We start from the raw sequence: 144,179 nt of genomic DNA on the forward strand, positions 1-144,179 counted from the left end.
GCATATGTTTACCTACAATAATATTAATATACTTATTGTTTATAGCTAAATGGTATTCTTTGGTGCATGTATACCATATTTTAATTATTAAATCATTGGTTAAATTACTTTAAGTTGTTTCAAAATATAGTTACTGTTAATAATAAACATGGCTAAAAAGTAGCTATGGAGTAGGATATTAAGTGTTGGGGCACATCCCAAGTATAGATATAGATGGGTCATATGTGGATATATTTTTCAGACTGTTCTTCAATGGTTTCTATAATTAATGCACTGGTTTGCAATTCTAACAACTGTAAATGAGGATTTCATTTTCCTTGCAACCTTTCCAGAACTTTTGTCTTAGACATTCTCACCAGGGTAAGATGAAGTCTGAAAGGCGAACTGATTTGTGTTTGTAAAATTGTTAGAAATGATAAAATCATTTATTAATAATTCTTTTTCTTCTTTTTTTGTTTTTTGTTTTTTGTTTTTTAACTCTGGATATAATATGTTTTCATTACAATCAATACTAGAAAACTAATAAAATAATGGTATTTGTTAGATACAATATAGCTTATCATGTTTATATATTTCTAATTGAAATTTTGAACCCAAACTTTTGATTACATATCTTCCTTTTCTTCTGAACAAGTTGTTGGCCAAACTTTATTCCTATTATCAAATCTAATCTATAATTTCCTCAGTTGTGAAATTCCAACTAAGTAATCAATTATTCTACTTTTGACTTTTCTCCCTGTTTTTTTGTCTCATTTTTTTTAAAAATAAGCACTTTTTAGGCATATGAACAATTTTACATGAAATATTAGTAAGGGTTAAATTCTCTTTTTTGAGGCACTCTTTACAATAACCCTCCTCAGGAATTAGTGAAAAATACTAAGTGTAAAATAGAATATTGTCAGCAAAATCCTAGCATAGATGGGAAAGGGACTCATGAAGTCCTATCCACAGTTAAGGAGATATTGACAACTGATCAGAGTAGGAAGAGTCAATTTACTTCAGTATTGCAGTATTGATGGGTTGGCTACCCATGGCTCAGTAGTCTGTCCTCCAGCCAAGTACACACTGGTAACACTGGGCAGACTCGGAGGGTTTAGCAAAGTGTGCATAAAATTGGGAGAAAAAAGTGGACAGGAATACCAGACAAGAATCGGAAAGGAAGGAACAGGGTAGTAGATTCAATCAAAACACATTGTATGTAAGCATGAAATTCTCAAACAATTAAAATTAGTACAAAAAGTGAAGAGCAAATAAAGTTATAATTGGCAAATATTAGAATAATTCATTTGGGTTCCAGAGAAGAAAGGAAAAGCAATTTTACTGTGGCACACTTACCATAATGTCTACAGGGAGATTCCTGTGCTATTTGTAAAATATTGTAAAAATCGAATAAAATCCAGGCACATTACAGAAAGTACTGGGAAGCTATTTAGTATAAAATGTAAAACAGCTTATTCACGTTCTATCTGTATAAAGATATATACATTTACATCTGTGTAAAGATAAATACATTTATTAACCTATAGAAATGATTCTCATTCTGAAGTTATTCAAGTAATATATCAAAACTTTGGATTTTCATTCTGAGGCTTGTAATAATGTTTCCTCCTCTTGATAATTTTTTTCTACTTCAAGATTTTGGATATTTCAGTACAATTTGAAATATAGGAGTATGACCATAAGTAATTTACTTTTTTAAATGTCCTGTATACCTTCAATGATGAACTTAAATGTAAAAAAAAAAGAGTAAGCAAAATAAACCTCCCCAAATTGCTTTTGGTCATGGTGTTTCATCACAGCAGTAGAAATCCTAACTAAGACTGAAGTTGATACCAGGATGGTGGATAATTGTTGTGAGATATCTGACATGGGTTTTAGGAAAGACAGTGGGATCACTTTGGAATTTGGTCTAGAAAAGACATTGAGTGTTGAGATGTCAGTGGGATGTTGAGTAGCAACGTGGAAGATAAGAATGTTGAGAACATGCAGAAATGGAGGCCTGGCTTGTGAAGTTTCAGCAGGAGGTTTTAAGCCTCTATCTGTTACATTTGTTATTTTGGTTTTTTTGATTTTGTTTTTTTTCTTTTTTTCCTCATTTATTTATTAAAGATTTCCATCTCCTTCCCTCCTCCTCCCCATACCCTCCCCTCCCTTCCACACATACCCCTACTCCAACCTTCTCGAAGACAAAGAGCCATCAGGGTTCCCTTCACTATGTTAAGCCCAAAGTCCTCCCAGCTCCCCGTAAGTCCAGGAAGGTGAGCAACCAAACTGACAAGGCTCACAGTGAGCCCGTCCATGCTGTAGAGTTCAAGTTCCTTGCCGTTGTCCTTGGTTTCTCAGTCCTCCTCCACCGTCAGCCACATTCAGAGAGTCTGGTTTGGTCCCCTGTTCCATCAGTCCCATTCCAACTGGACTTGGTGGTCTCCCGTTAGATCTGTCCCACCGTGTCAATGGGTAAACGCACTCCTCATGGTCCTGACTTCCTTGCTCATGATCTCCCTCCTTTTGCTCCTCATCGGGACCTTGGGAGCTCAGTCTGGTGCTCCTAAGTGGTGCTCTGTCAATTTCTCCATCCAACGCCACGTGAAGGTTCTATGGTGATATGCAAGATATTCATGAGTATGGCAATAGGATCTGTACATTTCTGGCACCCTCTCCTCAGCTGTCCAAGGACCTAGCTGGGGGCGTCTTCCTGGACACCTGGGAACCCCTCTAGAATCAAGTCTCTGCCAACCCAAGAATGGCTCCCTTAAGTAAGATATATAATTACTTGTTCCCATATCCACCCTTCCTATATCCCAACCATCCTATTCCCCCAGGCTCTTCCCATCCTTCACAATTTTCTCTCCCCATCCTCCCTCCCCCCATCCCACCCCACCCCTATGTTCCCATTTTTTTGTCCGGCAATATTGCCTACTTCCAGTATCCAGGAGGATAACTATATGTTTTTCTTTGGGTTCACCTTCTTATATATCTTCTCTAGGATTTTTTACAAATTATAGGCTCGATGTCCTTTATTTATGGCTAGAACCCAATTATGAGTGAGTACATCCCATGTTCCTCTTTTTTGGGCCTGAGTTACCTCACTCAGGATGGTGTTTTCTATTTCCCTCCATTTGCATGCAAAATTCAAGATGTCATTGTTTTTTACCGCCGAGTAGTACTCTACTATGTATATATTCCACACTTTCTTCATCCATTCTTCCACTGAAGGGCATCTAGGTTGTTTCCAGGTTCTGGCTATTACAAATAATGCTGCTATAAACATAGTTGAACAGATGCTTTTGTAATATGATTGGGCATCTCTTGGGTAAATTCCCAAGAGTGGGATTGCTGGGTCCTGGGGTAGGTGGATCCCAAATTTCCTGAGAAACCTCCACACTGCTTTCCAAAGCGGTTGCACAAGTTTGCATTCCCACCAGCAATGGATGAGTGTACCCCTTACTCCACATCCTCTCCAGCAAAGGCTATCATTGGTGTTTTTGATTTTAGCCATTCTGACAGGTGTAAGATGGTATCTCAACGCTGTTTTGATTTGCATTTCCCTGATTACTAAGGAGGTTGAGCATACCCTTAAGTGTCTTTTAGCCATTCGAACTTCTTCTGTTGAGAATTCTCTGTTCAATTCAGTGCCCCATTTTTTAATTGGATTCATTAGCATTTTAAAGTCTAGTCTCTTGAGTTCCATATATATTTTGGAGATCAGACCTTTGTCTGTTGCGGGGTTGGTGAAGATCTTTTCCCAGTCAGTAGGCTGCCTTTTTGTCTTAGTGACAGTGTCCTTTGCTTTACAGAAGCTGCTCAGCTTCAGGAGGTCCCATTTATTTAATGTTGCCCTTAATGTCTGTGCTGCTGGGGCTATACATAGGAAGCGGTCTCCTGTGCCCAAATGTTGTAGAGTACTTCCCACATTCTCCTCTAACAGGTTCAGTGTGTTCAGATTGATATTGAGGTCTTTAATCCATTTGGACTTGAGTTTTGTGCATGGTGATAGACACGGATCTACTTTCATTCTTCTACAGGTTAACATCCAGTTGTGCCAGCACCATTTGTTGAAGATGCCCTCTTTCTTCCATTGTGTGCTTTTAGCGCCTTTATCAAATATCAGGTGTTCATAGGTTTGTGGGTTAAGAACTGGGTCTTCTATTCGATTCCATTGGTCGACTTTTCTATTTTTTGCCAATACCAAGCTGTTTTCAATACTGTAGCTCTGTAATAGAGTTTGAAGTCAGGGATGGTAATGCCTCCAGAAGTTCCTTTATTGTATAAGATTGTTTTGGCTATCCTGGGTTTCTTGTTCTTCCATATAAAGTTGATTATTGTCCTTTCAAGATCTGTGAAGAATTTTGATGGGATCTTTAAGGGGATTGCATTAAATCTATAGATTGCCTTTGGTAGTATTGCCATTTTTACTATGTTGATCCTCCCAATCCAAGAGCAAGGGAGATCCTTCCATTTTCTGGTATCCTCTTCAATTTCTTTCTTCAAAGAATTAAAGTTCTTGTCAAATAGGTCTTTCACTTCCTTGGTTAGAGTTACCCCAAGATATTTTATGCTATTTGTGGCTATCGTGAAAGGTGAAGCTTCTCTGATTTCTTTCTCTGCTTCCTTATCCTTTGTATATAGGAGGGCAACTGAATTTTTGGGGTTGATCTGTAACCTGCCACGATACTAAAGGAGTTTTTCAGCTGTAGGAGTTCTTTGGTGGAGTTTTTCAGGTCGCTTATGTACACTATCATATCATCTGCAAATAATGAAAGTTTAACTTCTTCCTTTCCAATTCAAATCCCCTTGATCCCCTTGTTTTGTCTTATTGCTATTGCTAGAACTTCAAGCACTATACTGAAGAGATAAGGAGAGAGTGGACAGCCTTGTCGTGTTCCTGAATTTAGTGGGATGGCCTTAAGTTTCTCTCCATTTAATTTGATGTTAGCTGTCGGCTTGCTGTAAATAGCCTTTATTATATTTAGGAATGACCCCTGTATCCCTAATCTCTCCAAGACCTTTATCATAAAGGGGTGCTGAATTTTGTCAAATGCTTTTTCTGCATCTAATGAGATGATCATATGGTTTTTATCCTTCAGTTTATTTATATGATGGATTACATTGATAGATTTTCGTATGTTGAACCAGCCCTGCATCTCTGGGATGAAGCCTACTTGATCATAGTGGATAATTTTTCTAATGTGTTCTTGGATTCTGTTTGCCAGCATTTTATTGTGAATTTTTGCATCGATGTTCATGAGTGAGATTGGCCTGTAATTCTCTTTCTTGGTTAAGTCTTTGTGTGGTTTAGGTATCAGGGTAATTGTAGCTTCATAAAAGGAATTTGGCAATGACTGTTCTGTTTCTATATTATGAAATACCTTAAGAAGTATAGGTATTAGGTGGTTTTGGAAGTTCTGGTAGAATTCTGCATTGAACCCATCAGGTCCTGGGCTCTTTTTGGTAGGGAGGTTTCTGATAACAGTTTCTAATTCTTCGTGACTAACAGCACTATTTAGAGCATTTACCTGGTCCTGGTTTAACTTTGGTATATGGTACTTATCTAAAAAAGTGTCCATTTCTTTTACATTTTCCAATTTTGTGGCATACAGGCTTTTGTAGTAAGATCTAATGATTCTCTGAATTTCCTCTGTGTCTGTGGTTATGTCCCCTTTTTCATTTCTGATCTTATTAATTTGTGTGTTCTCTCTCTGCCGTTTGATTAGTTTGGCTAGGGGTTTGTCAATCTTGTTGATTTTTCTCCAAGAACCAGCTTTTTGTTTCATTGATTCTTTGGATTGTTTTCTGTGTTTCTATTTTGTTGATTTCTGCCCTCAGTTTGATAATTTCCAGTCTTCTACTCCTCCTAGGTGAGTCTGTTTCTTTCTTTTCTAGAGCTTACAGGTGTGCTGTTAAGTCTCCAATGTGTGCTTTCTCCGTTTTTTTTTAAGTGGGCACTTAGTGCTATGAATTTTCCTCTTAGCACTGCTTTCATAGTGTCCCATAAGTTTGAGTATGTTGTGTCTTCATTTTCATTGAATTCAAGAAAGACTTTAATTTCTTTCTTTATTTCTTCCTTGACCCAGCTGGGGTTCAGCAGTTGACTATTCAGTTCCCATGAGTTTGTAGGCTTTCTGGGGGTAGCATTGTTGTTGAATTCTAATTTTAATCCATGGTGATCCGATAAGATGCAGGTGGTTACTAATATGTTTTTGTAACTGTGGAAGTTTGCTTTGTTACCGAGTATGTGGTCAATTTTCGAAAAGGTTCCATGAGCCACAGAGAAGAAAGTATATTCTTTCCTGTTTGGGTGGAATGTTCTATAGATGTCTGTTAAGTCCATTTGGTTCATTACCTCTATTAAGTCTCTTAATTCTCTGTTAGGTTTCTGTCGAATTGACCTGTCCATTGGTGAAAGAGGAGTGTTGAAGTCTCCCACTATCAGTGTGTTTGGTTTGATGGCTGTCTTGAGTTCTAGTAATGTTTCTTTTACATAAGTTGGTGTTTTAATATTAGGGGCATAGATATTCAGGATTGAGACTTCATTCTGATAGATTTTTCCTGTTATGAGTATAAAGTGTCCCTTTCCATCTTTTCTGATTGATTTTAGTTTGAAGTCAACTTTGTTAGAAATTAGTATGGCCACACCGGCTTGTTTCTTAGTTCCATTTGCTTAATAAACCTTTTCCCAACCCTTTACTCTGAGTACATGTCTGTCTTTGTGGTTGAGGTGTGTTTCTTGTAAACAGCAGAATGTTGGATCCTGTTTTCGTATCCAATCTCTTAGCCTGTGCCTTTTTATAGGTGAATTGAGTCCGTTGATAATAATTGATATTAATGACCAGTGGATGTTAACTCCGGTTGTCATTTTTTATTTGGTTGTAGAGATTGTGTGTTTCCTTTCTTTGAGATGTGCTGGTGAAGGGTCACTAAATGTCTGAGTTATTTTGGGCAATGCTGGACTCCTTTGTTTGTGAATTTCCTTCTATTACTTTCTGTAAGTCTGGTTTTGTGGCTATGTATTGTTTAAATTTGTTTTTATCCTGGAATATTTTGTTTTCTCCATTTATAGTGAATGAAAGCTTGGCTGGGTATAGTAATCTGGGCTTGCATCCATGGTCTCTTAGTTTCTGCAAAACATCTATCCAGGACCTTCTGGCTTTCATGGTTTCCATAGAGAAGTCAGGTGTTAGTCTGATAGGTTTACCTTTATATGTTACTTGACCTTTTTCCTTTGCAGCTCTTAATATTCTTTCTTTATTCTGTATGTTTTGTGTTTTGATTATAATATGTCAAGGGGATGTTTTTTTTTTTTTTTTGATCCAGTCTATTTGGTGTTCTGTAAGCTTCTTGAACCTTAATAGGAATATCTTTTTTTAGGTTTGGGAAGTTTTCTTTTATAATTTTATTAAATATATTTTCTGAACCATTGAGCTGTATTTCTTCTCCTTCTTCTATGCCTATTATTCTTAGGTTTGGTCTTTTTATTGTGTCCCAGATTTCCTGAATGTTTTGTGATGAGGATTTGTTGGATTTGCTGTTTTCTTTGATCAGTGCATTTATTTTCTCTATGGTATCTTCAGAATCTGAGATTCTTTCTTCTATCTCTTGTATTCTGTTGGTTATGCTTGTTTCTGTAGTCTCTGTTCGTTTACATAGATTTTCCAAATCCAGCTGGCCCTCGGGTTGTGTTTTCTTCCTTGCCTCCATTTCAGTTTTCAAGTCTTGCACTGTTTCCATTATCTGTTTGATTGTTTTTTCTTGGTTTCCTAGGATATCATTTACGGATTTACACAATTCTTCAAACCTTTTGTTATTCTTCTCATCCATTTCCTTAAGGGAGTTTTTCACCTCCTGTTTAAGGGACTCTATTACTTTCATAAAGTCAATTTTTCTACTTCTTCTTGATTAGTGTGTTCAAGTCCTCCTGTTATAAGTTCGCTGGGTTTTGGTGCTTTCATGTTATTTTTCAAATTGTTGGAGGAATTCTTGCATTGGCGCCTGCCCATTTCTTCCTGTGAATAATCCCCTTTGGGTCTTCTTTTAGAAGTTCAATTCACCGCAATGAATTAAATTCACTCACCCCAAAGAATGATGGATCCTCTGGCAGACTGTCAGGTCTCCTTGCAGGCCAAGCAGCTTTCTGACAAAGGGCCTGATTTGCTGGAGGCAGGCTAATGAAGGAGGGGACCTCCCACCGGCCTGGGTGTACTCAATTCCAGGACCCGGGCGCCCAAACAGGCTGAGCTGTGGGATTTTGTGGCTCCAAACAGGCTGAGCTGTTGGATTTTGTGGCTCCAAAGACGGGAGGATGAGGAGGATAAGGGGGGGGTTCTGGGTGCAAGCTGGGAAGGGACAGGAAGAGAGAGGCAGTATCCGGGGAGAATAACCCCTGCAGGAAGAGCAGGAAGTGTGCGGGTGGCTGGGGGAGTTGGGGAATGTTGGTGATCCCTCTCCAGCTGTTGCGGTTTGGGCACTCACTCCTCACTCACCCCAATGAATGATGGATGGGGGGAGTGTCTGGGTGCAAGCTAGGAAGGGACAGGAAGAGACAGGCAGTATCCGGGGAGAATAACCCCCCAATGAATGATGGATCCTCTGGCAGACTGTCCGGTCTCCTTCAGGCCAAGCAGCTGGCTGACCTCTTTTTCTTCTTTTAACAACTCTTTGTCTCTTTCCTGGGCAATTTTTAAATAGGTTTTGTGCCTGTTTCTTTGTTTGAGTTTTTTTGAGTTCTTCATACATTTTATATATCAGCATTCCATCAGATATATATTGGACAAAGAATCTTTATTTGGGCTTCCTCTCTAATCAGGTGACTATTTGTTGTACAGGAGATTTCTAGATTTATGAAATCTCATGTGTCAAATGTTGGACTTTATTCTTGTAGATATAGAATCCTATTAATTAGTAATCCATTTATTACAGCTCTATCATATGAGGTATAAGATACAGCCTATATTACCTTTTATAATTTTCTTTTCATTTTTTTGGCCTTTTGAGACAGGGTTTCTTTTTGTAGCTTAGGTGCCTGTCCTGGAACTAACATTCATAGACCTAGCTGGCCTTGAACTCACAGAGATTCACCTGGCTCTGCTTCCTGAGTGCTGGGATTAAAGGCATCTTCCATCAAAGTCTGGGTTCTTTTATTATTTCTAATGTTTCAGGTTTCACATTTAGGTCTTTAATGCCTTAGGCTTTGTGCAAGGTGATAGGGATAAATTTCATTTGTCTCAATGTAGATATACAGTTTATACAACACACTTTGTTGAAGATTCTTTCTTTTCTTCAGTTTAAGTTTTTGGCATCTATGTGAAATAGCAAAGAGCTGAGGTTATGTTTACTCATACTTTATTATTCAATTCCATTTTTCTGCATGTCTGTTTTTTGTCAATATCCATTTTTATTACTGTAACTAATCTATTATGTATCGTAAGATCTTGAATAATAATCTTTCTAGTATTAATTTATGGGTAAAGATAATTTTGACTATCTTGGGTCCTTTGTTGTTCCGTATGAATTTTAGAATACTCTTTTCTCTTTATGTGATGAATAAAATGGTATTTTCATTGAAATTTCATTGAATCTATAAATAACTTTTGATTGCTGTCCTGGCTAGTTTTATATCAACTTGAAAGAATCTAGAGACATCTGTATGAAGGGTCATCAGTTGAGGAATTTCCTCCATAAGACCTAGCTCTAAAACATTTTACTAAATTAATGATTGATGTCATAGAGCCTACACTATTGTGGATAGTCTTAACACTTGCATGCTTGTCTTTGATTCTATTAGAAATCAGGCTAAGCAAACAATGAAGAGCAGTCCAGTAAACAGTATACCTTCATGATCTCTGTATCAGTTACTGCCTCCTGTTTTGTTTGTGTTCTTCTCCTGGATTTCTTCAACTATGGATATAATGTAGAATTGTAAGCAATATAAACCCTTTCCTACCAAACTAGATTTTTGTGATGGTGTTTTTTCATTGCAACAAATAACACTAAAACAATAATACTAAACAACATTTTCACATAGTTAATTATGCCAATCTACGAACATTATGTCTCTCTTTGTCCTAGTGTCTTTCCCTGCCTAATGCATTACAGATTTAAAGTTTTCATTGCAGAGGTCCTTCACTTCCTTATTTTGGTTCATTTCTTCTTATTTTATTTTCTTTGTGATTTGGAGTATGTTCCTGATCTCATCTGATGTATGTTTGTGGTTGGATATATAAAAGCTCTTGATTTATATGAGTTGTTTCTGTATTTTGCCCCACTTCTAAATTTATTATTTCTAGAATTTTTTTCTGGTAGAAGTTTGGGGATCTCTAATATCTTGTCACATGCAAATAAGGGTAGTTTTATTACTTCTCTATTTTGTATCCTTTAAATTTTGTTTTTTCACTTTATTACTCCAGATAATACTTTAAGCACAATATTAAAATTTAGTGGGATTAGTGTATAACTCTGACTCCAGATGGATGTCTTTAAGCATTTTGACAATTAGGTTAATGTTGACTCTGTGTTTTCATATAAAGCTTATATTATGTTGATATTTCTTCCCTATATGCACCTACTGACTAGCATTTTTAATATGAAGGTATGAGGGATTTTGCCAAGGTTAATTCCTTTACAGAGATGTTTGGTGTGATTTTTATGTTCAAGCTTGTTTGTGTTATTTGTTTTGCTTATTGAATTTTGTATCTTGAATCACATTTACATTTAAGGGATAATCTAAATTAGTCATGGTGGATGTATTAATTAAAGTTTTTATTTCATTGAAGAAACACAATGACCACAGCAACTCTTATAAGGAAAACATTACTTGCACTTTCAGAAGATCAGCCCATTATCATGGTGAGGAGCATAGAAGCTTTCAGACAGATGTTGTACTGGCAAAATGCCAGAGAGTCCTACATCTTGCAGGTAAGAGGAAGTCTACTGACTAAGTGAGGGAGGCTTGAGCATAAGAAACCTCAAAGTCTACACCCACAAAGATATACTTCCTCCAACAAGGCCATATCTCTTAATCTTTCCATTCTATTTAGAGGTCATTTTCTTTGAAAACACCACACTCCACTCTCTGGCCCACAAACCAATATAGCTATATCATAATGCAAAAATGCATTCAGTCCAACTTAAAAGTCCCCATAGTCCATAACAATCTCAAACTCGTTTCAAAGTCTCTTCTGAAATGTGTAACAATCTCTTAATTGTAATCCTCTGTAAAACCATTTTTTTAAAAAAAAAATAATCACATACATCCAAATTTTAATGGCACAGGATACACACTACCATTCTAAAATACAAATAAGGAAGCATAGTGAGGAAACTATGAACTAAAGCAAGACTGCAAACCAGTTGGGGAAACTTCAAACTCTGAGTCTTCATGTCTGATGTTGAAGTGCTCCTCTTATTTTCCACTCTGTTCAGCTTTTCACTCTGTTTTCCTTTTTTCACTCTGTTGCAGAAATGTGTTCTGCAACACATTTCTTTCTCTTTAGCTGCTTTAGATCCCTATTAGGAACTCACCTTGGCAGGTAACTCTGTCATCTCTAACATCTTGCATTCTCCAAGCAATACAGGTTTCTACTTTATAGTTTTACACAATAGCTTTTCTACCTATGAAACCTCCATTCAGGAACTTTCTTGAAATATGGCCAATCTCTTTGGCTTTATTCACAAGTTTCTCTTACATAACTCTAAACCCAGAACCATGTTGCTGAAGTTTTCAAATTCTATTCCTCACTGTAACAGAGCTCCCCCATTCTTCATCTCTAGCTTTCTGTCCTTCACTGCCTAAGCTTGACTTTCCTAAAGTTTGCTCTGCAAACCAGGCTGGCCTCAAAATTGGAAATCTGCCAGCCTCAGCTTTCCTAGTGCTGGGATTAAAGGTGCGGCACACTTTACCAAGCTCTAAGCTTTTCCTTAGTTCATTTTCACCAGTTGGAAAGTTAGCTCAGTAGGATCTAGATGTGAGGCCATCACTCCCTTTATTCCATTTCTCAATCCTTTCATCTCTGGTACACAGAATTTAGAATCTATGTACACTTACTGTACACAAAATCTATTACACTTACTTATACCTTTTTCTACTTAAAAATTTCATTTTTTATTTTTTATTTTTTTCTCATTTATTAAAAATTTCCATCTCCTTCCCTCCTCCTTCCCCTTCCCTCCCCTCCCTTCCACACATACCCCCACTCTGCCACTCTCCAAGCCAAAGAGCCATCAGGGTTCCCTTCACTATGTTAAGTCCAAGGTCCTCCCAGCTCCCCCTAAGTCCAGGAAGGTGAGCAACCAAACTGACAAGGCTCACAGTGAGCCCGTCCATGCTGTAGAGTTCAAGTTCCTTGCCGTTGTCCTTGGTTTCTCAGTCCTCCTCCACCGTCAGCCACATTCAGAGAGTCTGGTTTGGTCCCCTGTTCCATCAGTCCCATTCCAACTGGACTTGGTGGTCTCCCGTTAGATCTGTCCCACCGTCTCAATGGGTAAACACACTCCTCACGGTCCTGACTTCCTTGCTCATGATCTCCCTCCTTTTGCTCCTCATCGGGACCTTGGGAGCTCAGGCTGGTGCTCCTATGTGGGGCTCTGTCATTTTCTCCATCCAACGCCACATGAAGGTTCTATGGTGATATGCAAGATATTCATGAGTATGGCAATAGGATCTGTACATTTCTGGCACCCTCTCCTCAGCTGCCCAAGGACCTAGCTGGGGGCGTCTTCCTGGACACCTGGGAACCCCTCTAGAATCAAGTCTCTGCCAACCCTAGAATGTCTCCCTTAAGTAAGATATATAATTCCTTGTTCCCATATCCACCCTTCCTATATCCCAACCATCCTATTCCCCCAAGCTCTTCCCATCCTCCCTCTCCCCATCCCACCCCACCCCTATGTTCCCATTTTTTGTCCGGCAATATTGCCTACTTCCAGTATCCAGGAGGATAACTATATGTTTTTCTTTGGGTTCACCTTCTTATATAGCTTCTCTAGGATTTTTTTTATGAATTATAGGCTCAATGTCCTTTATTTATGGCTAGAAACCAATTATGAGTGAGTACATCCCATGTTCATCTTTTTGGGCCTGGTTTACCTCAATCAGGATGGTTCAACATACGAAAATCTATCAATGTAATCCATCATATAAATAAACTGAAGGATAAAAACCATATGATCATCTCATTAGATGCAGAAAAAGCATTTGACAAAATTCAGCACCCCTTTATGATAAAGGTCTTGGAGAGATTAGGGATACAGGGGTCATTCCTAAATATAATAAAGGCTATTTACAGCAAGCCGACAGCTAACATCAAATTAAATGGAGAGAAACTCAAGGCCATCCCACTAAATTCAGGAACATGATAAGGCTGTCCATTCTCTCCTTATCTCTTCAATATAGTGCTTGAAGTTCTAGCAATAGCAATAAGACAACACAAAGGGGATCAAGGGGATTCGAATTGGAAAGGGAAGAAGTTAAACTTTCGTTATTTGCAGATGATATGATAAGTGTACATAAGCGACCCGAAAAACTCCACCAAAGAACTCCTACAGCTGATAAACTCCTTTAGTGTCGTGACGGGATACATGATCAACTCCAAAAAATCAGTTGCCCTCCTATATACAAAGGATAAGGAAGCAGAAAAAGAAATCAGAGAAGCTTCACCTTTCACGATAGCCACAAATAGCATAAAATATCTTGGAGTAACTCTAACCAAGGAAGTGAAAGACCTATTTGACAAGAACTTTAAGTCTTTGAAGAAAGAAATTGAAGAGGATACCAGAAAATGGAAGGATCTCCCTTGCTCTTGGATTGAGAGGATCAACATAGTAAAAATGGCAATACTACCAAAGGCAATCTATAGATTTAATGCAATCCCCTTAAAGATCCCATCAAAATTCTTCACAGATCTTGAGAGGACAATAATCAACTTTATATGGAAGAACAAGAAACCCAGGATAGCCAAAACAATCTTATACAATAAAGGAACTTCTGGAGGCATTACCATCCCTGACTTCAAACTCTATTACAGAGCTACAGTATTGAAAACAGCTTGGTATTCGCATAAAAAAATTTCATTTTGTAATTCACCCTCCCTATATTGCCCCATTTCATATAAATCTTCATTCGATTAACATTAATATCCACATGACAGAATCTATAGCAGGCTGTTTTTAGATTTCTTCTGTCAGTGTAATTACTCTAAAATGCTTCACTTTAGCCTCAGACAGCCTCTTCTGACAAGGGCAAACCACCGCCACTTTTTTCAATAAAATATCACAAGAATGCTCTGACAACATACTAAAATTCTTCTCTTCTAAAAGTTTTGCACTGAGCCACTGACAGTTCAAAGGATTCTTAGCACTTCAGTTTTTCATGCTCCTACTAGTATTGCCAAATAACCAATGATTAAAACATTCCACTCCCTTCATAAACCAAAGTACCTAAGTCCAAATTCCTCCAAAAACTGCAGGCCTATCACAGCAATACCTCAGGCCTTGGTAGTAACTTCTGTTTTAGTTAAAGGTTTTATTGGTGTGAAGAGACACTGTGACCATAAAAACCCTTATATGGAAAATATTTGAGTGTTCACTTACAGTTTCAGAAGTTCAATTCATTATCATCATGGCAAGAAACTTGGTGGCATATTGGCAGAAGCTGTGATCAAAGAATATCCAGGAGTATATATCTTATAAGAAACAGGAATTGGGCCGGGCGGTGGTGGCGCACGCCTTTAATCCCAGCACTCGGGAGGCAGAGGCAGACGGATCTCTGTGAGTTCGAGACCAGCCTGGTCTACAAGAGCTAGTTCCAGGACAGGCTCCAAAGCCACAGAGAAACCCTGTCTCGAAAAACCAAAACAAAAAAAAAAAAAAGAAAAAAGAAACAGGAATTGGACTAAGTCAGTGAGGGAAGCTTGAGCAAAAGAGGCCCCAAATCCTGCACCCAAAGAAACCCACTTTCACTTAAAAGGTCCCACCTTTTATTTGCAAGTATTTTACTAAATTTTTTAGTATGTTCGTCATGGATATTGACCTGTAGTGTTCTTTATTTGTGTGTCTTTTCCTGATTTTGCTACTTAAGGGATACCTTGTTAGTAGATGGTCTTTATGATTGCTTTTTCTATTTCTATTTTATTTCATATGTTAAGAAGTATTGTCTGTAGATATTTCATGATCTAGTATAATTCTGCTGTGAATCCATCTGACCTTGACTTCTTTATTGTTGGATGACTTTTATTACTATTTATATGTCTTCACTTGTTTGGAGGGTCTTTATAGGTTGATTTCTTCATTGTTTAATGTTAGAGTTAATCCCAAGGATCTCTTCTAAATTCCAGGGCAACCTTTCAAGAGATGGTATAATCTTTAACCATCCCATGTCAATCATTAATCAAGAAAATATCCACAGACATACCCACAGTTAATCATTGAGAAAATTTTTGATTGAGCCTGTTTTTCCAACTGACACTAATGTATCTCAAGTTCATAGAAACAGTGCATGCCCCTCCATTTAAAGTATAAACATAAACCTAAAATAGGAGTCTGTTTCTGTACCTAGTTCAGTCATCTTTAGAGAGGCTTCCTCTGGTAGATGATAGAAGCAGATGCAGAAACTCATAGACAAAGAGTAAAAAATAATAGAGCCCAAATTGGAGATATGTCCACTGGGTTCTTTCCCTGGAAGCTCAATAAACTCTGTGGAAGAAGGATAGGTGACAGAAGGGTTGAAGGCAACAGAAGATCACAGGCTACAGAATCAAGTAAGCAGGTCATTTAAGAGCTCATAGAGGAGACTGAAGTGTTAATCAAGGAGCCTACATAGGTCTGTACTAGGTCCTCTGCATATATGCTATGGTTTGTTAACTTTTTGGTTTTATGGGACTCCTTACGGTGTGTATGTGTGGGGTATATCTATGACTCTTTTGCCTTCTGTTGCCAGTATTTTCTTCCTATTATGTTGCCTCTCTCAATCCTGTTATGAAGGTTTATGCCTAGTCTTATTGTGTCATGTTAAGCTGTGTTCCATTGACATTCCTTGGTAAATTGAGGAGTGGCGCTTAGAGAAACATGAGGTGAAGGAAACTGGGAGAAATGGAGGAAAAGTAGTAGATAGGATGTATTGTAGAAGAAAAGAATAAATAAAATAAATAAATACATGAACATTAAAAAGAGAAATCAGCCAGGTGGTGGTGGTGTACACCTTTAATCCCCAAACTAGGGAGGCAAAGGCAGGCAGATCTCTGTGAGTTTGAAGCCAACTGGTCTACAGGAGCTAGTTCCAGGACAGGCTCCAAAGCTACAGAGAAACGCTGTCCTAAAAAAAAGTACACACACACACACACACACACACACACACACGTGTATGTGTGTGTATATATATAGTGTGTATATATGTGTGTGTGTATATCACACATATATGTGTGTGTGCATATATTCCTCCAAATCCAATTTTTTAGGTTTTGAATATTTATACTTTATTTTTGTTTATTAATTTTACAAATCAATCTCACTTATCTTCCCCTCTCCTTATTTCACTACCCCTAACTTCCAGTCAAGCCACTATCCCATCTAATCCTCCATGGGGAGTCAACAAACTCTCTTTCATCACTGCATTGAGGCCTGACCAAGTCCTTCCCCTGCTGTGTTCAGTTATCACTCTATAGGAAATGGGCTCCAAAAAGCCAGTTCTTTTAAGTATTAAGTATAGATTCTGAGCCCACTTCCAGTGTCCTGATAAACTACCTAATGCACCCACTGTCACCTGCATTCAGGGATTCTAGTTCAGTCCTATGCAGATTGCACAGCTGTGAGTCTGGGGTCAGTGAGTTGTCACTAGCTTGGGTCAGTTGTTTCTGTGGATTTCCCCATCATGGTCTTGACCCCTTTACTAATATTATCACTCCTCCCTCTCTTTGATGGTACTCCAGTAAGAACAGTAAGATTCATTACAGAAATATTATTCATAATTTTGAATGCAAAGTCAATAATTTGTATAATCAGAGAAATAGTAAGAACAGAATGAAAACACTGCCTTGGGAATTGCTTAAGAAACTGAGAAAGCTGAATTCTTCCCTTCAGCATTTACAGGCATTAAGGATTTGAACACCTGGGATTACAGTGGCATTTCCATAATGAGTACTATTAAAAGCCTTGAATGTTGGGCCACAGGGACACAAAGACTGTAGATGTATGTCTGTGATCTCTTTAGGTTTATTATACCAGTCATGAATGAATACCTAAGCTGTTTCCTAAAAATCATCCTTTTAAATGAAGAATCAATTGACCCTATGATTTTTTATGACCTTCACAAGTGTACATCTATAATCAACATTCAGGTGAGATGTTTATCATGTTTCTTCTTTAATCTAATGAGACAACTGAAGTTCATTTGTGTATGTATGGGATATTAGCTGAACTTTTTCATGTGGAAAGACTATAGTAAAATTTCTTACCAATATCTGTTATCCACCTGAAACATGCTTATTCACATATCCACTAATGCAAATCAGCCCCTATTCTAGTGGTCTCAAGTTCTATACAAAAGCAGCACCAATTTCCTTTTAAACAAGCCCATGTTTCTAATAGCAAACATGATGTTTGCTACTTAATATTGCAATTTTGTTTTAATTATTGTTCCTACATTGAGGGAGGATTTCATTCAAGGATTAGTTTCTAGGGATTTGTAAGCAAGCATCAGAGAATAGATGGATTAATGGAAGAAATTTAATTAACAGATTTGCAGTCTAGAATTCAAAGAACAAGCTTATAAAGTTGATGGTACCTTTACAACTTCCTTTTCTTCTAGATTACTCAAAAACATGGGATCTGTCAACCAAACAGCTATCTCAGAATTCATTCTTCTGGGACTTAATGAAGACCCAGCTCTGCAGCCCTTCATCTTCAGCCTCTTCCTGTCCATATATCTAATTACCACCTTAGGAAATCTGCTCATCATCCTTGCTGTTAAATCTGACTCTCAACTGCATACTCCCATGTATTTCTTTCTTTCCAACTTGTCTTTTAATGACATCTGTTTAATCACAACCACAATCCCAAACATGTTGGTCAATATTCAATCTCAGGATAAGACCATCACATACACAGGATGCCTCTCTCAGGTCTGTCTCATCTTGAATTTTGCTGGCATAGAGAATTGTCTTCTTGCAGTGATGGCCTATGATCGCTATGTTGCTATCTGTCACCCTCTGAAGTACACAGTTATCATGAATTCACATTTCTGTGTAATGGCACTTCTCTGTTCTCTGTTCTTTAGTATTACACATGCTTTATTCCACACTCTGATGATGTTGCTGCTATCTTTCTGCACAGAAACAGAAATTCCCCATTTCTTCTGTGAGCTGGCTCAGATCATCAAACTTGCCTGTTCTGATAATTTCATCAATTATCTGCTTGTATACACGGTGTCTGTTGTGTTTTTTGGTATTCCTGTTTTGGGGATCCTTTTGTCTTATATTCACATTGTATCCTCTGTTTTAAAAATGTCATCCTTGGGAGGAAAGTATAAAGCCTTTTCAACATGTGGATCTCATTTGTCAGTTGTGTCCCTGTTCTATGGCACAGGCTTTGGAGTACACATTAGCTCTGCATTTACTGACTCTCCAAGGAAGACTGTAGTGGCTTCAGTTATGTACACTGTGGTCACTCAGATGCTAAATCCGTTTATCTATAGCTTGAGGAACAAAGACATGAAAAAAGCCTTCAGGAAAGTAATTAGTAGGATAACATCTCTTTTATAATATGTCATCATCATATCAAAGATTTTAGAGTAATGAAAACTTACCAAACACTCTGTATCAAGATACTTTATATCTATCATATAAAAGTTATATAACAAGTGACACACATAATAATAATGTACATTTTACCTTATTTTGAAACCAGGCATCTCTATATGTCTAACTCAGTGATTTACTATATGCTTTTCTAAAGAAAGTGTTTCTCTTGGGATCTTAATGTACTCACTCAAAGTGGTTTTTAAACATAAAGCGAAGAAAACCAGCCCACAAATCACAATCCCAGAGAACTTAGACAACAATGAGTTCACTAAGAAAGACTTACATGGATCTAATCTACATGGGAAGTAGACAGTAGAAAAAGACAAGATCTCCTGAGTAAATTGGGAGCATGGGGACCTTGGAGGGGGACTGAAAGGGAGGGGAAAGGCAGGGAGGGGAGCAGAGAAAAAATGTAGAACTCAATAAAACTCAATTAAAAATGACATGCTTAGACAGATGTTTTAATTTTATCAAAACCATTTTGTGCAATGCCTTAGAAGTAGATATAGGATAGACATTATCTTCCATCAAAATTTTAGTAACATTTGAGAATGATTCATCTGATTTCACAGTTAATTCCTTATGTAGTGAACTATGGATTTATCTATATAGCATCAAAAGAATTGAATTTTCATGCACCAAGAAACAAAGCTGTTTATTTTAAAATATTTTTATTAATTTTTAAAATTAAAATATTAAATTAGTTTATATACATTTATATATGAGTAGATCAGTAGATAGACAGATGATTAATAAATAGATATATAGATAACCTGTTTAGTCTCTCTAATAGTCCTTGTATTACATAATTTCATGACTGAATCCAAGGCATTGGAAAATGAATGGAGTGGTCTCTTTTTGGAAAAAAAAATGATTTTTCTTCACCTCAGTATACTTTAGCTGCTTCTAGACATTTTTCTACAGTTGAGAACCTCTGAGATTTTACCAATTCCATGTTAGCATGTCTGTTGATATCATCCTTCTTCAGGTCACTATTAAGCAAGCAATCTTAATGTCATGTTTAAGCAAGTCATCCTGTTTATCATCACATTTCTCATACTTCTATGGCATACAGTTTCATAGAAATTTCTGTGTTCCATTGTTTCTAAGAATTTTTGTGACATCTCTTCTACAGTGATTCCCTAGCCTTAGGTGTAGAATTTAATCTGTAGATATATGCAGTGGGGGCTGACATTCTCTGCATTTTAATGAATTTTGCTATTTTTATGCCTACATCGGTTGCAAAAGCAGTTTCTATGATGAACAACTGAGGGTTATTTAAACTGTTATGTGAATATAAGGATAAATATTGATTACTCAGTAAATATTTTTCTTAAGTAAAGTGGTAGGTTTAGGCTATCCTTTAAGGTCCTGACCTCAGTAGCTTTGGGCAGTAGGCTAGGTTTTCAGTAACAAGAATTACTTCCCTCTCATTGGGTAGAAAAATAAGTAACAATTTTTGTTCTGCAGCAACCATATATGTCATATTGTGATTTGTTAATGTTAAGATTATGCTAATTAGCAAGAAAAGGCTCAAGACATTTTTGAGGCACATTAATTTGTCCCTTGAAAGTGCTTTAATTTGTAAAGATAATAAATATCAAATTAATAAAATCAAGCAAATAGGAAAGTTACCTTCTACTTTACATTGAGGAAAAGATTATTTTGAAGAAATCATTGAGTTTTATTCAGTCCTTTATTGAATACATTCAATTAAATTCAACAATTAGCTATTTTTCACACCATTAATTGTAGTAAAAAGAGTTACATTGGAACTCGGTGCCATAGATGGATCACTGAGCAGGTTTTCCTGTGCCCTTGATAGTTAATGCCCCATTCCTTAATACATAAAGACACAGATAATGAGTACCTGTAGATTCTTTCCAGGTTGAAATGGTTTGATGGATCAAGAATCCCTGAAAAGTCATTGTGAACATGCCAAAAATAGATTTTACCCAATAAATGGCAGGAAGTAGTTTGGAGAGAACAACACTCAAATTTCCAAATATTGTTTATAAAGGGGGATATGCTATACATTTACATTTAAAGGGGGATATGCTATAGAGATTTGCATTGGTATGGATCTTGATTTATTAATGCAAATTTAAAGTCATTTTGCTATATGTTTGTTGGAGACCCTTCCCCAACCTCCTCGGCTATGGAATACCCTGGGTAGTGCCACAGAAATCAGGACACAGGGGATGCAGAGTAGGAGATACAACTGCATACTTTATTGCAAAGCCAGTGTTTTTTTTATAATACTCAAATCACGATTCAAACTAGGTTCCCATAATACATGAAAATAGTTTCATAGACTAGTCACTTGGTTGTGACTAATTTTGAGAGCTTCATGCCCTAGCTAATCTAAACAAAAAGCTCGGTGTTATGGGAATAACTATTGTTGTAATATAATATGTAAAAACACCTCATCAGAAGACAAACCACAACCTAATCAGAGCCTATGAACTACAGTGCACATCTGTGTTCTCAAAGACTGACCATTGGCAAGGCACTCTACTGATGGAAGAGGTTTGCCTCCACCCAACTTGGTTTGCCAAGCATATCAGTAAGAATGTTATCTCAAGTTTCCCTTGCACAGAGTTTGTATGCAGTTCAAAACTAGCCCTCTACATATGTATATTTCTGCTCTCAATTAAGGAAATGTTTTTGTACAGCTCATTTAAAAAATGTAATGTAGAATTAAGAAATATAGGTTAATATATCAACTGTAACAGTCAAGCTTGTAGTCATGCTAGTTTTTCTAGATACATTTTAGTTAGATATGTATTCTTCAAATATTTCAGAGAGCTTCAGAATATGACATTTAAAATGTTTAACAACTTAGGACTTTTTTCATGATAATAAGAAACATCTGCTTCTGGCAGCATCAGTCAACTTCAAGAGGAAGCTGGGCATTGAAGAGGTACCTTATGGATTTTGCTAGTCATTTGGTCATGAAGTACTCTTGCCTAGACTGCTTGATGGTATGCTATGTGAACAGGATATGTAGGACCCACAGAGAAATGACTGCTAAACTTACCTAAAGGTGAGATGGTCCTTCAGGGTTCCTGTTTCATGAAAGAGTCTGCTAGACATTCTGCAGTACACTGAAGAAATTGACTGAAAAACTGCTAATATTGGCAGGACTGTTTGAAATTTCTTGCTTCATAAAAGTCTACTAGATACTATAGGCCTGTAGGCTGAAGAAGGATGCTCCAATGGTACAGAAGAACTTTGGGCAACAGTCCAGACAGTGAGATGTCTCTGACAATTCTAAAGACTTGGAAGTTGCTTACAATGCACTTCATATTTACTTAGGTAATACTATATCCTTCTGAAGTATTTGATGGAGTTGAAGAATATATAGACATAGTTTTACTTACTTATGATATAATATAAAGTAGATATAAATATTGTAGCTGTAATTTTTGCTTGATGTCTGTTTTGTTATATGAAATTTTTCTGTGTTAAAGTTAAAACCTTCCTTTTTATTTAAAGAGAAAAGGGGAGGTGATATGTGATTCCACTCTGTATGGTATGAATACCATTGATTAATAAAGAAACTAAGCCAGTGATAGGGTAGAGAAGAGCTAGGTTGGGAAAACTAAACTGAATGCTGGAAGAAAGGAGGCAGAATCAAGGAGAAATCATGGAGCCACCACCAGAGATAGACATGTTGAAACCTTACAGGTAGGCCACAAGCATCGTGGTAAAGTATAAAATATGGAGATGGGTTAATTCTACATGTAAGAGCTAGCTAGCAATATGCTTAAGTAATTGCCCAAATAACAATTTCATTAATACAATTCTTTGAGGTTATTTTGGGAGTTTAGGCAGCTGGGAAACGAACAAGCAGCCTTCTTACAACACACATACCTGGATGTCATGAGATAAAAACAAATTTAAACAATACATAGCCACGAAACCAGCCTTACAGAAAGTAATAGAAGGAAATTCACAAACAAAGGAGTCCAGCATTGCCCAAAATAACTCAGACATCTAGCGACCCTTCATCAGCACATCTCAAAGAAAGGAAACACACAATCTCTACTACCAAATAAAAAATGACAACCGGAGTTAACATCCACTGGTCATTAATATCACTTAATATCAACGGACTCAATTCACCTATAAAAAGGCACAGGCTAAGAGATTGGATACGAAAACAGGATCCAACATTCTGCTGTTTACAAGAAACACACCTCAACCACAAAGACAGACATGTACTCAGAGTAAAGGGTTGGGAAAAGGTTTATCAAGCAAATGGACCTAAGAAACAAGCCGGTGTGGCCATACTAATTTCTAAGAAAGTTGACTTCAAACTAAAATCAATCAGAAGAGATGGAAAGGGACACTTTATACTCATTACAGGAAAAATCTATCAGAATGAAGTCTCAATCCTGAATAACTATGCCCCTAATAAAAAAGCACCCACTTATATAAAAGAAACATTACTAGAACTCAAGACAGCCATCAAACCAAACACACTGATAGTGGGAGACTTCAACACTCCTCTTTCACCAATGGACAGGTCAATTCGACAGAAACCTAACAGAGAATTAAGAGACTTAATAGAGGTAATGAACCAAATGGACTTAACAGACATCTATAGAACATTCCACCCAAGCAGGAAAGAATATACCTTCTTCTCTGCGGCTCATGGAACCTTTTCGAAAACTGACCACATACTCGGTAACAAAGCAAACTTCCACAGTTACAAAAACATATTAGTAACCACCTGCATCTTATCAGATCACCATGGATTAAAATTAGAATTCAACAACAATGCTACCCCCAGAAAGCCTACAAACTCATGGGAACTGAACAGTCAACTACTGAACCACACCTGGGTCAAGGAAGAAATAAAGAAAGAAATGAAAGTCTTTCTTGAATTTAATGAAAACAAAGACACAACATACTCAAACTTATGGGACACTATGAAAGCAATGCTAAGAGGAAAATTCATAGCACTAAGTGCCCACTTAAAAAAAAACGGAGAAAGCACACATTGGAGACTTAACAACACACCTGAAAGCTTTAGAAAAGAAAGAAGGAGACTCACCTAGGAGGAGTAGAAGACTGGAAATTATCAAACTGAGGGCAGAAATCAACAAAATAGAAACACAGAAAACAATCCAAAGAATCAATGAAACAAAAAGCTGGTTCTTGGAGAAAAATCAACAAGATTGACATACCCCTAGCCAAACTAATCAAACGGCAGAGAGAGAACACACAAATTAATAAGATCAGAAATGAAAAAAGGGGACATAACCACAGACACAGAGGAAATTCAGAGAATCATTAGATCTTATTACAAAAGCCTGTATGCCACAAAATTGGAAAATGTAAAAGAAATGGACACTTTTTTAGATAAGTACCATATACCAAAGTTAAACCAGGACCAGGTAAATGCTCTAAATAGTCCTGTTAGTCGCGAAGAATTAGAAACTGTTATCAGAAACCTCCCTACCAAAAAGAGCCCAGGACCTGATGGGTTCAATGCAGAATTCTACCAGAACTTCCAAAACCACCTAATACCTATACTCCTTAAGGTATTTCATAATATAGAAACAGAACAGTCATTGCCAAATTCCTTTTATGAAGCTACAATTACCCTGATACCTAAACCACACAAAGACTTAACCAAGAAAGAGAATTACAGGCCAATCTCACTCATGAACATCGATGCAAAAATTCTCAATAAAATACTGGCAAACAGAATCCAAGAACACATTAGAAAAATTATCCACTATGATCAAGTAGGCTTCATCCCAGAGATGCAGGGCTGGTTCAACATACGAAAATCTATCAATGTAATCCATCATATAAATAAACTGAAGGATAAAAACCATATGATCATCTCATTAGATGCAGAAAAAGCATTTGACAAAATTCAGCACCCCTTTATGATAAAGGTCTTGGAGAGATTAGAGATACAGGGGTCATTCCTAAATATAATAAAGGCTATTTACAGCAAGCCGACAGCTAACATCAAATTAAATGGAGAGAAACTCAAGGCCATCCCACTAAATTCAGGAATGCAACAAGGCTGTCCACTCTCTCCTTATCTCTTCAATATAATACTTGAAGTTCTAGCAATAGCAATAAGACAAAACAAGGGGATCAAGGGGATTCGAATTGGAAAGGAAGAAGTTAAACTTTCATTATTTGCAGATGATATGATAGTGTACAGAAGCGACCCTAAAAACTCCACCAAAGAACTCCTGCAGCTGATAAACTCCTTTAGTATCGTGGCAGGTTACAAGATCAACTCCAAAAAATCAGTCGCCCTCCTATATACAAAGGATAAGGAAGCAGAGAAAGAAATCAGAGAAGCTTCACCTTTCACGATAGCCACAAATAGCATAAAATATCTTGGAGTAACTCTAACCAAGGAAGTGAAAGACCTATTTGACAAGAACTTTAAGTCTTTGAAGAAAGAAATTGAAGAGGATACCAGAAAATGGAAGGATCTCCCTTGCTCTTGGATTGAGAGGATCAACATGGTAAAAATGGCAATACTACCAAAGGCAATCTATAGATTTAATGCAATCCCCTTAAAGATCCCATCAAAATTCTTCACAGATCTTGAGAGGACAATAATCAACTTTATATGGAAGAACAAGAAACCCAGGATAGCCAAAACAATCTTATACAATAAAGGAACTTCTGGAGGCATTACCATCCCTGACTTCAAACTCTATTACAGAGCTACAGTATTGAAAACAGCTTGGTATTGGCATAAAAATAGAGAAGTCGACCAATGGAATTGAATAGAAGACCCAGATCTTAACCCACAAACCTATGAACACCTGATTTTTGATAAAGGAGCTAAAAGCACACAATGGAAGAAAGAGGGCATCTTCAATAAATGGTGCTGGCATAACTGGATGTCAACCTGAAGAAGAATGAAAGTAGATCTGTGTCTATCACCATGCACAAAACTCAAGTCCAAATGGATTAACGACCTCAATATCAATCTGAACACACTGAACCTGTTAGAGGAGAAAGTGGGAAGTACTCTACAACATTTGGGCACAGGAGACCGCTTCCTACGTATAGCCCCAGCAGCACAGACATTAAGGGCAACATTGAGTAAATGGTACCTCCTGAAGTTAAGCAGCTTCTGTAAAGCAAAGGACACTGTCACTAAGACAAAAAGGCAGCCTACTGACTGGGAAAAGATCTTCACCAACCCCACAACAGACAAAGGTCTGATCTCCAAAATATATACGGAACTCAAGAGACTAGACTTTAAAATGCTAATGAATCCAATTAAAAAATGGGGCACTGAACTGAACAGAGAATTCTCAACAGAAGAAGTTCGAATGGCCAAAAGACACTTAAGGGCATGCTCAACCTCCTTAGCAATCAGGGAAATGCAAATCAAAACAACTTTGAGATACCATCTAACACCTGTCAGAATGGCTAAAATCAAAAACACCAATGATAGCCTTTGCTGGAGAGGATGTGGAGTAAGGGGTACACTCATCCATTGCTGGTGGGAATGCAAACTTGTGCAACCACTTTGGAAAGCAGTGTGGAGGTTTCTCAGGAAATTTGGGATCCACCTACCCTAGGACCCAGCAATCCCACTCTTGGGAATTTACCCAAGAGATGCCCAATCATATTACAAAAGCATCTGTTCAACTATGTTTATAGCAGCATTATTTGTAATAGCCAGAACCTGGAAACAACCTAGATGCCCTTCAGTGGAAGAATGGATGAAGAAAGTGTGGAATATATACATAGTAGAGTACTACTCGGCGGTAAAAAACAATGACATCTTGAATTTTGCATGCAAATGGAGGGAAATAGAAAACACCATCCTGAGTGAGGTAACCCAGGCCCAAAAAGATGAACATGGGATGTACTCACTCATAATTGGGTTCTAGCCATAAATAAAGGACATCAAGCCTATAATTCGTAAAAATCCTAGAGAAGCTATATAAGAAGGTGAACCCAAAGAAAAACATATAGTTATCCTCCTGGATGCTGGAAGTAGACAAGATTGCCGGACAAAAAATGGGAACATAGGGGTGTTGTTTGATGGGGGGAGGGGGATGGGGCGAGAAAAGTGTGAAGTGGAGGATGGGAAGACCTTGGGGGAATAGGATGGTTGGGATATAGGAAGGGTGGATATGGGAACAAGGAATTATATATCTTACTTAAGGGAGCCATTCTAGGGTTGGCAGAGACTTGACTCTAGAGGGGTTCCCAGGTGTCTAGGAAGACGCCCCCAGCTAGGTCCTTGGGCAGCTGAGGAGAGTGTGCCAGAAATGTACAGATCCTATTGCCATACTCATGAATATCTTGCATATCACCATAGAACCTTCACCTGGCATTGGATGGAGAAAATGACAGAGCCCCACATAGGAGCACCGGACTGAGCTCCCAAGGTCCCGATGAGGAGCAAAAGGAGGGAAATCATGAGCAAGGAAGTCAGGACCGTGAGGAGTGCGTTTACCCATTGAGACGGTGGGACAGATCTAACGGGAGACCACCAAGTCCAGTTAGAATGGAACTGATGGAACAGGGGACCAAACAGGGCTCTCTGAATGTGGCTGACGGTGGAGGAGGACTGAGAAACCAAGGACAATGGCAATGAATATGAACTCTACAGCATGGACGGGCTCACTGTGAGCCTTAACCTTCACCTGGCGATGGATGGAGATAGAGACAGAGCCCCACATTGGAGCACCGGACTGAGCTCCCAAAGTTCTGATGAGGAACAGAAGGAGAGAGATCATGAGAAAGTCAGAACCATGAGGGATGCATTCACCCACTGAGACGGCAGGACAGAACTAATGGGAGACCACTTCGAATGGGACTGATGGAACATGCGACCAAATAGGACTCTCTGAAAGTGGCTGATGGTGGAGGCTGACCGAGAAGCCAAGGACAATGGCTATGGGCTTGGTCTCTACGACATGGACGGGCTCTGTGTGAGCCTTGTCAGTTTGGTTGCTCACCTTCCTGGACCTGGAGGGAGTTGGGAGGACCTTGGACTCAACATAGTGTAGAGAACCCTGATGGCTCTTTGGCCTGGAGAGGGAAGGAGTGCTTGTATGTGTGGAGGGGAGGGGAGGGAAGGGGGAGGAGGAGGGGAGGAGATGGCAATTTTTAATAAAAACTAAATAAATTGGAAACAAAAAAAAAAGTTACCTTGAGTGGATTTCTGTCACTGCTAGGTAACAATGGGGAAGATAATGAGCTACGTGTCAGAATGGGCGGGTGCTGGGCTACAGCCGGGTCTCTCCCAGGCATTCGGAGGCAGGCTAGAGAGCAGGAGGCAGGCACTAGGCCTCGCTCAGGCGGCCTCAGGGCAGCAGAGTCGGCAGAGCCCAGCCAGTCCTCTCCTGGCCGGACCACCAAAGCCTAGTGAAGAAAACTGAAAGTCCAGGTTATTGGATTTCAGTACTATGTCATAACAGACAAATAATCCTCCACTTTTTCATCAAGATGGAAAACTCAGATTCTAGCGATCAAGGAAATGACCAATCCGCAGCACAGCGCAGAAGGCAAATGGATCCATTGGACCGGGAAGAAGCTTTCTATCGATTTGTAAATAATCTGAGCAGAGAAGACTATCGACTTATGAGAGACAACAATTTGCTAGGCACCGTAAGTCAAAGTACTGAGGAGGAGCTTCTCAGAGGACTACAGCAAATTAAAGAGGGGCCACCACCACCCCTGCCACCACAGAGCTCAGAAGAAAATAGACGTGGAGTCTCTTCAGATGACCTGTCCAATGGTGAGTCCATAATAGATTGGCCTAACTCTGTCAGCCAGACTGGCAATACAACAAGAAGTGGTCAGAGAGGAAATCAGTCCTGGAGGGCAGTGAGCCAGACTAACCCAAACAGTGGTGATTTCAGATTCAGTTTAGAGACAAATGTCAACCGTAATAATGGAAGCCAAACCCTAGAGAATGAAAATGAACCATCTGCTACTCGTCTTAATGTAGAAAACATGGACAGCAGCAGTCAAAGGCAAATGGTAAATTCAGCATCTGACACATCATCTGCCAGAATACCTAGTTCAGAATGCAGTTCTGCTGAAGCATTAACAGAAGTGCCATCCACCAGAGGTCGGAGGAGGGCAAGAAACCGGAAACCCGAACACCAGAGAAGAACCAGAGCCAGAGCTGAGAGAAGTAGGTCCTCTCTGCACCCAGCAAATGCAATTCCACGAAGATCTCATCATAGCATCTCATCTCAGACTTTTGAGCACCATTTGGTAAACGAGATTGAGGGAAGTTCTAGAGCCCCTCGCCATGACACTTTGAGACAGCACATAACTGGACCTGAGTTGCTAGGTAGAGGTCCTTCTGCGGCTTCTGGGTCAAGAAATTCTGCAGCTCAAGGGACAAGTTATTCAGACACGGATACCAATGGTGAAGCGGCAGGATCTGGTCAAAGACCTCCATCCAGAGACCTTCAAGTCAGAAGGGTTCTGCTGGGAGAATACCCGCAGAGAGAGAGCATAGCTAGCAGAACTCGGTCAAGGTCTCAGACCCCAAACAACATGGTCACTTCTGAAAGAGAAGATGGAGGTTTTATACGCACCTTTACACTTTTGGGACATGCAGCTGGGAGAACCTATGTGAGTAGAGACGGGCTTTCCACTCTTACAATCTTCGATCCTGGATCAAGGGAAACTACAACTGTTCCGATTCAAACCAGGTTAAGGCAGAGATCGACAAGTTTGGGTGAGCTTCCATGGAGTGGAAGAGCTTACGATGGTTATAGTTCAGAAACTCTCTCAGCGATGTTTGAAGGAGGAGGTACTGAAGCAACCCGACTTTACCCCTTTCGTGACGACCTCCTACCTAGTGGACTCACCAAAGAATGGATTGATAACTTAGCAATGAGAAGTTTCAGTGAAAACGATGCATTGACGACATGTAGTATTTGCATTACAGAATATACAGAAGGCGACAAACTTCGTAAGCTACCTTGCTCCCATGAGTACCACGTCGACTGCATCTACCGCTGGTTATGGGAGAATATCACCTGTCCCATTTGTCGCAGGTCCGTCTTATCTTCTGGGAACAGAGAAAGAGTCGTGTAATGAGAACAGAACTCTCCAAGCTGTATTGCTGGAATAGTGATGGGCAAGGGGAAATTGCTTGCTTTATCTCCATGTATTTGAACGGTCCTTAAATATAAAGTCACAACCTGAAAAAAAAAAGAATATTGGCATTAACATTTTTTTGTTAAGTCTGGTACAACTCTGTAAAAGAGCTCTGGGTGAAAACCATCTGTCTCTTCACCTTTTGAATGATGGGAGACATATTGGTGACTGCCTCTATTTCATTAGGACATATATGATTGTTTAAATTCCTAATGTGATCTTGATCTAACTTTGAAGGTGGTATATATTGAGGAAATTATCCATTACATTTAGATTTTCCAATTTGGTGAAGCACCGATTTTAAAATACAGCCTTTGGATTCTCTGGATTTATTTATTTTTCTCTCAATTGTCTTGCCTCCCTTTTTTATTTCTAATGTTATTAACATGGATATTCGACCTCCATGCGTTAGTTAATTTGGATGAGTGATCTTTGATCTTATTGATCACCTCAAAGAATCAGTTATTTGTTCATTAATTCTTTTTTGTTTTTGTTTTTTAAATCCACGTTTAATATCCTAAGGAAGAATCATAAAAGAGTGGTTGGTTCATTGATCGATCTACTATTTGTAGTAATTTTAGTCTCACTGTGATCAGTTGCCTGTTCCAGTTTGTGAATAATAGTCAATTAATAAAAAGAATCTGCATATCAAGGGACTTTAACATATGTGAATCTCACACTGAAATATCACACAAGCTGGGGAATTTGCATTGTGTTTATTACTTGTTTCAAATGAGTAACCAAAGAAAAAGTAGAACTCTTATGGCTCAGAATAAATGGTCTATAGACTTGTCTATTGTCAAGAATACTTATATCCTATACCCTGGGAAGTACTATTTTCATAGCAAGTACCAGTTTGTCTCAAATCATACAATTTGGCCACAGTTTTAACTTCATGTTCTTTTGGGTTTAGCTAACAACAACTACTACAACAAAAGAAAGAAAGAAAAAAAGAAAAAGAAAAGAAGAAGAAAAAAAAGCTCCTTCTGCCGGGCAGTTGTGGCATATGCCTTTAATCCCAGTACTCAGGAGGCAGAGGCTGGCAGATTTCTGTTCATTCAAGGCCAGCCTGATCTATAAGAGCTAGTTCTAGTTACAGGTCTAAACAAATTTCTACTCCTTGTTAGAGAGACCTGCATGTATATATCTCTTCACGTTGGCATGACAGTTGTATGCTGATCATCACCAAAGTCATCCAGAATCTGTCCCAGAATGTTTTGTATTTTTTGTTTGTATTTTATTGATTTTAGACCTGAGTTGATTATTTATTGCAATATTTATATTAATGTATGAGTTTTTTCTTTTGTTCTGGTGTTTTCAAGTGTGATTTAAGTTGTTAGTATGACATTTCTTTGATTTACTTTTATGTACATACAGTGCTGTAAACTTGCCTCCAAGAATATCATTCATTTTGTGTCCTGTAAGTTTGGGTATGTTGTATATTCATTTTCTATAGTGATATTTTGTTTATGATCTTACAATTTAAGCTTGCCTGTAGACCATAGTCAAGAAGCAAGTCACACTATTTAGTCATAAAGGCAAAGGAGTGATTGCACAGACCTTTAATCTCAGCAGCCACACTAACTAGTTATAGAGACCAGACAGTGGTGATGCATGACTTTAATACCAGCATTATAAAGGAATATAGGATGAGATGAAACAAGAACTTGCTCTCATTTCACTCTGATGATTACAAAGAGGTAAAATCTCTCTATTGGCTTGGCTTCTTTGCTTTTCTAGTATTTAGGTTGAACCCCAATATCTCTCTGGGTTCAAAATTCATGTTATAACTCCCCCTCTCCTTCTGTTCAGAAAGGGACAGGCATACCATAGATATCAACAAAGCATTTTATATCAGGTTACTGTGGTAAGACTAAACACCTCCATTTGTATCTATGCCCTTCATTTGGACATCTTGGTACCTGATTGAGCCTGGAGAGGTGGTACCAGACACGAAGTTCCAGGAGCTTGGGAGATGGCTTACCAGATCATAAAATGATGTGTTCTTCAGGAGTACCAGAGCTATCATATCTGCTGTTTTTCTGGAGGTGGTAAATGTCTCTATCTATCCTGTGAAAGTGTCAAGAAGAATTAGGAAATAGCAGAGCTTTATATGAATGAGCATGTTGGTAAAGTCAACCTGCCAGTTCTTGCCTTGTTTGTGTCCTTGAATCTGGTTCAGAGACTGGTGTCTTTGGAGGGCCCCATATGTGTTGGCCTTGACACTCTTACTGGGAACATACCTGTAAAACAGCTACAGTAATTTTTTTTCCTTCGTTTCATAGCAAAATGCTTTGACTTTGGGTTAAAAGACATGAGCATTTTTTCTTGGGCCTGTTTTCAGCCACATGAAACACGCTTTTAAATCTAAATTCACTGAACAAAAAATATTGAGAGAGTGGAGGAGGAGGAAGAGAAGGAGGAGGAGGAGGAAGAGGAGGAGGAGGAGGAAGAAGAGGAGGAGGAGGAGGAAGAGGAGGAGGAGGAAGAGAAGGAGGAGGAGGAAAAGGAGGAGGAGGAGGAGGAGGGAGTTGAACATGCCTGCATGGCTCCATAACTTCTCTAATCCTAACCTGTCTCTGAAAGCTGGAACCAGTAAAAGCAACAAAAATTTAAGGACTCCTGAAAACTGTTTGTAGACAGTGCTCTCTGACAGTTCATTAAAACTGTGTCTATCAGTGTTAAAACTCTAAACTGTAGCAAGGGGCCACTTGTTCTTCCCAGTCACTTGGCTAGCTTACACCAAAATAATCACACAGAAACTGTATTAATTAAATCACTGCTTGGTCCATTATCTCTAGCATCTTATTGGCTAACTCTTACATCTTAATATAAACCATTTCTAGTAATCTGTGTATTGCCACGTGGCAGTGGCTTACTGGGTAACATTCCCATCATCTTTCTCTGGTAGCTCCATGGCATTCCTCTGACTCTGCCTCCTTTCTCCCAGCATGCCATTTAGTTTTACCCACCTATCTAAATTCTACTCTACCCTATCAAGACAAGTCAGTTTCTTTATTCATTAGCCAATGAAAGCAACACATAGACAGAAGGACCTCCTACACCACTAAAAATCTAAAGTTACATCTGAAACCTCATTATCCTATATTATGAAGCCTGTAAACGAGGCACACCTCTCTGCACTTTTAACAGGAAACTTAACTAATAAACCAATGGTCTATTAAGCTGGTGGCAGCCTTCAGGGATGGGGACCAGGGAAGAGCTATTAAGCTATTAAATTTCCCTAGTCAACAAACACGATCAGATCTCAAAAGGATAAGCAGAAGTAAGACAGTTTTCTAGGTACCTACTCAGTCCTAGGTTTCTCTGTCACTAATGCAGGACAGAAATTCCAAAGGCATTACCAGTCTTCTGTTGCCAAACCCAGAAAAACTGAGAGACTTACCTGTGGGGTAGGAATTTGGGGGAAGTGACCAACCTTGTCTTGGCAAAGTGGGGCAATTGATTCCTCACTGTCCTGTTGGTCCAGTCTGGGCAGGGTCTGGCAATGGTGTAAAGTGTGAAACAGTTGTTTGCTACTTGGCTGGCTTTGCCACATTCAAAACAAGCCTCTGGCTGGAAGTTCTTCTGGGGCCTTCATTGAAGGAGATAAAGGATGCAGCTCAGAACTGGAATATTTCTATAAGCTTTTTTTTATTAAAATGCCATATTCTCAAATCTCTGAATCACTTGAGGATCGAGGTATAATTACCAGTTAGGTATATCTGAATTAGACAAATGTTGTTTAGTCTTAGTTTGGAGAACATATATAAGTTTGAAGAGGGATGCTAAAAAGAAATACCACACTAGCTCAGAACTGAATATAATATGGGGTTATTTATTTAGGGGTAGACTCACAGATCATAGTCCTCTGCTTGAACAGGGAATCCATCAGCCTGAAGTAAGAGAGGGAGCACATGCTTTACAACAGCATTTATAGTGTAAGAGGCCGTGCCCAAGTGGGCAGGTAACTTAAGGGTTACTAACTGAAGGATTTTCCTATAGCATAAGTTAAATCTGGACATGCAGTTTGCCCAGTTAGTTACAAAAGGCAAGAAGATTAGACATAAATTTTTACATTGGTCTTTGTTCGATTGCAATAGACCTTAGCAAAAAAGAGACCCTTTTTCAGACTGATTAGGAATCATAAAATAGCAATAGCTAGTCTCTGATGTTCAATGTGATACTTAGATATAGAACATAATCATCATGTGTAGAAGGAAAAACCAAGTTTTAACACTGTTATAAAATCTGGTGTATGGAGGTGCAGCTCAAATACTTCATTAAACCAGCACTGTTTTTTTTTCCCTCATTTTTTATTAAAGATTTCCATCTCCTCCCCTCCTCCTCACCCTTTCCTCCCCTCCCTTCCACCCATACCCCCACTCCCTCCCTCTCCAGGCCAAAGAGCCATCAGGGTTCCCTTCACTATGTTAAGTCCAAGGTCCTCCCAACTCCCCCTAAGTCCAGGCAGGTGAGCAACCAAACTGACAAGGCTTACAGTGAGCACGTCCATGCTGTAGAGTTCAAGCCCATCACCGTTGTCCTTGGTTTCTCAGTCCTCCTCCACCATCAACCACATTCAGAGAGTCTGGATTGTTCGCCTGTTCCATCAGTCCCATTCCAACTGGACTTGGTGGTCTCCCGTTAGATCTGTCCCACCGTCTCAAGGGGTGAACGCACCCCTCACGGTTATAGCAGCATTATTTGCAATAGCCAGAACCTGGAAACAACCTAGATGCCCTTCAGTGGAAGAATGGATGAAGAAAGTGTGGAATATATACATATTAGAGTACTACTCGGCGGTAAAAAACAATGACATCTTGAATTTTGCATGCAAATGGATGGAAATAGAAAACACCATCCTGAGTGAGGTAACTCAGGCCCAAAAAGATGAACATGGGATGTACTCACTCATAACTGGTTTCTAGCCATAAATAAAGGACATCGAGCCTATAATTCGTGATCCTAGAGAAGCTAAATAAGAAGGTGAATCCAAAGAAAAACATATAGTTATCCTCCTGGATGCTGGAAGTAGACAAGATTGCCGGACAAAAAATGGGAACTTGGGGGTGGGGTGGGATGGGGGGTGGGGGTATGGGGAGAGAAAAGTGTGAAGTGGAGGATGGGGACAGCTTGGGGGAATAGGATGGTTGGGATATATGAAGGGTGGATATGGGAACAAGGAATTATATATCTTAATTAAGGGAGCCATTCTAGGGTTGGCAGAGACTTGACTCTAGAGGGGTTCCCAGGTGTCCAGGAAGATGCCCCCAGGTAGTTCCTTGGGCAGCTGAGGAGAGGGTGCCAGAAATGTCCAGATCCTATTGCCATACTCATGAATATCTTGCATATCACCATAGAACCTTCACCTGGCATTGGATGGAGAAAATGACAGAGCCCCACATTGGAGCACCAGACTGAGCTCCCAAGGTCCTGATGAGGAGCAAAAGGAGGGAGATCGTGACCAGCACTGTTTTGAATCTTTTCTTTCATCAACCTTGCCTTTAGGACAGGGCAGATATTATCATGTAGAAATCTATCCTAGCCCCACAGTCTCAGTGGATGGGCGCTCTCTTCACGAACCTTTCTTGCTCACGTTCTCCCTCCTTCAGATCTCATTTGGGCCTTGGGAGCTCAGTCCTGCACTCCAGTGTGGGTCTCTGTCTATATCTCCATCCATCGCCAGATGAAGCTTCTATGGTGACATGCAAGATATTCATCAGTATGGCTATAGGAAAGGGCCATTTCAAGCTCCCTCTCCTCAGCTGCCCAAGGAACTAGCTGAGGACATCTCCATGGATACCTGGGAACCCCTCTAGAGTGAAGTCTCTTGCTAACCCTAAAATGGCTCCCTTAATTAAGATATCTTCTTCCCTGCACCCCTACCCACCCTTCCTCCATCCCAACCATCCCATTCCCCCAGGGTCTCCCCATCCTCCCCTCCTCACTTTTCTATCCACATCTCCCCATCACCCCTTACTGCCCCCCCCCACCCCCACGATCCCAATTTTTGCCAGGCAATCTAGTCTACTTCCAATATCCAGTAGGATAACTATATGTTTTCCTTTGGGTTCACCTTCTTATTTAGCTTATCTATGATCAGGATTTATAGGCTCACTGACCTTTATTTATGTCTAGAATCCACTGATGAATGAGTGCATACCAAATTCATCCTTTTGGGTCTGGGTTACCTCACTCAGAATAGTGTTTTCTATTTCCATCCATTTGTATGCAAAGCTCAAGATGTCATTGCTTTTTACCACTGAGTAGAGAGCTCACCAAGGCCAGTTCGACCAGGACTGAAAAAGCATAGGATCAAACTGGATTCTCTGAATGTGGCGGGCAATGAAGGCTGACTGAGAAGCCAAGAACAATGGCACTGGGTTTTGATCCTACCGCATGTACTGGCTTTTGGGGAGCCTAGTCTGTTTAGATGCGCACCTTCCTGGACCTAGATGGAGTTGGTTGGACCTTGGACTTCCCTCAGGGCAGGGAACCCTGACTGACTCTTGGACTGGAAAGGGAGGGGGAGGAGAGCTAAGGGAGGGGGAGAGAAATGGAGGTGGGGAGGAGGCGGAAATTTTTAATAATAATAAAAAATAAATAAATAAAAATAAATAAAGAAGAAATCTATCCTAATCCAAAATAAAAAAATTGGAGATCTAATGGCTCTTGGTATACCCACTTAAATATGGTAAAATGGCAGAGAAGGCATATTAACTTCCTCTTCTCTATCCTTACTTAATTAGCAGGATGAAAAATTAATATAATTATAACTAATGGTGGCTGCTCATGTATTGTTTCAGCACCACCTTGATATGTATTGGATCCCCAGTTATTGGGCTCATCTGATGATGCAATAAGCTGAATCAGACCAAATTAATAAACAAAGACTTAATAAACAGAGCAGAGTGAAACAACTCCCAGGTGACTTTCTGGAGGTCAGGAGAAAGAGTATGTGGCAGGTCTGGTGACCAGGTCTTAAACAGACTGTGGCAGTCAGGAGCAGTTCCAGGGGTAGAGCTGCCAAAAGTGGACTTTTTGGGGTACAGGGTCTGGAATGGGAGAAGTGAAACTGAAACAGCTTCCCAACATAGGAACTAGAGTTAAGGGATTATATAAATCTTGGGAGAGACTTTGAACTTTGGAGTTTAAAACATTGTTGAGACTGTAATAGACTTTGGAAAATTTGAAGGTGTACTAAATGAATTTTGCATTATGATATTGTTATAAGCTTATGGTAGTAAGGGAGTGAAATGTGGTAGTTTCAAAATAATTGATCCCCTTAAGTTTATAGGGAGTGGCAATATGAGGAGTTGTGTGTGACTTTGTTGGAGGTGTTCCATTGTTAAAGGAAGAGTGTCATTGTATGGGTGGTCTTTGATGTACCATTTATGCTCAAATCACACCCAGTATTTCAGTAGACTTTCTGTCATGTTAGTATTTCAATGTTGATTCTTGTACATTCTCCGTTCCTTCTCCAGCACTAAGTTTATCTGCATGCTGCTATGTCTTGACATGATGATAATGGACTAAACATCTGAAACTGTGAGCCATGCAATTAAATGTTTTCCTTTGTAAGAGTTGCTGTGGTCATGGTGTCTCTTCAGAACAGTAGAAACCCTAAATAAGATAGAGACATATTGCCCTGACTGTCATTACTTGTTTTTATGCAAGTATCTAAGGACATGAAACTTGGAAAAATGTTAAGTCTATGTGCTGATATCCGGTCTTGTCGTCACAGGGCTAGTGTTTTGGACCTTGTTTTTGTGTCCATATCTAGTTTTTAGGAGATTTGTGGTGGACATGTGTTGCCTTTAGGAAAAAGCTCCTCCTTATAGGTATGGAAACTAGGAGTTCCCAGAAAAAAAAATATGTTTCTGGTTATTTTGTCCTGAGACTTAGAAATAAGTATATGCCAGGGGTATTTGAACGGCATCATAATTATGCTGTTCTAGCAGGATGTACTTAGTTCCCTCAAAAATAGGGCAGAGTGAGGAGAGATCACATAACAAGGAATATCGTTGTTAGAGCCCTGATCATGATGCTTTATGGGTGGGATATGAAATACTTTCTAACTTTAGACTAAGAAGTTGATTGAACACTCTATGCAGTGTTTAAGGTGCCATCCTAGGAAAATCACAGAAGAGACAGTGCTGGCAGCTAGGAGTACTATCAGGCCTAATTCAAGATGTTTCAGAGAGAACACTGTTAGTAATTCAGCTACAGACCTTCCCTAATTTTGAAGCAAGGAATGTAACTGATTTCTGCCTATATCCTTAGATTTTTTTCTGAGGGTAAATCAATGTGTAGTGGATGAATTTTCTTGAAAAGGGACAATGTAAGGCATTGTAATACTACTTTTGCCTTGTGACTGTTAACAAATTACTTTTTTTCAGGTATACAATGAAACAGCATGTGGGGCAAAAAAGAAATAAAAAATATAGAGTGAGGGAAGAAAAAGAGTACCAAGTAATTTAATGTTGGAACTTTTGCTTGTGCTGAGAGAGATAATAAAATTAAGGAAAACCCAAGTAGAAATGAAATAAGTGAAACAAACCAATGGAGCAAAGACAGCAAAGACCCTCGCGTCCCAGCTATCAACCTGAAAATAAAAGGCCTGTGGAATTTTTTGTTCTGCAATAGCAAAAGGGAAAGAAAGCTTCTACAAATGTGATTCAATAGGTTTCTGCTCCATTTCAATCAGTCACGTAAATTTGGCAGTGTTTTCCATGTGGGTCTGGCTTTAAAATAATGAAAGATTAATAAAAAAAAAAAAACCAGTTTGTGGAATCTCCCTCTCCAGTTAAAGAGAGCTCTGGGGCCAGTCATGTGGCTAAAGTCCCCATTTAAAAATCCTGAGAGACCATTATACACATTGTGTAAAGCTTTAAAATGAAGGCTACAATTCATTGTTGACGCAAAGATTTTGAAGTTTGCGATGCCATGAGGCATCTGCCAAAGTTAACACAGGAAGGAAGAAGAATTATCCAAGAGATAGAAATTTGGCACAGTCAGAAAAGCCAGGTGGTCAGAGATGTCTAATCACTTTGACTTTAGAGATGGAACAATATGATTTTTTTCTTTGCCTTGCTGAATTTCATCCATTCATCACTTCAGCATTTCCTAACTCTGGTCCTATCCCCCATTTGGAATGGTAACGTATATTCTATGTCATTTTATGCTGGAAATATTTAATTTATTTTTTTTGTTTTTACAGAGGGTTAAAACTGAGAGACATTCTTGATTGTCAGAAGATACTTTGCAATTTTAAACTTTATTGAGATTAAAAAAATAATTTTGGAGACTGACTCTTTATATTTTTTATTATATAAATGGCAATAACTCTTTGGAGGCCAGGGAATGGAAGGTGGTGGTTTGAATAAGAATGCTCCCATAGGGTCATATATTTGGTGGAATTGTTTAGGAAGAATAAGAAAACTTGGATTTGTTTCAGGAAGCAGCACGTTTAGAAATTTCAAAAGACTTGAAACATGCTCACTGTTTTCTCTCTGTCTCTAACCTGTGAATAAAAATGCAGGCTCTGAGCTGTTATTCCAAGGGGAAGGAGGAAAAGAACTTGAAAAAACAGGATGGTTGAGATGGGGAAAGGACAGAGACAGAGAGCAAGGAAAGGGATGACTTTTTGCAGGAGTCATTATGGGGCTAACAAGAAACCTGGCACTAGAGACATTCCCAGGAATGTGCAAAGATGACCCCAGCTGCTAAGACTCTAAGCAATAGTGGAGAGAGTGCCCAAACAAGCCTTGCTTTGTAGTCAGATTGAGCACTGTCTTAAATGTCACCATAGATCCTTCATCCAATAACTAACAGAAGCAGAGGCATAGATCTACTGCAGATCCCTGAGCTGAGCTCCCAAATTCCAGTCAAAGAGTTGGAGTAGTGAGAATATGAGCAAAGAAGTCAAGACCATGATGAAGATACCCATTGAAATAGCTTACATAAGCTAATGGGAGCCCATCAACTCCAGCCTGATAGGAAAGAAACCAGCATAAAACCAGATTAGGCCCTCTAAATATGGGTGACAGTTGTGTGGGGGACCAACTGTTGGGCAACTGGCAGTGAAACCAAGATTTATCCCTACTGCCTTCACTGACCTTTGGAACCCATTCTCTTTGAAGGGATACTTTGATCAGCCTAGATATATTAAGTAGGGCCTTGGTCTTTCCTCAAAGCAATGTGCTAGACTTTGTTGACTCACCGTGGGGAGCCTTACTGCCCTGAGGAGTGGAAGAGAGGGAAAAGTGGAGAGAATGGGAGGAGGGGAAGGAATAGAAACTGGGATTAGTAAGTAAAAAGAGAAAATATAGGTTTTTAAATAAAATGATTAATTAATATTATGTTTAATTATTGTATATGTTTTTGTCTCTCTAGAAATATCTATTCATGAGTTAACATGATCATAGAAGTGAAAGGCCTTGGATTCACTAAATTTGTCTTATTGGCAATTGTGAGCTACATGATATGTGTTCTTTTTTTTATATGTGTTCTTTAAACTGAATTCAGTTTCTCTGTAAAATCAACACTCACTCTTAACTGCTTACCTACTAGTCTTTTTTTTTGTTTTTCTTTTTTTTTTTCTCATGGTTTATTATTTTTTATATTTAAAAATTTCCATCTCCTTCCCTCCTCCTCTCCCCTCCCTCCCTTCCTTCTCCCCCTTCCCTCCCCTCCCCTCCACGCATACCTCCCCTCCCTCCCTCTCAAGGCCAAGGAGCCATCAGGGTTCCCCACTCTATGCTAAGACCAAGGTCCTCCCAACTCCCCCCAGGTCCAGGAAGGTGATCGACCAAGCTGAGAAGGCTCCCACAGAGCCCGTCCATGCAGAAGAATCAGAGCCCAGAGCCATTGTCCTTTGCTTCTCAGTCAGCCCCCACTGTTGGCCACATTCAGAGAGACGGGTTTGGTCGCATGATCCATCAGTCCCATTCCAACTGGAGTTGGTGATCTCCCATTAGCTCTGTCCCACCGTCTCCATGAGTGAACGCACCCCTCTCCTTCCTGACTTTCTCCCTCATGTTCTCGCTCCTTCTGCTCCTCATCAGGACCTTGGGAGCTCAGTCCAGTGCGCCAATGTGGGGCTCAGTCACCTTCCCCATCTGTCGCCAGATGGAGGTTCTCTCACGGTCCTGATTTTGTTTCTCATGTTCTCTCTCCTTCTGCTCCTCATCAGGACCTTGGGAGCTCAGTCCGATGCTCCAATGTGGGGCTCTGTCATTTTCTTCATCTATCGTCAGGTGTAGGTTCTATGGTGATATGCAAGAAATTCATCAGTATGGCTATAGGAACTGGCCTTTTCAGGCTCCCTCTCCTCAGCTGCCCAAGGAACTAACTGGGGGCGTCTCCCTGGAAACCTGGGAACCCCTCTAGGGTCAAGTCTCTTGACAACCCTCAGGAACCTTTGCTGGAGAGGTTGTGGGGTAAGGGGTACACTCATCCATTGCTGGTGGGAATGCAAACTTGTGCAACCACTTTGGAAAGCAGTGTGGCGGTTTCTCAGGAAATTCGGGTTCAACCTACCCCAGGACCCAGCAATTCCACTATTGGGAATCTACCCAAGAGATGCCCAATCATACAACAAAAGCATATGCTCATCTATCTTCATAGCAGCATTATTTGTAATAGCCAGATCCTGGAAACAACCTAGATGCCCTTCAGTGGAAGAATGGATGAAGAAACTGTGGAATATATACATGCTAGAATACTACTCAGCGATAAAAAACAATGACATCTTGAATTTTGCAGGCAAATGGATGGAAATAGAAAACACTATTCTGAGTGAGGTAACCCAGACCCATAAAGATGAACATGGGATGTACTCACTCATAGTCGGTTTCTAGCCATAATTAAAGGACATCGAGCCTATAAATTTGGGATCCTTGAGAAGATAATAAGAAGGTGAACTCCCAAAAAAAGATATAGTAATCATCCTGGATATTGGAGGTAGACACGATCGCCAGGCAAAATTGGGAACTTGAGGGTTGGGCAAGACTGGGCCAAGGGAAGATGGGGAGAGAAAAGTGTGAAGGGGAGAACGGGGGGAGCTCGGAGGAATGGGGTGCTTGGGATATAGGAAGGGTGGATATGGGAGCAGGGAAGCATATATCTTAATTTACCTACTAGTCTTAATCAGAAGCATTTTCATTATCTAGATATTATGTCTGTTTAACTAAATCCAGTGGCTATATAATTTTTCTCCCTGCAATGTTGGTCTAACTTCAATAGGTCAAAAGCAATTCAACTAGTTGTACACACACTAACTTCTGAAACCACAAGCAAATCCTCTTTCCTTCTTTGATGCTATAATCAGTATGTAATTTCTGACACGTACCTTTGAAATTTCTAAATAGTTTATTGAAAATCAAGAGTCATTTCAGGGTATCATTACCAGTTAGGAAGAAAAATTTACTAGTGAATTTTTACTATAAAAATGTGACTGAATATCCTGAGTGTGATTATTGAGACCCAGAAACACAAGCATGTTATTTACTCAGTCATAAGTAGATATTAACTGTAGAGGATAACCATTCTACAATGCACAGATCCAAAGAGGATAGGTAACAATGATGATCAAACTGGGGACAGAAGAATCTCCCAGGGTAGGAGAAATAGAGATCTTCTGGTTGGACTGGGGGCATATGGGCATGGGAACTTGAAGGGTTGGTTTCAGTAGTGGGTGAAGGGTGAGATTACTGAGAAAGATGACTGAAAAGGGGGAATTTATAGAGTTGAATAGAAGCCTGATGTAAGGAAACTTCAAGTCTGCAAGGATAGCCCAAGCTAAGACTCTATTATGTATACCCTGAATTTGCCATGCCCTGTGATCACACTGGGAACTATACCAGTTGACATCAGATAGTCTTCATACAGTGACTGATGGAGGCATGTTATGAATATCATAGCCAAATATTTTGCCTAGTTGTGGGAGTCCTGCTGAGGAGATGGAGGAGGGATTGTAGAAACCAAAGGTTTAGAAATATTTGAGGAAAATACACAGAAATGGCTAGGCTAACTCTTGGGAACTCAGAATCTAAACCAATAACCAGGGAACCTGCAAGGGAATCAACTAGATTCTCTGTATATATGTGACAACGTGGTCTAATTCTGACAATAGGAGGGAGGATGAACCTGTTGTGTTCAATGGTTCTTGAGAACCTATTCCTCATACTGGATTGTTTTGCCCAAACTGAATACGGGGTGGGGGGGTGCTTGGTAATAATGCATTTTGATATGCTATGCTTTGCTTAGGCCTGTCCTCTTTTAGTGAATAAAGAGGTGTGGATTATTGAGGAAGGGGGAGATATGGGAGAGGGAGGACTGGAGGCTGTGATCAGGCTGTAAAGTAAATTATTGAATTAAGAAAAATACAAATAAGAACTGTTGGAAAAAGTGTCTTGAATCTCTCTCTACATATATACATACATATGTTGATGGAGGAGAGTTATCTGTCTATGTTACTTTCATTGGTTAATTAATAAAGAAAACTGCCTTGGCCCTTTAAGAGACAGAAAATTAGGTAGGTGGAGTAGACAGAACAGAATTCTGGGAGAGTTGGGGAGACACTTCAGGCAGTCGCCATAGTGAGTCTCCATGCTTCTCCTCTCTGAGATGGACGCAGGTTAAGATCTCTCCTGGTAAGCCACACCTCGTGGTGCTACATGGATTACTAAATATGGGTTAAAGGAAGATGTGAGAATTAACCAATAAGAGGCTGAAACTATGGGCCAGGCAGTGTTTAAATGAATGCAGTTTCTGTGTAATTATTTTGGGTAAAGCTAGCTGGGTGGCGGGACACAGCCCGCCGCTCCTTCTACAATATGTTATATATTTTTATAAACTAGTAGATTTATATAATAATTTTTTATTTTGATTTTTGTCATATATATCAGATATATTCTAAATTTACTATACATAATTGGTAAAAAAAAAGTAGTGAATTAAATATAGACTGAAGATGAGGCTCAGAAAATAGCCAGTTTCCCTCTGTGATATATTTTTATGATTATTTACATAACAGTTTTCCAAATACATTAAAATACATCTTATTTGTATTTTAAATATATTTTATGTATCACAAATTCAAAAAATGGAGGAAGCCATATATTTACAGGCAGTTTTCGCACACATTAGAATTTTGAGGGGTAGAAATGATTTAGTTAAATTACTTATCTATGAAATTCTCAAAATTAAAATACAAAGTTAAATAAAGACAAAGTGAAAATATTCTCATATCTCTAAATCCCAAACCAGGCAAAGGTGATAAAGATAATATTGTTCAAAACAAAGATAGAGGGGGAATTCTGGTTAGCCAAATGTAGCACATATGTGTGTGACATGCAAGTAAGGAGGAACAGGGTTCTAAAAGTGGGTGATTAACTTGCCTCCATTGACAAAGAAAAATCATCTGAGGCTGCCATACCTTCTAGATTATTGGTCTTCATGGATTTACACGTCTCTATGGTTCTCAACACAATACCAATATTTGTCTAATGAGATGCTTTGAATATTGAGTCCCTAAAGACATAGTAGCTGTAAATCTTCCAATTTTACAATATGACTCATGAGGCTTGTTCCAGCCATAAAAGTATTTTGTATACTCTAAGAGATTTTGGTTTGACAAAGAAGTTGGAGTCTCCCAAAGAGATGCTACTATTCCTGACAATAGATATTCTGTGAGCACCCAATACCAGATTATTTGACTATTCTTCATTCTACAATGATGATAGCAAGGTAATGCGGTACACTGGTATTTTTTTTTTATTTCTAGTATGTGAACCTGTGAGAAAAATGCATGCAGCAGAAAGTGAGCAATATGAAGTTCCCCCTGAGAGACCTTACTGTTATCATTATATCATGTTCTTTGGTACTGTTGTAAAATTAGACAATACTGTATTTTTCCAAAACCACATGAGCATAAAAAGTTCTATTTTTAATTTTTTGAGGGTCAAAACATTTTGTACTTATATGCATACATTGTAAGGTAAGGAGAAAGACAATTTTCAACTTTGCATTCTATTGTCCTCAAATCAAAATAAATCACCATTCAGAAAAAATTGTTGACAATTCAACCTGCAAGCTATAAGAACACTGTAGAAATTAGGATGTAAGTATACACCAAGAAATCTATGGACCTGTACTTACTTCTTTAAGACAAAATAACAAAATACTTTAAATTATTCTATGTTCATGAAGTTATTAATATTTATCATCAATCTCAATTTTCCAGAATTAATATTCTGATGATCAAAAAATCATGTACATGCTTTTTTAGAAAAATATATGTCAAAATTCTGATTACACATTTTGCCCTGATATTGTTGTTTTCCCAAGTGGGAACATGATATAATTTTGTTTTTTTTTACAATTATATATTTTTCTTTCATATGGTTTCTTGGTCTGTATGTTATCATATAATGAATAATGTCCATAGAAGATGGAAAATAAAAACAAAATTGGAGAATTTGTAAAATAAATATTTATTTTTAGACTTAATTGTGGTTTAAATTAATAAAACAGAACTGAAAGTGTCAGTTTTAATTAATATATACAGTAAATAAGACAGCTAATCCAGGTATGGTGGCTCAGTTGGGAAACAAAGACAGGCAGATCTCTGAGAGTTCAAGGCCAGTCTGGTTTACAGAGCAAGTTCTAGGAGAGTCAAGGCTGTTATACAGAAATATGCCTCACTAAAAAGAAAATAATCAAAGCTGATAACTGTCAGACTTACTATTTGAAAATAAACATAAAATACTTCTGTGGGTTTGGTATTTAATACCTTTACAGAAAATACCAGAATTTTGGCTTCTTATCTAGCTTTTCAGTGTTAGCATTCACTCATGAATCTAATTTATTTTATTATTGATTTATTTTACTTCTAGCATACAACACTGATATTGGAACCTCTTTCCTCATGACCAGTGTTCACATGCTGAAAAGCAAACCCATGTTGTTTACTGCCATAAAATGCACAGCTATTGAAGTCTCATATATCTTTATATCTTTCATTGTAGGATAGAAAGATACAAATGGTATTATGATTGCAGGAAAACCCCAGTAAAAAGGTGAATGAGAACTTTTTATGTTGAATAATGTTCTGGCTGTTATTTTTGAGCTAGTTTAATTTTTTCTTGATTTAATTCAGCAACCTTTAATATTCCACTGCATTAAGAATTTTCAAAGCAAGCATGCACAGTGGTTCAGAGTCAGAAATCTTAAATCTTAAATGACTTTGGCTGAGTTATTTCTTTATATTCTCCATAATGAAGAGATCAAAGTTAGAATGCCTAATGGTTCTCTTTTATTATGCATTCATCTATGCTGTGGACCAACAAAACCATGATACTCTTCTATACATTTTCCCCTTATTATGTTGAAATTTTCTTCACATTTGAATTTTTTTCTATGGATCACTAAACAAATCTACTGATTTGCAGGAGAAAAATATTACTGCGGGTGATTTTTATTTCATGATTTGTAAATATGTTTCTGTTTTTTTTGCATTTGGTTATCTTGTCTTTGATGGATTTGGTTTGATTTAATTTGGATTATCTAGGATATTTTTGAGACAGGCTTCCTCTGTATATAGCCTTGGTTGTCCTGGAACTCTGTAGTTAAGGCTGGTTTAGAACTTACAGATCCATCTGACTCTGCCACCTGAATACTGGGATTGAAGTCATGCATCATCATGCCCAACATGTTTTTGTTTATATTGATTAAACTTATTCTTTGAAAATGTCACGTATTACATAATATAACAGTTTACTCTCAACCAGACACTTTCTAACAACACTCCTGCCCCTGTCAATTGCCAAGCACCCTACAATACACTTTCCGACATTAAGGCCCAGTATAATTCGTAATTATTCAAAATTTCTTCGAAATTTCATTTTCATAATTTTGTTAATTTAATCAGAGAATTGATAATAAAACAACCCTTGGATGAAATCTGGTTTCAAGGAAAGAAGTTGGGAAAGAGTGGAAAAGATAGCAGTGAAGGAGTGGAAGAATATGTCACTTTCTCTGGAAAAGTAGAAAGTGGAGGCTTCATTATTACCTTGGGATTACAGAAAACTAAAATAAAATTTTCTATACTAGTAACCCTATGCATAATCTATGAAAAACTTGTTGAAGTATAGATTCTTTATCCCCAATACCTGGAGATTGTTACCTGTAATTCTTTCCTTGGTATTTACAAGTATATATAACATAATATTAGGTGATGAGAACATTGTTGATACTCTGGATCCATAGATTTAATTGCAATATCCTCACATTTATTTATATTTAACAGTAGCACAGAATACAGAAATCAAACATCTGCTTCAGAATTCTTTCTTCTGGGATTGACAGATGATCCAGAACTGCAGGTCATCCTCTTTGGACTTTTCCTATCTATGTACATAATCACAGTGCTTGGAAACCTGCTAATTATTTTGGCTGTCAGTTTTGACTCCCACCTTCATACCCCCATGTATTTCTTCCTCTCTAACCTGTCCTTCACTGATATCTGTCTCATCTCCAGTACAGTCCCCAGGATGCTGTTGAACATCCAGAAACAGAACAAAGCCATCAGTTACACAGATTGCCTTACACAGCTGTACTTTGTTATATTTCTTGGTGGAATGGAAAACTTCCTTCTCGCAGCAATGGCTTATGATCGCTATGCAGCCATCTGCCATCCACTTAGATACACAGTTATTATGAATCCAAGCATCTGCAGTCTGCTGACTTTGTTCTCCTTGTTTATTAGCATGATAGATGCCCTAATCCACAGTCTGTTGGTATTGAAACTATCCTTCTGCAAAGTCATGGACATTCCCCACTTCTTCTGTGAACTTGATCATGTCATCAAGCTGTCCTGCTCTGACACACTCATCAACAACATAGTGATATACTTGGCAGTTTGCATATTTGGTGGTCTTTCATTTGGGGGAATTATTTTGTCTTATGTTCAAATTGTCTCTTCAATTTTGAGAAAACCTTCAATGAGAGGTAGTTATAAAGTCTTTTCCACATGTGGGTCTCACTTGTCGGTTGTTTCACTGTTCTATGGCACATTGTTTGGTGTGTACATCAGCTCTGCAGTGACTGACTCTCCCAGGAAGACTGCAGTGGCTTCATTATTGTACACAGTGGTCCCTCAAATGCTCAACCCCTTTATCTACAGTCTGAGGAACAAAGACATGAAAGAAGCCTTGAGGAAAATAAGTTGTGGAATTATGTGACGGTATATTTAGCCAAAGCAGTATTCACATTTCAAAAGCTAGCTTCTATCTTAACATATGATTATACCCCTTTATAATATATTCTGTTCATATTTCTACTCTTAGGTTAAAAATAGCTATGTATTTTAGTTTCTTAGGCCTATTACTGACAAATAGGTACCAAACTAAGAAATTTACATAAATAAAATATATAAATACTAAATTTAATGTGATTCATTTTTCAGAACAAATCCATTAATATCTCTTCAATCCCTATAAGACCAAAGCATTAGCAATAATATACTATAACAAGCAAATATATGTTTTCTGTCAAGAAATTTGGATGTATGGAATGTATTAGAACAGATGCTACAGTTTCAATAGCTTGTTCAAACAGTAGCCTCTTCCTGGGACTGGTCCTTTTCCAGACCACAGGTAATAGAGGGAAATACAACTATCACATATGAACATGATATATGAGATATTTTAAGTTGGTAGGGTGACATGTTGGGATAGAAGTTTGGAAGAAGGTTTAGACACAGGATCAAAATTATAGGATCAAATATCATAATTACTAAATATGTATTAACATATTAATAATATTTTTTCTAATCAAATTAGTAGTAGCAAAACCATTTTCCTTAAGATTAGTTCTTACAACATTTCTCCTGTATTTTTATTTACTAAATGAAAAAAAATCTTAGAAAAATTTACTTTTTATTTTATATACAAAGTAGAGTTCCCCCTCCCTCCCCTTATCCTGCCTCCACCCCCTCTTTCCAACCCACCATCCACTCCTCAAAAGATGTAAGGCCTTCCTTGCAAAGTCAACCAATATTGACTTAAGGTAGGACAGGCCCCTCCTCTTATATCAAGGCTGTGCAAGCTATCTCACCATAGGGAATGGGCTCCAAAAAGCCAGTTCATATACCTGGGATAAGTCCTGATGACACTGCCAGGCCCCCACCAAGAGATCTATCCATCCAACATTCAGAGGATCTAGTTCAGTCCCAGGCAAGGTTCCCAGCTCTCAGTCCATAGTCTGTGAATTCCCACTAGGTTGGCTCATTTGTCTCTGTGGTATTCCCCACCATGGTCTTGACACCCCTTGGTCATATGATCCTTCTTCCCTATCTTCAACTGAACACCAGAATTTAAACCCAGTGTTTGGTTATGGGTCACTGTATCTGCTTCTATCTGTTACTGGATGAAGGATCTGTGGTGAAAAAAATTTGGGTAGTCACTAATCTGAAAAGGGGGGAAGCACTTTCAGACACTGTCTCTACTATTGCTAAGGAATCTTGATTTGGGTCATCCTCGTGGATTCCTAAGAATTTCTCTAATACCAGGTTTCTCCCTAGCCCTATAATGACTATCTCTCTATCAAGATAACTATTTCTTTGCTTGCCCACTCCATGCCTTCCCATACTTGGTCTTATTTATCCCTTGGGTTCCCATCCCACAACCCTTCCCATACTCTTGGATAGGTAGGATTAACATAGTAAAACTGATTACCAAAAGTAATCTACAGATTGAATGCAATCCCTATCAAAATCACAACACAATTCTTCAAAGATGTCAAAAAAATACTCAAATTCATACAGAAAAAAACAAAAACCAGGATAGCAAAAATGATCCTATAAAGTAAAGGAACTTTCAGAGGCATCACCATCCCTGATTTCAAGATCTACTATAGTACAGTAATAAAAACAGCTTGGTTATTGGCATAAAAACAGACATGTGGATCAATTGAATTGAAGTTCCTGCTATTAATCCATACACCTATGAACTTCTGATTTTTGACAAAAATAGCCAAAATGGTATGAGGGGAAAAAGAAAGCATGTTCAACAAATAGTTCTAACATAACTGGATGTTGACATGGAGAAGAATGCAAATAGATCTGTATCCATCCCCATGAGCAAAACTAAAGCCCAAGTGTATCAAAGGCCTGAACCTGAATCCAGTTACACTGAAGTTGATAGATGAGAAAGTGTGAAGTATCCTTGAATGCATTAGGACAGACACCACTTCCTAAGTAAAACACCAGTAGCACAGATTCTGAGAGTAACAATCAATATAAGGGAGCTCCTGAAACTTAAAAGCTTCTGTAAGGTAAAGGAAATAGTTAATAAGACAAAACAGCAGCCTAAAAAAGATCTTTACCAAGCCCATATCTGGCAGAGGACTGGCTTCTGAAATATATAAGTGACTCAAAAAACTCTATACAAAAATACTAAATAATCCAATTAAAAATGGGATGATGAGATCTGTCTATGTGTTACTTTCATTGGTTAATAAAGAAACTGCCTTGGCCATTTGATAGGACAGAAAATTAGGTAGGCGGAGTAAACAGAACAGAATTCTGGGATGAAGAAAGCAGTGAGACAGTCGCCCTGCCTCTCCTCTTTGAGACAGATGCAGGCTAAGGTCCTTCCTGGTAAGCCACCACCTCGTGGTGCTACACAGATTACTAAATATGGGTTAAAGCAAGAAAATTAGCCAATAAGAGGCTGAAACTAATGGGCCAGGCAGTATTTAAATGAATACAATTTGTGTGTTGTTATTTCGGGTGTAAAGCTAGCCGTGTGGGAGCTGGGTGGCTGAACACAGCCGGCTGCTCCTTCTACAATGGGATACAGATCTAAACAGAGAATTCTCAACAGAAGAAACTAAAATGGCTGAAAGACATGTAAGAAATTTCTCAACACCCTTAGCTATCAGGGACATGCAAATCAAAACATCTCTGAGATACCATCTTGTACCTATCAGAATGGCTAAGATCAAAAACAGTGATGACAGCTTAAACTGATGAAAATGTGGAGTAAGGGGACCACTCCTTTATTGCTGGTGAGAGTGCATACATGTACAGCCAATTTTGAAGTCAGCAAATTGGGAATCAATCTACCTAAAGTCCAAGCAACATCCCTCTTGGAGATATACCAAAAGGATTCATAATCATACCACAAGGACATTTGTTCAACTATGTTCATAGCAGCATTATTTGTAATGATATATAGAAATAACCTAGATCCTCCCGTCTTTGGGGCCACAAAGTCCCACAGCTCAGCCTGTTTGGGCACTGGGGACCTGGAAGTGAGTGCACCCAGGCCGGTGGGAGGTCCCCTCCTACATTAGTCTGCCTGCGGCAGGGTAGGCCTTTGTCAGAGAGCTACTTGGCCTGCAAGGGGACCTGACAGTCTGCCAGAGGATCCATCATTCATTGGGGTGAGTGAATTTAATTCATTGCGGTGAATTGAACTTCTAAAAGAAGACCCAAAGGGGATTATTCACAGGAAGAAATGGGCAGGCGCCAATGCAAGAATTCCTCCAACAATTTGAAAAACAACATGAAAGTACCAGAACCCAGCGAACTTATAACAGGAGGACTTGAACACACTAATCAAGAAGAAGTAGAAAAAATTGACTTTATGGAAGTAACAGAGTCCCTTAAACAGGAGGTGAAAAACTTCCTTAAGGAAATGGATGAGAAGAATAACAAAATGTTTGAAGAATTGAGTAAATCTGTAAACGATATCCTAGGAAACCAAGAAAAAACAATCAAACAGATAATGGAAACAGTGCAAGACTTGAAAACTGAAATGGAGGCAAGGAAGAAAACACAACCCGAGGGCCAGCTGGATTTGGAAAATCTATGTAAACGAAGAGAGACTACAGAAACAAGCATAACCAACAGAATACAAGAGATAGAAGAAAGAATCTCAGATTCTGAAGATACCATAGAGAAAATAAATGCACTGATCAAAGAAAACACCAAATCCAACAAATTCTCATCACAAAACATTCAGGAAATCTGGGACACAATAAAAAGACCAAACCTAAGAATAATAGGCGTAGAAGAAGGAGAAGAAATACAGCTCAATGGTTCAGAAAATATATTTAATAAAATTATAGAAGAAAACTTCCCAAACCTAAAAAAAGATATTCCTATTAAGGTTCAAGAAGCTTACAGAACACCAAATAGACTGGATCAAGAAAAAACATCCCCTCGCCATATTATAATCAAAACACAAAACATACAGAATAAAGAAAGAATATTAAGAGCTGCAAAGGAAAAAGGTCAAGTAACATATAAAGGTAAACCTATCAGACTAACACCTGACGTCTCTATGGAAACCATGAAAGCCAGAAGGTCCTGGATAGATGTTTTGCAGAAACTAAGAGACCATGGATGCAAGCCCAGATTACTATACCCAGCCAAGCTTTCATTCCCTATAAATGGAGAAAACAAAATATTCCAGGATAAAAACAAATTTAAACAATACATAGCCACAAATCCAGCCTTACAGAAAGTAATAGAAGGAAATTCACAAACAAAGGAGTCCAGCATTGCCCAAAATAACTCAGACATCTAGCGACCCTTCACCAGCACATTGCAAAGAAAGGAAACACACAATCTCTACTACCAAATAAAATATGACAACCGGAGTTAACATCCACTGGTCATTAATATCAATTAATATCAACGGACTCAATTCACCTATAAAAAGGCACAGGCTAAGAGATTGGATACGAAAACAGGATCCAACATTCTGCTGTTTACAAGAAACACACCTCAACCACAAAGACAGACATGTACTCAGAGTAAAGGGTTGGGAAAAGGTTTATCAAGCAAATGGACCTAAGAAACAAGCCGGTGTGGCCATACTAATTTCTAACAAAGTTGACTTCAAACTAAAATCAATCAGAAGAGATGGAAAGGGACACTTTATACTCATTACAGGAAAAATCTATCAGAATGAAGTCTCAATCCTGAATATCTATGTCCCTAATATTAAAGCACCAACTTATGTAAAAGAAACATTACTAGAACTCAAGACAGCCATCAAACCAAACACACTGATAGTGGGAGACTTCAACACTCCTCTTTCACCAATGGACAGGTCAATTCGACAGAAACCTAACAGAGAATTAAGAGACTTAATAGAGGTAATGAACCAAATGGACTTAACAGACATCTATAGAACATTCCACCCAAACAGGAAAGAATATACTTTCTTCTCTGTGGCTCATGGAACCTTTTCGAAAGTTGACCACATACTCGGTAACAAAGCAAACTTCCACAGTTACAAAAACATATTAGTAACCACCTGCATCTTATCGGATCACCATGGATTAAAATTAGAATTCAACAACAATGCTACCCCCATAAAGCCTACAAACTCATGGAAACTGAACAATCAACTACTGAACCACAGCTGGGTCAAGGAAGAAATAAAGTGCCCACTTAAAGAAAACAGAGAAAGCACAAATTGGAGACTTAACAGCACACCTGAAAGCTTTAGAAAAGAAAGAAGGAGACTCACCTACGACGAGTAGAAGACTGGAAATTATCAAACTGAGGGCAGAAATCAACAAAATAGAAACACAGTAAACAATCCAAAGAATCAATGAAACAAAAAGCTGGTTCTTGGAGAAAAATCAACAAGATTGACAAACCCCTAGCCAAACTAATCAAACGGCAGAGAGAGAACACACAAATTAATAAGATCAGAAATGAAAAAAGGGACATAACCACAGACACAGAGGAAATTCAGAGAATCATTAGATCTTACTACAAAAGCCTGTATGCCACAAAATTGGAAAATGTAAAAGAAATGGACACTTTTTTAGATAAGTACCATATACCAAAGTTAAACCAGGACCAGGTAAATGCTCTAAATAGTCCTGTTAGTCGCGAAGAATTAGAAACTGTTATCAGAAACCTCCCTACCAAAAAGAGCCCAGGACCTGATGGGTTCAATGCAGAATTCTACCAGAACTTCCAAAACCACCTAATACCTATACTCCTTAAGGTATTTCATAATATAGAAACAGAACAGTCATTGCCAAATTCCTTTTATGAAGCTACAACTACCTTGATACCTAAACCACATAAAGACTTAACCAAGAAAGAGAATTACAGGCCAATCTCACTCATGAACATCGATGCAAAAATTCTCAATAAAATACTGGCAAACAGAATCCAAGAACACATTAGAAAAATTATCCACTATGATTAAGTAGGCTTCATCTCAGAGATGCAGGACTGGTTCAACATACGAAAATCTAACAATGTAATCCATCATATAAATAAACTGAAGGATAAAAACCATATGATCATCTCATTAGATGCAGAAAAGGCATTTGACAAAATTCAGCACCCCTTTATGATAAAGGTCTTGGAGAGATTAGGGATACAGGGGTCATTCCTAAATATAATAAAGGCTATTTACAGCAAGCCGACAGCTAACATCAAATTAAATGGAGAGAAACTCAAGGCCATCCCACTAAATTCAGGAACGCGACAAGGCTGTCCACTCTCTCCTTATCTCTTCAATATAATACTTGAAGTTCTAGCAATAGCAATAAGACAAAACAAGGGGATCAAGGGGATTCGAATTGGAAAGGAAGAAGTTAAACTTTCATTATTTGCAGATGATATGATAGTGTACAGAAGCGACCCTAAAAACTCCACCAAAGAACTCCTACAGCTGATAAACTGCTTTAGTATCGTGGCAGGTTACAAGATCAACTCCAAAAAATCAGTCGCCCTTTTATACACAAAGGATAAGGAAGCAGAGAAAGAAATCAGAGAAGCTTCACCTTTCACGATAGCCACAAATAGCATAAAATATCTTGGAGTAACTCTAACCAAGGAAGTGAAAGACCTATTTGACAAGAACTTTAAGTCTTTGAAGAAAGAAATTGAAGAGGATACCAGAAAATGGAAGGATCTCCCTTGCTCTTGGATTGGGAGGATCAACATGGTAAAAATGGCAATACTACCAAAGGCAATCTATAGATTTAATGCAATCCCCTTAAAGATCCCATCAAAATTCTTCACAGATCTTGAGAGGACAATAATCAACTTTATATGGAAGAACAAGAAACCCAGGATAGCCAAAACAATCTTATACAATAAAGGAACTTCTGGAGGCATTACCATCCCTGACTTCAAACTCTATTACAGAGCTACAGTATTGAAAACAGCTTGGTATTGGCATAAAAATAGAGTAGACCAATGGAATCAAATAGAAGACGCAGATCTTAACCCACAAACCTATGAACACCTGATTTTTGATAAAGGCGCTAAAAGCACACAATGGAAGAAAGAGGGCATCTTCAACAAATGGTGCTGGCATAACTGGATGTCAACCTGTAGAAGAATGAAAGTAGATCCGTGTCTATCACCATGCACAAAACTCAAGTCCAAATGGATTAACGACCTCAATATCAATCTGAACACACTGAACCTGTTAGAGGAGAAAGTGGGAAGTACTCTACAACATTTGGGCACAGGAGACCGCTTCCTACGTATAGCCCCAGCAGCACAGACATTAAGGGCAACATTAAATAAATTGGACCTCCTGAAGCTGAGCAGCTTCTGTAAAGCAAAGGACACTGTCACTAAGACAAAAAGGCAGCCTACTGTCTGGGAAAAGATCTTCACCAACCCCACAACAGACAAAGGTCTGATCTCCAAAATATATAAAGAACTCAAGAGACTAGACTTTAAAATGCTAATGAACCCAATTAAAAAATGGGGCACTGAAATGAACAGAGAATTCTCAACAGAAGAAGTTCGAATGGCCAAAAGACACTTAAGGTCCTGCTCAACCTCCTTAGCAATCAGGGAAATGCAAATCAAAACAACTTTGAGATATCATCTTACACCTGTCAGATTGGCTAAAATCCAAAACACCAATAATAACATTTGCTAGAGAGGTTGTGGGGTAAGGGGTACACTCATCCATTGCTGGTGGGAATGCAAACTTGTGCAACCACTTTGGAAAGCAGTGTGGCGGTTTCTCAGGAAATTTGGGATCCACCTACCCCAGGACCCAGCAATCCCACTGTTGGGAATTTACCCAAGAAATGCCCAATCATATTACAAAAGCATCTGTTCAACTATGCTTATAGCAGCATTATTTGTAATAGCCAGAACCTGGAAACAACCTAGATGCCCTTCAGTGGAAGAATGGATGAAGAAAGTGTGGAATATATACATAGTAGAGTACTACTTGGCGGTAAAAAAACAATGACATCTTGAATTTTGCATGCAAATGGAGGGAAATAGAAAACACCATCCTGAGTGAGGTAACTCAGGCCCAAAAAGATGAACATGGGATGTACTCACTCATAATTGGGTTCTAGCCATAAATAAAGGACATCGAGCCTATAATTCGTAAAAATCCTAGAGAAGCTATATAAGAAGGTGAACCCAAAGAAAAACTTATAGTTATCCTCCTGGATACTGGAAATAGACAAGATAGCCGGACAAGAAATGGGAACATAGGTGTGGGGTGGGATGGGGGGAGGGTGGATCGGGCGAGAAAAGTGTGAAGTGGAGGATGGGAAGAGCTTGGGGGAATGGGATGGTTGGGATATAGGAAGGGTGGATATGGGAACAAGGAATTATATATCTTACTTAAGGGAGCCATTCTAGGGTTGGCAGAGACTTGACTCTAGAAGGGTTCCCAGGTGTCCAGGAAGACGCCCCCAGCTAGGTCCTTGGGCAGCTGAGGAGAGGGTGCCAGAAATGTACAGATCCTATTGCCATACTCATGAATATCTTGCATATCACCATAGAACCTTCACCTGGCATTGGATGGAGAAAATGACAGAGCCCCACATAGGAGCACCGGACTGAGCTCCCAAGGTCCTGATGAGGAGCAAAAGGAGGGAGATCATGAGCAAGGAAGTCAGGACCGTGAGGAGTTCGTTTACCCATTGAGACGGTGGGACAGATCTAAAGGGAGACCACCAAGTCCAGTTGGAATGGAACTGATGGAACAGGGGACCAAACCGGGCTCTCTGAATGTGGCTGACGGTCGAGGACGACTGAGAAACCAAGGACAACGGCAATGAATGTGAACTCTACAGCATGGACGGGCTCACTGTGAGCCTTAACCTTCACCTGGCGATGGATGGAGATAGAGACAGAGCCCCACATTGGAGCACCGGACTGAGCTCCCAAAGTTCTGATGAGGAGCAGAAGGAGAGAGATCATGAGAAAGAAAGTCAGAACCATGAGGGATGCATTCACCCACTGAGACGGCAGGACAGAACTAATGGGAGACCACCAAGTCCACTTGGAATGGGACTGATGGAACATGCGACCAAATCGGACTCTCTGAAAGTGGCTGATGGTGGAGGCTGACCGAGAAGCCAAGGACAATGGCGATGGGCTTGGTCTCTACGACATGGACGGGCTCTGTGTGAGCCTTGTCAGTTTGGTTGCTCACCTTCCTGGACCTGGAGGGAGTTGGGAGGACCTTGGACTCAGCATGGTGTGGAGAGCCCTGATGGCTCTTTGGCCTGGAGGGGGAGGGAGTGGGGGTGTCGGTGGAAGGGAGGGGAGGGAAGGAGGAGGAGGAGGGGAGGAGATGGCAATTTTTAATAAAAAAATAAACTGGAAACAAAAAAAAGAAATAACCTAGATGTCTATCTACTAAAGAATGAATAAAGAAAATGTGTTACATTTACACAATGGGGTATACTTGTTAAAAACAGCAAAATCTTCTAATTTACAGACAAATGAATGGAACTAGAAAAAAATTACATCCTGAATGAGGTAACCAAGACCCAGAAAAACAAACATGGTAAGTATTCGCTCATAAGTGGATATTAGATATAAAGCAAAGGAAAACAAGGTTAAATTCACAGTGCCATAGAATCTAGGTAAAAAGACAGACCCTAAAGGGGATTTACATGGAGGGCTTCAGGAAGGAAAATACTTATTGATTAAATTTTATCAGATAATTTTTAAGATATTATCAGCAGGGAAGAGTGTAGCTTTTAGTGAACTAAATGAAATTCCTTAAAATATGGTCAGATATTACCACAATGACATGAGGTTTTCCTGTACAGTAAATGAAGAACAGTGTATGTAAAATATGGGGATAAGAACAGTAAAACCTTGCTGTGGGTGACAGGCCTGTCACGGGATATGATGACATTTTTTGATAATGGAGGCTTGAGTGTAGAATCTTTGAGAAATTAAGATACATACACACAAATATCAAATCTGGATTGCTGAAATTAATGGTTGAGTCCCAACCTTTTCTCATGTTGTCCTACAAATCTCATATTTTAGGATTAACACATTATTTTAGTCATAGGATTTTACTGTATAAATATGGTTTTGATGATAAAATTCAAACTCAATACACTAAAATAATTCCATAGTCTATATAATTATCCTTGCTCAGACTCCTATTGCATTTTATTGGTTCAGTGTATATACTTACTTTTAGTGATCTGTAAATTTTTTTTTTTTTGATTTTGTGAAAAAGGTTGTCCTTGTGTATCCTGAGCTTTCCTGGAAATAAATCTGTAGATCAGAAGGCCTTGAACCAATGATTTTATTTAATGGTATGTGTTAATATCAAATATCATTACTATTTATCATCGAAATAAAGTTAGATAGCATTTTGTCTGATTTGTAACTGTGCTAGTTAGTCTTATGTCAACTTGATACAAGACTAGATTATCTGAAAAGAGGGGAAATCAGTTGAGAAAATATCTCCATAGGATCCAGCTATAATGTAATTTCTTATGTAGCAATTGTTAGAGGAGGACCCAGCTCATTGTGTGTGGTGTCATCTCTGAGCAGGTGACCTTGGGTTCTAGAAGAAGCAGAATGAGAAAGTGATGAATACCCAACCAGTAATGAGGGTTTCTATCTGATTAAATGCACCAGTTCCTGCCTTATGCTCCTGCCCTGTTTGAGTTTCTGTCCTGAATCCCCTCAGTGATGAACAGTGCTATGGAAATGTAATGATGAATAAACTCTTTCCTCTCCAAGTTTCTTTGGTTGTGGTGTCTTATTACAACAAAAGCAACCCTAATTAAGATGGTGAACAAAGGTGTTTTAATTGTTTGATCTGTAACTTCTGAATCAAACAAAATATTTTCTGTTTTTGTAGTGGCACTATTGGATTTATCAGATCCTCTTATTACAATGTTTTATTTCCAGAGATATTTCCTAAGAGGCAATATTGACCAGCTTGTCTTTTCCTTGGGTATACATAAATGAAATTGAGAGTCATTGTTAAATAACAGTGAACAGTTAATTTCTTCTTTTGTGGTATGTGTGTGTCAATGCAATAAAATTCAGTACACTGTTTTATCTTACTTGTGTGTGGGTGTTTTTGTGTATCAATGTCTTTGCATTATATATGTGTATATATAATATATAAATATATTTATATGTATATATTATTATTTACTTTAAACAAGATTTGACAAGAATCATAATTGTCTCAGCAAACTTTTTTATCTTTCCTTTTGCACTTAGAACTGAAACTTTCAATTTTATTAATGCCTTTGTTGTGGACTAGAAATCATTTTTTATTAATTACTTATTATTAAGTATTAGTTAATCCATTCAACTAGTGTGATCTCAATTTATATTAAACAATATTTTTATTATATTCCAGTATTTTTCTGTACTGCTTTTTTGAACAATGGAATTTTTCTGTATTTGCCTGAACTAATCCTTCTGTCTTAATAGTTTAGTCTAAGACAAAGGCCTGTGATTTTGTTTAAATTTCAATTCGTACATTTATTTTACCATATTTTATCATCAATTGTAAAAAACTTGTGATTACATAAGAAATGTGATATGATTACACATCAAGGGACTGTCTCATCCTTAGAGAAGACTGGTATTTCTCAACTCTCAACATCAAATGATTGACTGTATTTTTTCATCTAATAATTAAATATTGTAAGAATTCCCTCATCCATGCTGTTATGTCAGCTAGTATGTTCACTGTACAGATCTTGTCTTGGTGGTATGTTCTGTTATAAACTCATATACAATGACAATCTCTAAATGGATTCAAAAGATTGATGCATACACAGACACTCAGATACACACATTCAGAAAAATTAATTATACTCGATTTTCTTTTATTGTATATATTGCCAGTCACCTAAATGATTTATACACTGTCTCACCTACCATTACTATATCACCTACCACTATATATACATACATACATGTGTGTACAAACATAAATATGTAAAAGTGAATATATATACATATGTGACAAAAACCATTAAAATTAGTTTGTGAATTTGAGACAATTTTATAACATAGGAATAATTGTAGGAGAAAAAAGTAGAGCTAAAAATATAAATAGACATAATACAAATATATGTAATTCTTTAAAAATATTTAAAATTTAAGTTAAGAAAAGAGTGGAAGTAATTAGGTTTAGAAGGGATTATGTATTAGTATTCTTTTTTTTAATGGTCTTTATTTTTTATTTATTTTATTTTTTTTCCTCTCATGGTTTATTTTTTTATATTTAAAAATTTCCATCTCCTCCCCTCCTCCTCCCCCCTCCCTCCCCCCCCCCCCCCCCTTCCCTCCTCTCCTTCTCCCCCTTCCCTCCCCTCCCCTCCACCCATACCTCCCCTCCCTCCTTCTCAAGGCCAAGGAGCCATCAGGGTTCCCTACTCTATGCTAAGACCAAGGTCCTCCCAACTCCCCCCAGGTCCAGGAAGGTGATCGACCAAGCTGAGAAGGCTCCCACAGAGCCCGTCCATGCAGAAGAATCAGAGCCCAGAGCCATTGTCCTTTGCTTCTCAGTCAGCCCCCGCTGTTGGCCACATTCAGAGAGACGGGTTTGGTCGCATGATCCATCAGTCCCATTCCAACTGGAGTTGGTGATCTCCCATTAGTTCTGTCCCACCGTCTCCATGAGTGAACGCACCCCTCACGTTCCTGACTTTCTCCCTCATGTTCTCTCTCCTTCTGCTCCTCATCAGGACCTTGGGAGCTCAGTCCAGTGCTCCAATGTGGGGCTCAGTCATTTTCCCCATCTATCGCCAGATGGAGGTTCCCTCACGGTCCTGACTTTCTTTCTCATGTTCTCTCTCCTTCTGCTCCTCATCAGGACCTTGGGAGCTCAGTCTGGTGCTCCAATGTGGGGCTCTGTCATTTTCTTCATCTATCGTCAGGTGTAGGTTCTATGGTGATATGCAAGAAATTCATCAGTATGGCTATAGGAACTGGCCTTTTCAGGCTCCCTCTCCTCAGCTGCCCAAGGAACTAACTGGGGGCGTCTCCCTGGAAACCTGGGAACCCATCTAGGGTCAAGTTCTTGACAATCCTCAGGTGGCTCCTTAAATTAAGACATATGATTCCCTGCTCCCATATCCACCCTTCCTGTATCCCAAGCATCCCATTCCTCTGAGCTCCCCCCATTCTCCCCTTCACACTTTTCTCTCCCCATCTTCCCTTGGCCCAGTCTCGCCCACGATCGCCAGGCAAAATTGTATTAGTATTCTTATAGAAAGAATTAGGAATTTACATATCAGCTAAGGAATCTAAACAAAGTCTGAGTTTTGGCAATTCATGAAACGGCCCATCATTAGTAGGTTACATTATAGTACATTGATTTGAACTTAGAACTACATTTCCAAGATTGTGAAAAATAACATCTAGCATTTAATCAACGCAGCCTATGATATTAATGATGTCTCCTGTGTTTTGAATTACTTATATAATAGAATCTTATGTATATGGTTGTTTTGCCTCCGTATAGTTATTGACTGTCAGAAGATGATGGTGGATGCCCTGGTGTTCATGATCTCTGTATGTGTGGTGAGAGCTGAAACTGTGTCCTCTGCAATAGTCACATATATACTCAAATACTGAATTATCTTTTTAATCCCTACCCTACTAAATCTTAGAATGTACATCAAGAATAGAAAAGAAACCAAGAGGGCAAATCTGAAGAGCAACATAAAATAAGATTGTAGAATTAAAAGTAGGTGAAGCTTCTTTGAAATTATAACACTAAAACCTAGACTGGAAAAACATCCAACAGTAAGTGATAATGGCATATAAACAAGAAGCCCTTTAAATGCCCCAAGTAAAAGAAACATTATCAACTCCTGAACATGTGGCCTTTTCTGTAGTGTTTTATAAACACAGTGTATCAATCTAGTAGAGAAAATTGATTTTTCCTCTCTCAGCAGGTATATAGGACAGTTTACTTGTTGACCTTTACTGTAGTGACTAAATTTTCATTTATTAATTCATTTTTTACATACATAACCAAAGAATGTTATCAGATAAAACAAAAGCTATCACATCAAAGTTAGACAAGACAATCCAATGGAAGGAAAAGAGCCCCCAAAGAAAACACATTCAGAGAGAGACCCAACCATAAGCACACTCAGGACTCCCATTAAAATACTAAACTGAAAGTCTTAATATATATGAGTAGGACTTGATTTATACCACTGCAGGCACTGTGCACATTCACTGTGTCTCTGAGTTTATATCATCTTTAGAGGGCCTATTTTGCTTGATACCCTCCATTCCATTAGCCTATTACACTCATTCTACATCCTGTTCCTCAGGGGAGGTTCCAGGAAGAAGGAATTTGATGAAGATATCTCATGTATGCCTGAATGTTTCTATTTTGTTGCATAATTTCAAAAGTATTGGCAACAGCAATTCTTTGTAAATCTGGTACAATTTTAGTTGGAGATGTTATTATTAAAATTAATTAAATAGAACCGAAGATGTCAGTTTTACATGAAATATACTGTAAATAAAACAGCTAATCCAGGTTTTGTACATAGAAGAAGGCAAATTTCTGAGATTTCAATGCTAGCCTGGTCTACTGAGCAAATTCTAAGACCATCAAGGCTGTTATATAGAGACACCATATATTCAAACACTATCCCTCTAAATAAAAGAGAAGTAAAAAGAAATCTAATAATTTTTATACCTTGTATTTTATAATAAATATAACATACTTCTTTATGTTTGATTACTATTTACAATTTCAGAAAATACCAGAATTTTAACTTCTTTATGTTTTCAGTGTTGGGACTCACTCATAAATTTAACTCATTTTATTATTAATTTATTTTCTTTCTATTGTACAACACTGATATTTGCATCTACTTCCTTGTGACTAGTTTTCCCATGCTAAAAAATGAACCCAGGATATTCACTGCACATATAGCTCACTGCTATTGAAATCCCACAGCTCTTTACCTCTTTCATCCTAGCAGAGAAAGATATCATATGGTATGACAGCAGGAAAATTCCAATAGAAAAGTGTGAGTGAGAACTCGTTAATTTGAACAATGTTCTGGGTGTTTTTCCTATTTATTTTTTTAATCATCCAGAAACTTGTAAGATTTCACGGTATTAACAGTTTCAAAGCAAGCATGCAGAGTGGTTTTGAATCAGACTAAGAATAATTTCAGAATCATAAATATTATTTGATAAGTGATCACATTATTCTCTCAATAATTAAGGGTTCCAAGTGAGAATGTCAAATGATTCTTTTCTAATGTGTTCATAGGTTCCATGTCCTAAAATTCTCAATATACTCCTGTGCATTTTCCATTTTGATATTTAAATTTTCATCCCACTTGAATTTTTTCTATTGATCAATAAGCAAATCTACTGGTGTTCAAAAGAAAACCTTACTGAAATATCCTCCTTTAATGATTTCTAATTATACATCTGCCTTTCATTTTGTTTTGGGTGTTTTTGGTTGGTTCATTGGTTGGTTAGTTCATTATTTTTTGTTTGTTTCTTTTATTTCTGGAGACAGGATTACTATGGCTGACCTAGAGCTCCATAGATCAGACTGGCATTAAGCACATAGATTCATCTTCCTGTGTCTCCCAAGTACTGGCACCATAACTCCCAGCATATTTCTGATTTTATACTGATTAAATATGTTCTCCAATAACATCATATACATAGCATAGCAGATTGGTCTAACCCCCACACTTTCTTATCCATCTCCTATCCCTACAATTCACCAGCTTCCCTGCAATACAGTTTCCCACGTTAAGTCACAGTACAATTCCTAAATATACAGCGTTTTATTGAAATGTTATATTCATAAGTTTTCAAAATTAATAGGAGAGGTGATACTAAACAATGTGTTGTTGAAAATCTGTGTTAAGGAAAGAAGGTGGTGCAGAGTGGACAATGTATATGTGAGTGAGTAGAGGAAAGCATTTCTTCCTCAGACAACGTAGAAAGAGTAGCTATGGGTAAACAGACATACATTCAGAGAGTCCGGTTTGGTCCCCTGTTCCATCAGTCCCATTCCAACTGGACTTGGTGGTCTCCCGTTAGATCTGTCCCACCGTCTCAATGGGGAAAAGCACTCCTCACGGTCCTGACTTCCTTGCTCATGATCTCCCTTCTTTTGCTCCTCATCGGGACCTTGGGATCTCAGTCCGGTGCTTCTATGTGGGGCTCTGTCATTTTCCCCATCCAATGCCAGGTAAAATTTTCTACCACAGACATACAGGCCTTATTATTTCCTTAGGTTTACAATAGACTAAGATGAGGTTTACTATACCAGTAACAATTTGGGAGACTTACTGCTCTCTGAATCAGTTTCTCCCACCCTGTGAATTGAGGAAGGACTTGGAAAACCTTATCCATGACTGACAGATATTTTCTTATGGGTAGATTCAAAAAATATGGAATTAATACCTTCAGCTGTGTGCCCACAGCTTACCTCAGCAGTCTTCAAATGATAAATCCCATCTGCTTATCACTCAGATGCCTGTGATTAAATTAAATATGTCATTTAACAAAAGCAAAAAATGAGTCCAGAAAAGTGATTGGGGGGAGCAGGGACTTCAAAGCAATATAAGGAAGATAAGAAAAAATGGTAGGATAGTAGACAGAATGCATTGTGTGTGTATATATATATATATATGTATATGTATATATATACATATATATAATAGAGAAGGCATTAGTTTAATAAAAAACCATATCAATCAAAAAATGATTTGAACTTACTACATAAAATATTTAAAAAACAAAATGATAGTTTTTGCAATACTAATGGTACAAATCTTTGGAAATGTTAATCATAAAATTGATCAGAAATAGTTCAGAAGGCTAGGTGTATAATTCTTATTCTCAGGAGTCAGCAAATCATGCATGTTGAATTCCATACATCTATACACACTATCATTAAGGCCTGCTCTACTGGGATTAGAATTATAGTAAAATAGAGGCTCTAATGGTGACCTTTGGATATTGAGTACCTGAGAAAACTACACTACACTGTCAGAGCCAGCTTGTGATCACCTCCTTTATGTACTTTGTATGTTAGAAAGAAATACCAGAACTTTCAACCAAAGAAGATCAAACTTTATCAGGAGCCCACTGAGTACTGAGATACTGATTTAGAGCAATATCCAGGTGAATATCTGAGTATCAATGTCAGTAAGGAAGTAGGTACTTCATAATACCTTACTAAGTACTTTGAACATGAGGGCATGTGTTTAGAATTCAATCCTGAAAAGAGATGAAGGTATGCAAAAATATTATGAGAAAAAAGAGTTTTACTTCTATTGTCATTGTTGGATTTCTCCTTTAACATTTCTACACTTGTTTATATCAACATTCACATATTTCTCATACTTCTTATATAATACAATCTACAAGAGCATTGTCTAGTCAGTTATGAGCAGACAACTCTAATGACAGTCTCATAAAATTTAGATATTTTCTTAAGTTGTGGTGATAGATGACAGGGATTTGGAGAAAGTTAGTTTATTCGGTTTCTTTCAAAAAATAGCAAAAATTTCATGGCATAAAATAATAAAGTTGTTTTATTGTGGATCTTGAATTACTCATAAATTAAAATGTCTTAGATTCCCCTTTTCCCCTGAAACTTGGAGATGCCTATCCTTCCTTGTTCTTTAATGTTCTTTAATTATTATTCCATCTGTGTGTATGTGTGTGTGAATACATGCATGTGTTTATATATCCTCCATCTTTTCTTTCAGCAAAGACACAAGTCATATTGGACCAGGATACCATAACTTGGCTCATTCTGATTTATTTTTTGAAGAAACCATATCCAAAATTTAATATTAGAAATTAGACAATAAATATGAATTTGGGGTATGTTCAACCCTTGTCTGAAAGTCCATATTTAATTTTCATTTCTTATTCTTATATGCATCATAAGACAGAGAGGTAGTTCTATCAATTAGCAGGTTTGTTAACTAGGGAGGAAGACAGATATATACAAAGCAGCATCTTAAATTTTCCAAGTCAGTACTAACTATTGTAAACAGAAAGATCCCAGAGAGTGTGATTAACAGCAGCATTTTGGTAATATGTTCTGATCCTAACAGGCTTAAAGGTCATAAACATTGGATCTCTACCATTTAATAAGAACATTCAAATAACAGAATATGTATTTTGTTTGTTGATTTAAAGAAAATATGGGTTCTGGGCCAAATCTCTCCCTCTTGGGAAAGATGTAACATTTTAAAAAGAAACATCATGTTTCTGCCACGATACTCTGTCTTCTTCACTACATTCTGTGTGTCTTGCTCAAATTCATTAGATGGAGATCAGAAAGATCAGGGAGAAAAGCTAGGCCACCCTGGTAACAGAAACACATGATACTAATCTGCTTCTACACACAGTAAACCAGTCAAGATATTGTGTTATATTTCTTATCTTTCTAAAATAATTAAATAATAAGCATTAAAATTTACTCCTTTACTATTTTCCTTCATTCATCTTAACATTGCAAATTAATTTTATCTTGAATTCAACAAGATATTTTATACATTTATCTACATTAAACACACATTTATAAATAAAAGAAAGAAGGGATATAATATGTCACTTAAAGAAAGCAATTTGTGTATTGTGATTACATATTGGAATAAGGTATTTATTAAAACTTATAAAGGGGGAGTGCATATATTGTTACTAATTTTAAAAACATCAATGTAAAAGTCAATATAAATGAAATACATATGTTCTATTTCTATAAACACACATTTTAATTTCAAGATAATTCATATAAACTATTTAAAATAATACTATTAAATAGAATACTATGATAGAATGGTACACATTATGGCAGTGTGGTTATTTTCCCTAGAAAAGCAGGAATTTCTGTGTTATGTGAGTGGTGGAACTTTAATTATTATTTGTTTCATTTGAAAAGTAAATGAAGTAATAACTGGGAAGGGTATGTTTCATGTTTATTCTCATGTAGCCAACCTTGCATAGTTTATTTGTTTTCTATTACATCAGCATAATCCACAGTAAAATACATTAATGTTTGCATATTCAAAAAATGCCTAAAATTTTTTCCCAGTGTAGTCTTTTTCACATGATATGCTTCTTAGGTTAACACATAAAATTTACTTATAGTACAAAACTAATTATCATTTAAATCAGATTATCACTGTATAAGGTATCATATGTCTAAGATAAATAAATATTGCAACTATTGGTCATGCTTCTTTCATTATTTCTCTACATAACTAAGATTAGTACTGTTGAAATGATGCAAACACTTAATTAAGATTAGCATTCATCACGTTAGAAATGTTCACTTTTTATAGTCTCATCTGTATTAATTTATCACTTCTTTGAAGTTAAAGGAACCTGTTATGTGCTCTTGCTCATAGCATATGGAAAATAATCATATAAAGACATATGTACACACACACTGATATATGCAATATCATATGCCCAGGAGGATGTTGAGAGCCTTTGTCCTTTTTATTTTTCATCATTGAAGATTTTCATTAAGTTATTTCCAAAATTCCAGTATAAATAAATTTATATATAAATGTTATATAAATTTAAGACATACAATATGATGGTTGAAGAAGGAAAAGTTATGAAGTGAATATTATCTCAAGAGTAATACACAGGCTTCCCATTCAGTTTTAGTTGATGAAAATTTATAGCATTAATATAAGTCCTTAAATCAATTCATGATGTACATCATTAACATAATATATAACATTTATGTCTTATAAATACAAAATGCATGAAGTGATTATTATACCAAATGATTATTGCTACCTACTGTACTATTCAATGTGAGAATGTACTGTACTATTCAATGTGAGAAGGAAAACATTGAATTATACACATTCTTCTCATCTTATATCAAACTGTCTACATCTGTATTATCTGTACACCTTTATCAAGAAATTACAAATATTTTAACAAGAACTTGGTATATTATTTTTAGATTATTTTGGTATTTTTTCCATTGTAACCCTATTGTAGCTAATGATATACTCAGCTTTTCATTAATGCATGCAGATGCATTAAGAGAAATGAACATCATCAACCACTGTGGTCCCTAAACTTCCCTTAAAATTAATTGCTAAATAATTTAGCCTTAGATTTCAATGATGACACATGTGAGCTTGAAGATTATAGGCAGTATTTACTACTCTTAGTTCAAACACATCTGAAACAATCCTTTCTATTTAATTATATTAATGAGAAGAATTTGGAATACCTGAAAATGAAGGAAAGCTTAATACTAAGTTTGAATATTACTATTAAAATGAGAAAATATTGTAATATCTCTGAATAATTTAAGGAGGGTAATTATTTACTGTCAGAAAACATAAGTGGGGAATGTTCAAAGACTCAACTTAGAACACAGAAGACCAGAGATTGGGCTTTTCCTTTGCACATTTGTGATGCCATCACCTCATAAATGAATCTGAAATGTGAGGAAATTCAACTGTAATTCAATAGGCACAAGAATGGTTCTACAGTCAAAATGTTTGGCCATTGCTTTCAATTTCGAGTTTGATACATTCCCTATCACCTCTTATTTTTCTTGAAGGCTTGTGTGGTTTTGAAAGAGAGAATTCATACTTTAATATTCAATGTAGTCTTGTCATTTGTCACATTATTTGCAAGTATCGTATTGTGCAATAGGCAGAGTAGGTATTAGTAGTTAAATAAATAAGAAAAATGGGGAAAGATTTTAGAGAAAAACCATAAGTATCTTTATAGTTCATCTTCTAGATGAAAAGGGTTTTGTTTTCTATATACTAGCTCTAAAAGTTTAGAGGGAAAAAATGAAGAGTATTTTTTTAATTTTCATGTGCATGTATCAGTGTGCATGAGCCACTTGTGAGTGAGTACCTTTTGGAAGGCAGAAGAGAAAATCAGTTCCCAGAGCTGGAGACACAGGGAATTGTGAGCTTTCATAAAATGGTTCTGGGAAAACTAACTCAAGTACTATATAAGGGAAAGAAGTACTTTCAGCCCATGAGTCATCTCTCAAGGCTTCAGTGGGAGAAATTACTTAAAGATACATTACTTTTCATGAACTTGGAGCTCATTAACAGTGAGTGAAATATTAAAATTATGTTTATATCTGTGTCATAGTAATGTTATATTGATACTCAATTCAAAAATTAACCTCATATTTCATTGCACATTTTTGTCAGTATTCAGCATATATATGGAACCTGCAAATCAAACATGCATTTCAGAATTCTTTCTCATGGGACTGACATACGTCTCTGAACTGCAGCCCCTCATCTTCAACGTGTTCCTGCTCATGTACCTCATCACTATCATGGGAAACATACTCATTATCCTGGCTGTGAGCATAGACTCACACCTCCACACTCCCATGTACTTCTTCCTGTGTAATCTGTCTTTCACTGATATCTGTGCAAGCACAACGACAGTCCCAAAGTTGCTGTTGAACATCCAAGCACGTGACCAGAGCATCACTTACATAGGTTGCCTGTCCCAGGTGTGCTTTATATTGATATTTTGTGTTTTAGAAAGTTGTCTCCTCACTGTAATGGCTTATGACCGCTATGTGGCCATTTGTCAACCTCTGAGATACACAATTATTATGAACCCTTTCTTATGCATCTTGCTAGTCTTACTTTCCCTGCTCATCAGCATTATAAATGCACTGCTACACACACTTCTGGTGTTGCCACTATCATTTTGCACAGAACAAGATATCCCCAACTTCTTCTGTGAACTTGGTCAGGTCACCAAGCTTGCCTGCTCTGATACATTTATCAATATAATCATAATTTATACTGCAACTATTGTATTTTCAGTTATCCCCCTCTCTGGAATAATTTTCTCTTATTATCAAATTGTGTCCTCTATTCTGAAGATTCCATCAGCTGGTGGAAGGCATAAAGCTTTCTCCACCTGTGGGTCTCATCTTTTAGTGGTATCTTTATTCTATGGAACTGGTTTAGGTGTGTACATGAGTTCTTCAGTTTCTAACTCTTCCAGCAGCAATGTAATAACATCCATGATGTACAGCGTGGTCCCCCAAATGCTGAATCCTTTCATCTACAGTTTGAGAAGCAAAGAAATCAAGGGGGCCTTGAGGAAGTTCATCACTAGACTCATTTAATTTCTATAATTTTGTGTGCTAATACACTGAAGCAGAAAGTGTTGCAATGGTTCCAATTAAATGAAGATGTATAGACTTGTCTTAAAAGGAAAATATGTGGCATTTGGATGTGAGAGAAAAGGTTTAAAAATTTGTAGTGGCACATATAAGATCTAGAATCAGTGTGATTTCATGGTTCGGGCCAGATGTATTGAAACCCATAATAAGACCTACTTTGGTTCAGATTAAGTAGATACTACAATCTATTAAGTAATTACTAGGCCCTTACAATGTATGCCTTTGTGAGGCATGCTAGCTTCCTGCCTACTTGGTTCACTTACTTTTAAAACCCCAAATCCAAATAATTACTTTTTACTGGTATCTTAAAACATTATGCAATTTTGCTATTTCCATTTTAACTATGCCATTGGTTCTCAAAGGCCCCCATTCTAAAATAATGAGGAAAATATTTATTACAAGTACCTCCGAAATTTTTAATCCATAATTTCAGATATAATTAATTATCATTAATAGATGAGATAGCCATTAACATTTTATGTTTTGCTTAGTCCCTTAATAGTTTTAGAATTTGAAGATATCCCATATTTATAGGATGTCAGAGGCAGCACTCTGAGCACCCTCTTATTCTATAGCTCTTTCATCAAAAACATAGTATCCCTAATACTCAGTGAACAACAGTTAAGAGTTTGAGGAAGCTCTAAAAGTGACAACATTCAAAAAACTCTTCCCAAATGTTATAGTTGTGGCAAAGTACCTGGGGAAATAATTATTTATTAAAGTATTTGAGAAGATGGACAGAGAGAGTCTAGGATGTGGATTGTTAGCAACAATCTAATACTCTATGGCTTTTAAGCTATATTTAATTCGCTCATGTTCTTGAATAAACTTTTGAATCAGCAAGCTACACTTCTATGAAATTATTTTTATGTCTGTTCTTAGTAAACTACTGGGAGGAATAGAAGCATTTTCCCAATTACCCAGCAAAGTCATATAGCATTTGCCCTAAGTCCATTATTGCAATTTTTCTATGAAGGCAGACACATATAAACACACATGCACAAAAATCAACCCTGCTATTATGTGAATTCTAGACATCGATTGACAAGTACTTATTTTAATCACTTGGAAATTATCTTCCACAATGTTATTGTCAATATCATTCAAAACATTAATATTTGCTTGTAGCAAAAATTTTTCTCAGATTATATGTGTGGGTATAATACAATTAAAATTATTTGCAGTTATAGAGAAGATAAAGAAATTTGATTGATGTCTTTGGATTAATGTGATCAGTTTTTCTTATTTTTGCTTATATCTCTTCAGAAGTAATATTATAGAAATTTCTAAAGTTGATATGCATCCTTAATATATGCCTGTACAATTCTTCCCAACAGTTTACTTTTTTGACTCACACAAACCATAGTTAATAAATTCTCAGTTTTGATTGTTTTACTTTTTATTTTGATTTTTATTGAGCTCTACATTTTTTTCTCTGCTTCCCTCCCTGGCTCTGCCCTCCATCTTCAACCCTCCCCACATGCTCCAATTTACTCAGGAGATCTTGTCTTTTTCTACTTCCCATGTAGAATAGGTCTAAATAAGTCTCTCTTGGTGTCCTCATTGTTGTCTAAGTGTTTGAGGGTTGTGTTTTGTAGGCTGGTTTTCTTTGCTTTATGTTTAGAAACCACTTATGAGTGAGTACATGTGATAATTGTTTTTCTGTGTGTGGGTTGCCTCACTCAAAATAATGTTTTCTAGCTCCATCCATTTTCCTGCAAAATTCAAGATGTCGGTTTTTTTTTTTTTTCTGTTGTGTCTCCATTGTGTAAATGTACCAAATTTTCGTTATCCATTCTTCATTCATGGGGCATTTAGGTTGTTTCCACATTCTGGCTATGATTTTTTTATACGTCTAATATTACCCTAATTCACAATTTTGGTAGATTAGCAACTAAATTTACTGGGTTTTGTTTGTTTGATTTTCGAGACAGGGTTTCTTTGTAGCTTTGGAGCCTGTCCTGGAACTAGCTCTTGTATACTAGGCTGGCCTCAAACTCACAGATATACCTGCCTTTGCCTCCCTAGTGCTAGGATTAAAGGCATGTGTCACCACCACCCAGCCTAAATTTACTTTTCAAAATGTATGTTATGTTTATTGACATCCTTAAAGACCTGGTGTTTGAAGTGTGGGCAAAGATTTTGTCCATTGTAAAAAAATTTTAGAAGTGTTTCTATCACTTCTTTCCACTTTAAGAGAATTAGTCAGCTGTTTCTGTGGGTATCACTATCTTTGTCATTACCCCTTTGTTCATATTATTGCTTCTCCCTCTCTTGGCTTGGTCTCCAGTAGCTCAGCCCAGTGTTTTACTGTGGATCTGTGAATTTGCTTCCATCAGTTGCTGGTTGAAGGTTCTATGATGTTGATTAATGTAGTTATCAAACTGATTACAGGGGAAAGTCAGTTTAGGCATCTTCTCCATGGTTGCTTAAAGTCTTAGCTGTGGTTGTCTTTGACATCTGAATTTTCAGGCCAATATGGAACTAGAACAAAGAAACCCAGATGCAGATAGAAAATCATGGTATATACTCACTCAAAAGTAGATATTAGACATAAAGCAAATGATAACCAGCATGTAGTCTATGATCCCAGAGAAGTTGGTAACAAGAAGAACCCTAAGAGGGACATACAGGATCTGCCTGGGAAGAGGGAACAGACAAGACCTCCTGAGAAAATTAGGAGGGGAGATAAGAGAGGTTGAAGGGAAGGGGAATGGGAAAGGGGAGGTAGGAGGAGAACATGAGGGAATGGGATGCTCAAGAAGGGGGAAGGACATTAAGATAGAAAAAAAAGACATTTGATTGAGTGAGTAATTAAAGGACTAGTGAGAATCATGGTACTAGGGAAATTCACAGGAATCCACAGGTATAAATTTGAAAAATAGTTCTCTGTCAGATATTTGGATTGTACATCCTGCTATATTCTCTCCCTGTAAAATATTTTTAAAACAGCTGGGTGGTGCTGGTGCTCACCTTTAATCCTACAACTCAGGTGGAGCTCTGTGAGCTGTGAGTTTGATCTATGAGAGCCAATTCCAGGAAAGGACCTAAAGCTATTTCTCCAAAACTTAAAGAAATAAAAATTAAAAAAAATATTTTAAAACCTGTGTCAAAAATGACAATGCAGTTTTGTTCAAATGAAAGTTTTCAGACTGTATTTATTTACATCAAACTGACAGTTCAGTATACTTAATTTAATAGTGTTCATAGATGAATAAAACTGACAGCATGATTAAACTCCATGTTGAAAGCATATGGATATGCTTTTCCACTGGACTGAGCTCCCAAGGTCCTGATGAGTAGCAGAAGAAGAGAGAACATGAGAAAGAAAGACAGGACCGTGAGGGGTGCGTTCACCCATGGAAACGGTGGGACAGAACTAACGGGAGATCACCAACTCCAGTTGGATTGGGATTGATGGAACATGAGACCAAAGCAGACTCTCTGAATGTGGCTGATGGTGGAGGCTGACAGAGAAGCCAAGGACAAAGGCGCTGATCTTTGACTCTTCTGCATGGACAGGCTCTGTGGGAGCCTTCTCAGCTTGGTTGATCACCTTCCTGGACCTGGGGGGAGTTGGGAGGACCTTGGTCTTAACATAGAGTAGGGAACCCCGATGGCTCCTTGGCCTGAAAAGGGAGGGAGGGGGATTTGGGGGAATGGAAGGGGAGGGAAGGGGGAGGAAGAGGGGAGGAGATGGAAATTTTTAAATATAAAAAAATAAACCAAAAAAAAGAAAAAATAGAAAAAGTCATCTTGAGTGATTTTTTTTTTGTACTGCAAGAATGTACCTTGCTCTGTTAGCCAAAATAACATCCTGCTTTAGATTTGCTTCTTGTCAAGTGTTTTATTAAAGAATAAGATTAGTAACACATGTGCTCACTATTTTGGTATTGCTCAATTCCTGATCAAGATGGATATGATTTATTTTAATAAGTCCTGATTAAGTCCTGATGTGGGAGGGACTTCTGTTTGAGTTGATTTCATTGGTTAATAAAGAAACTTCCTGGCCCATTTGATTGGCCAGCCCTTAGGGGGGCGGAGTACACAGAACAGAATGCTGGGAAGAGAAGTTAATAAATTGCCATGTATCTCCTCTCTGACACAGAAGCAATGAAGCTCCGGCCCAAGATGGACATACGCTAGAAACTTCCCAGTAAGGCACCACTTCGTGATGCTACACAGATTATTAGATATGGGTTAATCAAGATGTGAGTAAGAGGCTGAAACTAATGGACCATGCAATGTTTAAAGGAATACAGCTTGTGTTGTTGTTTCAGATGTAAAGCTAGCTGTGCAGGAGCCAGGCAGAATGAAAAGCAGGCCTGCCAGCAGCTCTCACTACAAAGTCCTAATCCTTCTTCCTTGGTAATTCCTTGAGTAACACCAATGTAGAATAAAATAGAAAAAAAAACATTGATTGACCAATAAATAGCCAGGCAGAAAATATAGGCCAGGAGGGCAAACTGTGAATAATGTAAAAGAGAGAGGCAGAGTCAAGAGTCTCCATCCAAACACAAAGGAAGCAAGATGAGAATACCATAATAAGAAAAAGTACCAAGGAATATGATTAATCAGATAAGCATACCATAATAAGAAAAAGTACCAAGCCATATGATTAAACAGATAAGAATTATTATTGGTTAATTTCTGTATAAGAGCTAGTTAGTAATAAGCCTGAGCTACTGGCTGAACATTTATAGTTAATATAAGCTTCTGTGTGGTAATTTGGAAAGCAACTGCAAGGTATTTTGGAGTTGCTGGCAGAAAACAAATTTCCAATTAAAATTGCCATAAGTTATAAATGAGACTTGGGACTTTAAAAAAGATTTAAGACTGTGATAAACTATTGATGGGACTTTTTAAGTAAAACTGAATGAATTTTTTTTTTCATGGTTTTTTTTTTATATTTAAAAATTTCCATCTCCTCCCCTCCTTCTCCCCCTTCCCTCCCCTCCTCCTCCCCCTTCCCTCCCCTCCTTCTCCTCCTTCCCTCCTCTCCCCTCCACCCATACCTCCCCTCCCTCCCTCTCAAGGCCAAGAAGCCATCAGGGTTCCCCACTCCATGCTAAGACCAAGGTCCTCCCAACACCCCCCAGGTCCAGGAAGGTGACCGACCAAGCTGAGAAGGCTCCCACAGAGCCCGTCCATGCAGAAGAATCAGAGCCCAGCGCCATTGTCCTTTGCTTCTCAGTCAGCCCCCACCGTTGGCCACACTCAGAGAGACGGGTTTGGTCGCATGATCCATCAGTCCCATTCCAACTGGAGTTGGTGATCTCCCATTAGTTCTGTTCCACCGTCTCCATGAGTGAACGCACCCCTCACGTTCCTGACTTTCTATCTCATGCTCTCCTTCCCTCTGCTCCTCATCAGGACCCTGGGAGCCCAGTCCAGTGCTCCAATGTGGGGCTCAGCCATCCTCTTCCTCTATCGCCAGGTGGAGGTTCCCTCACGGTCCTGACTTTCTTTCTCATGTTCTCTCTCCTTCTGCTCCTCATCAGGACCCTGGGAGCTCAGTCCGGTGCTCCAATGTGGGGCTCTGTCATTTTCTTCATCTATCGCCAGGTGGAGGTTCTATGGTGACATGCAAGAAATTCATCAGTATGGCCATAGGAACTGACCTTTTCAGGCTCCCTCTCCTCAGCTGCCCAAGGAACCAACTGGGGGCGTCTCCCTGAAAACCTGGGAACCGCTCCAGGGTCAAGTTTCTTGACAACCCTCAGGTGGCTCCTTAAATTAAGACATATGATTCCCTGCTCCCATATCCACCCTTCCTCTATCCCAAGCATCCCATTCCTCCGAGCGCCCCCCATTCTCCCCTTCACACTTTTCTCTCCCCATCTTCCCTTGGCCCAGTCTCGCCCAACCGTCAAGTTCCCAATTTTGCCTGGCGATCGTGTCTACTTCCAATATCCAGGAGGATTACTATATCTTTTTTTGGGAGTTCACCTTCTTATTATCTTCTCAAGGATCCCAAATTATAGGCTCGATGTCCTTTAATTATGGCTAGAAACCGATTATGAGTGAATACATCCCATGTTCATCTTTTTGGGTCTGGGTTACCTCACTCAGAATAGTGTTTTCTATTTCCATCCATTTGCATGCAAAATTCAAGATGTCATTGTTTTTTACTGCTGAGTAGTATTCTAGCATGTATATATTCCACAGTTTCTTCATCCATTCTTCCACTGAAGGGCATCTAGGTTGTTTCCAGGATCTGGCTATTACAAATAATGCTGCTATGAACATAGATGAACAAATACTTTTGTAGTATGATTGGGCATCTCTTGGGTAGATTCCCAATAGTGGAATTGCTGGGTCCTGGGGTAGGTTGATCCCGAATTTCCTGAGAAACCTCCACACTGCTTTCCAAAGTGGTTGCACAAGTGTGCATTCCCACCAGCAATGGATGAGTGTACCCCTTACCCCACAACCTCTCCAGCAAAGGTTATTATTGGTGTTTTGGATTTTAGCCAATCTGACAGGTGTAAGATGATATCTCAAAGTTGTTTTGATTTGCATTTCCCTGATAGCTAGGGAGGTTGAGCATGCCCTTAAGTGTCTTTTGGCCATTCGAACTTCTTCTGTTGAGAATTCTCTGTTCAGTTCAGCGCCCCATTTTTTAATTGGGTTAATTGGCATTTTAAAGTCTAGTCTCTTGAGTTCCTTATATATTTTAGAGATCAGACCTTTGTAAGTTGCAGGGTTGGTGAGGATCTTTTCCCAGTCAGTAGGCTGCCTTTGTGTCTTAGTGACAATGTCCTTTGCTTTACAAAAGCTGCTCAACTTCAGGAGGTCCCATTTATTCAATGTTGCCGTTAATGTCTGTGCAGCTGGGGTTATGCGTAGGAAACGGTTCCCTGTGCCCATTTGTTGTAGAGTACTTCCCACTTTCTCCTCTATCAAGCTCAATGTGTTCAGATTAATATTGAGGTCTTTAATCCATTTGGACTTGAGTTTTGTGCATGGTGATAGATATGGATCTACTTTCATTCTTCTACAGGTTGACATCCAGTTATGCCAGCACCATTTGTTGAAGATGCCCTCTTTCTTCCATTGTGTACTTTTGGCTCCTTTATCAAAAATCAGGTGTTCGTAGGTTTGTAGTTTAAGATCCGGGTCTTCTATTCGATTCCATTGGTCAACTTCTCTGTTTTTAAGGTTTAGGTCAGCACCAATGGATGAATGGATCCTGCATACAATGAACACTGAGACATTTGACTATAAAACTGAATCTTGTGTAGGAGAAGAAATTTTAAAATGTCAATTGTTTTAATTGTGGTAGAATAAGACATCTGAGAAGGGATTGTAGACAAGGAATTCCTAGGAATAATAATTTCTCTAGAATGGCAAGAATAGGAGGACTTAACATTCAGGTATATGTAGAAGTTATGGCAAAGGCATACATTGGACCGATGAATGCAGATCAACAAAAGACAGACAAGGCAACATGATACCATCAGAGAACTCCTTGGGGGGGCTATTTCAGGCCCCCAAGCCAAAAGTGGTCCAATTATTCCCAGTCACTGTGCAGGACATGTCTCACCAGGAAAATTACAAAATCCAGAGCCTTCTGGAAAAATAAAACACATACAATCATAGATGGTGAATCAAAAAATCCACTAGGATATAGGATATGTTTATTCAGCAGATGTTTACAAATGATGAAACCAAAGCTAAGAGTGTGTATATAAGATATTGTAATGTGTAATGGTAGGTTTTCTAGACACAGATATGGGCATGAGTATCATTTTACCCAGAATTCTGGAATCCAAATTGGCCTCTTCAAGATCCAAGTGTTCAATTCCTAGGAATTGGAACCCTATCTCAAGTGAAACAATGTATGAGATGGGTTGAATGCATAGGGACAAAAGGGCAGAGAGAAGGCAGAGGCCAAATGTGGCTAATTTTGCAGTGAATTTATGAGGTTGTGACCTGATGTAGCAGGTAAATCCCAGATCAACATTCCTGCAGTCCCAGAAACTCATAATTCTGAAAAGGATATTATAAGGTACTATAAACAAACTTCACCGGCCATTAAGGCTATAGAAAAACACAAAGCAGCTAGCAAAACTTTAGATGTGCCACTGGCCCTACCTTTAAAATGGTTAACTGAGAAACCAATATGGGTTAAACAGTGGCTGTTAACAAAAGAAAAAATGCAGGCTTTTGAACACCTGGTAGAGAAACAACACCATACTGAAGAATCAACCAGACCTTGGAATGTTCCTGTATTTGATGTTAAAAAAGAAATCTGGTAAATGGAGAATGATGACAGATCTAAAAGCTAACAACAGGTTTCACATGTCCCTGCCTCTCCCAAGCCTTCCCTAGTGTATTCAAGGTCCTTGGCACAGGAACAGTGTCCTGCTCCTGCACCAAGGCCATTCACCCAGAGGGGTGAGACGCTGCCCTCCAGGCAGGTTTGAGGACTCACGCAAGGGAGTGCGGGCACCTTCAGCTTGTGCTGCAAGGTTCGCTGTGTGCGACTCGACCCTGCCCTGCCCCAAGATTGGCCCTTTTGTCCCTGTGGTGTCCTTGGGCTACCAAGAATCCCTGATTCGGTGCTGTGGAGTTCCAACAAGACAGGAATAGTTCCTGCTCCTACACTGAGGAGATCCACACAGAGTCAGTCACATTAAAGATTAGACCAAGACACCAAGTCTCTCCTGGCTCCATTTGAAAGAAGAGATGGGCAGGCGCCAATGCAAGAACTCCTCCAACAACCTGAAAGGCAACATGACATCACAAGAATCCAGGGATCCCAAAACAACAAGAATTGAACACCCTAGTACAGAACAAATAGAAGAAATAGACTTTAAATAGTACTTTATGAAATAATAGAGGACCTTAAACAAGAGGTGAAAACTGCCATAAAGAAATGGAGATGACAAACAAAAAAGTAGACGAAATTAATAAATCTCTGAAAGATACCCAAGAAAAATAAGAAAAAGCACTCACAGGTAAGGGAAACAGTTCAAGAGCTGAAAAATGAAATGCAAGTAATGAAGAAAACACAATATGAGGGAAGACTAGAAAAGGAAATTCTCAGTAAACAAACATAAACTACAGAGACAAGTATTACCAACAGAATACAATAGATGGAAGAAAGAATCTCAGACTGTGAAGATACTATAGAGGAAATAAACTCACAGATTAAAGAACAAAACAAATCCAACAAATTCTTAGGACAAAACATCCAGAAAATCTGGGACACCATGAAAAGACCAAACCTAAGAATAATTGGGGTAGAAGAAGGAGAAGAATTACAACTCAGAGGCCCAGAAAATATATTCAACAAAATTATAGAAAAAATCTTCCCCAACCTAAAGAAGGATATTCCTATGAAGGTACAAGAAGCCTACAGAACACCAAATAGACTGGATCACAAGAAAGCATCCCCACGCCATATAATAATCGAAACACAAAACATACGGAATAAAGAACAGATATTAAGAGCTGCAAAGGAAAAAGGTCAAGTAACATATAAAGGGAAAACTATCAGAATTACACCTGACTTCTCAATGGAAACCATGAAAGTCAGAAGGTCTTGGATAGATGTGCTACAGACACTAAGGGAACATGGATGCAAGCCCAGACTACTATACCCAGCAAAGCTTGAATTCACCATCGATAGAGAAATAAGATATTCCAGGACAAAAACAGATTTAAACAATACGTAGCCACTTACAGAAAGAAATAGAAGGAAAATCACAAACAAAGGAGTCCAACAATGCCCACAATAACCCAGACATCTAGAGACCCTTCACCAGCACAACTCGAAGAAGGGAAACACACAAATTTTACTACCAAAAAAAAATGACCGGAGTTAATAACCATTGGTCATTAATATCACTTAATATCAATGGACTCAACTCACCTATAAAAAGGCACCATCTAAGAGATTGGATACGAAAACAGGATCCAACATTCTGCTGTTCACAAGAAACACACCTAAACCACAAAGACAGATATCTACCCAGAGTAAAGGGTTGGGAGAAGGTTTATAAAGCAGATGGACCTAAGAAACAAGCAGGTGTGGCCATACTAATTTCTAACAAAGTTGACTTCAAACTAAAATCAATCAGAAGAGATGGAGAGGTACATTTTATACTCATCACAGGAGCAATTCTTTAGGATGAAGTCTCAGTCCTGAATATCTATGCCCCAATATAAAAGCACCCACTGATGTGAAAAAACAAACATTACTAGAACTCAAGACAGCCATCAAACCACACACACTAATAGTAGGAGACTTCAATACTCCTCTCTCACCAATGGACAGGTCAATCAGACAGAAACCTAACATAGAAATAAAAGAATTAATGGAGGTAATGAACCAAATGGACTTAACAGACATCTATAGAACATTCCACCCAAACAGAAAAGAATATACCTTCTTCTCTGCTGCTCATGGAACCTTTTCAAAAATTGACCATATACTTGGTAAAAAAGTAAACTTCCACAGTTACAAAAAAACTTAGTAACCACCTGTGTCTTATCAAATCACCGTAGATTAAAGTTAGAATTCAAAAACAATGCTATCCCCAGAAAGCCTACAAACTCATGGAAACTGAACAGTTAACTGCTGAACCACACCTGGGTCAAGGAAGAAATAAAGAAAGAAATTAAAGTCTTCATTAAATTTAATGAAAATAAAGACACAACATACTCAAACCAATGTAACACTATGAAAGCAGTGATAAGAGGAAAGTTCATAGCACTAAGTGCCCACTTAAAGGAAATGGAGAAAGCAAACATTGGAGACTTAACAGCACACCTGAAAGCTCTAGAAAAAAAAGAAGCAGACTCACCTAGGAGGAGTAGGAGACTAGAAATAATCAAACTGAGGGCAGAAATCAACAAAATAGAAACACAGAAAACAATCCAAAGAATCAATGAAACAAAAAGCTGGTCTTGAAGAAAATAAACAAGATTAACAAACCCCTATCCAAACCAATCAAATGGCAGAAAGAGAACATGCAAATTAATAAGATCAGAAATGAAAAGGGGGACATAACCACAGATGCAGAGTAAATTCAGAGAATCATTAGATCTTACTACAAAAGCCTGTATGCCACAAAATTGGAAAATGTAAAAGAAATGGACAGTTTTTTAGATAAGTACCATATACCAAAGTTAAACCAGACCAGGTGAACAATCTAAATAGACCTCTTAGCCGCCAAGAATTAGAAATTGTTATCAAAAACCTCCCTACCAAAAAAAGCCAAAGACCAGATGGTTTCAATGCAGAATTCTACCAGAACTTCCAAGAAGACCTAATACCTATACTCCTTAATGTATTTCACAATATAGAAATAGAAGAGTCATAGCCAAATTCCTTTTATGAAGCTACAGTTACCCTGATACCAAAACCACACAAACACTCAAACAAGAAAGAGAATTACAGGCCAGTCTCACTCATGAACATCATTGCAAAATTACTCAATAAAATACTGGCAAAACGAATCTAAGAACACATTAGAAAAACTATCCATTACGATCAAGTAGGCTTCATCCCAGAGATGCAGGGCTGGTTCAACATATGAAAATCTATCAATGTAATCCATCATATAAATAAACTGAAAGAAAAAAACCATATGATCATTTCATTAGATGCTGAAAAAGCATTTGACAAAATTCAACAACCCTTTATTATAAAGGTCTTGGATGGATTAGGAATAAAAGGTTTATACATAAATATAATAAAAACTATTTACAGCAAGCCTACAGCTAACATCAAATTAAACAGAGAGAAACTCAAAACCATCCCACTAAATTCAGGAACAAGACAAAGCTGTCCACTCTCTCCTTATCTCTTCAATATAGTTTTTGAAGTTCTAGCAATAGCAATAAGACAACATAAAAGGATCAAGAAGATTCGAATTGGAAAGGAAGAAGTTAAACTTTCATTATTTGCAGATGATATGATGTACATAAGCAACCACAAAAACTCCACCAAAGAACTCCTACAGCTGGTAAGTACCTTTAGTAATGTGGCAGGATACAAGACCAACTCCAAAAAATCAGTTGCCCTCCTATACACAAAGGATAAAGAAGCAAAGAGGGAAATCAGACAAGCTTCACCTTTCACAATAGCCACAAATAGCATAAAATATCTTGGGGTAACCCTAACCAAGGAAGTGAACGATCTATTTGACAAGAACTTTAAGTCTTTGAAGAAAGAAATTGAAGAGGATACCAAAAATTGAAGGATCTCCCTTGCTCTTGGATTGGGAGGTCAGCATATTAAAAATGGCAATTCTAACAAAAGCAATCTATAGATTCAATGCAATCCCTATTTGGGTTTCATCAAAATTCTTCACAGATTTTGAGAGAATAATGATCAACTTTATATGGAAAAACAAAAAGCCCAGGATAGCCAAAACAATCATACAATAAAGAAACTTCTGGAGGCATTACCATCCCTGACTTCAAACTCTATTACAGAGCTACAGTATTGAAAACAGCTTGGTATTAGCATAGAAACATAGAAGTCGACCAATGGAATAGAATAGAAGACTCAGATTTTAACCCACAAACCTATGAACCTCTGATTTTCAATAAAGGAGCCAAAAGTACACAATGGAAGAAAGAAAGCATCTTCAACAAATGGTGCTGGCATAACTGGATGTCAACCTGTAGAAGAATGAAAGTAAATCCATATCTATCACCATGCACAAAACTCAAGTCCAAATGGATTAAAGACCTCAGTATCAATCTGAACACACTGAACCTGACAGAAGAGAAAGTAGGAAGTATTCTATAACATATGGGCACAGGAGACCACTTCCTACATATAACACCAGCAGCACAGATGTTAAGAGCAACATTGAATAAATGGGACCTCCTGAAACTGAGAATCTTCTGTAAGGCAAAGGACACTGTCATTAAGACAAAAAGGCAACCTACTGATTGGGAGAAGATCTTCACCAACCCTACAACAGACAAAGGTCTGACCTCCAAGAAATATAAAGAACTCTAGAAACTAGACTTTAAAATGCTAATTCACCCAATTAAAAAATGGGTTACTGATCTGAACAAAGATTTCTCAACAGAAGAAGTTCAAATGGCCAAAAGACACTTAAGGTCATGCTCAACATCCTTAGCGATCAGGAAAATGCTAATCAAAACAACTTTAAGATAACATCTTATACCTGTCAGAATGACTAAAATCAAAAACACCAATGATAGCCTTTGCTGGAGAGGTTGTGGAGTAAGGGGTATACTCATCCATTGCTGGTGGGAATGCAAACTTTTGCAACCACTTTGGAAAGCAGTGTTGTGGTTTCTCAGGAAATTCATGATCAACCTACCCTACGACCCTGCAATACCGCTATTAGGATATATCCAAGAGATGCCCTACCATATTACAAAAGCATTTGTTCAACTATGTTCATAGCAGCATTATTTGTAATAGCCAGAACCTGGAAACAACCTAGATGACCTTCAGTGAAAGAATGGATGAAGAAAGTGTGGAACATATACATATTAGTGTACTACTCTGTGGTAAAAAACAATGATATCTTGAATTTTGCATACAGATGGATGGAAATAGAAAATACTATTCTGAGATAGGCAACATAGACCCAAAGAATGAACATGGGATGTACTCATTCATAATTGGTTTCTAGCCATAACTAAAAGACATTGAGCCTATTATTCGTGATCTTAGAGAAGCTAAATAAGAAGGTGAACCCCCCCCCAAAAAAAACATATAGTTATCCTCCTCGATATTAGGAGACAAGATTGCCGGTCAAAAATCGGGGAACTTGGGATGGGATGGGGCTAAGGGGAGATAGGGAGAGAAAAATGTGAAGGGGAGGATGGGGAGAGCATGGGGGAATGGGATGGTTGGGATCAAGGAAGGGTGGACATGGGAGCAAGGATGTATATATCTTAATTAAGGAAGCCATTTAGGGTTGGCAAGAGTCTTGACTCTAGAGGGGTTCTCAGGTGCTCAGGAAGATATCCCCAGCTAAGTCCTTATGCAGCTGAGGAGAGGGAACCTGAAATGGCCCTTTTCTATAGCCATACTGATGAATATCTTGCATATCACTATAGAACCTTAATCTGGCGATGGATGGAGATAAAGACAGAGCCCCACATTGGAGCACCAGACTGAGCTCCCAAGGTCCAAAGGAGGAGCAGAAGGAGGGAGAACATGAGCAAAGAAGTCAAGACCTCGAGGAGTGCACCCACCCACTGAGATGGTGGGGTTGATCTAATGGGAGCTCACTAAGGCCAGCTGGACTGGGACTGGAAAAGCATGGGATAAAACTGGACTACCAGAACATGGTGGACAATGAGGGCTGCTGAGAAGCTAAGTACAATGGCACTGGGTTTTGATGCTACTGCATGTACTGGCTTTGGAGGGGCCTAACCTGTGTGGATGCTCACCTTCCTAGACCTGGATGGAGGGGGGAAGACCATGGACTTCCTGCAGGGCAGGGAACCCTTACTACTCTTCGGGCAGGAGAGGGAGGAGGAGGAGTGTTAGGGGAGAGGGAGGTAAATGGGAGACAGGGAGGAGGCTGAAATTTTTAATAAAATAAATAAATAATAATAAAATAAATAAATAGATAAATAAATAAATTAATAAATAAATAAATAAAGCTAACAGCAAGGTAATTCAACCTATGGGCCCTCTACAATCTGGAATTCCTCTGCCTTCTCTATTACCAAAAGGATGGCTTCTTCTATTTATTGTTTCAAAAGATTATTTTTTCACTACACTTTTGCAAAAAAGGAATGAGAAAAATTTGCCCTCACAATGCCTACTTATAATAATTCTCAGCCTACTAGGAGATGTCAGTAAACTATCCTTTTACAAGGAATAGTCAATAATCTAACCCTATGCCAATACTTTGTAAGTCAGCCATTGGAAATAACATGTAAGAAATTTCCTAAATCTACAATTTACCATTACATGGATGACATTTTGCTATCTGATTCAAATATAGAACTTTAGAAAGAATGTTTGAAGAAGTAAAGAAAGTTTTACCAAAATGGAAATTGTTCCTGGAAAAATACAAAGAGGAGATTCTGTCAATTGCCTAAGTTATAAAATAGGTTTACAAAAAATTAGAACACAAATGGCATAAATTAGGAGAGACAATTTGTGGACTCTTAATGATTTTCAAAGATTGCTAAGAGATATTCGCAGTCTATGATCAGCTGTTGGGATAACACCTGATCCAATTCTTCATTTAAACACAACCTTAGATGGTGACAAGACTTTAATAGTCCCAGAGAAAGAACAGCTGAAGCATAAAAGGAACTGATTGTCATTGAGGAAAAATGCAGGAGGCACATGTGGATAGGGTGAATCCAAATCTTAAATGCATTCTCGTCATATTGATTTCCAGAATTTTTCCTACAGGAATTTTGATGCAAAGGGAAGATATTATCTTAGAATGTATATTTTTACCACATAAACCAAGTAAAAAATTTAAAAAACTTATGTGGAAAAAGTCTCAAAATTAATTATAAAAGGAAAATTGAGACTTTGTCAATTAGCAAGTATAGACCCAGTGGAGATTATAGTGCCTTTTTCTAGTGATGAAAAAAAAAATGGGAAAACAATGAAACTTGGCAAAGAACTTGTGCTAATTTTTTAGGGGAGATCAATAGAAATTCTCCCAAAAGTGATAGAATTCATTTTATAAAGAGAAATGCTTGGATCCTTCTCTGCATTGTATGGGACACACCAATAACTGGAGCCCGTACATTCTGTACTGATGCAAATAAATTAGGAATGGTAGGTTACAATCAGAATATTTAAGTAAGGTGAAACAAAGCCCTTATAATTGTGTCCAAAAGGCATAATTATATGGTATTCTCATTGTACTAAGGGATTTTAATGAACCTCTTAATATAGTTACTGATTCACAATATGCAAAAAGAATTTTCTTGCATATTGAAACCTCTGAATATATACCAGATGATACAGAATTAACTTCATTATTCATACAAGTTTAAGATATAATCAGGAATAGGTTCTGTCCCATATACATAACACACATCTGATTCTATATCAATCTGCCAGGTCCTCCACCACAAGGTAATGCATAAATTGAAAGATTATTGATTGGAAATGTGTTGAGGGCCTCAGAATTCCATAAGAAATGTCATGTCAATAGCAAATTTTTAAAGAAAGAGTTTTACAGTACATGGCAACAAGCTAAAGAGATTATAAAGAGATGTCCTACTAGCTCTTTCTATAACTGAACACTACTACTTGCATGGATTAACCCAAAGGGTATTCAAAGATATGAAATCTACAGATGTATGTGTTCCAGTTTGCAGAACTTGGAAAATTAAAATATATATACCACACCATTGATACTTATTCAGGTTTTCAGTGGGCAACTACTTTGAGCTCAGAAAAGGCTGATTCAGTAATCCTTTATTAGAAGTTATGGCCATCATGGATATACCTGCACAAATAAAGACAGATATTGGTCCAGCACATGTCTCTAAGAAAATGAAACAGGTATTTTACTTATTATAATGTAAAACATATTACAGGTTTACCAAACAATCCTACAGGTTGGGCAGTTATAGAAATATCAAATCAAACTAAAAATGATATGTTAAACAAACAGAAAGAGATGGAAAATACCCTCAGAAATAGATTACATAATACTTTATTGACCTTGGTTTTCTTAATGTTAATGAGAAAGGAACAAAAGCAGCAGAGAGACATTGGATAATAGAAAAGTCTTCTGAATTCAATCAGTCAGTTTATTTCAAGGATGTCTTGACCTTACAATGGAAGCCAGAATATGTGCTATGTTGGGGAAGGGGTTTTGTTCTTGTTTCAATAGGAGAAAAAAGTTATGGATACCATCAAAATTATTAAAGATTCTGTTTTAAAAAGACAACTCTCTTGAGAAACAGAAATGACAGCTCATCCACGGAAATGACAAGCAATCAGGTGGTAAGGAAACCTCATAAGGGTTGGAGCAGGGTTCTGTTACTGTCTTTGCAGGAAAACACTCTTATCTTCAGAAAGTCAAGAGACCCTGAACATCTATGTTTAAAGAGCAAAGGGTAATTTTTCAGATAGGATCAATGAGTAAAGAGAATTATCACTTGTGAGGATAGGTCATCTGAGGGTAAGAATCTCTGTATACTAATTAGAATAATAGTTATGACTTACTTAAAAATAAAAGCTGGATTTGAAGTTGGACAATGGCTCTGTCCTTCTCTAAATCCAAGCATGTTGTTAAAAGAAAAATTCAGAGTTTCTGTCTCATTTCAGGAGCTGTCTGATATGGGATAGAAAGTACAAAGAATTGAGAAAAAAAATTTACTTTTCTTCATGCCTATTTTGGTCTCTATTGTACCTTTCATTGAATATAGGTCTGTATAAAGTTTTCCACAATGAACAATGAATTTTCCTGGAATAATCTTTGAAGTTTCCAGGAAGAAGATGCCATTGATATGATGTCATGATGCTGATAGTGTTACTTAAGACCCTTTAGGAGTACCAGCTGCTCAAGATGGTTCCAATTTGCTTAGGTGAAATGGCACACTTTTTTCTTTACAATGTTCTGGCCAGACCTTAGCAAAACCCTACTGAATACTCAGAGACTATTTGCAATTATACCAGACAGTAATCTTGACAATTAACCATCATTTTACTTTCACAGGATCCCATAGAAAGAACATCACCCCCATTATAGCTGAAAGTAATTCTAGAATATGGCATCCCCTCTCCTAATAAAGTTTGTCCTCAGGGTTAGGGACATTATTTAGGGGTTTATTATAACTGTTAGGATTAGGGGTTAGGGGGAAATTGGATAGGTTCAAGTATCTCTTTGGAAAAAGGTAGGGGAAATTGGATGGAATAATAGATTAGTGTGAGCTTACACTAATAATAATAATAGTGAGTAATAGAGTGAATACTTGTGAGCTATTATTTACATGCAATTTACAGTGGTATAGATTCTTCTATATTGATACAAACAAGTTACACTGAGCATGTTCCAATTTTTGTCTACAATATTTGTATACCAAGGCAAATTAATTTTGTCATATTGTATGCATGCATACTTCTACCTCTGCATATGAAATTTTATATATTGATACAATTTTAGGATATGTTTATCATATTGCAATATACATTTCTACCTCTGATGAATATACTTATACATTGTTTACATTTTGAGGACATTGTCATCATTTGTTGCACAGTTGTTTAAAGATTGTTTAATATTCTTATATGAAGTCTTAGAATTTAAGTCATATAGGCATTAAGAATTATAGGTCAATAGTCATTCATGTTTGTCATACTTCCATTTAGATTAGTCAGGTTCTTTGGATACATAGAGATTGTTTTCTCCACAGATATGTAATCTTCAACCACTTCAAAGAGCTTTAAAATATGGTTCTGTTTAAAATAGGGTTCTGTTGATGTGAAACACGATTGTTTCTGGCAACACTGATCTTTTCCAGAATGAATGTTGAGCACCAAAGACACCCCACTTGGAGCTTGCATTTTTCTTGGCAAAACTGGCCTTTGCGCAAGGAACTGCCCATGCATCGACCACTGACAAAATGCACAGTAGCTGGACATGACAAGCAAGATCCAAGAGAAAAGATTGTCAAATCTTGCCAAGACAGGATAAGATGGTTTTGAAAATTTTCCTGCCTCTGAAAATGGTCTGTCAGTTATTCTAGGACTTAGCCAAAGTTGGTTGCTTCAATGTTGCAAATGAGACTTTGGGTGATCTCCCAGGTAACCAGTTGTCTCTGTCATTTGTTGCACATTTCAGAAGGTGTTCATTTTTGTCTCTGCTGTAATTAAATTTATGGGCAGGGATAACTAGAGGACTTGGGGGGTGTTTTAATTCAAGCGTGAATGCTTAAGTTTGAATCTCTTTTTTTATATATATTTTTTATACTTCCCTGCTCCCACATCCTCCCTCCTCCATCCCAACCATCCCATTCCCTCAAGCTCTCCCCATCCTCTCTTTCTCCCTTCTCTCCCCCCATCTCCTCTTATCCCCACCTCACCCCCACCCCTGTGCTCCCAACCACTGCCTGGCAATTTTGTCAATTTCCAATATCCAGGAAGAAAACAATATGTTTTTCTTTGGATTCACCTTCTTATTTAGCTTCTCTAGGATCACAAATTATAGGCTCTATATCCTTTATTTACTGCTAGAATCCACTTATGAGTTAGTACATACCATATTCCTCTTTTTGGGTCTCGGTTACCTCACTCAGGATGGTGTTTTCTATTTCCATCCATTTGCATGCAAAATTCAAGGTGTCATTGTTTTTTACCACTGAGTAGAACTCTAAAGTGTATATGTGCCACACCTTCTTTATCCATTCTTCTATTGAGGGGCACCTAGGTTGTTTCCATGTTCTGGCTATTACAAATAGTACTGCTATGAACATAGTTGAACAAATACTTTTGTAGTTTGATTGGGCATCTCCTGGGTGTATTTCCAAGAGTGGTAGGTTGACTCCCAGTTTCCTGAGAAACTGCCACACTGATTACCAAAGTGGTTGCACAAGTTTGCATTCCCACCAACAATGGATGAGTGTTCCCCTTACTCTACATCCTCTCCAGCATAGGCTATCATTGGTGTTTTTGATTTTAGTCATTCTGACAGGTGTAAGATGATATCTTAGAGTTGTTTTGATTTGCATTTCCCTGATAGCTAAGGAGGTTGAGCATGACCTTAAGTGTCTTTTGGCCATTTGAACTTCTTCTGTTGAGAATTCTCTGTTCAGTTCAATGCCCCATTTTTTAATTGGGTTGATTAGCATTTTAAAGTCTAGTTTCTTGAGTTCTTTATATATTTTGGAGGTCAGACCTTTGTCTGATGTGGGGTTGGTGAAAATCTTCTCCCAGTCAGTAGGTTGACTTTTTGTCTTAAATGGCAGTGTCCTTTGCTTTACAGAAGCTTCTCAGTTTTAGAAGGTCCCATTTATTCATTATTGCTCCTATTGTCTGTGCTACTGGGGTTCTATGTAGGAAGTGGTCTCCTGTGTCCATGTGTTGTAGACTACTTCCCACTTTCTCTTCTATCAGATTCAGTGTGTTCAGATTAATAAGTTTGAATCTCTAGAACCCATATAAAAAGGAATGCATGACTTGTAGTCCAGTCATTTACCATGGTGATGCAGAGACAAGTGGATAATAAGAGCTTGTTGGCTAGCCAATCTAGCCAAAATGGGGAGGTTCAGGTTGAGCGGAAGATCCTATCTTTTAAAAATTAAATTTACTTGCCCACAAACTCATGGAAACTGAACAGTCAACTACTGACCCACACCTGGGTCAAGGAAGAAATAAAGAAAGAAATTAAAGTCTTTCTTGAATTTAATGAAAACAAAGACACAACATACTCAAACCTATGGGACACAATGAAAGCAGTGCTAAGAGGAAAGTTCATAGCACTAAGTGCCCACTTAAAGAAAACGGAGAAAGCGCTCATTGGTGACTTAACAGCACACCTGAAAGCTCTGGAAAAAAAAGAAGCAGACTCACCTAGGAGAAGTAGAAGACTGGAAATAATCAAATTGAGGGCAGAAATCAACAAAATAGAAACACAGAAAACAATCCAAAGAATCAATGAAACAAGAAGCTGGTTCTTGGAGAAAATCAACAAGATTGACAAACCCTTAGCCAAACTAATCAAACGGCAGAGGGAGAACACGCAAGTTAATAAGATCAGAAATGAAAAGGGGGACATAACCACAGACACAGAGGAAATTCAGAGAATCATTAGATCTTACTACAAAAGCCTGTATGCCACAAAATTGGAAAATGTAAAAGAAATGGACAGTTTTTTAGATAAGTACCATATACCAAAGTTAAACCAGGACCAGGTAAATGCTCTAAATCGTCCTGTTAGTCGCGAAGAATTAGAAACTGTTATCAGAAACCTCCCTACCAAAAAGAGCCCAGGACCAGATGGTTTCAATGAGGAATTCTACCAGAACTTCCAAGAAGACCTAATACCTATACTCCTTAAGGTATTTCATAATATAGAAACACAAGAGTCACTGCCAAATTCCTTCTATGAAGCTACAGTTACCCTGATACCTAAACCACACAAAGACTCAACCAAGAAAGAGAATTACAGGCCAATCTCACTCATGAACATTGACGCAAAAATTCTCAATAAAATACTGGCAAACCGAATCCAAGAACACATTAGAAAAATTATCCATTACGATCAAGTAGGCTTCATCCCAGAGATGCAGGGCTGGTTCAACATATGAAAATCTATCAATGTAATCCATCATATAAATAAACTGAAGGAAAAAAACCATATGGTCATCTCATTAGATGCTGAAAAAGCATTTGACAAAATTCAGCACCCTTTTATGATAAAGGTTTTGGAGAGATTAGGGATACAAGGGTCATTCCTAAATATAATAAAAGCTATTTACAGCAAGCCGACAGCTAACAGCAAATTAAACAGAGAGAAACTCAAGGCTATCCCAGTAAATTCAGGAACACGACAAGGCTGTCCACTCTCTCCTTATCTCTTCAATATAGTGCTTGAAGTTCTAGCAATAGCAATAAGACAACATAAGGGAATCAAGGGGATTCAATTTGGAAAGGAAGAAGTTAAACTTTCATTATTTGCAGATGATATGATAGTATACATAAGCGACCCCAAAAACTCCACCAAAGTACTCCTACAGCTGATAAACTCCTTCAGTAACGTGGCAGGGTACAAGATCAACTCCAAAAAATCAGTCGCCCTTTTATACACAAAGGATAAGGAAGCAGAGAGGGAAATCAGAGAAGTATCACCTTTCACAATAGCCACAAATAGCATAAGATATCTGGGAGTATCTCTAACCAAGGAAATGAAGGATTTATTTGACAAGAACTTTAAGTCTTTGAAGAAAGAAATTGAAGAGGATACCAGAAAATGGAAGGATCTCCCCTGCTCGTGGATTGGGAGGATCAACATAGTAAAAATGGCAATTCTACCAAAAGCAATCTATAGATTCAATGCAATCCCAATCAAGGTCCCATTAAAATTCTTCACAGAGATTGAGAGGACAATAATCAACTTTATATGGAAAAACAAGAAACCCAGAATAGCCAAAAAAATCTTATACAATAAAGGTTCTTCTGGAGGCATTACCATCCCTGACTTCAAACTCTATTACAAAGCTACAGTATTGAAAACAGCTTGGTATTGGCATAAAAACAGAGAAGTTGACCAATGGAATCGTATAGAAGACCCGGATCTTAAGCCACAAACCTATGAACACCTGATTTTTGATAAAGGAGCCAAAAGTACACAATGGAAGAAAGAGGGCATCTTCAACAAATGGTGCTGGCATAACTGGATGTCAACCTGTAGAAGAATGAAAGTAGATCCATATCTATCACCATGCACAAAACTCAAGTCCAAATGGATTAAAGACCTCAATATTAATTTGAACACATTGAGCTTGATAGAGGAGAAAGTGGGAAGTACTCTACAACAAATGGGCACAGGGAACCGTTTCCTACGCATAACCCCAGCTGCACAGACTTTAAGGGCAACATTGAATAAATGGGACCTCCTGAAGTTGAGCAGCTTCTGTAAAGCAAAGGACATTGTCACTAAGACACAAAGGCAGCCTACTGACTGGGAAAAGATCTTCACCAACCCTGCAACTTACAAAGGTCTGATCTCTAAAATATATAAGGAACTCAAGAGACTAGATGGTAAAATGCCAATTAACCTAATTAAAAAATGGGGCGCTGAACTGAACAGAGAATTCTCAACAGAAGAAGTTCGAATGGCCAAAAGACACTTAAGGTCATGCTCAACCTCCCTAGCTATCAGGGAAATGCAAATCAAAACAACTTTGAGATATCATCTTACACCTGTCAGATTGGCTAAAATCCAAAACACCAATAATAACCTTTGCTGGAGAGGTTGTGGGGTAAGGGGTACACTCATCCATTGCTGGTGGGAATGCAAACTTGTGCAACCACTTTGGAAAGCAGTGTGGCGGTTTCTCAGGAAATTCGGGATCAACCTACCCCAGGACCCAGCAATTCCACTATTAGGAATCTACCCAAGAGATGCCCAATCATACAACAAAAGCATATGCTCATCTATGTTCATAGCAGCATTATTTGTAATAGCCAGATCCTGGAAACAACCTAGATGCCCTTCAGTGGAAGAATGGATGAAGAAACTGTGGAATATATACATGCTAGAATACTACTCAGCAGTAAAAAACAATGACATCTTGAATTTTGCAGGCAGATGGATGGAAATAGAAAACACTATTCTGAGTGAAGTAACCCAGACCCAAAAAGATGAACATGGGATGTACTCACTCATAATCGGTTTCTAGCCATGATTAAAGAACATCGAGCCTATAAATTTGGGATCCTTGAGAAGATAATAAGAAGAACCTCCACCTGACGATAGATGAAGAAAATGACAGAGCCCCACATTGGAGCACCGGACTGAGCTCCCAAGGTCCTGATGAGGAGCAGAAGGAGAGAGAACATGAGAAAGAAAGTCAGGACCGTGAGGGAACCTCCAGCTGGCGACGGATGGGGAAGGTGACTGGGCCCCACATTGGAGCACTGGACTGAGCTCGCAAGGTCCTGATGAGGAGCAGAAGGAGCGAGAACATGAGGGAGAAGGTCAGGAACGAGAGGTGTGCGTTCACTCATGGAGACGGTGGGACAGAACTGATGGGAGATCACCAACTCCAGTTGGAATGGGACTCATGGATCATGCGACCAAGCTGATGTTGATTTGGTCATAGAACACATTGGCCTATTTTCTTCTCATTAAACGCTTATCAGAATAAGGTGTAGTCTGTGAAAATATATTTCAACATTCCTTTTTTCTTGTTATGCTAGATAATTCAAAATTGAAACACATTCTCTTTGGTCTGTTCTTGTCTTTAAGCTTAAGGAGTTCTCAACCTGTGGGTCATTATCTCTTTGGCAGTCAAATACCAAATATCCTGTATATGAGATATTTACATTATGATTCATAGAAGTAGCAATTTTATAATGATTATGTAGAAATGATATAATTTTATTGTTTGGGTCACCACAACATGAGGAGCAATTTTGAAGGGTTACAGTATTACAATGATTGAGAACCACTGATTACACTTGGTCATCATCATGAGGAACCCACTGATCATTTGGTTGTTAGCTCATTCAAAAATCCTTACTTCAGCGTCATTATTTCTATTTTGGCCTTCACTGATATCTACAGGTTCATCTATAATCACAAAAGACATAAACAGTGTTTAACATACATGTGATGCCTCACTAAGATGAGCTCTGTTTTTAGATTTTGGCAGTTTAGGAAAGTATCTTTTTCTAGTGATAGTCTGTGAATGGTATGTGACCATTTGTTACATTCTGAGGGACACAGTCACCATAAACCCTTACTTCTGTGTCCTGATTATTTACTCTCCCTATTCAATAGTATTATGTATGCTCTACTCAACACTCTGATGTTATTTTATCTTCCTCGTACTGATCTAAAAATAATTAACTTCTTCTGTTGAGATACTAAAATTTTCTAATTTGACTGCTCTGATATTTTTATGAAACGTGTGCTTATATATCAGCTTTTTGTTTAGTTATTGGTATTTCACACATTGTCATTATTTTTTCTTATACCCAAATTGTATTCTCTGTTTTTAGAATACCATCAGTGAAGAGACATTGCAAAGAATTTTCAATGTGAAGATCACAGCTATCCTTGGTGTCTTTATTATATTAGACAGGAATTATAGTTTGTATAAACTGCAGTTTCTAACTCTTCCAATAAAAATGTACCGCTTCTATGGTGGACAATGTTGTTTATGTGCTGAATCTCTTTATATAGTTTTAAGACTAGGGAAGTCAAGTGAATTTGGAGTCATTTTATCAGTGGGGTGCCTTCTTGCATGTTGTCTCCTTAAGTGGCTGGAATTTCTAGAATTAAATCAAACACCATCAATTCCTATGAATTGGAGCTTCACATCAAAGTTTATCTACTACTGATAATTTAATAACAATACTTCAACTGGAATTTTATCTTGTTTGCTTTGCGTACAGTTGCATGATTGTTTTTTCAGCATCTTAACTCTATTTGGCTCCTGTAATTTATTGAAGCAGGTTTTAACTTTATTTATTACATAAGTGTTTTTTCTAAAGTAAGGAATATTGGTGGGATGTCTCAAAAGTAAGAAATGTGTATCATTACATTTTAAGGGAAAACTTTAATCATGATTAGTATCATGTCATAAACTGTATTCATTCTAATTCCATGGTTTTGGGTATATGGCATGCATCCAACAAGAAGACTGGCTTTTCAATAGATAGAACTAAATTCTATCATTAATTATGTAACAACTGACCTCACACAAGAGTGTATCTTTATGACTCAAATTAGAATCCACCCTACCTAGTATTGTTTCTCATATTTTTGAGACTTAAATTACTTTTGTTATATCAACACTGCATTAGTAAAGATGATGGTAGTTTCCAAGTTAGAAGAAATTTCTACTGTAGTACATTAAGAAAATGTTATCTATTGCAAGTAGTTCATGATTTGTGAATCCATAGCTTCAGATATGAGGGACTTATCACATTCTATGTGAAGTAGTCATATCAAATTCCATGTATTGATATTTCCCTGTGTGGTTTTAGAAGATAAATATCTCCCATGTTGACATGTATTGTAACTAAACTGCCTATCACCACAATGTTTTGTGTCTAGAGCGACGGGGTCCCTGGGTAAGGGTCTTGAATAAACCAGGACACAGGGGATACAGAGCAAAAGCAGCAATTGCAACTGCATCTGCATGCTGCGCATTTATTATGAGACCTTTATATACATTATTTAAACAATTGCTTCAGTCAACGATATAATTGGAAAGAGGAAGTATAAGTGGGTGAGGTAATCATTCTCAAGAGAGCACAATGTATTTACTTAGGGTTATTGTCGCAAGAATTTTAAAACAACTGCAAAAATTTCAGGTGGTGTGGTCACAAAAGTCTCCAGAGACATTATATCAATGTCTCAGATCTAATTTAAGCTATCCTAAATATCTGAGCAAAGCAGTTCTATGTGTACTGTGCTGCAGGGCAGCCACTTCCTTAAACTATGTGGCATTCAGAACTTGTGACAAGGGAACAGGGGAGAAGAATGTTTTCTTCTCCTAGCCCTGGCATTCCATAGCTGACCTGTGTCCCAGCCACAGTCCTCAAATTACTCCACAGCCAGGGCAGCACAATTCTCTGCAAACTAAAGCACAGATTCCAAATCATCACAGTTTTGTAGCTATTTCCTCCCAACAGACTCATTCTTTAATTAATGTTGATTCAAAAACATATTTTAAGTGGGTATGAAAGCTCTGAAAGTTACAGGACTTGAGAGGCTTTTCCTCAAGATTATATTTATAGTTAACATTTTCTAGAAAAAAATAAATCTTCAATGGAGTTGCCAGAAAGGTACTGTGCCACAGAGGCTGATACAAAATATCAAAGCAAAGGGTGGTATTCTGGTGATGGAAAGGTTTATGAAGACAAGAGCTGAAAGAATAGTGAAGATGCAGAAAAAGGATCAGGATTACACAAACTAAGAGCATTATATAAAGAAATAGGAAAACCTACAACTTTGAAACCAAAGTAACATAAACTGGAGAGGAGATGCCTTAAATGTTAGTAAAAATGATTCTTGAAGATATTTCTCATTTAAAACAACTTTAATGTAAAAATTGAGATAAATCTCTATGAGATCTTAGTCGTGGAGTCGCTTAAAGCCTGAAGAATAATATATGCTGTTGCTATTCTTTGGTTTGTCATCCAGAATTATATAGTATTATCCCTATTGCTAAAATACTACACAATGTGGTTAAATGGTGTGGAAAGTTATACAGGTAATAAGTTGGGAAGAAAAGGTATCAGTGGTCTTCTCCATTTGTGAACTCTGTTAAGTACACTATCCACATGCAAGGCATTATATACTCATTTATGTGATAGTGGAACGAACTTCATAGGGGTAAGGAATTGTGCAGTGATTGGATTTAATGGAAACTTCTTAAGAATGAATTCATACCAGTTACTGTAAGCTTATTCAAAAGCCCATAACATGTGAGGTCATTGGCCCTTGGTGGAATAAATTCTACTACTTTATTAAAGTTACAAAGCATTAAACTGCATATATGGGGGAAATGCCTTAGATATAATTTTGAGGCATAATCAGAAGTGCTAACATTTCCAGTGAAGTTTAATTAATTCAGAGATTTGGGTCTGCATAAAATAAGTGATAGGTAAGTTATAAGACATTTATACCCTACCCTCTATGACTCAGGGAACACTGAGGAAGAAGAAGTAAATGGACTGTAGGAGACATAAGATTGGGAACACATCTTCTGTACCATAAATGGCACTAAAATCATGCAGACTCACTAATTATAGTTGATTACAGTGGGTATGAAAAAAATAGACCAGCCAAGAGCTAGGAGTCAATGGAAGAGACTTGGCCAGACTTACACTTGACTGCTGAACTCTTTCCTATGGGTAGATTTAAAGGAAGATGGAATTTAATGCCTTTATTTGTATACCTACTCCTTACATCAATAGTCTTCAGTGAATAAATCCCATCTCATTGTCACTCAGATGCCTGTGATTAAATTAAATGTGTCATACAATACACTCAAAATCTTAAGTCTAGGAATTAGATGGGGATGCATGGAGTTGGTATCAGCACAAGGGAGATAGGAAATCATAGGAAGTCAATAGCCAGATGTTTTGTATATATGCATAAAATTGCCAAAACATTATCTTAATAAAAAAGTAGGCAATATTAATCAAAAAACAAATTGGAACATTCTACATAAACATGTAAAAAGGAAAAATTATGGTTCTTGCAAGAATACTGGTAGAAAACTTTGGAAATATTACTTATAAAAGTGAGCAGAAATGATACAAAAGACAATGTCTGGTATTCTTATCCCTAGGGGTCATCAAATTATGAATGTTGAATTCCACACTTCTATTCACTCTGTTGTTAAGGTCTGCTCTACTGGGATTAGAATTAGAGTAAAATAATTGCTCTAATGGGGACTTTTGGATATTGAGTAACATGAGACACCTACACTACACTGAATCAACCTGTGACCACCTCCTTGATGTTCCTTGTATATAAGGATGATATACCAGAACATTCAACCAAAGATGATCATGCTTTTCCATAGCCCATTGAGTACTGAGACATTCATTTTGTGCAACATCAAGATGAGATTCTGAAAATCATTGTCAGTAAGGAAGCAGGTATTCATGATACTTTACTAAATACTTTGAAAGTGGGAGCAGGAGTTTAGAATTCTCTCCTGAGAGGATATGAAGGCATGGAAAAAATATTATGAGAAATAGAGATTTACTTTATATGTCACTTGTTGGTCATCTTCTCTAATATTCTCATGTATGTTTATACAAACATGCACACAACCCTTATTCTGCTTATATAATACTATCTACAAGAACAATTACTATTTCCTTATGACTAAATATTATTTATTACTCAAATATAATGACTGTCTAAAATCATTAATGTATTTTCTTAAGTTGTTATGTTGGTAGTGAACAGATATTTGGTCAATGCTTGTTAGGTTTCTCTTTTAAAGTAACAATAATTTTGGAGTATAAAATAATTGAGTTATATTATTGTGGTTCTGGAATTACCAAAAAATTCAAATGTCTTCAGTTTTTTTTTTCTGAAGCTTCAAAATGCTTATCTTTCCCTGTGCTGTAATGTAATTGTGTGTATGTCTGTATACAGAAACTTGTTTTTATATATCTCCCCAATCTTTTGCTTTAACAAGAAGAAAATCATATTGTGTGAAGATAACATAATTTAGAACATTTTGGTATTTTTTTCAAGAAACCATGTCTAAAATCAATCATTTTAGGAATGAGGAAATAACCATGAATTTGGAGTATGTTCAACCCTTGACTGACAGTCCTTTGTTAATTTTCTTTGCTCATTCTTACATGTATCATAAGACAGAGAAGTAGTACTATCCGTTAGCAGGCTTTGAGATCTAGGAAAGAGGATAGATAGATAGATAGATAGATAGATAGATAGATAGATAGATAGATAGATATGCATTTTCCCCTAACCTCTTGGGCTTTTTGGTACTGTTCCAAATACCAATATATATATATATATATATATATATATATATATATATATATATATATATCATCCTACTCAATATGAAATATTAGAAGCAGAAAAATACCAGAGAGTATGATTAACAACAGCATGCTAACTGCATGCTATTTATATGTTCTGAATCTAACAGGATCAAAATAATGAACTTCCACATGTTAACAAGAACTTTCAATCATCAAAAAATGAATTTTGATTACAGATTTAAAAAATGTTTTCTAGGCCAAATTTCTCAATCTGGGAAAAGATATTTTTAATGCAAGCATCATATATTTCTATCTACAAGGAAACTTTCTATTCACTCACAATGATAAGCATTACTGCATCCTTTGATAATTAATCCAAAAGGGTCTGTCAATCTTCTAAATATAGCAATGTGTTTCATAAACACTAAAAATAGTATAGAGACTATCCAAAACTAAGGTTGACCTAATATCTGTAGGCATTTTCCCCTAACCTCTTGGGAATATTTGGTACTGTTACACAATATGCTACCTTTCTTCTTCACTCTGTTCCTTGTGACTCATTCAAATTTATTACACAGAGATCAGAAGGACCAGGGAGGCAATGCTAGGCCAGTGCTTAATTCTGGTAAGTGATACACATGCTTAATACCTTGTTTCTTCACACATTTAACTAGTACTATCTTTGAATTGTATTTTAAATTAAATAATAAGCATATGAAATTTATTCCTTAACTATTTTCCTTCATTCATCTTCTTATTGCAAAGACATTTTAACTGGAATTCAGTAGGATATTTATGCATTTATCTATATAAATCACACATTTGCAACTAAAAGAAAGGAAGTATCTTATGCATCACTTATGGAGAGCAGTCTGTGTACTGAACTATGGTTTTAATTAAAAGTTATGAAAGATACATGCACATATTAGCACTAATTTAAAAATACCAATTGGTAACATTTAAATAAAATATATATGTTCTGCTTTTATAAGTATATGTTTTATAAATATATGTTTTAATTTCAATACAGTACAGATATACTATTTAGAATACTGTTATTAAATATAATGCTGTGATAGAATGATCTACATTAGGGGAGTGTGGGTATTTTTCCTAGAAAAGGAGAAATTTGAGTGTTCTGTGACTGATGGATCTTCCACTGTTATTTATTTACAATAGCAAATATGGTAAAACAATAATTAAGAAAGGTGTATTTTTATTGTTTATTCTCATGTAGTAGCCAAATTTGCATTATTTATTTGCTTTTTATTATATGAGTATCATCCACAGTAAAATACACTAAACTGTGAATACTCAAAAAATGCCTAAAATTCTGTCATGATATACTTTTCCACATGATATGCTTCTCAGGATAACACTCAAAATTTATTGATAGTTTTTAACTAAATTAGTATTATTTAAACCAGATTGTCACTATATACAATAGCATATGTATAGGCGTAATGAATATAGTAATTATTGGTCACACTTCTTTCATTACATTTCTACATAACCAAGATGAGTAGTGAAGTAATGATTCAAGCTCTTACTCAACACTGGCATTCATGAAGTTGGGAATGTTCTCTTCTTATAGTCTCACCTGCCTCAATTTATCATCAATGTGGCAGTAAAGGAATCTGTTACATGCTCTTGTTCACAGCAAATACAAATATAAACACACACACACACAAACACACACACAAATACACACTAATGACATACAATATCAAAACAATCTTACATGCCTAGCACTATTTTGAGAGTGTTTGGGTTTTTTTGTTTTGTTTTGTTTTGTTTTTCATCACTGAAGATTCTCCAAAAAGTCATTCCAAAAATTTCAGCATAAATGTATAAATAAAATTTGCACAATTCAAGACATTCAATGTGATGTTTCAGAAAAACAAGCTGTATCACTGAAATAGGAGCACATACATTGCTCATTCCCTTGTAGTTTATGAGGAATTATAACATTATCATTTACTATATGCCTCATTATCACAATATATAACATGTATGTCTCATACTCATATCTAATTTTCTAAGTCTGTGTTATCTGTACATGTCTATCAAGAAACTAAAAATTGTTCAACAAAAACCCAGTATTTCATTTTTTAAATTATTTTGATACTTTTCCAGTGTTACACTAATATATATATATAGTATTTTATAAATATAAAATATATAAATACATATTATATAATATAAATATTATAATAATATAATTACAAAATAATAAGATATATAAAATATATATTTTATATTTGGTGTTTACTTTAAATATATATATACTAAAATGAGAAAATATTTTGCTATCTCTGGATAATTTGGGGGTGTTATTTACTTACTGTACAGAAAGATACATGGAAAATGTTCATAGACTCAACTCAGAACACAGAAGACCAGAGATCAGACTTTTCCTTTGTAGACTGTGTTTGATGGATGATGTCATCACATTATAAGTGCATCTAGTATGTGAAGAAATTCAACTGCAATTTTCATAGAAAGAAGAGATGATTCTGCAGCCATAATCTTGGGCTGTCAACTATCATTTCGCTTGAAAGCAGAGATGATTTTGAAAGAAAGAATTTATGCTTTAGAATTCAATGAAGTCTCATCAACTGTCAGGATATTTGCAAATATATAGATATGCAATGGACAGAGTAGATATTGCAACATAAATATACAAGAGGAATAGAGAAATATTTTATAAAAATAACCAGTATTTCCATAGTTTACTTTATAGCTCAGAAAGGTCTTATTTTCTATACAGAAATTCTAAAGATTTAGAAGGAAAAAATTCAGTAAAATTATTTTTTAATTTTTATATGCTGTGTTAGTGTGCATGTACCACATGTGAAATAATTTTTTTGGAAACCAGAATATATCATCAGGTCATAGAGCTGGAGTCACAGAGAGTTGTGAGCTTTCAGTCACAGTGCTGAGGAAACTGTCTTGAGTTCTAAGCAAGAGAAGGAGATGGGTTTAACCTAGGAGTCAAATATTCAGGCTTTAGTGGAAGAATTTATTTAAAGATGCATTATTTTTATAATACTGGAGCTCATTAAAAGTAAGTGAAAATATTTAATTCATTCTTATATTTGTCTCATACTAATGTGTTGTTGATAATACTGCAAAAATTAATATCATTTTTATTGTACATTTTTGCAATATTCAGCATACACATGGAACCTGAAAACCAAACACATATTTCAGAATTCTTTCTCATGGGACTAGCTTATGTCCCTGGACTGCAGCCCCTCATCTTCAACGTGTTCCTGCTCATTTACCTCATTACCATCGTGGGAAACCTACTCATTATCCTGGCTGTGAGCATAGACTCCCACCTCCACACTCCCATGTACTTCTTCCTGTGTAATTTGTCTTTCACTGATATCTGTACGAGCACAACATCGGTCCCAAAGTTGCTGTTGAACATCCAAGCACATGACCAGAGCATCACTTACATAGGCTGCATCTCACAGGTGTATTCCATGTTGACATTTTGTGGTGTAGAAAGTTGTCTCCTCACTGTGATGGCTTATGACCGCTATGTGGCCATTTGTCAACCTCTGAGATACACAATTATTATGAATCCTTTCCTGTGCATCCTGTTAGTCTTACTTTCCCTGGTCATCAGCACTATAAATGCACTGCTACACACACTTCTGGTGTTGCAACTGTTCTTTTGTACAGAAAATAATATCCCCAACTTCTTCTGTGAACTTGGTCAGATCACAAAACTTGCCTGCTCTGATACATTTATCAATATTATTTTTATTTATCTGGCAACTATTGTATTTTCAGTTATCCCTCTCTCTGGAATAATTTTCTCTTATTTTCAAATTGTGTCCTCTATTCTGAAGATTCCATCAGCTGGTGGAAGGCATAAAGCTTTTTCCACCTGTGGGTCTCATCTTTCAGTGGTATCTTTATTCTATGGGACTGGTTTAGGTGTGTACATGAGTTCTTCAGTTTCTAACTCTTCCAGAAGCAATGTAATAACATCCATGATGTACAGTGTGGTCCCCCAAATGTTGAATCCTTTCATCTACAGTTTGAGAAGCAAAGAAATCAAAGGGGCCTTGAGGAAGATCACCGTTGGGATCATTTATTTTCTGTAATTTTGTGAGCTAATCACTGAGGCATAAAGTCTTGTAGTGGTTCCAATACAATTAAAATTTATAGACCTGTTTTAAAGGGAAAATGTGCATCATTTGTATAAAAAAGAAAAGGTTTGATCATGTGTAGTGGCAGATATAAACTCTATAGCCAACTTGATTTCATAGTTTGGTCAGATGAATTATCAACCACAAGTAAACCTACTTTGGTTCAGATAAACTAATTACTAAGTAATTAGTAAGTCTTTGAAATGGTTTCAGAACTTTTAAAGCCCCAAATCCATAATTATATTATATTAGTATCTTAAAATATTGTGCAATACTGGAATTTTTGTTGTAAGAATGCCATTGGTCCTCAAGTAAAAATAAGCCCTCATTCAAATAGAATGAGAAAAAAATGTCTATTACAATTACTTTGGAAATTATGGATGTATAATAACTAATACAGACAATCATCAATTCATATATGAAAAAAACACCTTACATTTTCTCAGTCTCTAGAAGTCTTAGAAGTTGAAGATATCCAATATTTGCAGGATGTCAAAGGCATTACCCTGAGCACCCTATAATTATACAGTTATTACATTGAAAATGTAGAATCTATAGTACTCGGGAAACTGAAAAAGCTCTGAAAACAATAATATTGAGAAGAAAACTGTAAAGTGTTATAGTTGCAGCAAAGTATCTGGGGAGAAGATTCTTTATTGAACTTGTGATGAAGTTGAGCAGAGTTATTCAGGGAAAAGCATTTGTGAACAATTGCCCACATTGTGGTAAGCTTTATGGTGTTTAAGTTATATTTAATTCACTTACTTTCTCTAATAAATTTATTGGTTCAGTTATCGACTCTTGTTTGAAATTATTTTTTATGACCTTTAATAACCTACTTGGTGGATAAAAGATTTTTCACATTTCCAGTAAAGTGATGCAATATTTGCCCTAAAGTCCATTATAGTATGCCTTTCTATGAAGACACACACACACACACACACACACACACACACACACACACACACAAATTCTTGATATTATTTGAGTGTTAGACATCAAATTGACAAGCCATTCTCCTATTACCTTAACTCATGGAAATTTTCTTACATAATACCAATATAAATGGCACTCAGAACAGAAATATTTGTTTGTAGCAAAAAATTATTTCATATTACCTTTGTGGGTACAAATACAATTAAAATTCTATGTAAACTTGTATAGAACAAAGTGATTTGATTAATGTGATCAGTGTTTTTATTTTTTTTCATGTCTCTACAGAAATAAAATTATAAACATTTCTAAAGTTGATATTCAGACTTCATATATTCCTTTATAATTCCATCCCATAGTTTATTCTTCTGACTCAGAGAAAGCATAGTGAACAAATTTTCAATTTTGGTTATTTGTTATACTTCTAATATTACTGCAACTCAATTTTTTGTAGTTTAGTAACTAATCATGTACATTTTGTTTTGATTATTTATGTCATGTGCAGTGGCAACCAAAAAGACCTATTATTTAAAATGTGGGCAAAAATTTTGTTCCAGTATAAATACTTTTTTTAAATGGGTCCTTTCACTTCTTTACATTTTAAGAGATAAGTAGCTGCATATTTGATATAACATTACTGTCAACTAGAGCTTAATTATTCTTAATTTAAAATTTCCATGCCCTATTTGCAAGTATATATCCTGATAATCTTGAAAGAATTTTTCACTTAGCAATTGCGATTTCTTCTAATTTATTTACATTTACTAATAATTATGAAATTTATAAAATGTACAGAAATACTTTTCCTGAATTTATTTTATGGGATCTTTCTTGTGGTCCCACTAAGGCAAGTGGAGCTAGAAGTGGAATGTTGCATGTTTCTCAGTTCTCATCAAGAGACAATATGAATTGGTTGTTCCTTTCTTAGATTTGCCTTAAACCTTTGCTTTTTTAATTTATCTTCTGTATGTTTGCAAAATAAGGTAATAGAAACTAAAATATAAACTTTAAATAAACTTTTTAAAAATTGCTTGAAGTTAATAACTATAAATTGTTTCTTAAGAATACTTTTGTAAGTGATATTTGGATGGTACCTCTTGCTACATCCTCCCATTGTAAAAACATTTTAAATGATTTAAGGGTCAAAAATGGCAATGCAGCTTTCTTCAAATAAAACTTTTCAGAATGTACTTCTTGGCATCAATATAACAGTTTAGTACACTTAAAATTCTACTATTCATAGATTAGTACAGTTGGTAGTGTGACTAAACTCTACTCTGAAGACATACTGACATGCTTTTTCCTGACTGATAAATGCATCTTGAGGCATGTCTTGTTGTGCTATAGCTACAGTCTCACCCCATTCCTATTTGTGCCAGTTTTTCTGTAGGAATCTCTGCTGTGTAACAGCTTTCTCAGGGTTGAAACATTCCATCTTGGAGGGACATTCATTTTGACACCAAGTGTTCCAAAGAGAAATGGAAAATTCCATCATTCAGAGATCAGGAAATTCTAAAAGGAAAGTTCTTTAGCACTCAGAAAGCAACCAACATGGGAGTGTACAGGATTCTCACAACTGACCAGATGTACAGACCCCTTCTTTTCCAAGTAAAGACTCCTGAGGACACTCAGCAAAGATTAACTTTGTAGAAGAGATTCAGACAATTCAAACTGCCTAGGAGATGCTGAGATCATTCCAGTTACCTAAAAGAAACACTCTGGACTGTGGAATTCCCTGCAAGTATGCAAAAGTTTGAGGTTTCCAGATTTTATGAGTAGTCACTACTGCTGATATGGGTTTTTCATGATGTATCTGTATTTGAGTCAATCTTGCTCTTGTAAGTAACCCCTTACCCATAATCCTTAACTTATTTTAGTAATTCTGTAGGTTTGCCAAGTTGGAAATCAGCAGTATTGTACTTTTGTCTGTGACCTATTCCCTATCAGCATCAATTAGATATTAGTTCATATTTTCTGAAGAATAGTGTCCCAGAACTATTTCCATATTATATCTAGACAACCCTTCTCATCCTGTAATTATGTGATTATCCAGCTATAACCTGACTAGCTGTTTTGCAGCTTCATTGAGAGCTTCAGCCAATATCAGCCATTCATTTACAACAAATCCACCCGTCATGCTAATAGTTGTCTATGTGTTTCCTTAGAGACTTTTCTGAGATACTTTTCAGTGATTCAGTCACGTAGTCATTGATTTAGGCTTTGCCCAAACTGGAGGTGAAGCATATTTGTCAAATAAATTATGACTTGCATGAGAATAAAATAATACCATATTATCTCTTCAGTTATAACTATTTAGTAGATTGTTGATTTATGTATAAGAACCAAAACTAACCAGCTCCCAAAATTGTCTGGTTAGAAATGTTTCAGAATATGGTTCTGCATAATGATATTTGGGCGCGCGCACACACACACACACACACACACACACACACACACACACAAAATATGTAGACCGCATATCTGGCAAACCAACAAAAAATACTAAATGCATGGACAAACTTGTAAAGTGTGTTTATTATAAAATGTTTTTATCTAGATTGTATAAATAAGACAAACCAAACAAATCAGTGTTAAAATAGAAAATCTATTTAAAATGTTTTCAATTTTTCAGAGGATATCAGAGTCAGTAAAGCATTTACTGTGCAAAAATGAGGATAAAAGTTCTGGAGAGATACAGAAAAGAGGATCCTTGAGTCTCACTATCAGACAGTTAAGTTGTATTAACTAAATTCACTGAGCAACAATGTCTAAAAACCTGAAGGTGCGTGGTTGATCGGCAGTTATGATTCACCAGACAAGCTTTAATATATATAATTCAGTTTTAATAAAGTAAAGGAAAGGGAACTTATAGATCCAAGGTTCCAGCAAGGAGCGCAGGAAAACAAAGAGCAGGTGGGCCAAAGGCCCGCGAGATTTTATAAATCAATATTAGCCTAAGGGGGACATGCCTTTAGACAAAGGGGAACACGCCTTTAGACAAAGGGGGACACGCCTTACAAAACAAGGTTTTTGGCTAGGCTTCCCCTTCAAAAAACCAGTGTTAATAATGATCAAGAAAGACATCCAATGTCAACAATGTCATCTATATACACAAGCAAAGGCAACTGTGGTTACATGAACTACTATGTGGAGATACATGAACAGAGCGAAATATTGGCTATACCTTTGTCTAAATATTTCTCCAAAGAAGACGACATATATATAAAAGGGTATACCAAGCCGGGCGGCGGTGGCGCACGCCCTTAATCCCAGCACTCGGGAGGCAGAGGCAGGCGGATCTCTGTGAGTTCGAGACCAGCCTGGTCTACAAGAGCTAGTTCCAGGACAGGCTCCAAAGCTACAGAGAAACCCTGTCTCGAAAAACCAAAAAAAAAAAAAAAAAAAAAAGGGTATACCAGAAAATGTGAAAACGTATGTTTGATATAAGGAATTATGGAACTCAGCACCACAATGAAAAGAAAAGCACATTTGAATATTCCTGCAATAGTTCAAGATACACAGGAAACTGGGCAAGTTTATCACTTGAAGACTTAAGCAAAGGAAATTATTAGACACTGGCATGAAAATATTACCATGTCCTAAATAAAACAAATAAAGAAACAATATCACCTCACCAAAATTGCAAATGGTAATAAAAACAAAGGGCATGTGTTATTTCAGACAGAGATGTATAGTTTTGAAGTTTTCAAGAATATAGTACCATGTAGTTTTCTCATTAATCAAAAAAATAAACTCCTATAAATTGCATCTCCATTTGAATTAATTTCATAAAAATTAAAAATAATAATTATGTCCCTGGTTTCCTTTAAGAAGACCTAGAAATACTCCTAGTGTTTTTACCCTATCCCTAAGTGCCTAATGAAAGTAAGCACAGCACATACTCAAAATATTAAATAAATTGAAATGTCCATGAATACAAGAAAGATTAAATATAGCATATATGAACTATATAGCACTGTTGCAGAATATATGATTATATTGCAGAGATGTGTTTCTACCTAAGGTGCCTTCTTACTGGTTTCATAAAGAGCTGTATCATCAATAGTTAAGCAGCAGGGGTAGGAGAGGAAACTTGCAATGAATCTGCATGCATACAGAAGCCAGTCAGATGTAGAATGAGTTGAACACACAGAATAAGATAAAGGTTAAAACTATGTGGTAGAATGTAGATAAATGAAAATATGGGTTAATTTAAGTTATATTAACTAGTTAAGAACAAGCCTAATATAAAGGCCAAGCTTTCATAATTAATAAAATTGTCCATATCACTATTTTGGAGCTGGCTGGCAAAATAGATAAAAACTTACTACATTACTCTGTCATGAAAATCATTTAGTCTTGCCATTGTTGGGCTTTCAATGGTGACATGAACAGACCTTGAGAAAATTATTTATTAAGTGACTACATCAAGAATAGAATGCCAATAATAGAATAGTCTGTGCATTTGCTGACTCTAACAAAATTGATCACACAGAAATAAAGAACAGATTACTATTACTATAGACATGAAGAAACACAATAGAAGAATATGTAATCTTTCAGTTATGGTATTATTTTTGAGATCAGTGGCTAGTTAAGATGCTTGAGGGTACATCAATGTTCATGTAATTATCAGAAATATACTGTATAGAAAATGAGTAAAAGAAAAATGTCTCAATCTTCTATTAAAATTCAATAAATACTTAAAGAATTGTTACACAAATTACCCTTGTTTGTCCATACTCAATGCACTGAAAACAGAAGCTGAATATTTTAATAAAATGTATGCAGAAACTACTTTAAGGAATAATGCATGAGTGAAAAACGTTGTTCCCTGGAGCTATAGATTCTTTTTTCTGTGATTGTTAATATATTTCTCTTTTCCCTATCATCCATCCAAATTCTCCCATTTATCTTTCCTTGCTCTCTGTGAAAATCATTGACTCATTTGCATTAATTATTATTATATGAGCATATATATATAATTTATGTCTAAATCCATCTATATAATGCTACCTGCATGTATATATTCAGTGCTTACCATTTGATACTGAAAAACCCGTTGGTGTGTTCATTCCTAGAGAGTCTGTTTGTCCCACTCTCAGCATTCCTCAGTTGTGTCTAGTACTTTCTGTAAGGTTGAGGCCTCCAGGTCTTTTTCTCCTCTAATTTGGCATTTTCATTGGTGTTGTCCTTGTTTAACTCTCACGTAAAGAGTCTTGTTTTCTGAGACTTCATGAGAGTAACTTCAGATATTACTAGAAGACATCACCTCACAGTAAACTCTGTGATCCTCTGACTATAACAATCTCCCCTCCTTTTTCACAATGATATTTTGTAAGTGTATGTGTTTGACCTGGCTCCACAACTCTGCATTTTGAATGGTTTGTTTTTTTTCAGTTGTACTCTTATACCATTTTTCCTCATTTTTTTATTAAAGATTTCCATCTCCTCCCCTCCTCCTCTCCCTTCCCTCTCCTCCCTTCCACCCATACCCCTCCTCCCTCCCTCTCCAGGCCAAAGAGCCATCAGGGTTCCCTTCACTATGTTAAGTCCAAGGTCCCCCAACTTCCCCTAAGTCCAGGAAGGTGAGCAACCAAACTGACAAGGCTCACAGTGAGCCCGTGGTTTTTGTAGTAGTCTCTGTCTGTTGCACAAAGAAAATTTTTTGATCAGGGGTGCATATCACATTTATTTTGTGAATATAAGTACAAGTGTTTAGATTGTTAGTAAATATTGTACTGTCTTAGTAAAGTACTGATTATAGATACTTTTCCAATATTCATGACCTCACTAATACTAAGTAGTTACCTAAATTTCCATACCAGGCATGGTTTTCTTCTTCTTCAACAACTCTTCATTCCAATAAGGGAGGTGTTGGCTACTGCCAAGCTACACATGGCACTACCATATGCATTTCATTTGAATTTTAATAAATAAAGCTTGCCAGAAGAAGAAAAGTAAAACAGCCAGCCTTACATACAATGCAGCAATAATACACACCTTTAATCCTACTACCTTTCCTTAGAAACCAGTAGGTAGTGCTGAACACCTTTAATCCCAGTACTAGAGAGAATTATAAAATGGGAGGAGACACCTCTCAGACATAGTCTCATTCCAGATTCCTGGACACAGGATCACTATTTTGGAATGAGGTAGAGTTAAGTGCCAGTGACTGGTTCCTTTGCTTTTCTTACCTTCAGGTTGAACCCAAGTTTCTATCTCTGAACTTTTATTATTTGTGCCTCATACTTTTATTTGTCTCCCTCCTTTGAAAACTTGCATGTTGCCATCATGTACCATGGAAACTTGTCTTCTGACAAGCAACATGCAGGTCAGTTCTATATTGAAGACTTCTTGACCTATTTCTGAAATTCATGGGGTCCTCACCTACAACCTTCTACCTTTCTACTTTTGAGATCAACCAAGGGCACTAGCAATAGGCTACATGTTGGAGAGTCTCTTGGATAGTCATGATCAACAACTGAAACCAGAGATTCTCACATCTTGTGCTTAGGTTTTTGTTGGATTATCTATGTTTCTTAGAGAGAACATTGTCAACCCAGAGAAGAAAAGGTCACTAATGTATATATTGTCAACCATGTTGTATGAGGCTGTTAGTGTGAACAGCCCTCTACTTGTTGACTTCTTGGCCACCCAGACTCCCGAAATAACCACAAAGAAACTGTATTCATTAAATCACTGTTTGGTCAATTATATAAGAGTATTGCTAGATAGCTCTTACATCTAGAATGAATCCATCTCCATTATTCTATATTTTATTACAAGGCTCATAGCCTACCGGCAAGGTTTTAACATCTCTGTCTCTGGCAGCTGCTCCATGGCTTCTCCCTGACTCCACCACCTTTTCCCCAGCATTCAGCCTACCTTTTCCCACCTAAGTTGTATGTTGCTATAGGCCAAGCCAGTTTCTTTGTTCATTAACCAATAATAATGGTTATTATATCGACAGAAGGACATCCCACACCATTTCCTTTTCTGACCAGAAGAAAAGTTTACTAATATATTTATGAGCATTACAAGCTCTTTTTCTTGTATTTAGATATAAGTGACTGAATCTGTTAGAAAACCCATCCACAGTGATTGAGGTTTCCCTTTGCATATCATATACTTCAATATTTGTTTTCAGTTTTGTTAATATTTGATCTTTACCATTCTCATTGGATAAGGTGAAATCTCAATGTTACTTTGATTTATATTTTCCTAACAGCTAGAGATGATAAAAAATTTTGTCAGACTCCTTAGCCAATATTTTTCTTCTGATGAATTATTCTTCAGGTCTGAGGACCAATTTAAGAAGGTAATTTTTGGGTCCTGGGGTAGGTTGATCCAGAATTTCCTGAGAAACTGCCACACTGCTTTCCAAAGTGGTTGCACAAGTTTGCATTCCCACCAGCAATGGATGAGTGTACCCCTTACCCCACAACCTCTCCAGCAAAGGTTATTATTGGTGTTTTGGATTTTAGCCAATCTGACAGGTGTAAGATGATATCTCAAAGTTGTTTTGATTTGCATTTCCCTGATAGCTAGGGAGGTTGAGCATGACCTTAAGTGTCTTTTGGCCATTCGAACTTCTTCTGTTGAGAATTCTCTGTTCAATTCAGCACCCCATTTTTTAATTGGGTTAATTGGCATTTTGCCGTCTAGTCTCTTGAGTTCCTTATATATTTTAGAGATCAGACCTTTGTCAGTTGCAGGGTTGGTGAAGATCTTTTCCCAGTCAGTAGGCTGCCTTTGTGTCTTAGTGACAATGTCCTTTGCTTTACAGAAGCTGCTCAACTTCAGGAGGTCCCATTTATTCAATGTTGCCCTTAAAGTCTGTGCAGCTGGGGTTATGCGTAGGAAACGGTTCCCTGTGCCCATTTGTTGTAGAGTACTTCCCACTTTCTCCTCTATCAAGCTCAATGTGTTCAAATTAATATTGAGGTCTTTAATCCATTTGGACTTGAGTTTTGTGCATGGTGATAGATATGGATCTACTTTCATTCTTCTACAGGTTGACATCCAGTTATGCCAGCACCATTTGTTGAAGATGCCCTCTTTCTTCCATTGTGTACTTTTGGCTCCTTTATCAAAAATCAGGTGTTCATAGGTTTGTGGTTTAAGATCCGGGTCTTCTATACGATTCCATTGGTCAACTTCTCTGTTTTTATGCCAATACCAAGCAATTCCACTCTTGGGAATCTACCCAAGAGATGCCCAATCATACAACAAAAGCATATGCTCATCTATCTTCATAGCAGCATTATTTGTAATAGCCAGATCCTGGAAACAACCTAGATGCCCTTCAGTGGAAGAATGGATGAAGAAACTGTGGAATATATACATGCTAGAATACTACTCAGCGGTAAAAAACAATGACATCTTGAATTTTGCAGGCAAATGGATGGAAATAGAAAACACTATTCTGAGTGAGGTAACCCAGACCCATAAAGATGAACATGGGATGTACTCACTCATAGTCGGTTTCTAGCCATAATTAAAGGACATTGAGCCTATAAATTTGGGATCCTTGAGAAGATAATAAGAAGGTGAACTCCCAAAAAAAGATATAGTAATCCTCCTGGATATTGGAAGTAGACACGATCGCCAGGCAAAATTGGGAACTTGAGGGTTGGGCAAGACTGGGCCAAGGGAAGATGGGGAGAGAAAAGTGTGAAGGGGAGAACGGGGGGAGCTCAGAGGAATGGGGTGCTTGGGATATAGGAAGGGTAGATATGGGAGCAGGGAAGCATATATCTTAATTTAAGGAGCTACCTGAGGGTTGTCAAGAGACTTGACCCTAGAGGGGATCCCAGGTTTCCAGGGAGACGCCCCCAGCTAGTTCCTTGGGCAGCTGAGGAGAGGGAGCCTGAAAAGGCCAGTTCCTATAGCCATACTGATGAATTTCTTGCATATCACCATAGAACCTCCATCTGACGATAGATGAAGAAAATGACAGAGCCCCACATTGGAGCACCGGACTGAGCCCCCAAGGTCCGGATGAGGAGCAGAAGGAGAGAGAACATGAGAAAGAAAGTCAGGACCGTGAGGGAACCTCCATCTGGCGACAGATGGGGAAGGTGACTGAGCCCCACATTGGCGCACTGGACTGAGCTCCCAAGGTCCTGATGAGGAGCAGAAGGAGCGAGAACATGAGGGAGAAAGTCAGGAACGAGAGGGGAAAGAAGAAGAAGCAATGAAGCCAACGAGATTTCACTTGGCTATTGGAAGGTTGAGAATGTTGCTGAATTTCCCAGGAGTCTGTGCACACGACCAAGTTGCCAGTGTCTTAACTACTGGAATTGTCAGGTTCACCCCAGTCGTGTTCATTGTGAAGGCACCAGGCTATTGGTGAATCTCAGCATCAGCATCATTTGTTGACAGAGTTCCTACTGATTGTGCCACGTATTTGAAGAACCTCCACCTGACGATAGATGAAGAAAATGACAGAGCCCCACATTGGAGCACTGAACTGAGCTCCCAAGGTCCTGATGAGGAGCAGAAGGAGAGAGAACATGAGAAAGAAAGTCAGGACCGTGAGGGGTGCGTTCACTCATGGAGACGGTGGGACAGAACTAATGGGAGATCACCAACTCCAGTTGGAATGGGACTGATGGATCATGCGACCAAACCCGTCCTTCTGAATGTGGCCAACAGCGGGGGCTGACTGAGAAGCAAAGGACAATGGCTCTGGGCTCTGATTCTTCTGCATGGACGGGCTCTGTGGGAGCCTTCTCAGCTTGGCCGATCACCTTCCTGGACCTGGTGGGAGTTGGGAGGACCTTGGTCTTAGCATAGAGTGGGGAACCCTGATGGCTCCTTGGACTTGAGAGGGAGGGAGGGGAGGTATGGGTGGAGGGGAGGGGAGGGAAGGGGGAGAAGGAGGGGAGGGAAGGGGGAGGAGGAGGGGAGGGAAGGGGGAGGAGGAGGGGAGGAGATGGAAATTTTTAAATATAAAAAAATAAACCATGAGGAAAAAAAAAAAAAAAAAAAAAAAAAAAAAAAAAAAAAAAAAGAAGGTAATTTTTTCTATGTTTTTGGTTACTTTAAATATACTGGATATTAAGACTTTCTCAAATATATAGCTGGAAAAGATTCTCTCATATACTTTGAGTTTTTTCTTCTCCCAATTTGTTATTTCTTTATCTGTGCAGATTTTAAATTTTGGGAAATCTCACTTGTAAGCCTTAATTTTTGGTACAATAAAATCTTATTAAGAACACTCTTTCCAAAACTATATCATGTAGGGTACTGGTTATTCTTTCTTTTTTGGCCTCATTATAGTTTACTATTGTGCTACTTCCATTCTTTTTACTTTTCATGAATTTGTGTGTCATCCTTGCACAGGGGCCAATCTAATCTTCTCTATATCATTCCAATTTTAGTATATGTGCTGATGAAGTGAGCACAATTTGTAATAATATCTTTATTTTTTACATATGTGGGTGCTTTTATAGGGGCATACATATTCAGGTTCGAGACTTCCTCCTGATGAACTGTTCCTGTTATGAGTATAAAGTATCCTTCTCCATCTCTTTTGATTGATTTTAATTTGAAATCAATTTTGTTAGATATTAGTATAGCCACACCTGATTGTTTCTTTGGTCCATTTGATTGGAAAACCTTTTCCCAACCCTTTAATCTGAGGTAGTGTCTCTTTTTGAGGTTAAAGTATGTTTCTTGTAAACAGCAGAATGTTGGATCCTGTATTTTATTCATTCTCTTAACCTGTACCTTTTTATAGGTGAATTGAGTCTATTGATATTAAGTGATATTAATGACCAGTGGTTGTTAACTCATTTATTCTGGTGGTACTGTTTGTGTGTTTCCCTTCTTTGAGTTGTGCTGGTGGAGGGTTGTTATATGCTTGTGTTATTATGGGTGTTGTTGGCTTCCTTGGTTAGTAGTTTTCCTTCTAGTATTTTCTATAAGGCTGGGTTTGTGGCTATGTATTGTTTAAATCTGTTTTTGTCCTGGAATATCTTGTTTTCTCCATTGATAGTGAATGCAAGCTTTGCTGGGTACAGTAGTCTGGGCTTGCATCCATGGTCTCTTAGTGTCTGGAGCACATCTATCCAAGACCTTCTGACTTTCATGGTTTCCATTGAGAAGTCAGGTGTAATTCTGATAGGTTTCCCTTTATATGTTATTGACATTTTTTGTTTTCAACTCTTAATATTTGTTCTTTATTCTATATGTTTTGTGTTTTGATTATTATATGGCGAGGGGATGCTTTTTTTGATCCAGTCTATTTGGTGTTCTGTAGGCTTCTTGTACCTTCATAGGAATATCCTTCTGTAGGTTTGGAAAGTTTTCTATAATTTTGTTGAATATATTTTCTGTGCCTTTGAGCTGTAATTCTCCTTCTTCTTCCCCTATTATTCTTAGGTTTGGTCTTTTCATGGTGTCCCAGATTTCCTGGATGTTTTGTCCTAAGAATTTGTTGGATTTGTTATTTTCTTTAATCAATGAGTTTATTTTCTCTATAGTATCTTTGGTGTCTGAGATTCTTCTATCTCTTGTATTCTGTTGGTTATACTTGTCTCTGTAGTTCCTGTTTGTTTACCCAGATTTTCCGTATCCAGCCTTCCCTCGGTTTGTGTTTTCTTCATTACCTCCATTTCATTTTTCAAGTCTTAAACTGCTTTCATTACCTATTTGATTGCTTTATCTTGGTTTTCTTGGATATCTTTGAGAGATTTATTCAAAGTCTTTGAGAAATTTTGTTTGTCTTCTCCATTTCTTTAAAGCAGTTTTTCACATCCTGTTTAAGGTCCTCTATTTTTCATAATGTTACGTTTAAAGTCAATTTCTTCTACTTCTGGAATAAGGTGTTCAAGTCTTCTTGTTGCATGATCCCTGGATTGTGGTGTTGTCATGTTGCCTTTCAGGTTTTTGGAGGAATTCTTGAATTGGCACCTGCCCATCTCTACCTTCAAATGAAGCTAGGAGAGTCTTGGCATCTTGATCTAATGTATGCTGTGACTGACTCTGGGTAGATCTCCTCAGTGAAGGAATAGGAACTGTTCCTGGACCAAGGACATCACAGGCAATAGGGCAGGTTTGGGGGACAGAAGGTCAGTACTATATTGTTTATACTCTATTAATTTATATGATGTCTTCAAATATGGTATGAAATTCCCTCAAGCATTGTTATTTTTACATGTTTGTTTCGACTATGAAATAACAAGAAAATATCTTCCTATCAAATCTTACCATTCCTTTATAAATATTTGCAAATAAGAATTTCCTAGGTGAAACACATAGAATCAAAAAAGACAATAAAATCTCATCAAAATATTCAAAAAGTTTCAACAAGACACAAAGCAACAGCTTAAGGAAACAAAAAATGCAAATGAATATATGCCTGAATAATACTCAAGGAAAAGCAAACACAAGGTTTATGACCACAATTACTCAAGAAAAGTACACAAGCTAACTGAATGAATTCTGCAGCATATGAGAAACACACATCATTATCAAAATCAGAGTAAAGAATTGAACACAAATTTCAAAGCAAATGGACCGAAGAAACAAGTTAGTTTAGCCATTATGATGTCTAAAAGTAAATCACCATCCTGTCAAAACTAAAAGAGATTAGGAATAATGTTGGAGCACACAAGACTATACAGAAAATATACGGCTGATAGATTCATAAAGGCATACCCACAAGTGCACAACTTATGGAGCAACCTGTTTTGTAGAGCTGAAGTATCACTTGCCTTTTGGAAAAGTTGCTGTCCTATCTGTGAAAACCTTGTGAAGCCATGATAGACATCCAATTCTTAGCCCTGAGGGAATACTGAGGCTGGCACTCAAGGCCCCCATAGACTAACACTTTCTACTTACCAAGGGTAAAATCCACCAAAATAATGTTTCAGTCATTAACATCCATATCCCAAAGTCAATTGCAACCATATTTGTAAGAGACACATTATTAAAGCTTAAAAGTTATATTGACTCTCATTATATTAATAGTGAGAGACTTCACTACCCAACTTCACCAGTAGACAGATCACCCAGATAGAAACTAAACAGGAAAATAATAAAACCAAGAGACACTATGACTCAAATGAACCTAACAGATACCTTGAGAAAACTTCAACCAACCACAAAATAATATAACTCCTTTAGAACACATCATGGTATTTTCTCCAAAATTGACCACATATTCTGTCAGAAAGCAAGCTTCAACAAATATTTAAAAAATGAAATAACTTCTTGCATTCTATCAGACAACCATGGACTAAAGCTGGATTTTTAACATCATCATCATCAACAACAACAACAACAACAACCATAGAATGCCTACAAAGTCACGGAAACTGAACAATTCTCTTCTGAATGACGACTGGGTCAAGGCAGAAGTGAAGAAACTAAGACTTCCTAAAATTCAGTAGAAATGAATGCACAACATACCCAAATTGATGGGACAAAATGGATGTGGAATTATCTGTTATTTCATACAGCTAAGGGCCTATAGAAAGAAAATAGAGAGAGCACTGGCATCCTAACAGCACAGCTGAAAAGATCTAGACAAAAGGGAGTAAGCATGCCCAAGAGTAGTAGATAGCAGTAAGTCATTGGACCAAGGGTTAAAATAAATAAAATACAAAGAGAACAATAGAAAGAATCAATGAAACCAGGAGTTGGTTCAAAAAGAATCAATGAAACTAAGAGTTGGTTCTTTGAGAAAATAAACAAGATAAATAAGCCATATCCAAACTAAAATACACAGAGAGAATGTCCAAATTAACAAAATCAGATAAAAAGGGTGGCATAACAACAGAGACTGAGGAAATCCAAAGAATATTTAGGTCATACTTTAAAAGCCTATACTCCACCAAATTTGAAAATCTAAAAGAAATGCACAATTTTCTCAACAAATACCACTTACCAAAGATAAATCAAGGATAGATAATCGATTCAAATAGACCTATTACCCCTAAGGAAATAGAACCAGCCATTAAAAGTTTCCATACCAAATAAAACACCAAGGACATGAATGTTTGATCACAGAATTGGACCAGGGTTTCAAGGAAGATCTAATGTCAATACTCCTCAAATTTTTCTACAAAATAAAAATAGAAATAATATTGCCAAATCAATTTTATGAGGTCAAAGTCACCCTGATAGCCAAACCAAATCAAACAAGGATTAAACAAAGAAAGAGAATTATAGACTAATTTCTGTAATGAGTATTGCTGCAAAATTAACCAATAAAATACAAACTGAATACAAGAACAAATAAAAATGTTCATCTACCATGATCAAATAGGCTTCATTCCAGATTCAGGGATGGTTCAACATAAAAGAATTTGTCAATGTAATCAGCTGTATAAAAATACCTGGGAAAAAATAAAACAAAACAACAACTAAAAATTATGATCATCAAAGTAGAACCTGAAAAAAACCCAGTGACAAAATCTAACAGCCCTTCCTGGTAAATATCTTGGAGAAAGCAAGGCCGCAAAGGACAAATCTGAACCTAATAATGGTAGTTTACAGCAAACCAAGAGCCAACGTCAAATTAAATAGAAAGATATTAAAAGCAACTCCATTAAAATCAAGACCATGACAATGCGTCCACTTTCTCTATATAAATTCGATTATTACTTGAAATTCTCACTATAGCAACAAGATAATTGAAGAAAATCTAGGGATTCAAATAGGAAAGGAAGAAGTCAATTTATATTTATTTGCAGGTGATATGATAGTATATATAAATTAGAACAAAAATTCTACCAGGGACTTCTTACAGTTGATAATCACCTTCAGTGAAGGGACTGGAAACATTCTTCAGCTGAGGGGCATCTAGGTTGTTTCTAGATTCTGGCTATGAGAAATAGTGCTGCTATGAACACTTGTGGTATGAATGTGTATCTTTTGGGTATATGCCCAAGAGTGCTATGGGCTGGGACTTGAGGTAGATTGATTCCCATTTTTTTTTTTTTGAGAAACCACCATATTGATTTCCAAAGTAGCTGTATAAATTTGCACTCCCACCAAACATAGATGAGTGTTCCCATCACTCTGCATACTCACCAGCATAAGCAGTCATTGGTGTTGTCAAAGTTATCCATACTGACAGTTGTAACATGGTATCTCAAAGTGGTTTTTATTTACATTTCTCTGACGACTAAGGATATTGAGAAATTTCTGAAGTATCTTTCAGTCATTTGCAATTCTCCTGTTGAGAATTCTCTATTTAGATCTGTATCCAATTTTTTATGGAATATTTCAGCATTTTGATGTCTAGGTTTTTTTCTTTACATATTTTAGAGATTGGTCCTGTCCTGTGGCTGATGTAGAGTTAGTGAAGATCATTTCCTATTCTTTAGGCTTCTGTTTGTCTTCCTAACTGTGTTGTTCTAAGTTTCTTAGTATTTAAGTTTCAGGATGTCCCATTTATTTTTTGTTGCTCTTAGTGTCTGTGCTACTGGGGTTATATTAAGAAATTTGTCTTCTGTGTCAATAGTAGAGCTTGAAGCCAGGTATGGTGATACCTCTAGAGGTTATTTTCTTATACAGGATTGCTTTGACTTTCCCAGGTTTTTTGTTTTTTCCATGTGAAGCTGAGTATTGTTCTTTCAATGTCTGTAAAAAAACTATGTTGAGATTTTGACAGGGGTTGCATTGAATCTGTAGATTGCTTTTGGTAAGGCTGCCAATTTTATTACGTTGATCCACCTATCCAAGAACATGGAGGATCTCTCCATTCTATGATATCTTCTTCAGTTTCTTTTTTTTAAGATTTAAAGTTCTTTCATACAATTCTCTCACTTCTTTGGTTAGCATTACCCTAAGATATTTTATGTTATTTGTTGCTATTGTAAAGGGTGATGTTTCTCTGATTTATATCTCAGTCCTTTTATCATTTGTATATAGAAGTGCTACTGGTTCTTTTGAGTTGTTCTTGTAACCTGCCACATTAATAAAAGTGTTTATCAACTTTAGGGGTTACCTCATAGAATTTTGGGGTTACTTATGTATACTATCATAAGATTCCAATCTTTTAGCATGTAAAATATATTCTTGGAATATGACACTGCTTCAGGATTCCATGAACTGAAAGGGAGAAATGAAAGTTATCTGGGAGGATTTGAAGGGAGCAAATTAAAGAGAAAAATGATGTAATTATAAAAAGTAAGCATGATAATTTATTAATACCCATATTGAAAAAGTCTGAACACAAAGTTTCTTCAATAAGGTACAACCTTTCATAAGACAACACTGACAAATTTATAGGTCATATTGATTTTAAAATAATATACTAGCATATCTATTAATCTGACCTACTAAAGGAATAGCAAAAAATATTAATATACTATTTCAGTAAAACCATCTGTGATACACTTCTGACATAAAAGTGAATACAAAATTTATATGTAGTTTTAGGATGTTGAACAACTCAGAGTCTCATAATTTGCTTAGAAGTATATCCTCACTGGACCCAAATCAAAAACCTTTGCATGCTAAGGAGTATCATATTTTCATCAATATTAGACAAACAGTTCTAAATATAATCTTTATTGTTTAAATTGTATTTACGTGTTGCTGATCACATTATTACCACATATAACTTGCACGGGTTACTTAATTTTTTACAATATTTCCATACATGCATACATTACACATCATAATTATAGTGTTCCAAATTTTCACTATCTTCTTTCCTCTTCCCTAATACTACAGTATGTAATAGTTATACAATAATGAAACCAAAACTATGAAAAAAAATTAAACAAAATATATCTTGGAGTAACTCTAAAGAAACAAGTAAAAGACACAGAAAAATGGGAGGTGATGTGGTTGGTGACATATGTTTTATTGCCATTTGTTAATAAAGAAGCTGCTTTTGGTTGATGGCTTAAAAGTTTAAAGCCAGACTGGAAGAGATATAGGGAGTCAAAGAGAAGCAATGTAGCTGCCACAAGAGACAGACCCCAGATGCTAGCCAGAACCTTACCATTAAGCCATAGCCACAAGGCAATACACAGATTAATAGAAATGGGTTAATTTAAGACATAAGTGCTAGATAAAAATATGCATAAGCTATTTGTCAAACAGTATTACACTTAATATAGTTTCTGAGTGATTATTAAAGGTCTTTGTGGCTGGGAACAAATGAGCAGCCTTCCTCTACAGATTGGCTTGCCAACATGTCCCAGTTAAATCCACATAAAATATGAGAGAGCTTATAAGAAATTCTAGACATACAAAAAAACAAAGTTTGGCCATTTTGGGGATGTGTTCAGTTTGTTGATGACAAGCAGGGAGGCCACAGCTCCCTTATGAGAGGTCTTCCTGATTCAGCATTTGCAGCAAAAAAAAAAAAAAAAAAAAACAATCACATGGATTCTTTAAGAAATGGTGGCTTTCTGGTTCGTGATAGTTACACATACAACTCTGGCTCCTTCAGGAGACCAAGCACTTAAAAGGGATCTGTGAACAGCATGCTACAGATTGCTTAATGGTAACACAGACCCATTATGACCCTTGATATGGGGCAGAGAGAATGTGGCACTCAGAGACTGTGAACTTGTCTCCACTATGTTGGACTGGGCAGTGAAAGCAGGCAGGACCTCAAAGTTTGGTCCTAGCCACATTTGCTTAGCATTTAAAAGAAAAATGTAGTACTTCTGGTCAAAAAGTAGTGACAGATACACAGGTAATAAAGACAGATTCAGGTTGAATAAACCTCTATAAAGGTCACAGTGCTAGATAAATGTACATAGGCTTGAGAGAAAGGGGGAGTATAGACAGTTATACTATAAAAGAGTACAAACAGCCATAGATTAAAGGACTAAAGATAATAAAAATAAATACTAACCTTGTAGAAAAAGTAATAGAGTAAGAAAAATAAGCCACATAAAGATGTAAAATATACAGAATCTGGATTATATATATTATTGTGTTTTCTTATAACTTTTTGACTGTGAATGAGATAAATACAGAGAGACATTTTGTTGTACATGCTGCTAAGCTAAATGAACATATACTTTAAAAGTATCTTGAGTTCAAAATCTTGGTCTATAGATATGTTACTTTGGAAAAGAGGTTCTGTTTCTGTTTTCACAGAGGATAAACAGTAGATTTATTCTCAAATAATGTGGTTTGATGGACCAAAACTCACTGAGAGATCACTGTGAACCCCCCAAAATACTTTGGCCCACAAAAAGCAGGAAGCAGTTTGGAGAGAACAATGCCAAAATTCCCTAAATGATTGTTTATAAATGTTTGTTTACATTTAAAGGGGGATATGTTATAGAAATGAATATTTTTCATTGATATGGATAGTGGTTTATTGATACAAATTTAACATAAATTTTGTTATGTGTATATTTATGCTCTTGATTAAGTTGTTGTGTTTGTGCACCTTATTTAAAAATGCAATATATATCTGCAGGGGTTTCTCCCCGCGCCTTCTTTTCTTCTCTTCCTATCCCATCCCAGCATCCCTAAAGCACCGCTCCACTCCTTAGGGGCCACAAACTGCCCTGCTTGGCCCATATCCGCCCGGGAGTCATTGGTGAGGGGGGAGTTCCTTTATCTCACTCAGCTTGCCCCTGGCAAGCTGGGCCTTTGTCTGAGATACCTGCCCAGCAAGGAGCCATTAGCCTGAAACAGAAGAAGCAGCTGAGGGAAAGGGGTGAGTGGCTGCCCTCCAGGCAGGTCTGAGGATTCTGGCAAGGGAGTTCCGCCTCCTTCAGATTGTGCTGCAAGGTTCGCTGTGTGATACTCCACCCCACCCTGACCCTACCTTTGCTCTTTTGTCCCTGCAGTGTCCCTAGGCTATCAGGAATCCCTGATTCAGTGCTGTGGAGTTCCATCTGGACGGGTGAGTGTGTGCTATCCTGGAGCAACCTGTCCTGGAAGAGAGCACATCCACCCTCCCAGCGCCTGGTACAGGGGTGTCTTTAGTACACATGCCCCTGCCTCTCCCAAGCCTTCCCTTGTGTATTCAAGTGTCCTTCTCCTGTACCAAGGCCACCCACCCAGAGGTGAGATAGGCTGCCTTCCAGGCAGGTCTGAGGATTCCAGCAAGGGAGTGCTGGCTCCTTCAGATTGTGCTGCAAGAAATAGCTCCTGCTCCGGCACTGAGGAGAGCCACCCAGATTCCGTCACAGCAAAGATTGGACCAAGACACCAAGTATCTCCTGGCTGCATTTGAAGAAAGAGATGGGCAGGCGCCAATGCAAGAACTCCTCCAACAACCAGAAAGACAACATGGCATCACCAGAATCCAGGCATCCCGAAACAACAAGAATTGTACACCCTACTCCAAAGGAAAAAGAAGAAATCGACCTTAAACAGTACTTTATGAATATAATAGAGGACCTTAAACAGGAGGTAAAAAACTGCCATAAAGAAATGGAGATGACAAACAAAAAGGTAGACAAAAAAAATAAATCAAAGATACCCAAGAAAAACAAGAAAAAGCAATCAAACAGGTAAGGGAAATAGTACAAGACCTGAAAAATGAAATGGAGGTAATGAAGAAAACACAATCCAAGGGAAGGCTGGAAATGGAAATTCTGAGTAAATGAACAGAAACTACAGAGACAAGTATTGCCAACAGAATACAAGAGATGGAAGAAAGAATCTCAGAGTCTGAAGATACTATAGAGGAAATAAACTCACAGATTAAAGAACAAAACAAATCTAACAAATTCTTAACACAAAACATCCAGGAAATCTGGGACACCATGAAAAGACCAAACCTAAGAATAATTGGGGTAGAAGAAGGAGAAGAATTACAACTCAAAGGCCCAGAAAATATATTCAACAAAATTATAGAAGAAAACTTCCCCAACCTAAAGAAGGATATTCCTATGAAGGTACAAGAAGCATGAGTGTCTGTCCAGGCAGTGATGTCTCTGTAATTTCTAGAATTTTAGAATTTGCTTACAATGCACTTCCTGTTAACTTAGATAATATTATATCCTTCTGGGGTCTTCAATGGAGTTGAAGAATAGACAGTTATAATTATAGTTTTCCTTAGTTGTGACAAAAGATAACGTAGATATAAAGTTGTAACTGTAATTTTGCTTCATACCTGTTTAGTTATATGCAATTTTAGTTTGTAAAGTTAAACCTTCCTGTTTGTTTAAGCAAAAAGGGGGAAATAGTGTGAGAAGTCCTTCTGTATATGTGTTGTTTTATTGGTAAATGAATAAAGAAACTTCTTTGGCCTGTAACAGGGCAGAATAGAGCTAGGCAGGAAAACTAAGCTGAATTCTGGGAGAAAGTAGGTGAACTCAGATACAGCCATGTAGCCACCAGAAGAAAAAGATGTGAGACAAGAGCTGAAACCTTGCCACTAGGTCACAAGTCTTTGATAAAATATGAAATAATAAAAATGAGTTAATTTAAGATGTAAGAGCTTGCTAGAAATATGCCTGTTATTTTCCAAACATATGATATAGTTTCTGAGAGATTATTTTAGATCTGGGCAGCCTGGAATAAATAAGCAGCCTCTGCCAATAATGTGAACTTTAAATCTTTGAAGGAAGAAATTTAAGACATCAGAAAATGGGAAGACTTCCCATGCTCTTGGGTAGGTATAAGTAACATAGTAAAAATAGCAAACTTACAAAAGCAATCTATAGATTCAATAGAATTCCCAGCAAAATTCTTCACACACTTCAAGAGAACAATACTCAATTTCATATGGAAAAACATAATAGCCAAAGCAATCCTATATAATAATTGAACTTCTGGAAGCATGACATTCCCTGACTTCAAATTCTACTATAGAGCTAAAGTAATAAAAATAGCCTGGTATTAAAGCAGACAGGAGGAACCAATGGACTTGAATCAAAGCATGGATATCAATCCAAACATTATGAACACCTGATTTTTGACAAAGAAACTAAAAATATAAAATGGAAGGAAAAAAAAAACAAGTTCAGCAAATTATGCTGGCATGCCTGGATATCAGCATGTAGAAGAATGCAAATAGATACTTCTCTATTGCCATGCACAAAACTCAGATCAAAATGGGTCAAAGACATCAACAAAAACCCACTACACTGAACCTCATAGAAGAGAAAGTGGGAATGCTTTGGCACAGAAGACCACTTCCTAAATATAACCTCAGTAGCACAGACACTAAAAGAAACAATTAATAACTGGGACCTCCTGAAACTGAGAAGCTTCTGTAAAGAAAAGGAACTGATCAACAAGAAAAAAACCAGGAGCATACAGTATGGAAAAATATCTTTACATGTCCCACTTCAGACAGAGGACTACAACTTGACCTAAAAAGAAGAAATAATCCTGTAAAAATTGGGGTACAGACCTAAACAGAAAAGTCTCAACAGATGAATATCAAATAACTGGAAAAAAACTTAAGGAAATAGAAAATATCCTTAGCCATCTGTGAAATGCAGGTCAAAACAACTCTAACATTCTATCTTAAACCTGTCAAAATGAGCAAGATCAAAAATGTTGATGACAGCCTCTACTGGAAAGGAAGGATGTGCAGTAAAAGGAACACTCCTCCATTGCTGGTGGGAATGTAGCTCCTTTGGAAACTAGCATGGCAATTTCTCAGAAAATTAGAAAACAGCCTACCTCAAGACAGAGCAATACTACTTCTGGGTACATACCCAGAGGATGCTCAGTTGTATCACAAGAACATGTGCCCAATTATGTACCCCACAGCATTATTCATAATAGATGGAAACTGAGAACAACCTAAATGCCCCTCAACTGAAGAATGAATAATGAAAATGTGGTACATTTACACACTGGAGTACTACATAATAGAAAGAAATAATGACTTGTTGAAATTTGCAGGCAAATGGATAGATATAGAAAAAAACATATTGAGTAAGATAACCCAGAAACAGAAAGGAAAATACAGTATGTATTCACTAATAAGAGTATTTTAGACATAAAGCAAAGAAAAGCCAGCCTACGGGCCACCACCCCAGAGAATCTAGACAACAAAGAGGACCCTAAGAGAGACTTACAAGGAAATACAAAAGAAAGAAAAAAAAAGGATCTCATGAGTAAATTGGGATCGTGGGGAAAATAGCAAAGGGTTAGAGGGGGAGAGAAAGGGAGTGGATGGAGGCAGAGAAAAATGTATATCTCAATAAAAATAATAAAATAAGAAAAATATTCTCAGTGGTAGTTGTGTCCAGAAATTGGTAAAATAATGGTTGCATGCTAGTTTGAGAACTCTCCTGAGGAAATGATCTAAGAATTAATTGGAACAGACATCACTGTGAGAAATCTTGATATTTCTGAGAGTACAAACTTTAAATGCAGCTTATATATGCATATTTCCTTTATTTTACTATACTTTTAATTAAAAATTTTAGTTCTTGCATAAAACACTCTCTAATTACATAGAGGTTCTAACAATTTTTATTTAAATACTTTTCATTTTCTGGAATCTATATATTAGAATGAGTAATCCAGATGTAATGATTGAAAGAGGAAGAGAAAATAAAAATTTATATCATGGGTAATAAATGAGAAGGCATTGAGAACAGTCAAATGCCTGGTAAATGTCTGTGAAATTTGTCAATAGTTCTACTCAGAACAATAAACTCTATTAAGACAGTAATCAACAAAATTAACTTTTGAAGCCAACTTGTATATAAGAATCTGATACTAAGTGTCATTATTTACTCTAAAGCACGAATTGTGCTGTTTCTTTCCAATAGCAATTGCACAGTGCAATTAAGTGCAACAGTAATCATATACTGTAGGAATAGTTTCCATATGCCCAAAATAATCACCAGAGTATTTATTATTCTGACATCACCTTTGATCTTAATAGAAATATACACCAATTAGCCCATTCTAAAACACTGAAATCTTTGTGGATTTCACAAATGCATGTTTCCACAGGTACCATGGGCAATTCAGTGGGCTACACAATGGTCATGAGTCATGTGGATGCTGTTTATTGACTAATGATAACCTCATCTATCTCAACAGAAATTCATTTATAAATGAGTACATACCAGATTCTGGATTACAATATATGAAAGGGTGATTTTTAGATGATCTTGAAAGAACATCATTTCTATTAATATAGAATTTTAATAAACAGTACTCAAGAAAGATATATCTGTTATACCAGCAATAGACCATGTATCAGCAGTGTAAAACAGCCTTAGGAAGAAAATAACCAAAGAAATTGACAAGGATATATCTCAAACATGCCTTCCTGGACTTTAGTTTAATCTAAATGACTACTGTAATTCAGCAACATTATAATATATATATTTGAAAATATTACATATAAATGTTATGTTTACACCATTTCCCCTTCTTCTTGACAATCATCTTTTGTCTGTCTCCACTACTCCATTTCAAATTCGTTTCATTTCATTGCTTAATTATTGTTAATATGTGTTATATATGTCTGTGTCTATGTATATGCATTTGAAGCCTCTTGTTTTCATTTAGTGTTGTTCACATATATATATATATATATACATACTTTATATGTATATATATATATATATATATATATATATATATATATATGACTGACCCCTTGAATGAGGAGATTTATTCCTAGAGGAGAATGATGTTCCCTCTCTCAGATGACAATTTCCTGTAGCTGTAATACTTCATCTGGGGATTGCATCTTTTGAGATGTCTCTCATCCATATTCGCATGTAAATATTGTTAGCATTTTTCATGTCTCCTCTAGGGGATCACATTAACAATATTTCATGGGTGCAGCTTCTCTGTCATATAGGAACCACTATCTTACAGCAGATTTCCTGATTATCTGCCCCTTACAAATTTACTCTTCCCTTTTCTGTGATTTTTTTCTTGATTCTTCATTATAGGAGTTGTACTTTTTATGTATTGAGATTTGCCACCACAGAGCCGGTTGTTCTTTTGATTTTGACTAGTTGTGCCTTTCTTTGATGTAGAAGGAGCTGTAGAAGGGAACGGCGGGCTGCGTCCCGCCACCCGGCCTTCGGCTAGCTTTGCCCAAAATAATTACACGGAAACTGTATTCTTTTAAACACTGCCTGGCCCATTATCTGTAGCCTCTTATTGGTTAATTCTCACATCTTCCTTTAACCCATATTTAGTAATCTGTGTAGCACCACGAGGTGTGGCTTACCAGGAGAGATCTTAACCTGCATCCATCTCGGAGAGGAGAATCATGGCGACTGCATATGGTGACTGCCTGAAGTGTCTCCCCAACTCTACTTCCTTGTTCCCACAATTCTGTTCTGTCTACTCTGCCTACCTAATTTTCTGTCTCTTAAAGGGCCAAGACAGTTTTCTTTATTAATTAACCAATGAAAGTAACATAGACAGATAACTCTCCTCCACTTTGATTGTCTTAATCTGCTGCAAAAAGAAGTTTCCTGAATAAAAGGTGAATGTTACACTTACATGTAGGTATAAGGATAAATATTCAATTTAGAAATTATACTGGATTAGAGAAGATGCAATAGGAGGTTCTCCTCTAGGGTCCTCAGATAAGTCTTTCCTCTCCCCATTTGTCCTATTTTTGCCTTTATAAAATCTGTAAGTTGCCGCTATCTTTGCAAAGAAACTCAAAACTTTAAAATCAATGGAATTCATAATATAGAATACTTTCATGGATGGGGAATCAAAGTACAGGGAGTATTGCTGTAATCGAGATAGCAGCCACTAAGGAAGCCTCAGCTTCAGCACTGTCTCACAACACATAGCTCTTCCATTCTTTTTCAGTTCAACAGAAGCTTCTACATAAAATTCAGCATTGTAGCTCCAGTGAAAACATTCAAATTAATGTGGGTGTTAAAAATTATTAGAATAAATTCAGAAAGTCATATAATATTACAATATCCATGAGTATGTAGTAGGCTCAGTCTATTAAAATATGCACTTAACTAACTTGGTATTGTTTAACATAATACTGGAAATAATATAATGAGTTACCTACCCCCAGATAATTATATACAGAGTCCTTTGTTCAGAGTTTGTTTCTGTTGACACTGTCAAGAAATTAGTCTCAAAATTACTACATAGGACTTCAAAATTTCCACAAACCAAAGAAGACCAACATAAACTTTCATATAAAATAATAACAATCCTTAGATATTATTATATTTAGTCAGTATTCTAAGATAAATGAATGGTTGTTAGCTATCCCATTCTTCCCTGAGTCGGTTCAGAAGGCCAAATTCAAAGTTACAGTGCAATGTTAAGACAATATATGTTAAAAAAAGAAAATACATTTTAGGTGATTTTCCTCAAACCTTTCTTTATATCTCTGTTTCTCAGACTGTAGATAAATGGGTTCAACATTGGAGTGAGCACAGCATACATCAGCGATGCTACAGAAGTCTCCCTGTATGATTCTTTAAATGCAGAACTAATATATACCCCAAAAGCTGTCCCATAGAACAAAGAAACAACAGACAGATGAGACCCACATGTTGAGAACGCTTTATACCTACCTCCTGGTGATGGCATTCTCAGGATGGAAGACATAATTTTAAAATAAGAGAAAATAATTCCTAGTAGGGGCACACCACCTAATGCACTAGTCACTGCATATACCAGAATGTTATTGATGAGAGTGTCCGAACATGCAAGCTTAATGACCTGATCAAGTTCACAAAAGAAGTGGGGAATTTCAAGATGTGTACAAAAAGATAGCTGCAAAATCATTAACCCATGCAGAAGGGCATCCATAATGCTGAGGCATAAAGAGAATAAAGTCATCAGAAAACATAGGTGGAATTTCATGATGGCTGCATAGTGAAGTGGAGTACAGATAGCCACATAACGGTCATAAGCCATTGCTGCAAGGAGAAAGTTTTCCATTCCAGCAAAAAGTAAGATAAAGCTAAGCTGGGTAATGCAGCCTGTGTAACTGATGGCTTTGTTCTGTCTCTGAAGGTTTACCAGCATCTTAGGAACAGTGGTGGTGCTGAAGCAGATATCAGTGAAAGACAGGTTAGAGAGGAAGAAGTACATTGGAGTGTGGAGGTGGGAGTCAGAGACAATGACCAGAATGATGAGCAGATTCCCAAAAACTGTCACAAGATACATAAGTAGAAACAGTCCAAAGAGAATGGGCTGAAGCTCTGGATCTTCTGAGAGTCCCAAGAGAAAGAATTGTATTACACCTGTCTGGTTTTCTAATTCCATAATTTGCTTAGACTCTGAGGGGGAAAATACAGGTGATTGATCACAAAAGCAAATGTATAAACTCATAGAATTTTGCTCACATTCCTTACTCCCACAATATATTTTTTTCCATCTTTGTATTCTTCTCTTTACTAAATTACTTTATTGTACTAAAAAACTTTTTATATTATAGAACGAAATAAGAATAAAAGGAAATTATATATAGTTTTTAAAATGAAAATTCTCCAAAACTTAAGAAATATAAAAATCAGACTAAATCTCAGAAAAATATAGACTTAGTTGGTATTTTACGTTAGATACATATAGTCTGACTTCAGTATCTAGTTTATAAACTTGAGAAAAGTTTTCAATTGTGTCAGATGTTTCCATTCTCTCATTCATATAACAGAAAACAATTATAAAATCTTACTTTAATGTTGAAAGGACAAGGATGAGTAAACAAAAGGAAAATCTTTAATAACAGTATTTGACATGTAATAGTCATTTAGTATGTCTACTGTGATTTACTTATGCCATGAACATAATCAGACCACTGTTAACAACTACTTTTAACAATTCAATGTATAAGAGAAGTGATTGGTTTAATAAGACAAGTTATAAAAGAAACCATACCCAAAAAATTGATAATTGAAGAGAGCTGGCAGTGAGAGAGGTGGTCTTCTCTCTCGAAGAGAAAACCTATTGGTTTATCAGTGCCAAAAGTCATTCCTGAAAAATATCTACAAGTAACATTATAAGGACTGAACATATTATATTTAGGAATATCTATGTACATAAATATATATATATATATATATATATTTGTGAAATAGTAATTAATTTAAAAAGAGGCCATCAAATTAAAGGAGAACAGGGAAAGTGTATTGCAGAATTTGGAAGGATAAGGGGGAAAGGATACATGTTTTAGTTATATTGTGATTTCCAAAATATAAATTAAAAAGCATTTAAAAATTAGATCATCTTTAAAATAATATCAAACTTAAGTAAAGAATCATGTTTTAAAATGCAATTGAGAATATCACATGTAGAGAAACAAGAAAAGTGCTCAACTCAATAAATAACACTGATGATAGTATTTTCACATGTACCTACAGTGATAATTATAAAAAATATAGTTGCCATATAAATATAAAAATTGCCCTAAGAATATATAATTTTCCTAATAGAGACCTATACTATAGTGAACTTGTAAAATACTTTAAATACTATAATTATAATATTTTATAAAATATTTAAACTATTCATGAAGACTATTGAAAACAATAAAATTATCATCAAGAACTATTAAATTAAAGTAAGTTGAATATTATTGCTAAGTGTACTAAAAATGAAATGACATACAGTTATCTCTCTAATTCATGTGTGAATCATGTATTTTTGTTTCTTCAAGAGAATAAATTAGTTGATATTCACTATTTTCCTAAGATTTTTAGGTCATTTAAATTTTTAAAACTGTGAACAGTGTCTTTGTTTTTTGTTTTAATTTCATCTGCTGTATATACCTATTCTCATTAGTTTCAACAATATATTGTGTTTTCTTTATACCAATATTAATTTGATTGATTTCAGTGCATTACACATAATAAGCCATTTATTTTGTCTCTCCAAATGAAGAACATTTATATGATGCTATTAACATGTTAACACTCAAACAAACGTGAAATCTGGAGGATTATTAAGAATAATATCTAAGAATTATTAAATTATGCTATCTATTTCTCTCTGTGAATGTAAGAAATGTGAGTGGAAGGTAAAGTATACATTAAATTATTAGATTTGTTTTTTATAGAAATAATAGTTATAGTGGCAAAAAGTCATAATTGGTTTATTTATTATGGACATTAATAATATGATTGTCTTATCTATAGTCAGTGTTACTTTTTCTTTTGAAATATAAATCTCTGATGAATACCAAAATGTTATGTTAATATATAATTTTCCAATCAGCTTTTATTTATAACACAAAAGTACATTGTTAGTCACAATCTTGTCTAAATTTTTTCTGAGTCAATAAATGAAAACTCATATATCACTATATAACTTTTGCCATTGTCAAATGATTAAAATTATGTTAATCCTGAAAGATCCTTTACAAACTAGGAAGGGTAAATTAGCATTGAGATTTAAATTTAGAGTAAAAAATTAACACAATGGAAGCTGCCCAAATCTTGGTATATAAGTACAGACAAGCATGAGAAGGTGACTGAAAATTATGTAGATAGCTGGTTTTCCCTTATCCCACACATTTCTGAATGGACCAATAGATTATGACCTCTCAGTACTACTGAGGACAATTAAAGCAATTTCAGATTACCTGGGTTTCAAGATTAAAGAATGACAGTCAGTTCTTCCCTAGATTTCAAGAGAAAACATGGTTTTGAGGAACACAAAAGGATGGGGAAGCTTTGTGACCCTGTGGAGAAATGTGGTCACAAAGAACAGACTCAGGGAAGCACCTACTACCTGTATAATGCTAATAAGTAGACAGTCACCAGCAGTCTACATGTAGTCTCCATGGCCCTTGGGGTTTAATATCCAGAGTTCCTCATTAGTCAGACATTTCCATTCCCATGTTATTAGAGGACAGCACAAATGTTTATGGAAAAACAAAACCTGAATAAAGGTAAAATATTGCTTTGGTGGATTCTTTGGGACACAAAAGCCAAGTGGATACTTTCTCCCTCCTACCTATTTTTCTTATTTATTTATTTATTTGTTTGTTTGTTTGTTTTTCCATTCAAAACTTCACACTTCCTCCCTTCCTCCCATTCCCTTGGGACCCTAGTCTATTTGCATGAAAAGCTTCCTATTTTTCATCTCAAGAAATTCAATTACCCTTTATAAACATCAGATAATCTTTCCCTGTCACTGAACTATCTACTTTATTACCCTATCCTGAAAACAATATAAGAACTGCAGAAAATATAGTTACTCTTGTAAAGAAGATATGTGTATGTGTGTGTGTGTGTACTGTGTGTGTTAAATATAAGCAATAGAAAGAAAAATGTGTGAAGTTTTCATTTTTCATTTTTATTTTATTTTTTTTTTCTTTTTGGTTTTTCGAGACAGGGTTTCTCTGTGGCTTTGGAGCCTGTCCTGGTTCATTTTTAATTAAAAGTCTACTTATACTGCTTACCTTCTTTCTTCCTTCAAACCCCTCCAATGTAACCCCACTCTCCAGTTGATATCTTTCTATTTGACTATTAATGTGAAAAATATATAAATAAAGCCTGCTGAGTCTGTAATGCCATTTATGTTTTATGGTTTAAGGGGTAACAATTTTGTATAGATTAACCAAAGAGAATGCTTAGTCCTGGGAAAGGCTAATTCTCTTTCTCTCTCAGTAGTTATTGATTTTACTTCTTTGCTCAGGCACAGACCCCATGGTATTTTTTTCCCTTCTGTTTTGGTATGTCTTAGTCATTGTTTAAGTCTTCTTTATTCAGTCATTTTATAGGAAATAGTATCACAGCAGATTTTTTATAAACCTGACTTTTAAAATATATCAGGTCATTCCTCCACAATATTCTATGAGCTATAAATGGAGAAGTTATGATGAATATATAGTCATTGAGGTCATCCCCACAATCTATTCATTTTAAGACTGTCTCCTGTTGTAGTTTTCTCTAGTAGTTTTCACTTGATGGAGAGTCTTTGATGAAGAATGATAGCTAAATTTGATGTAGAATCTCTGTCAGCCAATGATGTTTAAGAGGTTGGACCAGTTTAGTTTAGTTGGCCTTTCAGGTACCTACAGAAAAACTGGCCCATCCAGGGTTCTCTCTCTCTCTCTCTCTCTCTCTCTCTCTCTCTCTCTCTCTCTCTCTCTCTCTCTCTCTCTCTCTCCCTCTCCCTCTCCCTCCCTCCCCTCTCCCTCCTCCCTCTCCCTCTCCCTCTCCCTCTCTCTCTCTCTCTCTCTCTCTCTCTCTCTCTCTCTCTCTGGTTCCCACACTATACAGCTGAGTTTGGACTTCTCATTCCTGTTTTGTGAGTTCGCCCCTTATAATAAAGAAAATATAATTGGTCTATCTTGTAGTTAGTCTGGGATTCTTTGACCCACATCTTTCAATATAAATTTATGTATGAGAATAGGGATAAGATTTAGAATACAGTTAAGGAATTATGCAGATAGGAAATCTAGCAGCAGTAGATTCTCTGCTAGGGCCTATGATGTCCCTACTCCAAGTAGTTGACTAAGTTCCATGTAGCAGCTTGGTTTTCCTGTGATTAAGAGGGCCTTAAGTCCAGTTAAATAGCTGTTGGCAACCACCAACATTAAGTCCCACCACTGTACTTTCTTAGTTTTAATTTTTATCAATTCTTTCATTCATTTTTGTAACCTTGTCAGTTTCTCCTCCCTCATTGCCCTCCATTTGCTCCTTCATAGCCTTCCTTCCTCTCCCATCACTCCTCCTCCTTTCTCTTTCACAAAGGGCAGGCCCTCCTTGCATATTCACCAGCCATAATAACAAGGCTCTTCCTCTCCCACTAAGGCCCACAATGATTTTCCTTTTATGAGTATCTTGCCATGTTTGTCATTGTTATGGTTTATAGGGTAACAGCCAATGAGGATTTTTAATTGCTTTCCTCCACAGGGAGCTGGCATAATACTTTCTGGTATTATGGAAGGTAGGTTGTACAATAAAAGGCTTTCAGGTTAGAAGTAACTCAAATAATCTTGGTCGTTGTTCTAATATGTGCAGTGACTTAAGTGATATAGGCTTATTGTTGACCTCTGAGAGGCATCAATGGACAACAACAATAGTCTATATTGTTTGAGGAACCATTAGGACTACATTGACCAATCCCACAAAGTTGAGTTTTCTCATGCCTGGTTCTGTGGTTTTTTTGGTAGTCTATGATGCTTGTGTAGAGCACTTTAGCTCAAGTGACATAATTTCATTTACTTTATATATTTTATATATTCATGTATATGTATACCTTTAAATGTGTTATATATAATTTTGGTAAATATAAAATAATATGATTCCTGAAGGATTTGTCAAACAAGGTAAGTGTTATCTTTACTTACTCCTCGCTCATTCATTTCTATTGCTATCCTTGCTCCCTCTCCAGGAACAGCTCCTTCCTTATTTTAATATTTCACCATCTGGATCCTGTCATTTCACTTTCAAGCCACTATCCATAGAACATTTATAATTTTCTAGTTTCTATGGTAACTCCACATTATGTACTCATGTCCAAAGATTTGGAACTAGAATCCATAGCTTCTAACAGTTTCAGTACATTAAAATCTTTGATTGGTTATATGCTTTCTGCAACCAGAGATATGTGACTCTAATTTAGTCCTCTACACGTGAATATTGAGTCTCCCTGCATTACTTGTTGAAAGAGTTCTCATTTTATAATTTATTTTGACATCCTTGTCATAAACTAAATGATTGTAAACTTGTGATGTTATTTCAGAGGATCTCCATTAGGCTACAATGTACTGTATGTCTGCTATTGTCCCAGTTTCTTATTACCTTTATCACAGGGACTCTGTCCTATAATTTGGGACATGTATTATGATGCTTAGAATTACTTTGACTATCCTGAGGCTTTCCTATATTGATTTTAAAGTTATTTTCTAAGTTACATCTTTTTAAAAATTGTTTGATTAATTTATTCACATATATGATTTTCATTGCTTCCATCATTTTGTAGTAATATGTCTCTAATTTTGTTTCTCAAGTCCATTTCATTATTTTAATGTTCTCTGCTCTGCTCACCAATTTACCTCTTGTGAGAGAACTGGGTTGTCCTCAGCACCCAGTTAATACAATTAAAACAACTTTAATACTTAGATGTGAAACTTTTTATGGACACGTGCTTTTATTTCTATGTGATACACAATAGAAAAGAGAACTATAAATTACTACTTAGATACAGGACTATTTGATTCAAAACTGTCCAATGAGCTTTATAACATGATTGCACAATTGGGTATACTTAACAGAGCTGTATTTAAAATTACAGTTTTTCCATATTTGCGTTAAGCATGTTACAGTTAGTTTTTATTTTTCTATTTTTATTAGTGCATAATCTTTGAAACAAAATTCTAGGTTTCACTAAGACAATGTCATATATGCAAATGAGGCATTGTGCTTATACTCATTTTTTAAGTTTGTCATTCCTTTTTATAAGTCATTGCTTTTTAAAAAAAGTTTACATTTTATTTTTCAAATTTAATTTACATTTTACTAATAACCAATGAAGCTAAGGATCCTATCATGTGATTCTTTAGCAAAAATATACTTTATTTAAATTTCTAAAAATTTATATTTATTTATTTACTTTCTTATTTTTTTATTCCTGTTTAGATAGGTAGGATGCCTTCAAGTATTTGAGATATGTTTTTATTTGTTCAGCATTATCAAATTGGGCTTGTTTCTTATATGAAGATTTTCATTGTCAAAGAGAAATTTAGTTTAAAAATACACATGTGACAAGTAATTTTCTGAGCAAAATTGAAAGAAAATTCAAGGTTTACATGATATATTAAAATGAGCAGATTTAAATTAAAGGTGACAAATGAGTAATACTTTCATGGTCTTTGTACTTATTTTGAGGATTTTATTACATACATTCACTCTGAAAATTAGCAGACTAAGAAAGCCAAAGACAGTGTTTGAAATATTGAGACAGAGGAAACAAAATTCATAGCAAAAATATAAATGAAAGAAAAAGTATCTCAGCAATGAAGGGTTATACTTATTTAATGTTGTCCTCATTATATCCAGTTGCTGTAATAAGCAACATGACCAAAGCAACCTGGGTAGAAGATTTAATGCTTGTAGGATAGTCTTCTATGGACAAAAGTCATGGCAGGAAGTCAATATAGGACCCAGAGACAAAAACTGAAGCAGAGGCAAGAGAAGAAATCTGCTTATGAGGTTACCATCCACAGTGGGCTCTACCCTTGAACTTCCAAAATTAACCAATAAATATCACCAAGGAAACATACACAGTCAATCTAATGAAGGATTTTTTTCAAGAAATTCCTTCTTTCCAGACTATTGTAGATTATGTAAAGTTGACAAAACTAATCAGAACAAAAGTTGCATAAAAGTCTTGAATTTGATTAATTTGACTCTAATGTAGAATTGTAAGGTAAATAACTAGGTATTTAAAATATCACATAGGGCTCTTTTGGAGTACAGATTTAGGGTAATCTTAAATATATTCATTCTACAATTACTCAAAAACAAACAATAAATAACAATCCATTAAAACATTTCAGTGATGAAGAAAGAAAAAAATTCTAAACATTTTCTAAGAAAATATCATTACACTTGCAATGAAATAGAATAGAGGCAGAACAATGACACCAAAACAAATACACTACAGACCAATTTCTTTATTAAACATAGACAAAATAATTCACAAGAATATAGTTCCAACCTGAATCAGAAACATCAAAATAATCATACATTATGAAAAAATTGGCTTCATCCTAGAGATATGTGATGTTTCAAGATATGCAAATTAATCAAGGCAATGCACCACATGAATAGCCTCAAGATCAAAAACATAGTGTCATCAAAATGGATAAAAAAAAATGCCTTTGAGTGATACAACACTCCTTCCTGGTTGTGGTGGTTCATTTTTTTCTGATACTCTTGCCTTTGAAGAGAATAAATTTTTATCTGATCTTACACTCATATGAATATTGTTTTGAGATCATTTGAAACTATAGAGTTATCCTACTGCCTTGTGCACTCAGCCTATTGAAGTTTAAGTAAAAATTAAGTACGACAGCTGACCTAAGAGAACATAGCAATAAAATGACTCTTAAATACATTCTGCTGTACTCAGACCATTACCTCCCTCTTGTAATATATACACTAAATAAATAGAAACCCCCTAATAAAATGCAGAAAGTGAGAGGCCTTGAAACACTCAAGCCTAAAAATGATATCCCCTTAAATCCCTTCCCTAAGAGCTCAAAGAACCCTGGAGAAGAAGAAGCATAAAGATTCTAAGAACCAGAGAGATGAAAGATAACAAGATAATGTGTAATTCCCCTCTGTATGCTGTTAATACCATTGATTACTAAAGAATCTGCTATGGGCCTACTACATCACAGAAGAGGGCAAGGCAGGAATTCAAGCAGATAGAGGAGGAGAGAGTAGGTGGAGTCAAGGAAGAAGCCTTACAGCTGCTGCAGGACACAGATGCCCAACAAAAAGCAAGAAGCAGTTTGGAGAGAACTATGCCCAAATTTCCTAAATGTTAGTTTATAAACATTTGTTTAGATTTTAAAAATATGCTACAAAGAACAATATTCATATTTATATTTAAAGGATATACTATAAAGAACAGTACTTTTGTTATATGTATATTTCCACTCTATATTAACATTTTGTGTTTGTGCCGTTCATTTAAAAAATGTAATGTATAATTAAGAAGTACAGGATAATAGACAGGATTATTTGAAATCTCAAAGTATTGTTACTGTAAGCACTTTATTTTTTTGGTTTATTTTTTTATATTTAAAAATTTCCATCTCCTCCCCTCTTCCTCCCCCTTCCCTCCTCTCTCCTCCCCCCAAACCCCCCTCTCTCACTTTTCAGGCCAAGGAGCCATCTGGTTCCCTACTCTATGTTAAGACCAAGGTCCTCCCAACTCCCCCCAGGTCCAGGAAGGTGATCAACCAAGCTGAGAAGGCTCCCACAGAGCCTATCCATGCAAAAGAGTCAAAGATCAGGGCCTTTGTCGTTGGCTTCTCTGTCAGCCTCCACCTTCAGCCACATTCAGAGAGTCTGTTTTGGTCTCATGTTCCATCAGTCCCAATCCAACTGAAGTTGGTGATCTCCTGTTAGTTCTGTCCCACCGTCTCCATGGGTGAACGCACCACTCACGGTCCTGAATTCTTTCTTATGTTCTCTCTCCTTCTGCTCCTCATAAGGACCTTGGGAGCTCAGTCCGGTGCTCCAATGTGGGGCTCAGTCATTTCCTTCATCTATCGCCAGGTGGAGGTTCTATGGTGATATGCAAGAAATTCATCAGTATGGCTATAGGAACTGGCCTTTTCAAGCTCCCTCTCCTCAGCTGCCCAAGGAACTAACTGGGGGCGTCTCCCTGGAAACCTGGGAACCCCTCTAGGGTCAAGTCTCTTGACAACCCTCAGATGGCTCCCTAAGTTAAGATATATGCTTCCCTGCTCCTTCCTGTATCCCAAGCATCCCATTCCTCCGAGCTCCCCCCATTCTCCCCTTCACGCTTTTCTTTCCCCATCTTCACTTGGCCACATCTCGCCCCACCCTCAAGTTCCCAATTATTGCCTGGCGATCGTGTCTACTTCCAATATCCAGGAGGATTACTATATCTTTTTGGGGGGTTCACCTTCTTATTGTCTTCTCAAGGATCCCAAATTATAGGCTCGATGTCCTTTAATTATGGCTAGAAACCGATTATGAATGAATACATCCCATGTTCATCTTTTTGGGTCTGGGTTACCTCACTCAGAATAGTGTTTTCTATTTCCATCCATTTGCATGCAAAATTCAAGATGTCATTGTTTTTTTACCGCTGAGTAGTATTCTAGCATATATATATTCCACAGTTTCTTCATCCATTCTTCCACTGAAGGGCATCTAGGTTGTTTCCAGGATCTGGCTATTACAAATAATGCTGCTACGAACATAGTTGAACAAATGCTTTTGTAATATGATTGGGCATCTCTTGGGTAATTTCCCAAGAATGGGATTGCTGGGTCCTGGGGTACGTTGATCCAGAATTTCCTGAGAAACCGCTGCACTGCTTTCCAAAGTGGTTGCACAAGTGTGCATTCCTACCAGCAATGGATGAGTGTACCCCTTACCCCACAACCTCTCCAGCAAAGGTTATCATTGGTGTTTTTGATTTTAGCCATTCTGACAGGTGTAAGATGGCATCGAAAAGTTGTTTTGATTTGCATTTTTCTGATAGCTAAGGAGGTTGAACATGATGTTAAGTGTCTTTTGGCCATTTGAACTTCTTCTGTTGAGAATTCTCTGTTCAGTTCAGAGCCCCATTTTTTTAAATGTGTTAATTAGCATTTTAAAGTCTAGTCGCTTGAGTTCCTTATATATTTTAGAGATCAGACCTTTGTCAGTTGCAGGGTTGGTGAAGATCTTTTCCAAGTCAGTAGGCTGCCTTTGTATCTTAGTGACAGTGTCCTTTGCTTTACAGAAGTTGCTCAGCTTCAGGAGATCCCATTTATTCAATGATGCCCTTAATGTCTGTGCTGCTGGGGTTATATGTAGGAAACGGTCTCCTGTACCCATATGTTGTGGAGTACTTCCCACTTTCTCTGCTATCAGGCTCAGTGTGTTCAGATTAATATTGAGATCATTAATCCATTTGGACTTGAGTTTTGTGCATGGTGATAGATATGGATCTACTTTCATTCTTCCACAGGTTGACATCCAGTTATGCCAGCACCATTTGTTGAAGATGCCCTCTTTCTTCCATTGTGCACTTTTGGCTCTTTTATCAAAAATCAGGTGTTCATAGATTTGTGGGTTAAGATTCGGGTCTTCTATTCAATTCCATTGGTCGACTGCTCTGTTTTTATGCCAATAGCAAGCTGTTTTCAATACTGTAGCTCTGTAATAGAGGTTGAAGTCAGGGGTGGTAATGCCTCCAGAAGTACCTTTATTGTATAAGATTGTGTTGGCTATCCTGGGTTTCTTGTTTTTCCATATAAAGTTGATTATTGTCCTCTCAAGATCTGTGAAGAATTTTGTTGGGACCTTGATGGGGATTGCATTGAATCTATAGATTGCTTTTGGTAGAATTGCCATTTTTACTATGTTGATCCTCCCAATCCACGAGCAAGGGAGATCTTTCCATTTTCTGGTATCTTCTTCAATTTCTTTCTTCAAAGACTTAAAATTCTTGTCAAATAGATACTTCACTTCTTTGGTTAGAGTTACCCCAAGATATTTTATGCTATTTGTGGCTATTGTGAAAGGTGATACTTCTCTGATTTCCCTCTCTGCTTCCTTATCATTTGTGTATAAGAGGGTAACTGATTTTTCGGAGTTGATCTTGTATCCTTCCATGTTACTGAAGGCGTTTATCACCTCTAAGAGTTCTTTGGTGGAGTTTTTGGGGTTGCTTATGTACACTATCATATCATCTTCAAATAACAAAATTTTAACTTCTTCCTTTCCAATTCGAATCCCCTTGATCCCTTTATGTTGTCTTATTGCTATTGCTAGGACTTCAAGCACTATATTGAAGAGATAAGGAGAGAGTGGATAGCCTTGTCGTGTTCCTGAATTTAGTGGGATGGCCTTGAGTTTCTCTCTGTTTAGTTTGATGTTAGCTGTCAGCTTGCTGTAAATAGCCTTTATTATATTTAGGAATGACCCTTGCATCCCTATTCTCTCCAAGACCTTTATCATAAAAGGGTGTTGAATTTTGTCATATGCTTTTTGAGCATCTAATGAGATGACCATATGGTTTTTTCCTTCAGTTTATTTATATGATGGATTACATTGATAGGTTTTCATATGTTGAACAAGCCCTGCATCTCTGGGATGAAGCCTACTTGATCGTAGTGGATAATTTTTCTAATGTGTTCTTGGATTCAGTTTGCCAGTATTTTATTGAGAATTTTTGCAACGATGTTCATGAGTGAGATTGGCCTGTAATTCTCTTTCTTGGTTGAGTCTTTGTGTGGTTTAGGTATCAGGGTAACTGTAGCTTCATAGAAGGAATTTGGCAGTGACTCTTGTGTTTCTATATTATGAAATACCTTAAGGAGTATAGGTATTAGGTCTTCTTGGAAGTTCTGGTAGAATTCCGCAGTGAAACCATCTGGTCCTGGGCTCTTTTGGGTAGGGAGGTTTCTGATAACATTGTCTAATTCTTCATGACTAACAAAACTATTTAGATTGTTCACCTGGTCCTGGTTTAACTTTGGTATGTGGTACTTATCTTAAAAAGTGTCCATTTCTTTTACATTTTCCAATTTTGTGGCATACAGGCTTTTGTAGTAAGATCTAATGATTCTCTGAATTTCCTCTGTGTCTGTGGTTATGTCCCCCTTTTCATTTCTGATCTTATTAATTTGCGTGTTCTCCCTCTGCCGTTTGATTAGTTTGGCTAAGGGTTTGTCAATCTTGTTGATTTTCTCCAAGAACCAGCTTTTTGTTTCATTAATTCTTTGGATTATTTTCTGTGTTTCTATTTTGTTGATTTCTGCCTTCAGTTTGATTATTTCCAGTCTTCTACTCTCCTAGGTGAGTCTGCTTCTTTTTTTCCAGAGCTTTCAGGTGTGCTGTTAAGTCATCAATGAGTGATTTCTTCGTTTTCTTTAAGTGGGCACTTAGTGCTATGAACTTTCCTTTTAGCACTGCTTTCATTGTGTCCCATAGGTTTGAGTATGTTGTGTCTTTGTGTCTTTGTTTTCATTAAATTCAAGAAAGACTTTAATTTCTTTCTTTATTTCTTCCTTGACCCAGGTGTGGTTCAGTAGTTGACTGTTCAGTTTCCATGAGTTTGTGGGCCTTCTGGGGGTAGCATTGTTGTTGATTTCTAATTTTAATCCATGGTGATCCGATAAGACACATGTGGTTAAAAATATTTTTTTGTAACTGTGGAAGTTTGCTTTGTTACCAAGTATATGGTCAATTTTCGAAAAGGTTCCATGAGCCGCAGAGAAGAAGGTATATTCTTTCCCATTTGGGTGGAATGTCCTATAGATTTCTGTTAAGTCCATTTGGTTCATTACCTCCAATAAGTCTTTCAATTCTCTGTTAGGTTTCTGTCTGATTGACCTGTCCATTGGTGAGAGAGGAATGTTGAAGTCTCCAACTATTAGTGTGTGTGGTTTGATGGCTGCCTTGAGTTCTAGTAATGTTTCTTTTATATAAGTGGGTGCTTTTGTATTAGGGGCATAAATACTCAGGATTGAGACTTCATTCTGATGGATTTTTCCTGTAATGAGTATAAAGTGTCCCTTTCCATCTCTTCTGATTGATTTTAGTTTGAAGTCAACTTTGTTCGAAATTAGTATGGCCACACCAGCTTGTTTCTTAGGTCCATTTGCTTGATAAACCTTTTCCCAACCCTTTACTCTGAGTAGGTGTCTGTCTTTGTGGTTGAGGTGTCTTTCTTGTAACAGCAGAATGTTGGATCCTGTTTTCGTGTCCAATCTCTTAGCCTGTGCCTTTTTATAGGTGAATTGAGTCCATTGATATTAAGTGATATTAATGACCAGTGGTTGTTAACTCCGGTCTTTTTTTTGTAGTAGAGTTTGTGTGTTTCCCTTCTTCTAGTTGTGCTGGTGAAGGGTCACTAGATGCCTGAGTTATTGTGGGCCTTGTTGGACTCCTTGGTTTGTAGTTTTCCTTCTATTACTTTCTGCAAGGCTGGATTTGTG

At 37.0% G+C, this 144,179-nt stretch overlaps 6 protein-coding genes and 1 non-coding gene across 7 annotated transcripts; 5 read left to right on the forward strand and 2 right to left on the reverse strand.

Moving 5' to 3' along the window:
• The first annotated feature begins 17,807 nt into the window (after window positions 1–17,807).
• On the forward strand, window positions 17,808–18,746 carry LOC119809611 (putative gustatory receptor clone PTE38). The gene has a single exon (XM_038322538.2). It carries the CDS (start codon window positions 17,808–17,810, stop codon window positions 18,744–18,746), a length of 939 nt encoding a protein of 312 aa, XP_038178466.1.
• Window positions 18,747–28,247: 9,501 nt separating this feature from the next.
• On the forward strand, window positions 28,248–43,286 carry LOC119809279 (E3 ubiquitin-protein ligase RLIM-like). Its single transcript, XM_038322134.2, has 2 exons — window positions 28,248–29,733; window positions 43,210–43,286. The coding sequence occupies exons 1-2, from the start codon at window positions 28,248–28,250 to the stop codon at window positions 43,284–43,286; spliced, it is 1,563 nt and encodes a 520-aa protein (XP_038178062.2).
• A 1,212-nt stretch (window positions 43,287–44,498) lies between these two features.
• LOC119809280 (olfactory receptor 7G1-like) lies at window positions 44,499–48,169 on the forward strand. Its single transcript, XM_042054694.1, has 2 exons — window positions 44,499–44,617; window positions 47,236–48,169. The coding sequence occupies exons 1-2, from the start codon at window positions 44,499–44,501 to the stop codon at window positions 48,167–48,169; spliced, it is 1,053 nt and encodes a 350-aa protein (XP_041910628.1).
• Window positions 48,170–69,421: 21,252 nt separating this feature from the next.
• On the forward strand, window positions 69,422–70,357 carry LOC119809922 (olfactory receptor 7G2-like). Its single transcript, XM_038323150.1, has one exon. It carries the CDS (start codon window positions 69,428–69,430, stop codon window positions 70,355–70,357), a length of 930 nt encoding a protein of 309 aa, XP_038179078.1. The 5' UTR covers window positions 69,422–69,427.
• A 32,370-nt stretch (window positions 70,358–102,727) lies between these two features.
• Window positions 102,728–103,684, forward strand: LOC119809965 (olfactory receptor 7G2-like). The gene has a single exon (XM_038323210.1). The coding sequence runs from the start codon at window positions 102,746–102,748 to the stop codon at window positions 103,682–103,684; it is 939 nt and encodes a 312-aa protein (XP_038179138.1). The 5' UTR covers window positions 102,728–102,745.
• Window positions 103,685–114,967: 11,283 nt separating this feature from the next.
• On the reverse strand, window positions 114,968–115,074 carry LOC119810874. Its single transcript, XR_005284819.1, has one exon. It is a non-coding gene; the product is annotated as a U6 spliceosomal RNA (small nuclear RNA).
• A 7,624-nt stretch (window positions 115,075–122,698) lies between these two features.
• Window positions 122,699–130,801, reverse strand: LOC119809646 (putative gustatory receptor clone PTE03). Its single transcript, XM_038322613.1, has 2 exons — window positions 129,893–130,801; window positions 122,699–122,725 (listed from the first exon to the last, which is right to left on the reverse strand). Exons 1-2 carry the CDS (start codon window positions 130,799–130,801, stop codon window positions 122,699–122,701), a joined length of 936 nt encoding a protein of 311 aa, XP_038178541.1.
• Window positions 130,802–144,179: the final 13,378 nt, after the last annotated feature.

Source organism: Arvicola amphibius, chromosome 3, assembly GCF_903992535.2.
Source record: "Arvicola amphibius chromosome 3, mArvAmp1.2, whole genome shotgun sequence".
Taxonomy (NCBI): domain Eukaryota; kingdom Metazoa; phylum Chordata; class Mammalia; order Rodentia; family Cricetidae; genus Arvicola; species Arvicola amphibius.

What these genes read in the sequence shown, in the direction of transcription:
- LOC119809965 (XM_038323210.1), top strand. Translation starts at nt 102,746, where the DNA reads ATGGAACCTGAAAACCAAACACATATTTCAGAATTCTTTCTCATGGGA.
- LOC119809611 (XM_038322538.2), top strand. Translation starts at nt 17,808, where the DNA reads ATGGGATCTGTCAACCAAACAGCTATCTCAGAATTCATTCTTCTGGGA.
- LOC119809280 (XM_042054694.1), top strand. Translation starts at nt 44,499, where the DNA reads ATGACTCATGAGGCTTGTTCCAGCCATAAAAGTATTTTGTATACTCTA. An exon ending in TTCCTGACAATAGATATTCT is followed by an intron (nt 44,618 to 47,235) that starts GTGAGCACCCAA and finishes TATATTTAACAG; the next exon opens with TAGCACAGAATACAGAAATC.
- LOC119809279 (XM_038322134.2), top strand. Translation starts at nt 28,248, where the DNA reads ATGGAAAACTCAGATTCTAGCGATCAAGGAAATGACCAATCCGCAGCA. An exon ending in TACAGAAGGCGACAAACTTC is followed by an intron (nt 29,734 to 43,209) that starts GTAAGCTACCTT and finishes GTCCTCTTTTAG; the next exon opens with TGAATAAAGAGGTGTGGATT.
- LOC119809646 (XM_038322613.1), bottom strand. Translation starts at nt 130,801, where the DNA reads ATGGAATTAGAAAACCAGACAGGTGTAATACAATTCTTTCTCTTGGGA. An exon ending in TAAAGAAAGGTTTGAGGAAA is followed by an intron (nt 122,726 to 129,892) that starts ATCACCTAAAAT and finishes CAGAAACAGAAC; the next exon opens with CTCTTTTCCAAAGTAACATA.
- LOC119809922 (XM_038323150.1), top strand. Translation starts at nt 69,428, where the DNA reads ATGGAACCTGCAAATCAAACATGCATTTCAGAATTCTTTCTCATGGGA.